The sequence below is a fragment of the Amblyomma mixtum genome, chromosome 4 (genome assembly GCF_055824585.1).
Source record: "Amblyomma mixtum isolate Tamu chromosome 4, ASM5582458v1, whole genome shotgun sequence".
NCBI lineage: Eukaryota > Metazoa > Arthropoda > Arachnida > Ixodida > Ixodidae > Amblyomma > Amblyomma mixtum.
In genome coordinates this window covers 16,088,934-16,210,829 of record NC_143015.1, presented here as the reverse complement: position 1 = coordinate 16,210,829, position 121,896 = coordinate 16,088,934, and the positions used below count along the sequence as shown (strand labels likewise).

At 49.0% G+C, this 121,896-nt stretch overlaps 1 protein-coding gene, 1 non-coding gene and 2 pseudogenes across 2 annotated transcripts; 3 read left to right on the top strand and 1 right to left on the bottom strand.

Moving 5' to 3' along the window:
• Positions 1-3,470: 3,470 nt before the first annotated feature.
• LOC149345758 (uncharacterized) lies at positions 3,471-63,332 on the bottom strand. Its single transcript, XM_089541195.1, has 9 exons — positions 63,221-63,332; positions 58,397-58,951; positions 55,228-55,435; positions 40,421-40,568; positions 26,968-27,089; positions 24,102-24,219; positions 21,696-21,869; positions 19,795-19,914; positions 3,471-3,614 (listed from the first exon to the last, which is right to left on the bottom strand). The coding sequence occupies exons 1-9, from the start codon at positions 63,330-63,332 to the stop codon at positions 3,471-3,473; spliced, it is 1,701 nt and encodes a 566-aa protein (XP_089397321.1).
• Positions 15,449-17,852, top strand: LOC149345760 (uncharacterized; annotated as a pseudogene).
• Positions 57,613-57,686, top strand: TRNAT-GGU (transfer RNA threonine (anticodon GGU)). Its single transcript has one exon. It is a non-coding gene; the product is annotated as a tRNA-Thr (tRNA).
• Positions 63,333-80,957: 17,625 nt separating the features above from the next.
• Positions 80,958-94,926, top strand: LOC149345757 (tetraspanin-33-like; annotated as a pseudogene).
• Positions 94,927-121,896: the final 26,970 nt, after the last annotated feature.

The following is a 121,896-nucleotide window of genomic DNA, read 5'->3' as shown; positions in this document are numbered from 1 at the left end:
TGCGTTTCGCTGCGTCGCCGTTGTCCCTTGTAACCAGCTCCGCAGCCGGGGCAGCTCTAGCTGCGCGCGCTCCTGGCGCCATTTCTCCCGCACGCCCAAGCCGAAACGCATAGCTGCCGCCGTTCGCCACTGCGTGCATCCCCACCCTCCCACTTTCTACTTCGATGGCACCGACCGCGCGGTAGCGCGCGGTGCTCTCCACTTGCCGAAGCGCCTGCTCGGCATCGGCGGATCACGGTGCATTCATCCTAAGCCGTAACCCAGAGCCCTGTTTACTTGACTCGCTAGCGGCTCCGTGAACGAGCGGCTCCGTGAACATCGGAAGAACATGGAACGGAAAGGCGATGGGAATTTGGTTGTTCATTGTAAAGAGTGTAAATGTGTACCTTCCTATAACGAGACGAAGATAGTAAGCAGGAACCGTGACAAAACGGCGCGTGAAATAATTGAAGCCATGAGCATAGCGGACAGTGGGGTTGCATGCGTGAGTAGCACGTCCCTTTCACTACTATCAAAGGAAAGGGCATTTTTGCAAAGGGAAGGTAGGTAGGACTGGACATGTGACGAGACAGTTTGTCGATTTTTTATCATCCGGGTGTTACCATCTTCCATTTTTATCACCTGCTGGTGTGTATAAAGAGCAGTGTTTCCCGAATAAAAATTCAGTTGTAAGTCCAGCGCTGTGTGTGTGTGTCTCTATCTTTCAGTCCGTGTCTTTTAAGCGCAGGTATATTTCAATATGGTAAACCAACTCGCCCAACAAACCACTCCGCTAGAAGCGTCAGCGGTATCTGTCAGTCGCTGCTATCTCTTTGCCGCGCAACGTTCCTATGCGCCCTCGGGCTGCCTCCCCCGACCTCCCGATAACTTAATTGCGTCCTTCATGACAACCAAGAACTCTTAGTGGAGTGTTTCTTGATTGAGTATGTGTGAAAAGTAACAGGTTGTCTGTAATTGTACACACGTCTTGCTCGAATTCTTTGCCTCAGTCTATCGAAAAGCTGAAATAGCTGGAGAGTTGCGCTAAAATTCCGCACTAGGAAGTAACGTACTCGTCGGTAATATTTTTCTCTCTCTCCGTGAAGTCTGCGCGCGCAGGAGGAGGAGGTATAACGTTATTTTTTAAGAAATGAACAAAAGCGCCTCATGGGTTGGGTCGTACTTCTCCAAACCTCCACGGTCCTGCACTTCACGGAGAGCTGTCCACTAAGCCATGTTTGGCCACCTGGTTGAGCAGCTCGCAGAGCGGCCTCCCATGAGGAGGGTCTTGGGTTGGGTATGGGGAACTGCCATGGGTTTGGGGCTTTCCCACACGTAGTGCATGATGAGAGTCGCTTGGCCACCACACATGTTGAACAACGTGGGACGGTCATTTAGTGGTTGAGGTAAGGATGTAGCAGTTTATCTGCAGTTGCTGTCAGACCGCAGTGTAATTTGGTTTGGTTTATTTGGGTTTAACGTCCCAAAGCGACTCAGGCTATGAGAGACGCCGTAGTGAAGGGCTCCGGAAATTTCGACCACCTGGGGTTCTTTTGCGTGCACTGTCATCGCACAGTACACGGGCCTCTAGAATTTCGCCTTCATCGAAATTAAGCCGCCGCGGCCGGGATCGAACCGCCGGATCTGGCAGCCGAGCGCCGTAACCACTGAGCCACCGCGGCGGGGCGCAGTGTAATTTCAATCTAGTGTGTGATAAGGTGGTGAAGGGTTGAAGCGATTTATTCATAATGAGTGGTGATTTGCTGGCATATAACTAGAGGCCGCAAGGTTTCCTGCGTGGGTTCAGTGTCCGATTTTCCGGGGCCCGGAGGGATAGTTCTCCAGCCAGCGCATGAACGCGCTGATTACTGGGGATCGATGCGTGCCCAGGAACCCACATGAGCGTTATTTCTTGGGTAAGCATGTGTCCTAATGCGAGAACGTGTCGGGCGTTTTATGTGATAATACTTTGCTGATAGTGACGGTACGTAGCTTGGGAGTCTGTGCAGATTTCAGTGACGTTGGGATCCTGTGTAGCGTCTATGGGCGCCAAAGTGATGGCCGCACCCTCAACCTCAGTAAGGGTTGTTGGCGTAGAGTGCGGCTGCGGCGACAGCACTACAATAACCTAGAAGGTGTCGGATCTGTCTGTGTACTGTTTGGTGCAATATTCAGCTCGTGCCTGGCGGCTGCCCCTGTGTAGCTCGGGGTTCATAATTCAGGTCAGAGTTTTGATGCGCAGTTGGCCCTGGATGTCATGCGGAATGATTTGATAGTTAGGTGCAGGTGAGCATTTGGTGGGGGTCAAGTGTTGATGCCGCAGATGAAGTTGGCCGCAGTCAGAGTATCCAGCTGCCTCGTTGGGCTTCGAGTAATTCCGAGCTTGAGGCTAAGCGGTTTGGGCTAACAGATTGTGGTAGCGGAGCGCTGAGGTGGTTGCGTTTCTTACAAGCACATCAGCCTTCTCTTTGTGAGCAGATGATACCGAAGGTGCTAAGTGAAGCCGCTGGTGATGAAAGCGTCTGCTATATTAATGGTTTCCTTCTGCGTCAAGCCGTGGTTGCGTCTGGCCACTCTGTGAATAAGGCCCATGATTTGTTTGGTTTGATTGTCTAGGAGTTCAGAGTGATGGTGGTTTACAAACTGTCCTGAAATACAGAGTCCAAGGACCTTGAGCCTATTGAGCAGTGGTACGTGGTCGTCGTACTTTCGGAGGTGTACGCATGGATCCCGGGGAAGCAGTTGTTTAAGTCCCATATTTGTGAAGTTGGACATGATGATGTGAACTGCCCATTGCAAAGAGTCAGGTATGTTGGTGAGTTGTTTGGCCAGCTGGGCTGGGCGCGTCTCGACTGCCGGCAAATAGGCCAGCATGACTAGCACGTGCATATACTAGGCAGCCTCAAGGAAATTTTGCTCAGACACTGAAAACTGCTTACGTTTGTAAATTCCCAAGCATTAAAGTGGTGATTCATGCTACATCGCAGAATGTCTATAAATTATGACTTCCATAAATCGTAGTTTCGTCATCGTGTCTATAAGTGTTGGTTTACAAGTGTGGTGGCACTGTACACCGGTATTCCGACATCAACAGAATTTCGTGCTATAGACTGCGGACGCAGGCTTTCGTGCTAGTGGGACATATGAATTCGCATTAAAAGTAGACAGCACCTCGCAGAACTGACGTAAGTGTCACGCCTGCTTCTATGTATGGTGAGGTGATGGCTAGGACACCTTATGCTCCTTGACTGCATACAGTACCTTCATGGGAGAAGGGCAGCGCCCGGAAACGAGTAATGCAACCAGCGGCAAAATCACAGCAAAGCGGCAGCAGCATTGCTTTCTCAAGCTGCTGGGGAGAAGAGAGAACGTGGGAACTTCGCTTAGCCTGTTCGAGGTGTGCGTCTATGTCGTGAAAAATACAGCATTCGCACGAAACTAAGCGCTTTCGGAGATAGTTTTACTCCCGTCATATCTCGACCACATCCCAATCACGCGATCCCGAAGTTGCTTTTGAGATCCTTGATAAGCTTGAACGGGTCCGCGTCGCATTTGGCTGACCTGTCCATCAAGTGCACGTCGTACACCAGCCACGCAAAGCGATGCCACGGGGGAAGGCTCTTGATGAAGTCCACCTGCGAATGGGCAAGCACGTCGAACATGAAACGTGCTCTTGCATTCCATGTTACGCACAGGATAGAAATTTCCTGCCAAAACACATGCACCTTTCGGGAAGCTTGCAGGCAAAGTAATCTCTCCAGTGCACGTAACTGGTCGAAATAGCCTAAATGTGTTGGACCATAGCGCAGAGGGTAACAACGTTTTCGAAATTCTCTAACCTGATATGGATAAGGTGGGCTAGGCGCCTCTAAATAACTAAGGAGCGTATAACAGTAATAGCTAAAAAGTTGACTATTCAATGTTAGTTCACCAGCCTGCTACTTAGCACATCTTAGCTTTATAGCGATGTACTGAACCTCTGACAATGCTATGCCGGAAAAAGCATTTCTGACTCAAGAAGCGTATATTTAAAATTCGTCCCCGGACCAGGACGAATTTCTCTTTAACTACGAAGTTTCTGTGAAAGCTGTAGAGCTTTCCTTTGTGGCCGTATGGCTGCGCTCTGGTGGACGTCAATGAGTAATTACTCCCTTATTACAAATCTACTCCACCTTGGGGGATTCCCCTAAAACATTTGGTTAAGAAGCGCATATTTAAAATTGTGCAAAACCTTAGGCGAAACACCCTGCATAATTCCCTACCTGCTTATGGATAATGACACCGAAATTGGCATTATCCTAAACTCGTCATGCGCAGACACGGCCACTACAAATGTCTAGTTACATTCTTAGCGCTTTCTTGCTGTATGCCTCATTTAGCGCTTGCTCATCAGTTCTCTCCACATTACATTTTTTTTTTCGCGTAAGTTCAGCCATTAACCAGTTTCCTCCTAGCTGTGGTTTCTATGTAGTCTTCCAGCCCACAAATGTTCAGCTGTAGTATTTACCATTTCTAGCTCCCCGATTACCGCTCTCCCAAGATTGAGGGACCAAGCTGTCAGTCATCACACGCATAGGCTACGATCGCCTTCCTCGCTTGAAGCGGAATATGTCCCGTCAGCGAGATTATTCTCCTTGATGTAGCTACCCAATCAGCACATTTAATGGACCCAAAATTGGAAATGGATGGTTCACTCCGGTCCTTTGCAGGACCCACATTTTCCAATACATTTCCAATACTGGGCCGATTAGCTGTGCTGCTGGGGTAGTTCATGTGCTTTTTCCTCGTTGCTTGTACAATGCTATACAACTGAGCGTGATTTCCGGACTCACCACTGAATGGTTCCAGAAGAGGGCAAATACGGGCTGGTTGGTACATGTTTTACGAATTGGAAAAACAGCGCAATCAAAGACGAGACACAAGAGAAGGACAAAACACCAGCGCTGAAAGGTCCCTACGCCACATCCTATGTTACGCACTCTACGGCCTGCAGGAAACGGCTATGGATCCTTAGAAAACATTTTAGACAGCCCAGACTTTCCATAGACTTTTCTCAGTAAATTCTATAGACTGTCTATAGAGAAATCCTATAGACTAGTCCTCAAGAAATACTGATCCTATACAGAGTCTATGGACAATCCTGACAATCCCGACGCCATCATTCCTCGATCCCACGCTTCGCGCGCCATCCTGGAGCAGGTAGCTGATGTTTTGCACTCTACCTCTCGGCTTCCGCCCGTGGCCTCTCGATTCACCTACGCCGCTGTTGTCGCCAGATCATGGCGCCCCACTCTTACGTATCTCACCTATCCATCGCGACGCCGCCGGCACGTCCCCGTCGTTACCCACCACCTCGCCTCACCGTGATGAACCCATGCAGCACCCCGGACATCCGACCGCCCCATCTTCCATGTCAGTGGCTTTCCCAGACATGTTGCACCGCTCTGCCACCAACAAGTGCCCAGTTTCCAACGAGCTGCACGCCCGCTCTGCTACGACCATACGCTTCCTTCGCCACCTCTTTCCTCCGACGAACTCTTCCCAACTTGACCATTCTAACTACTCTTCACGCAGGGCGCCTTCTGCTCATAGCCTATCTCTCTCGCCCATGCGGAGCCACTCCCGTTACCGCCCGGCGGAAAACTAACGGCTGCAGTTCCGGAGCCAAGAACTGCGCTTTCATCAAACCGCCTAAGTCCTCCTCCTCCCCCCCGCCAATGTTGTCGATTTTTTTTCCATGGTGTCGCCGTTCTCGCCCTTGTGGACACTGGTGCTGCTGTCTCTTATTAGTGCCGGCCTCTGCCACCGAGTACATAAAGTGACGGCGCCTGTATCGAAATTTGTCTCCGCACTGCCAACTCGGACCGCATCCGACCTCTGGCGGCATGCACAGATCGCCTCGTTATATGGGACACTTTGTAAGTCGCCGAGTTTCTCGTGCTGTCCCGCTATTCTCATGACATCGTTCTGGGCAGTGACTTTCTCACCCTTCATCATGCGATCATCGATTGTGCCCGTGCCGGCATTGAACTGTCTCAGCTTTCTCACGCACCCCCCCTTCCCCCCCCACCCACACTTATACCTCTGCCCGTGCCGGTCAAATGCTGGTTGCTGCTTATACTGACATGCCTGCCTTTTCCGCAGCCCTGGTGCCCCTCATTCACCTGCTTGTCTGATTGAACTGCACTCTTCCATCCGACCGTTGCTGCTGCCCGTCGCCACACCTTCCTCTTTCCTTTCGCCTTTCTGACTATCTGCGATGGCCAAACCGCAATTTATATCACGATCCTTTTTCTTTCCCGTCAACGGTACTTTTGTTTCCGTGGGTTCTGAGCGGGTAGGTCATGCGTCCGCTCGCTCCGCTACAATCCGGCCATGGACAGATTTTGGGGTTCCCATCCAAAAGCAAAAGGACAACCATCTCAGAGAGCACACCGAGGACTACCTGTGGACCAATTATATCAAAGGTAGGCCTATTCTTTTCAGTTTCATGACAATCAGAGTCGAGCACGTGTTGCGCCGCAGTGGACATCATTGCAGCGCCACCGGAACAGCATGCGTGGGAGCGCGCGCTCCTAGGAGCGTCAACGCATGCGGCAAGCAATGATTACCGAGGAGTTTACCGGTAGAGATGCTACCGAGGAAGAGCTTTACTACGGTATCTGGTACGAGATGAGGAAAAACCGAAAAGTGCGCGTAGAACCGACCGGGTAGTTAAGCCTGGAGGCGCTCGGCAAAGAGCGGCGCGGATACAAGCCTCCTGGGAGGAGGCTCGCGTAGCTCTCTATCGAGAAGCTACCGGGGACACTCCCAGAAGACTCTCTTAATACCGCAAAGCGGCGCGAGTGCCTTTTGCAAAAAATCAGAAAGCTAAATCTAGCGTTGGCCTTAGCCTGTGCAGCGGGGCTCGAGGTCGGAATCGCAGCTGACGACTCGTTCATGCCGAACATGAAGCAACAGTCGATGCTTATCGCAATCCTCAGTCAAGAACACGCGAAGAAATACTTGGGAATTAGCCACCTGGCTATTGATTCAAAAAACGGCCTTGGCAGTGAAAGGGTACTTGCCAACGCCAAAAGTGTGCGGGAAAGTAATCATACACGCCGTCAATCCCGGAAAATTCAACAAAGAACTTAAAGCCATTATAAGGAGGGACAGGAAGAATCCAGCAATCCCGTGTGTCCGTAGGGTTGGCAAAAGAAGCACGATAATGGTACTCTTCGAAGAGTGGAGGGGGCCTGTGTGGATACGAATGTGGGGAATGGACATCCGCTGTTTTCTATACTGCAAAAAATACGAGGTTTGTTACACCTGCGGACAAATGGGCTACAGATCGGACGTTTGTCCAAACACAACTGTAATCAAATGCCGCGGCTGCCGTGAGGACGACCCAGCAGAGGGTCACCAATGCCAAAGCCTCAGATGCCAAATGTGTGGAAAGCCGCGCGCTCTGGGAGATAGTAAGTGTATGAGCATCTATCGGGTTCCCTGCGTCACCGGGAGCAAAATGAGGGAAAGACGAAGCGCACCAGTAAGCTGGAGCGGCAAAAAACTCAAGCAAAAAAGTGGGAGGCGCAGAACCAGAAGCCACCAAGAGCAGAAAAGCAGCGCGGGCCCAGGCAGCCAAAGGGAACCGGCGGACCCAGTCAGGGTCCCGATCCTCAAACCGCTCCCAGTCCCGAGACCAGATACCACATCCTGGACTAGCATCCCGGAAACCGTAGGGCCAGATCGAGCTCGGGTGCCTGGTCCGGCGGAGTGGTGGATGCAGTAGGAGGGGCTCTGCCTAGCGGCAACCGACCCGGCGGAGGAGGAGTCCGCGCAGTCCCGCCTGGAGCGCAATGTAGGGGGACCGGATCCAGGGACCCCATGTTGGAACCAGAGCCAGGGAGAAGTCAAGAGGGTGAGCTTTGCGTCAAATCAAACCGAGGCTGAAATTCAGAGAGTCATACAGCTAGAGAAAGCCAATGAATCACTTAGAAAGCTAGTGACAACCATCACTAAGGAAGCTTAAAACCTAAAAAGCTGGTCAAAGTTGCAGGTCTCTCAGGGCGCTTTCGCGAGTAAGGCAATTGCTAAGAACCCCACAGCTGCCAATCCAGAAGGCACCGAGGGCGCGACAGAGGTGGCAGCCAATCTAGCCAGACCACACCCGCAAACGAGAAAGGGCAGAGAAATAGATCCACTAACGACTAAGGTGAACGCACTTGAAGGAAAGCTTCAGAACTTGGAAACAGCGATAGAACACGTGGTCAAAAATATAACAGAACAAATGCACGCAGTCTGCGTCAGGCTGGGGGATCAGGGGGTCCCGGATCAAGAGGGAAACAGGAATTAAAATCATGGCAGGGAAAAAGCAACCCAATCCGGAAAAGAAACCACATAACAGTGTGCGGTGGCACTGGAACTGCAGAAGCCTGAACAGGAAAACAGTGCCACTGCAACGCGTTATAAAATTACAGGACGAAGGACCAATAGGAATAGCCCTGCAGGAGGTAGCCACTAAGGCCGAACTCATGGGGTACAAAAATTACAACAAGGAAAAGGAGGGGTCCAGAGTAGTAACCATCATTAAAAATATAGCTGCGATCATACGGGAGGCGGGGATTGAACAACATGACCACGTCCTCACGGAGGTCATTACAATCAGAAGAGACAAAAAGCCTCGTCGTACTAAACATGTAGAATCCGCCTCAAGACAACGGAGACTTTAGGCCCCTTCTCACAAAAGCTAGCAATATCGCAGATAAGAAGCCATTAGTAACAGTATGAGACCTTAGCGAGGACAGTAGGAATGGGGCTATCCAGTCTAAACCCAAAGGGAATAAAGTATGGAACGCCATTCAGAGCCAAGTATTTACCCTCTATAACGACCCGGACTCCATCAGGGGGGTGGGCATTCAGGGCACTTAGACACCTCTCAGGATATAACAATCACTATGAGCATAGGCAGGACCAGGTGGACTAACACGCGGAAACACCCAGGATAATCAGCTTAACGCTGGGTAGAGGTTGCAGGCTGAGGAACACTCAGGCAATCCGAATGCATAGAAAGAATCAGCTGTATTGGGACCTGCAAGGAACAGTTAACGGCGCACATAGAAGCCACAACAGTGGAAGTGCAGGTCAAAAAAGCACCCCTTACTGTAGACCCCCGCTTCCTCACGCTCCTCAGAAAAAAAGGAGCTGGAACAAAAGAGAAAAACGGCGGGAAACACAGAAAAACGGGAAACACAGTAACCTAACGGGCAGAATAAGAAAATAATGCATAGAAATCGAAAGGTACGCCAGGAACTTAGAGGAAGAAAACAGGTTAACAGCATTCGACGAAATGAACTACACCATGGGGGTAGCAAAAACATGGAACATTCTGCGGCACATGCTGGACCCAGTGTCAACCAAGGAGAAGCCGACGTTAGACAAGCTAAAGCCAGGCATATTTTCAATCACCGATGAAGAGCTGTGCAACAAGCTGACAGAGAAATACATAAGTCAGCACCCAAAAGAAAATGTAGAAGAAAACTACGGGAGCGAAAACAGAGATTGAAGAGCCCTTCACAGAGGCTCAGGTACCGGCTATCCTAAGCAACCTGAAAACCCACTCAGCGGCAGGACCAGATCGAATCAATAACAAATCACTTAGAAACTTAAGAGAATATTTCAGTCACACACCTGACGGAATACTTCAACGGTGTATGGCAAATTGGCAAAGTGCCGAAGTCCTGGAAACGGGTGGAGGTTGTCTTCATACCGAAACCCGATAAACCCGTGAGCCTAGACAGCCTGAGACCGATATCACTTACGTCCTGTATCGGGAAGGCCATGGAGCTCGTCGTGCTCAACAGGCTTTCCAGACACACGGAAGAACAAAGAAAATGGCCAGACCGGATGGTGGGTTTCATCCAGGTCTCAGCACACAGGATGTAATGATGTCATGCTAAGACTGCAAAACGATATCACAGAAAACGATGCCGTTGTGGAGGGTATCCGGGAGGCAGGCCTGGGGAAGATGCCTACAGGTACCTCAAATACCAAGACATTAGATCAGAAGCAATAGATAGGAGGAGCAGGTACCCTGGAAGGGGCAATAGTCCCCCTTCTTGCTTAACATTGCAATTAAGGGTCTCCAAAAATTCCTAAACGAAATAGAGAACTTGAACTACAGCATCTATGCAGATGATATCAATCTGTGGGTTAATATTTTGCCACCTTGATGGCAGGGTCAAAATTACAAGAGGTGGCAGACATAATTGTCAAATACGCCAAAAAAGTGGACTAGAGTGCTCACCACTCAAGTTAGAACTCCTAATATACGACAAAGGGAGATGTGCCCCACGGCTACGCATTAGCATAAGAGTGGGTGGACATGAGGTCCCGAAACTCAGTGAAGTCTGCTGGGGTAAAAATCTGGAACGCGATACCCATTTCTCTTAAAAACTCACACAATTTTGCTGCTATGTTTAAAAAACACTTAGTTGAAATAATTGATTTAACCTGAAATTCTTTTTTCGTCACAGTTTTCTGTTATTATGTACTTTGCATGTAACACGATAGTTTTTACTAGCACTTGATGTCCGAAAGTTCTTTTTGAATGTCATGTTTTCAAAGCTATTTTCTTTCCTTTGCCGCGCCGAATGTTATCTACCAGTGTTATTTAGAATGCTTTGCTTTTAATCTTGTACTACGCTTACGCTTTTCTGTATATGTCCGCCGTTTTTGAATATGCTTTTACGTATTTTGTGTACTTGGACCCGAACTAGCCGCTTTCTATGGGTCCAAAAAGTGTTTGTATTTCCTGTAAAAGAAATTCGAAAATAAATTGAAATTGAAATTGAAATACTAGGATTCTTCATCCAGGAAAGAGGGAAGAAGACAAACACACTAAAGAAACTAGAAGCGAGAGCCTAGAGGGTCGCAGGTATGGTGAGAAGAATTTCGCTCTAGGCGCATGGCATGAAGGGGAGGAACATTCTCCGGATCATGCAAGCCTTCTTAATGAGCAGAATTAGCTATGCCACCCTATATATGTAACTAACGCAGGTTCAAATTCAAAAACTAGACGTAATAAACACAGACTGTACGAAGGAGGCACTCAACACTCCCGGTGCAAACATTAACTGAAAGACTAGAGGAATTAGGAGTCCGTAATAGATGGACAGAATTTAGAGAAGGAGTAAGAACAGCACAGATGGAGAGGCTGAGTTGCACTGAAGCAGGCAGGACCAGCCTAAGGATGGTAGGCCTAGCACCAGTCAGAGAAAACATGTCAGCCTGGACTCTATACGGTGGAAACCACTCATGATCCCCCCAAATACATAAAAACATGCACCCAGAATTTAATAAGGAAAGACAAAATCAAAAGGCCAGAACCCTGGAAAAAAGATAAGAGCGAATTCCCGCAGAGGACGTCGCCTACGTGGAAGCCACAGTAGGCAAGGAAGGAGCTGCCGTAGCGGCTGTTGTAGACGGGGAGGGCAATCCAGTCATCACCGCATCGATCAACACGCAAGACATCGAAATAGCAGAAGTTGTATGTGCGCTAGCCTGTAGAGGCACTCGCGCAGGAGAGATAATCAGCGACAGCAATACAGTACTACGCAACTAGAGCAAAGGCCACATCTCTAAGGAGGCAGAACGCATCCTGAGAGGTCTGGAGAGAGCCAGTACATTAATATAAGCACCGGCCCATCAAAACGTCAGAGTGAACGGAAGCAGCACACATCATTGCCTGAGGCAACGATGGAGCAACAAAGCATGCAAAAACTTAACAGAAGCACCGGTCACATACTGAGAAATCAAGGAAGTCTACAGACTCAATAGAAGGAAATTACCACCACCAGACAAATCGTTCTCACTAAAGGAAGCAATGACCTGGAAGAAGATACAAACACCTACTGTTCTCCAGAAATCTGAGGTACATACAATCAGCACAAGAGGAGAGGGTATGTAAAAACTGTAGAGCTAAAGATACTTTGGCACAACTAAGTATAGAGTGTGCCAGCTCCCCAGGGGCTGCGGACTTCAATAATAAAACAGCCTGAAACGATTTGCTGCGAAGCGAGGACCCCGCTACGGAGAAAAAAACTCATCAGCCTGGCGGCCGAGGCTGTGACCGACCAACGGCACCGTCGCCGGCCCGGTAGCCGAAGCCCTGGGTCCTCGGCCTAGGCTGAGGCCCACGGGGGAGCAAGCCACCGCCCTTTGGCTAAATAAAGTTGATCGAATAACTGAGTGACTAACCACCTTTCAACGGCTCTGTGGTGAATGTCGGGGACATGTCGAATCACCTGACCACGCTGTTACATTCCCCGTCCCTGACGGCGACGCCTATAGTCAGATAGCTGCCCTCGATTCGCCTTCTGCTGCCCCAACCCAAGATTCCTTTTCTGTTTTTTTTTCGCGCTCTATTGATGCCAGCCTTTCGCCAGCGCAACGCGATCAGCTCGTCGAATTACTTCCGTCAGTCCATCGACTTCCTGCACACATCGCTGGGTCGCACGTCTGTCGTCACTAACTGCATCGACACCGGCACGCATGCCCCTTTTCGCCACCGCTTGTATCGCGTGGCGCCCACTGAATGTGACGCCACTACCAAAGTAGTGGATGACATGCACTAGCCCGGTGTAATCCAGCCATCTCACAGCCCATGGGCCTCCCCCGTTGTTCTCGTGCCGAAGAAGGACGGATCCATCTGCTTTTGTGTTGATTACCGTCGCCTGAACAAGATTACCCGCAAAGAAGTGTATCCCCTTACCCTCATAGACGATGCCCTCAACTGCTTGCAAAAGCGGAATTCTTTTCCTCGCGGGACCTGCGTTCCGGATACTGGCAGGTGCCCACAGTGGCTGCTGACCGGCAGGAAACGGCGTTTGTCACGCCCGACGGCCTCTACGAATTCAACATCATTCCGTTCGTCTTGTGCAATTCGCCGACCACATTCAAGCGCATGACGGACACTGTTCTCAGCGGACTCAAGTGCCACACGTGTCTGTCTTACCTCGACGATGCCGTCGTCTTTTGTATAGACTTTTCGTCCCAACTGCTCCGCCTCGAGCGTGTCCTGCAATTTCTTGGCGACGCCTGCCTGCAATTGAACCTGAAGAATTGCTGCTTCGCTGCCCGGCGGCTTACCATCTTGGGCCACGTCGTTTCCAAAGAAGGCGTTCTTCCCAATCCTGCCGAACTTTGCGCAGTCGCCGAGTTCCCACGACCCACTTCCCTTAAAGAGTTGCTTAGCTTTATAGGCCTATGCTCTTGTTTCTGCCGCTACGTCCAAAATTTTGCTTCCATCCTGTCTCCTTTGACTGAGCTGCTTGCCGGGGACCCCAACCTCTCTTGCACATCTGCCTGTGATGCAGCCTTCTCAACGATTCAGCGCCTTCTGGTGTCCCCACCAATCCTTCGCCATTTTGACCCCTGTCAGCGAACGGAAATTCACACTGATGCCAGCAGCGCCAGCCTCGGCGCTGTTCTTGCCCAATGAAAACCCAGCTTCCCTGTACATGTCGCGTATGCCAGCCACACTTGCCAGCGTATGCCAGCCACACCAAAGCCGAAAAGAATTATTCCCAGACGAAAAAAAAGTGCTTGGCGATCATTTTGGATATCGAAAAGTTTCGACCATACATATATGGTCGCCCATTCTCATGTTATAACTGATCACCATACCCTTTGCTAGTTCGCTTCCCTCAGAGACCCCTCAGGTCGTCTTGCTCATTGGGCGCTGCGTTTACAGGAATAATACATAGAAGTCGTCTATCGCGCTGGCCGTAAGCATTCTGATGCCGACGCCCTATCGTGCTCACCTCATTCCTGTGGCTCGGCCTGCACATCTCTGGGCACCAGTGACTCCTCTTCCCTAGACACTGCCGACATGTCTTTTGAACAACGTTTCGACCCCTGGATCACTTCTCTCTTCGCTTTCCTATCTACACCATCTGTACGTCCGACGGCCCGGACTCACGACCGTCAAGCCCACCACTTTGCTAAATGGGATGGTCTGCTTTATCGCCGCGACTACCTCCCCGACGGGCGCAAATGGCTTCTTGTCATTCTTCGGCATCTTCGTTCCGACATATGCGCCTCCTTCTACACCGATCCCCACTGCGCTCACGCCGGTGCAGTCAAGACTTACTCACGCCTTCGACGCCGCTTCTATTGGCGGGTAATGTACCACTCCATTCGCCAATACGTTCGCTCCAGTCCCGAATATCAACGTCGCAACATGCCTCCTCGCCGTTCTACCTCTCCGCTGCAGCGATTGTCCTGCCCCACGCGCCCATTCTACTGCGTCAGCATTGATCTCTATGGTCCCCTTCCCATCACTACGGCTGGCCACCTCTGGGTCATCGCGGCGGTAGACCACCTCACCCGCTACGCAGAAACCTCATCCTTGCCATCCGCGTCTGCGTAAGTCGTTGTGTCCTTGGTATCCTCGGAGTCCCATGGTTTCCCTAACGAAATTCTCAGCGACCGGGGCCATGTCTTCCTCTCAGACACCGTCGAAGCACTCCTTCATCAAAGCCGCATCGTTTATCTATCTACAACGGCCTACCACCCCTCGCCATTTATGTTCCATCCGACAACTCAGATTGGGACTACATTCTCCCCTTTGTCACATACGCCTACAATACTGCCACACAGAGCACAACTGGCTTCTCTCCGTTTTTCCTTCTCTATGGCCGAGAGACCACCTGCACAATCGATACCATGCTTTCGTAACGCCCTTATGTGTCCGAGTCAGTGACCCTCTCTCAAGCAGCCACATATGCTGAAGAATTCCGCCAGCTTGCCCGATTTCTTGCCACGAGGACCAGAAACGAAGGAAGCACCTTCGATTCCCCACCCCTCCTTTTCAGTCCTATACTCCAAACTCACTCGTGATGCTTTGGGTTCCTTCAAGCGATGCCGGCCTATCAACGAAACTCCTTTCGAAGTACCAAGGCCTGTAAAGTGTTATCTGCCAGACCTCTCCGGAGAACTACGTTAATGAACCGCTTTTTCCGGCCCAGGATGCACGCTACCGTGGCTCTGAAACAGAGCAAGTCGACCGGCTCAAACCGTGTCACGATCCGACTATAGTGCGTGTTCCTTAAGTCGGCAGGATGCCTCCTTTTACACCCGAAGGTATATGTGGCGTGGCAGTCGCGCTCCGATTCGGTGCTGCACGAAGACGACGACCCGGAGGTCTGTAGCTGGCTTGTTCAACGAACGCTTGGCTAGGACTGTTGTCGGTGTCGGACTCGGATTCAACTGTGCTACAATCTCCTTTTTAATATATATATATATATATATATATATATATATATATATATATATATATATATATATAGATATTGTGATGCCGAGACAGCAAAGATGAAGTAGAGACGAAAGAAGCGGACGGAAAGAAGACGAGGAAGTGGGATTAAAGAAAGGCTAGGCACTTGAGCGGACGCTCACTAAGCGCGTCTCAGTGTCAGTCTTTGCAATGGCGCAGTCAACCAACGTCGGACCCGACCCGGACCTCGACGACCCGTCGCTCCTCCTTCGAAGCGGCCGGGCAGTCACACGGCCGGCTCCCTCGGCGCCTGGGACCCCTATTCCGCCCGAGAACGGCGTCCATGTCTCCTCGGCGGATTCGGCCTTGGCCCTTCTTCCCGAAGCCCTCTCAATCCTCCGGGAGTTATCTGCTTCTTTCACTGCAGCGCTTGGCCGTGCTTCACTGTCCTCTGGACACCCAGTAACGCCGGTACGAATTCCGGAGTTCCGTGGATTTTATGACGACGCCGAAGCGTGGATTCAAGTGGTCGACGCTACTGCCCGGCGTTTTTCCTGGTCTCCAGCCACCACGCTCGCCGTCGCGGAAGACCATCTCCGTGCTGCCGCCCGCGCCTGGCACCAGTACGAAGGCCGCCGCTACACCACTTGGCCGGCCTGGACCTCTGCCCTTCTTGCCGCGTTTACACCCTATGGCCAGTGCGCACGACGCCAAACTCACGACGATGAGAGCGCGGCGCCAGGCTCCAGATGGACATCGCCCTTTACAATCATGGTAAGGTACGTCTTCAGGCCTGGCCGCACGTGGCAGCAGCAGGCGTTGGGCTCTGAGGCGCCCATTGCCGCGGTGGAAGCATCCGAGCTCTTGCAGGTCCGCTCCAACACAATCGTCAGTCCGCCACCGCAGTCACCGCAGCCGACGAGCGGATACGCGTTCCTTGTGGTGCACCGCTCTCAGGTGACCGCCTCGCTCACCGAGGTGTCGGCAGTTCCCGGCCAAAGTGCAGCCAGCGCTCCTCCCAATTCCATTGGGAGCGCGGACTCCGTCTCAGCAGTGCCACCGTCCCCGCTGCTGTCTCGGCCGCCGTCTCATGGACCGATGAGGCATCCCAACATTCCGGCATCGACGGATGATGGGCACCGCTTCGGGCGGCCCGCGGCGCAGCCGCCTCCTGCAGGCAGTTCTGAATCCGTGACGCCACCTTCGCCACGGCACCCGTACTTCGCTAGCTCGGTGACGGAGGCTCCGGGCTCAGTGGTTATCAGCAGCGTCATCGGGTGCCCAAGTCCGAACAGTAATAGCCTGAGTAGCATGCCGCCTGGAGTGCGGTCGCCTGGGTTGCCACCTCAACGGATGACGGCCACTCCAGGACAACCGCGTCCCCTTCTGCCGGGACGTCAGTTTCATGAGCCAATTTTCCCAGACAACAAAATCCGGTGCCAGCCTGTTTCCAGCGTGGACTTAACGCGAAGAGGACCGCATCGACGAGGGTGACGAGGCCCTCAGCGGAAAGCGGACCTCTCCCGTGCCACCTGCTCGGCAGCCAGCAACTGCCAGGTCCCGCTCCGGACGCAGGCTACCAGTAGACCCTTCGCGGCTGCCGCCTTACCCGGGTTCCAGGGTCGGCAGCGGGCCATCAGTATCGCGCCTCCAAATGTTCCAAATCGAGCGAGGATTGGAAGCCCCCACGTCCCCTCCCGTTAGAGAGAGGCTGCAGCAGGACAGGCAGCTTGATGAGGATCGTGCAGATAGTCCGCCACCGGCGTCGCCCTTGATGCGTCGACGCAGCTTCGAAGACACCACCTTGCATGACGACCTCGCAGGGCCACGGTCGAGAGTCTGCAACTGTCCGGATACTGTCCTAATGTGCCGCGGCCCTCCACGCCGATCCACCAGCGGACGACTTCGGGGCGCCTATGTCAGGGATGCCGGCGATGATATGGACGACCTGTTCATGATCAGCAAGGGCAAGAGAAAAAGAAGGAAGAGAAGAAGGAGGAGAAGAAAGAAGAGAAAGAAGAAGAAAAGAAAGTGGGGGAGAAAAAACCAGAGGAGAAGGCTGAGGAAGTTCCGCCACCAGCCAAGCCTGCTCCTCCCCCTACTTCAACGCCAAATGACAGGCCTTTAAAACTCAACGCCTCCCCGTCGTGTTTGTCTTCGGCGGCCCCGGCTCCGGCAAGGGTACCCAATGCGAGAAGATAGCGGCCAACTACAGCTTCACGCACATCTCTTCCGGTGACCTGCTGCGGGCAGAGGTGCAGTCCGGCAGCGACCTGGGCAAGGAGACGAACGAGATCATGGCGACGTCCCACTGGTCACGGTCTTGCAGCTGCTGAAAGAAGCAACCAGGAAGAGCGTGGCGGCAGCCAAAGGGTTCCTGATTGACGGTTACCCCAGGAACACCGAGCAGGGTGACCACTTCGAGGCTGAGGTGTGCAAGTGCACCAACCTCCTCTACGTCGAGGTGAAGGATGAGACCATGAAGGAGTGGCTGCTGAAGCGGGGCGAGACGAGTGGCCGCGTGTACGACAACGAGGTCCGGGTGCGACGCAGCCTACGATCAACAGGGCGTCCGCAGTCGTGGCCGAGTGTGATGCCGAGACAGCAAAGATGAAGTAGAGACGAAAGAAGCGGGCGGAAGAATAGGAAGTGGGATTAAAGAAAGGCTAGGCACTTGAGCGGACTCTCACTAAGCGCGTCTCAGTGTCAGTCTCTACAATATATATATATATATATATATATATATATATATATATATATATATAAGCTGCCAAAAATAAATATTTTTGGCAGCTGATTGATCAATATACAATAAATGCCGTGGAGGCAATACGAGGCGCGTTCATCATAACTCACTACTATATATATATATATATATATATATATATATATATATATATATATATATATATATATATATTGGAGGACCAGTTTGTGAGGCTGAATTAAACCCTGTTATGTTTTTTTTTTCAATTTCTGGTGACTATATATAGATATATACAACATTACAGTCCAGAAGAGGATCTAAAAATCAGTTTCAGAAAAACTCGATGCTAGCATACAGCACCAAATAATTAGAACGCAAAAAATGTCCTTCTGGGCCAAACAAAGTTCTAAAACGACACGAAAACTTCGTCTATGAATTCAGCCTATCGAAACAGCGCAATAGCAATCGCTTCCCACCGTTAAAATATTCGTGTGTGGTGCAATGAGTGCGCACGTGAAAGAACCCCAGACCATCCACTTTACGGCGTTGTCGTAGCCAAAGTGCAGTTTCTAGGCATTAAACACTACAAACTGCGGTACCGTTTCTTAGTTTTGAGAGAAAAAAGGCAGTTATTTTTCCCAAGAGCAGTTTAAGTTCTTCCTAGTATATTTTTTCTTTTAAAGTTGCCCATGTTTATAATTACGCTATGACCAAGCCAAAGTAAAAGACTCCTTCACAAAGAGCCTAGGAAGACAGGCCATGGAACCTTAAATGCGCAGAATATGACGTAATGATTGCGAATAAATAGGTGGAATATCGTCCATTCTTCCAGGTTCATGGTATGATGAGTCGCTTGGATGAATGATATCTCCAGTAAAGGCGTGTCGCCAAGTTCTGTTCTTTGGATAAAACTGCGCCGAGCACGCGTACGAGGAATCCCATTACATCGACAGGTGAAATGTAGAAACTTAATTCAAAGAGCGGAGCTTGACGACACGCCTTTGCTTTCAGTCATCATTCAAACGACCCCGGTTGCCGTGAGCTAGAAGGAAGGAACGATGCCACCCATCTCTATATGCAATCATTACGTCGTATTCTGCGCACCGAAGTTTGGATGGACTGTCCTTTTAGCCTCATTGTGAACAACGAACCAGTACGGGTTCCCATACGTCATTTTTATGCGAAGCACATTACTCGCACAACCGAGCTCTTCCTTGCTGCGTCGCGCACGGCCGCGTAGCTACCACTTGACCTTCATCGGCGCACCACGTGATATGACGTCACAACAGCTGTGAAAGCTGGGGCCTCGTGCGCTCGCTAGCGGACGCGCAGCCTCCACCGGCGGCCTAACTCCCGCTCCTACCGCTAGGAGATACTGACGTCACGCAAAAGGCGACGCACTCGTTGAGTCAGTCGAGCAGCGAGATGTCGGCCAGGGAGAGGGCGGCTCTCCAGACCGCAAAACTATGCTTAACCATAAGCTAAGCCAGGCCATTTTTAGTTTGACTTGGTCAGTGGCTCTTACACTTTTACTTCAACAAATGCCTGACCAGTCTAACTTCCGTTGAAACCCTCACAATGATATTAACACAGCCCTGAGATGTTCTGATGGTCTTTCCTGAGCGAAAGTCATGTGTGGAACGAATCCACATTTCAGGCCGGACACTAGCACTCAGAAATACACGATGCTGCTACTTTGCTTTGAAGTCTGTGACGAATGTCTTTTTTGTTTATCTGTGACACCGATTATCATCGCGGCCGCAAAGCTCCTCCAGCAAGAACATGCTGCGTAGCCACACATGGCAACACACAGCCACTGCCACACACAGAACAGCTTGCGTGCTCTCACCTTCGCCTTCGCGGTTTTCGGGGTCTCCCACAGCACGTAATCATTCTCAGTGCCCTTAACGACGGCGACGTTTGTGTCCTTGTTCAACTCTTTCCTTTTGTTGTTGTCCGCGTGGCACGGCTGCAAGGATCAAGCTCTGGATGTGACATGCGTCGCCCAGCATAACACGGCACTAAAAGCGAGCACCGGAGAGTAACACGCGGCTAAAAAGAGATTCAGTGCAGCGCTACTGTGCACCTCCATCGCCAAGTGCCAACAGCGCATGCGCTGTTGATGGCAGGCAGTAAGCGCATATGGTTCCGGTATACGATACAGCTATGCCCAAACACTCCAATATTACACAGCCGGTGTTATTGGCCGCAACCTCGAGCGAGAACACTATAAATAAAAAGGAGTAATAAGGGAGTAATTTGACCTTTAGTGCACTCTGTTTCGAGCAAGAGGACCACTTACTGCCTATATAGCGGTGCTTACAGTGAACGAGTGTCCTTTAACCTACACTGAGCTAAACACGTACATACCTGCTTACCGTTGTGAACGTTAAGAAGCTGACACATTAGGCTCCTTCAGAAAGAACTCTTATGCTCCCAGGGAAGAACGCAGAGCTGCTTAAGAGCTGACTACTCAGGCCGTACCCAAGCAGAAGAAGCAACCGGCCGAACGTTGTAAATGGTTGTGCTTTCTCTGTGGTCCTTTGTTGGACCGCCTTTCGCCAATGTATTTCCAGTGTGGGGCCAATTAAGTGTGCTGCTTGGGTGTGAGCTTTGAGGTCGCGAATGGCAGTTTGTCAACTTGCGTCCTGTCAGTTTCTTCCTGTCAATTTCGATTTCGATGAGAACTCTCGTAGCGTCAAAGGCTGCTTTACAAGAAAGCTACCATCGTCTTCTTGACACCATTACCGACGCTCCTCTAGAGCTCCGATATTTGAGCGTCAGAATATGTCTCACTTGTGAAATGGTTCCTTTTCATGTCATCAAATTAGTTTTACCATCAGAAACAATCACGGGAGCAAAACTTCGACCCATGGTGAGCCAACATTTTCATCCGGTTGCTCTTCAAGTTTCCTAAGTTTTCGGTTCTAAATCCATGAGATTTCATCATTATATCTGGTCGCATCCTCAGTTCAGTGAGGATATTCGTTGAAAAATACCCCAAAAGTCTGGACAAAAGCACTTTTGAACGGGAAAGAATTTAAGGACGCACTTGTTTCATATACTGTAAGATTTGTAAGATTGCAGTCCTGTCCTGTTGTGTGTGTTGTCTTCGTTTTTTAGCGCCAGTACGCCTTTTGCGTAAACATGTATAGTGTAAGATTGTCAGTATAACAATCAATATGTCCCCAGATGCCAGGTGAGCAGGCTTGCATTCTTTTTTTCTATTAACGTTGTTGTTATCGGCAAAATCGTTCCCAACTGGTTTTCAATGCTAGTCTTAACTGCTCGATGCGAGCAATGGAAAGACCACAAACGAAAGATTTTAGAAAACCTTACAGTTTTCCACTATTGAAATTTTTTTCCCAAGAATGCTGGACGTGGAAGTGATCACAATGTCTTAATGCTAGCAAAGTAAGCGAACTAGCTGAAAGGAATGTAATAGGGGGTCTGATGTGCCGATTGTTTTCGGTATGGTGTAAGAACGTCCTGGACGCAAGGTTAATGGTTGAGACAGGTCAGTGTTGGTGTCGTCAGATATAATACATAGCCACTGCTCCGAGTAACATTTTTGTTTAGTGCACAGACTGTTCTTGAATAGCGCGTTTAACGTAATGGTGATCGTTAACGTCATAGCCATCATTGTTCACTAGTATTGTCTTGCTGCGCATAGCAGGCAAATTATAGGAAAACGGACCACTAAAAAGCAGAGATTCATGAAGCACTCAAGAGGAAACAAGCGACATTTACCACGTCAACGGACACCAGCACAGGCTGAGTGCATTGCTGGTAGGGTTCAAACTTGTTCAAGTCGACCTTTGACTTGTGGCTGTACGCCAAGGCTCCAAACTCCAGCGACACGCCGACGACGATGTAGTGGTCAGGGTACGGGTATGTTTTTTTGACCAGATCTTTAAACTGTCCCTGCGTATGGACAACAAAGAAAAAGAGTGCGGCAGAAAATCTTTCTTGATATTAACTCGGCGGCAGTCAAGGGAATGCTGATGAAAAATCTTAAAATATTCGGAGAGCACCACATCAGAATTCTTGAGATGTGGTTACCCTAGTATACAGAACGCACGAGATCCCCACAATTATACTACATCTCATAACTAACTTCCAGCACTACCAAAAGCAGACACCTCCTCAGCCAATCAGGAGGGCGCTTTAAACTTGTTCCGCCGCTCATAGTTGTCTATGTGTCGTCTGCTCGCGGCGTACACAAATATGGTACAAATCGACGCTATCAACGTACCATAAGCGTATACACGCTTACGTACATTAAACGCAAGCGTTTTGCGGGACGTTACGCCATTTGTCATACTCGTACGTTGAGTTCAGCGTATGCAGAGACACACAGGCTCAGCCTAGTGGCACCATTTAGTTGTTAGAACGGGAAGCATTTTTTTGTCACAAATCGACGGTACCCTTGAACATTAGAAGCATCAGAATCGTCACTAAAAAAAATGAGGAAATTTATTGTTCATGCGTTTCGTTACAAACGAGATGAGATGATGTGAAAGACCTGTGCTCCATTGTGAACGTAGTGAAAATGGCAGTAACAAGGACAAATTCAGTCCGAGGCGAGGGGTCCTGCTTAGAAGGTTACCACTATTTTGGAAAAGAATTTTTAGAGCCCACAAGAGATGCGCACTGTTAATTCGGGAAAGAGCGTACGTAACGAGAGCCTACGTTAAAGGCTTGATGTGAAATAGCGCTTGCCGCATGCGCCCTTTAAAGCACTGTATCCCATTACCCGTATGCCGACTTCATACCGACACTGTACTGTGCAGCGTCAGAACGACGCCTGTGCCCTCATCGCAGCTTTGGCAGCGCTGCGAGCAAATACAGAGATAGAATATACGGTACGCAGAATGAATTTCGTTATGAACAAAGGAAACAACGCAGTAATTTCTCACATCTCCGGAATAATTTACCCCGTGGCGATCTTTAACGCGCACTGATCCCATCGCTCCGCACACGGGATCGAACCCGGGAACTCCGGCTCAGTAACCGAGCCCTCCAACCACTGAGCCACCGCGGCGAGTGTACGCACAGAGCGTCGATTTATACTCCTTTCTAACCATACCTGTGCACGCCGCGAGCAGACGACACGTATACGACTCGGTGCGGAGATGCACATTTAACGCGCTCCTGATTGGCTGAGGAGGTAGTGGTGCAGGTTAGTTACGGAATAGAGTAATAGTTGTGTTCGCAGCCGAGCGAGTAGCCAGTCGGCCGCGTAGCTAGGCCGAGGAACAGAAGGCGCCAGCGAGAACGCGTACATGGCGAGCCTTCAACTTCCAGAAGTGCCGTATCGAACGGGTTTCGTTCACGCAGGTGCAATTCACGAAGGTCCGAAGAAGCGCGTTTCCGTGATAGCGCACAAACAAATCTTGTGGGGGTTGTTGCCAGGCAGTTACTGTCAGTGTGTAAGTCAGCAGAGGTTTTTGACGTCACATCAACACTTCCTACGTATACATATTCGACTTCCGCGTAGCACTTTGTCCTTAAGCATTTACTCCTCGCCCTGAAGCACACAACCTGGTGTGCACCTGGAAGGCTTTCCTTTGAAATAATTGTTCAGTCAGCTTTTCAGCTTTTATACACCCAAGGGCTGACCTGATTCCGTTTCCCACCGTCACACTTGTGTCGTTGCGCCTTCCTGCGCTCTGCTCTGCCGCTTGCTATCAATTATGCCGGAAAAACGTAGCCTCTCGTCGCTGCCTCTGCATTTTGCATCCACCATTCCGAGCGCAGAAGCTTGCTTATTGCCTGCTGCGGTTTTAAATACGAGTAGCTTTCGCACTTTTGCTACCAGATAAATCTGTGCAGCTACAGTACCCCGTTTATCTTGACAAACACGTTAGATCTGATACCCGAAGGCGACAAAGCAGCACACATAATCGGCCCAATGCTGCAGATGGGTGGTTTCACTCCGGGCCTTTGTTGGACGGGTCTCTTCCAATACATTTCCCATAATGGGCCAATTACTTGTGCTGCTTAGGTGCTTTGAAATGTTTCACTCACTGACACTGCGCCATTACAGAGTTAAGTGCATTCGCGATTTCCGAAGGTTACGTCTACAAAACGTATGCGTTTGAAGAGTCGTCCTTTGCGCTCGCTATTAGCGGAAATGTTTACGATTGCACTCACGAATGAGGTGTAGTATGAGTTCTTTGCCGTTATGACGGCCGGCGGGATCCCCACGCATTTGTTGTGCTCTGGTTGGCTATTGGTCGATGTTACAATTATCACTGTGTCCGCCTTGAAGCTGGAGAGGATGAAAAACACAGAATCATTGCCAGGAAAACGCATTCGGGTGCCACCTTATGCAAAGAAGCAGGTCAAAACTAAACTCAGAAAGAGCAGAAACTGCGAGGTACGAAGTTCTTGCAGTAATAAGTTCATACATTCATTCAGCGAAGGCACTAGATGGCGCCGTTGGAGAGAGGATATTTTGGTTGCGGCATTGGCGGTGATCCAGCTCATGTTTTGGAGGGATCTCCGTGAAGTCTAAGCCATGAGCTGAACTAAGCGAAACTTCACAGTCTAGTGCCGCACAAAGAAGCCTGCTCAAAACTGAGTTCAAATGAAGCTTGGGTAACCCCAATATTCAGTACATTGTGCTGCACGGCAATGCAGTCTTTTATTTCTTTTTATTTAAATCACACTGTAAGAATGTATTTAGGTGTTGACAGTGCGCCTGGTGGCGCGACCAGATCTTGTTCCCTGCTCCTTGCGCTTTTTTCGAACGCGGACAGATGAAAGAAAAGAAGTGTAGCGCAACCAAGACGTACACAAGAGAGGACCACACAAGACTAGAGCTAGTCGTGTGTACAAGTAAGCTAAAGCGCTCGTGTCCTGTCTTCACCTTACCTGTGTCTTGTTTTTCGCGCTACGTTTTTCGAAGATGCTAGTCGTGTGTGCTCCTCTCTTGTGTACGTATTGGTTGCGCTACAGTTCTTTTCTTTCAACATGCACCATCTAGCCCCCCAAAAAAGTTCTTCTAAAGCGGACAGATGGCGCCACACGATGGGGACTTGACTAGTCGCCGAGCTGCGGCGGCCGTAATGCAGGTGCTGCGCGATTGTTCGGTGCCGCGGCATGTACGTGCGATGATGCCCGCCTTGTAGAGAACATTGTTAACTTCGGTCAACTGGGGTTGTTTAATGCGCAAACGAAGCTAAAGGGCGTTTCCGCATTTCGACTGCATCAGAAATATTGCCTCTGCAGCCAGCAATAGAATTCGCGTTGTTGTGCCGCGTTGCAGAACGCCTCCACCGCTATATGAACGAGGACAGGGACAGAAAAGAAACCAAGGGACCATTTGCGACGTTTTAATGGCTAGTTCAGTGCACGTATCGCTACGTGAAGCGAAAATGGTTAGTGAAAATTCCCCTGGCATTCCTCCTACCATTCCTCCTGCCCAGCTCATCTTTTACGCCGACACCGACGATGCTGAGCTGTTCACTCCCTCAAGGAAAGAATGGCGTGCGCGCGCAGCGGTAAAATACACGACTCTCAGTTGAGAATAATTGCAGTGGGCATCGTAAAGGGACTTCCTTACCTCAATAATGTTGGGCCAAGAAATTCCCAACAAGCGTTCTAGGGCCCGGCAAATTACGCAGCTGCATATTTGTTATAATTGTTACCGGCATGTGCAACCGTATTCTGTGGCACCAAAATGTACAGCGGGTAGGAAGTGGCCACGAGATCGCCGACCGAAATTAATTGCTCCGTTAACATATGGCATGTACAGGGAATGCTCAGAACGTAAAATATTAAGTACCCGGACCAGTGCACAAGTGCACAAACCTTAGCATCACGAATGCCGATGAAGACGGAATTTGCGCTTAAGTGAGAAGGCGCCTCCAAGTTTCATGGTGGCAGAAGGGCATGTTCCTTGATCAGCTGACACGCATGATGTACTCCAGCCAGCTGTACGAAGTTTCTTTTGAGGGATCCATTATGGATTGGCGTCTTTTTGTTTCTCACAGCCAGTACCCGAGGGCAGTGCGACAGCGGCGGTTGCTGGCCTACTGCTTGCCTGCTTGGCACACGGGGCTGCGGACTGTCGTTTTCTAGGAGGCTTCCTTGAACTTGCCCGTTGTCTCAGATATTTTGAACATAAGGGAAAAGTACTGGGCGCAGCATTCGCCAACACCACCGGTTTCTTGGGTGCACTATAAGTGCTCTGCTATTGAACGCTGCGTAGTACGATTTTATATCGTATGCTAGGGAAAGTGTTTCACACAGTCGTGGTCGCTCGGTCGCAACATGCTATCTGCACTGAGGATTGCCTAGTGCGAAAGTTCTAGGCGAGCAGGCTCCGACGCAGCTTTGAAAAGTGACACTTGGTCCGGACAACTCTGGTGGCCCGATCTGAAGTTGGGTACCAAGCATGATCCCGTCTAGTCGGTGCCTAGACCCGCCTGGACCCCTCAGGTGTGCCACAGCAGCAACCAAAACATCACAGCAACTATGTACAAAGGCCGCGACGACCATCAACGGCGTCGGCCCGCACCATCACGTGCGTTTGCACAATGATCACTGCGGCTGCTTCCAAAGCGAGAGACAAAAAAGCGAATTCTAGCAAACGTTTTCAGTGCACGGTGTCTACCATAACGTGGGAGCAGAGAGCCTAACGTCCACACCTTGTGATGCACTTTGGCAGCACAAAACACGGACAAACACAGCCTTGAAATTTAAATGACAAGATGGGGGGGCGTGTCTCTCTATTTCTCAAGTTCCTCTCAGATTGCAGCTGCGAGTAAAATTATACTCTGCTCCTTGAGTGAATTTGCTTAGGCCCCTTCCTGATGACTTTATAGCCAATGTGCCATTGGAAGTTTTGAAGCATCTCGTCATTATACTATAAACGCAATGGAAACACAGCCGTCCTCTGGAAATAACCCTTCTGTGAGTGCACCGGAAATTAAAAAAAAAGGTAGTTGATTGCATAAAAAAAGCTCTCCCGTTAGTGTTGTCCGTAAGAGACGACAAAACCAACAACACTCACTTTTTGTCGATGACGGATTTAAATACGTTGGTGTACTGCTGCTTCACATTATTGCAATTGTATGTGCCAATGGCTAACACGGTCTTCTTTTTTTTGTCGCTTCCTTGTATATTTTTAAATTCCTGGAACACAAAAGGCAGACAGTTGGCGCGGTCAGTCCGCCTTTCTGGCAAGAGTACGACGCTGCGGTTCTGGACACCAAACTAAATTTAAATTATTGCTGTGTGCTAAATTGAAGCGCTTGGAACGATAGTGACAGTCTAGCTCAAAGCTGCGGAAGCGTAACTCTACGGGCACGAATTTACACAGTAGACGACGCTAAAGCACTGCCCTTCCAAGGACCTTTCTCTGCAGTGCACTGTTGCCCATTGCTACGCATCCCCTTCAAGCTGGAGGAATACCTTAAGCTTCTTAGCTATTCCATTGATGCCAGAGGTGGGCTTTCAAGCCGTTCTCGAACACCTGCATGCTGTTGTCTTCCCAAGGATAACTTAGCTCGTGTACTAAGCAGAAGCTTTCCAAAAGGAAAACTCGAAAAGTACATTTTATTTCGCCAATCTAAAAAATAAAAACATTTCGAGCAACCGCCGTCCACGGTATGCATGCAAGCACCTCAGCGCAGATAGTAAATAGCGCGCAGCAGACGACGCAGGGCGGGTATGCATGCCCTTGTGACCACAGCGATCAGAAGCTGAAAGGCTAGCAAGCAGTTCGCAAATCAAAAATTTCGTTTTAAATATATCTACCGCGCAGAATCAACTGCAACTTCAGCGAAGTGTAATTTAACGTGTTGGAAATCAAATACAATAAACCCGGGTATGCGCGAAAATAGGCTGTCATAGCCACTTCCAGCATCACCTCGCGCAATATGCACAGCTGATGCCTCGAATCATTGGGTCGACGAGGAAGGGGGGGGGGGGGTATAGGCATCTTGATTGGAGCTAGGCTAAATGGACCCTTCTTAATGCGAAAGAATTATTCCGCTATGTGCGCGGTTTCGTGTAAGCAGAAAGTGAACGCAAAACGTGTCGGCAGCCCTTACGTCGTTTTAGGAAGAGTTTGGAGTAAGAATGTGATAGATGATAAAAGGTTGATGCGCGTCAATTTTGACTCTATTGGAGCAATTAGTTAGAGGCGAAAAAGTCAATAAACCGTCGAAATAGCCACGGACGTTGACATATTAGTTGGACGTCAAAACAGCCTCACACGTCTAAATTGTGGGAAAATACGCAATCAAACCGGATAAAGTTTTGAAATAAAATAAGAGGTGATTAATTAACGTTAAACAATCAAACAACTCATTGGAAAGTGTCAGTTAACATAAAAATTAATTACAAACCATTAATTGAATACAGAAATGTGCGGGAAAAAGCTATACAACGGCTGCAAATCCGCTGGCGGCGAACCAACGTGGTTGTCTTGGTAACGCGTGACGTCATGCCGTCGCGTTGAAATAGGGTCACCGTCACATCAGAGGAGAGGTCGGCGGCGCGTGGAGGAACCTTCCAGAAAGTGCGTGCGCGTCGCCTCCGGTTCGGGCGCTTCCAGCACCGTTGCCAGGTTTGCTTACTTTAGGCCAAATTGGCTACTTTTGGGACATCCTGACGACTAAAATTGGAACTTGGCTACCTGGCTGCTCTTTAGCTACTTTTGAAGTCAAAGTTAGGACTGAATAATGGGCCTTTTTTTTTCGCCACTGGTCCGAGTGCATCTTTGCTTGAGTGCGTCAGAATTCCACGCGTGAACACCATTCATTATTCAGCGGTGCCTGCCCTCTTTGCTGAAAATTTACCTGTAATCATGGCCTAGACATAAAACACTTCTCACTGCTCTGTTCACTCGCTCCCGCTGCTGCTGCGTTCTCTCGCGCGAGACTCATCCTCCGCTATGCACTGCTCATATATGCAGGTTTCCTTAGAACCAGCCATAAGAAATGTCCCATCTCCGCTCACTCAATGCGCCTCAGCTAAATAGCGAAGTCACTTGCTACTTAGCTGACATGCCTTTTTTCCTCAGTTGACTATTGGTTCACAGCGCGTTGATCGACCGCACGTGCCAGGCTGACAGCCAGTTGCGTGATGCTGAGAATTAGTCGCGGTTAAAATTTTTCAGGGCACATGGCTTCTTTTTAGCCGATTGGAGGGAAACGGGGCAGACCAAAAAGTTTTGTATCGAAAGCTACATTGGCCACGAACTTGCGATTTCGCTGTGGCGCTGCTCCGAGGAGGCACAGAGAGCAACCTTCAGCCGTTGCCTAGCAACCGCCGCAGTTGGCGACGCCGCGCGCTCGCCGCACCATCTGGCATGACGTCACACCGCGCGCCTCACCGCGGAGCCGCCGCCGCCGTTTGGTATGACGTCACACCGCTTGCCTCGTCGTTGCGCTCGCCACCGCTTGCTTCGCCAGCTGTGTCGCATGCCTGGTAACATGTCGGAGGAATGAAAAGGAGAACTCGCGTGCGCCGCAACCACAGTTGAGGCAGCAGTATGGACGGCGACAAGTCTGCTAAGCAGGAGGAGGTTTGGAATCAACATCGGAACGAGATGACGAGGAAACGAATCGCCCAGGAAACAGAGGAACAGCGAGCCGAACGACTGGCTGAATATGCTGCCGTGAGCTTTCGCTACGTATATCCTGGCGTAGCTGAGCTAAGCCACTGCCAATTTTTGAAACGTTATAACGAACGCTCTTGGTATCCTACAGCGATATCAGGAGAGCCATACATACCCCATACATATACGGCTCAAAAGCAACCCCTAAAGGTACGAACACACTAGCGGCAAAACGCGCCGCATGCCGCTGGCGGCGCCACCCCCGCCGCGAAAGGGACGGCCACACTCGGCGGTAAAGAGTCGCCGCCGCCCAACGCTCCCTTCGTGACAAAGCGGTCGAGGTCCGCGATTCTGCAGGAGCGCTCGCGTGCCGCCGGCGGCGTGCCGCGCGCGTTTTGCCGCCAGAGTGTCCGTACCTTAAGCCATGAAAAAATTTGACCAGGGCTGTGCTTTCTATACCTTCAACCCAGAGCAAGTGCACATGGCGATCAGTCTGTTTTTGCGGTCTGTTTTTGTGAAAAAAAAGATGAGAGGAGAAATCTGGAGGAGGAAATAGGCGTATCAAATCACGCACTTGTTTGCCAAGCAGTGAAGACATTTCGTGCAAAAAGAACGCCACGCATGTCATATACGTATGATAATTAAAGCTGTTATGATCCACAAATTATTCCTCTTCCGGAGAGAAGAAAAACTGTTCTGGTTACGTGATTACTTTTGCCACACATTCTCTCCCTTCAGAAATTGGTCGCGCGTTTCTGTGCTTCTGTCAATGATTTTCATTATTTTCTTTCATTTAATAGCGATACTTCACTTCAAAGCACGGTGCTCCAAAGTTATTCGCATCCATTGTTACCCTGCGTCCTAAAAGAATTATAAATTTCTTGCGACTTTTATGCTCGTGGTGACGATTTTCTGCAGCCTTGGCGCCCTGTTTGGCTTCTTTTGGCACTTAGGGGGCACGTTGGCTACTTGTTGGTTACTTTTGTGATTTTTGTGGCACTTTTTCGAGTTTAGGACCTGGCAACCCTGCGACAGGCGTTGCCTTGCCGCCGTAGAGTGCGCACGTTTCTCTCGTTGGCGACGAATGGTGCGGTAACTCATTGTTGTTGGGCGTACGCAGCGACTCTGCGGGCAACGAATGCGCATGCGCAGAACGCTGCGTATCTCGCAGAGTCTTGCGGGCACACGCACAACAAACCATAGCTTGGGCGCGCTGCGGGCACGTTACGGGATGAGTTGAATAGATGGCGGCGCCCTGCTCAGCCGCTTCGGAATAAATACATGTCGCCGCTGGATTCGGCGACGTGATAAGTCGCCCAAATGGTAGCGGTGCGCTTTTATTTCGCACACACTCGCCTATACGTAGAGGTATAATCGATAACTAGCACCTTGTTTTTCAGAAAATTTGGCGATTTTCAAGCTCTGAGGCCTACCTAGCAACGACACCTGGCAAAGCAGTTCTCTTGATTTTAGTCAGTTTTTACATTTTCTTTATCTGCATGGTTTTTAGTTTAGGAATAAAAAAGGCAAGCATTGCATACACCGTCTTTACCAGGAATAACGTATGAAAGTTCCTTCAAACAAGCGTTGATGTGCTGTGATGTCTTGTCACTAGATGGCGCTATGTTTACACGTGCCACTGAGGCACTCTACTGCATGGCCAACTAAAGGTGTAGTGTTTACGCTATTTACAGCGTACGCAACGCAGTAAGCGGTACGTAAGGAAGATTGCTGCGTGCGCCCCACTAAGCGTCAAAGCCAACTCCACCAATTCCACCATAACGTCCGCAAAAAGGAAACGTGTGAGGGAGAACGTAATACCGTAGCGAAGCGTTTGAAGCGTGCGTCGTAACATAGGACCTCTTTCCTCCTTGTTTCACGCCCTCCATTATCCCTTCGCTTACGACGTGGTTCAGGTGTCCACCGAGATATGTGAGACAGTTATTGCGTCATTTCATTTCCTCAAAAAACAATAGTTCATTTTCGCAACATAAGTGAAAGGAACCCCAGTCACTGAACACTCGCCTCCGAAAACATGCCGAACCAAGGCGTTTGAAACGTGCTCCACAACGGACGCCAAGAGAACCCCAGTCGCCTGACTCGCGCGAGTCCCAAGTGAAGCAAAGAGAGGTGACAAGTGTGGAACAGGCGTCAGTGCTTTCGCATTCCCCCAATGCGTGTCCCCGCAGTGATCTGTCACGTTTTTCCACGCAGCAGCACTGTGCCACGTTCAGGAGCGACACCGGCTTACAATCCAGGTGCAAGGTTAGGCGGCGAAGCTGAAGTCACGAGCTCGGTGTTGAGCGCTGGCCAGTCGCACTTGTAAGGCGAATGCCTTTAATGCCTCATCGCTATCCACAGAAGGTTGTCACCAGAGATGTCACGCTTCTGGAATCGTGCCCACTGTGGCCTCTCCTCCGCGCAATCTCCTCCCTTCCTTAACAACCGGCGCGCCGATGGGGGGCGCGGCTGTGCATAGCAACCGTGATGTCACAGAGTAGCGGTAGAACGAGCGCGCGCGTCGGCGGTGGCAGCTACAGGGCTGCTCCTTCGCCAGACATCTCGTTGCAGTCGAGTGAGTGAGACGCTTGGCTCCGAAGCGGCCCAGTGATTCAGCGCCAAGCGGTTCGGGGAAGCGGCAGTGGGTTGACCACAAGGCTTTCGCCAAGCACACTTTAGAATTTCCAAAGTGCCTTCGGTAATTTTTTTACGGGTCCCTTTAGAAGAGAGTTATATCGTAGCACGACCCGCCATCGGCAACCATGAGCAGAACGCCCTTTACGGCGCCACATGGCGCCACGTGCCCGTAAGCTGCGTGGGCGCCTGCCGCATCGCCACCAATCAGCGCGTACGCAGCGTGGCCCCGCCGAAGCAGACCACGGCAGCGGATCGCGGATCACGCTATCTATACTGCGCATCTCTCCACTTTCTCCGCTCTTATGACTCTCTTATGCAAGGCAGCACGGTTGTAAAACATGCTGAAGCTGGGAGGATGGAATGAAAGGAATGTGACCGGTGACTCAATCACTACAGCGATTCATAATTTTTTATGCGAAGCATATTACTAGAGCTACACTACAGCCCGTCGAGCGCGACGGTGGAGCTACCACCGTGACCACGTGACACCACGTGACAACATGACGTCCAGCAGAGAAGAGATGGGCTGCCGGCTCGCGCGGTCGGCCGCGGCGGTGGAGGCTCCACATCAGAGGCGCTGCCTGCTGCTTCTGGGGGTAAATCAATACAGTCTATAGGGAATGGTGGCGGTGGTGGAATAACTAAGGGTGTTTCCAATGTACTTTCCATGGGTGCCAAGAATGCTGTTGTGCCATTCTAGAGCATGCCAACCTGGGTAACATAATAGTAGAAGGGGTAAAAATGGCTTACGCAAATTGTACGACGAGAATTATAGTTAACGGCGAACTTACCAACAACCTCATAGTACGCTCGTCGGTGAGACAAGGATGCCCGCTCTCTCCCCTGCTTTTTGCAGTATATCTCGAGCCGTTGTGCTTGGCCGTTCTTAACAGTGACTGCATTTCTGGATTCAAGCTTCAGGCAGCCGAAGTGAAAATCCTTGCATACGCGGACGACATAGCCGTATTTTGCACAAACAGAGACAGCATTCGTGAAGCTACGAATGTGGTCGAAAAGGTCTGCGACCAAACTGGATGTCAGATAGACTGGGGAAAAAGCTCAGGATATTGGCATGGGAAATGGGATATTTCACCAGATTTTTTTCTCGACTGCAATGGACTGACTTACCGACGCGGTACCTTGGGGTGCCCCTAAAAAGTTATCGCGATCCCAGCACACACTGGAACGAGGAGACGTTAAAGGCAAGGGAGAAAGCGGACGCGTGGCAAGGAAGGCAGCTGTCAATCTTTTCACGTGCCTTTGTGTGCAATTCTAAGATATGGTACGTGATGAATGTGCTCTGTGCGTCGCGCAGCAATATTCAAAAAATCCATCGAGTGTTTGCAGTTTTTCTTTGGGCGTCGACCTAGGAGAAAACCAGGCGAACAAACTTGTTTATTTCAGTCAAAAGCGGTGGCGTTGGACTGGTTCATTTGTTTTTGCGTCAAGTGGTGTCGCGCTTTATTTTCCTTCGTGATCAAAATGACAAATTTTTGAGAACTGTTATGCAAATGCGGTTGCAAAGGCTGCTCCCCGGAATCATAGTGTCATCGTGTGAAAACATGTGTGGTGCTGTAAACGGATATTTGCGTGAGGTTGTCCTTTCCTTCAGGTCATTGGAAGTGCGTTTTTGACTAGAATACCTGTATAACGTTCCCAAAAAGAAGCTGTATAAGGATCTGGTTGATATTACGCTGCCGCCACCTTTGTATCGTGCGCCTTACCGTGGAGGCCCAAGGCAGGATATTTTAAAACGGGTGAAAATGATGCCGGTCCGGCCGACAGTGAAAACATTCTTTTTCAAATTGCACTCTAATACACTACCCGTTAAAACCTGGCTCCATGAAAAAGGAATCTTTGTCCCATGGACAACAAATTGCCTGTTATGTAAGCAGCCGGAGACAATTGAACATGTTTTCCTAGACTGCTGGGACGCCATATTTTTCTGGGATGTCCTGCAGAGAACCATCAAGAAAGAACTACCACTGCACCCTTATGGTATCAGATTTCTACCAGTTGATCGCAAAGAGGTACCCTATGACTTATTAATGCTTCTTGGCCTCCACAGCTTGTGGAAAACGCGAATGGAAGTAAGGCATGCGGATATAAACACTCATAGTACACGTGTGTCAAGATATGGTGGGCGGCTAGATGTTTGATTGGCGCCGAAATTATAATTAATCGGGCCAACCTGCCCACCACTGCACTCTCCGTAAATTCGGAGGGGGAGGAGCGACAAACCTCTCCACCCCGCGTGCGGAAGATGAGGTTAGACTGCTGACCGGCGATAGGGGCCACGCCTGATTAGCCGTTGACCGGAGGCATGAGGCGTATAGGCAAGTTTCTTTAGCAACCCTTTTACGTGGGTAAGAACAAGAACAAACGGCTACAAAACAAACCAAGCAATATTGCGAAAATACACAGGCGCGACGCGAGTAAACACAGGATCAGAACACAAGCAACTATTGACAATAAGAAGGAAAACAACAGGGCGAGAACTATACAACAAAGTTACACGATTAAAGCAATGTACAAAGGAATAGGACGAGAACAGCGACAGAACAAAGAAAAAGAGCAGAGCGAGTGGTGAGAATCGGTGACTTAGCTGCGTAGTGGCAAGGTCCGGTCGCAGGGAGCGTCGGGCTGCGGAAGCGCGCGGTGCTGATGGGGGGGGGGGGGGGGTGCGGATACGGGCGAACTTGGGTCACGGGTTACGCGTCTTCCACGCGTCTTTCGTGGCCGCCGTCGCCGCGCTCTACGCGTCAGACACCGCCTAGGCCCGCTTGCCGACCACTGCCCTGGCTGACCCTACACACGTCGGCACGCACCGAAATCTCTAAACCAACTAACTCGGTCGTGATTTTCCCGCCAGCGTGTTCACGTGACAAACCACAAAAAAAACAAATAAAAGCAAACGAATCCTCTCGGCCCCGTGCACCAACGATTTACAGATGTTGAGAAGGGGGGAGAAGAAACATGAAGAAACTGAAGGGGATGCGAAGGAAAGGTATGGTCCTAACGAGGAGCGATGTTAACTTCCCAAGGTTGGGACGGGTGCTAGGGCATTCACCGGCCGCTTCCCGTCCCCCCCTCGTGAAAGCACTCGCTTCCCGGCGATAATCCTGAGGAGGGGGGCGGCATAGTCTTGACCCCCCCAGCGTCGCGAGGGGTCAACGCCCACGCGGGGGGAGGCAAAGTCATCGCCGCTGCGTCGCGACATGCCCGCATACTACCGGCGCCGTGGCCAGCCGTGGCCACTTTGGTCGGAGAAGAAAGAAGAAAAATAAAGCATGCGCGCACTTTGTGACAACGTGAGAACTTTGTTGAAAGTGCTGTTTATCTGCGGGAACGTTACCAGGCGCAGCGTGACCCACCCCAGTGGGTAACACTACTAGATGATCTAGTGAAACTTAAGAAATTTTAACTTCACCCGTATCAGCTCAAGTGTAGCTGAAGTGGTCTTATTGTTTTCATGTCAATCTCGAAAAAAAAGAAAAAAAAAATGCTGTTGTAGCCGGTGCTGGGGCAGCGGTTGTACATTCTGCATTGAATTCACCGATGATCCCGTATATAGCTGCCACGGCAATCCTTGCTACACTTCTAGTGGTTGTATTAAAATGACCAAGTATTCAACCAAGGAAAGCCATGTATTACCAAGCCTAGCCATCAATATGCTTCGCATCTGACTAGGCTTAACCTTAGCTAAGCCTCAGCCATTTTTTTTGAATTTGCTGAAATTTTTTTCTCCAGCTGTTCAAGTTAGGTCCTAAAGGATTACTGAAAGCCAAAGGGCTTTTTAACGATCTTTACTACCAAAGATAAATAGCCCTAGTCTAGAGCAGTGGGAGGCCCTCCTGGCTGACTCCGACCCGAGCACACAGCTTATGCTGGTGACGAGGGCCAAGGCAGCGGCGGAGGCCGACGGGATCCTGGACTAGGGAAGACCAACCACTGAAGCTCCACATCTATCTATCCCCAACCCCCTACTCCCTAACTCTTCCTTTCGTTACAATAAATGTGTTTACTACTACTACTACTTACGGTCCTATCCAATCTTTCATTTTTGAAACAGCGCAACAAAGACGGGACGTGGAAACTGAGGGGTAAAGACAAACACGCGCTGACTAACAACTGGGTTTATTGAAAAAAACACACAAATATATAGACAGAGCTAGGAAAGATTAATCGCCACCATAGTCAACTCATGCCACATGTGAAGCCAGATACCCAATCTCCCCTTCGGAAAGGGCGACCGATGGGCAACTAATGCACGTTGCGCCTTTCTCAAGTATAAGAAAAGCTTCAATCACTTCTCGCGTCATCTTATCACAATGGCGGAACACGATATTGGTGTTCTTATAGTCGGGGGTACATTTGCATTTCTTGCAACGGAATGCACCTTTAGCGAGAGGGTCTCCTTCAGATTTTCTTTTTTCGTAATCTTTTTCGTGTTGACATTTGCACTTCCTGCAGTGGAGCGCCACGTGTGACAGGGGGTCTTTTTTTCTGGTGTTCTCATGTTCCATGAGTCGCTTGTTGATGCATCTTCCTCTTTAGCCAATATATGTGGCGCCACACGAGAAGGGAATTTTGTATACTACCCCTACCTCGCAAGGTACATAAGGGGAAACATGGCGCACCTGACAAGCCCTTTTGTTTCCCTCCTGCCTCTGCCTTACCTGTTTGCACATCCTGCCTAATTTCTTCGGGGCAGAAAACACGACGTCAACGCTATATCTGCCTGCCACTTTTTTGAGCCCATGGGACATACTGTGCGCATATGGAACCACTGCCGGCCTTTTATTTTTATTTTCATTTCTTGCACTCGGCCGAGCCCCATACTTCACCTGCGCCGCCGCGGTGGCTCAGCGGTTATGGTGCTCGGCTGCTGACCCGAAAGACGCGGGTTCGATCCCGGCCGCGGCGGCTGGAATTTCTTTGGAGGAGAAATTCTAGAGGCCCGTGTACTGTGCGATGTCAGTGCACGTTAAAGAACCCCAGGTGGTCGAAATTTCCGGAGCCCTCCACTACGGCGTCTCCCATAGCCTTAGTCGCTTTGGGACGTTAAACCCCGTAAACCAAACCATACTTCACTTGCCTAAGCAATTTTGTCTGCTGCCCATGAAATGAGGTGAGCCGGATAGCCATTCGCGCATAATCTGTTTGATTGGGCTGCAATGCTCTCCCCAATCATTTCATGGCAGGACTTCTTGAGTGAAGAGTGCAGGCAAGACAAGATAATGCCTTCTTTTATAAGCTTGGAATGACCTGACCTGAAGTTTAACAAGGGCTTAGCCGATCTTGGCCGATAACACCAGCACACGTGCTTGTCTCGGGAAAACAAAACCAAATCTAGAAACTGCAGTTCCTTGTTCGTGGGTACCTCTGTTGTAAACTTTAGCCCACGCCCGTACTCATTAAACACCTTAAGAACATCGACTAACATTCTAGGCAGGCTGCCTGGCGGGGTAAACACCAAATAGTCGTCAACATAACGAAAAATACGCACCCCTAACTCTTTCGAAGCTTGCTCAATCGCCATGTCCACAAAACTAAAAAAAATGTTAGCCAATACAGGTGCAACCCTGGAACCAATGCATACCTCAGATGCTTGCACAAATGACTTGCCCTCCCACTCAACAACTGTTGCCGACAGGTAGAAGGAAAGATTTCTAAAAAACTATCAACAGACACCACATTTTTCGATGAATGCACTTTCGTCATTGTCCTGTGTGATGCACATTTTAACGGCCCTCATGAGCTCTCCGTGTGGCAATGAATAATAAAGGTCCACTACGTCAACGCTGAAAAACGTGCAGATCCCAGGGTTATCCAGCTTAAGGTGCTCCACCAGCACATCCGAATTGGGAATCACGAATGGGTCCGGCAGGGCCAGCGCTTCCAGTTGCCTTTGAAGATATCCTGAAACCACATGCTGCCAGGTCCCTCGTTCGGAGACAATGGAACGGAAAGGGTGGTCCGGCTTGTGCGTCTTAATGGTGAAAAAAACTTCGAGCTTCAGCCCTGCCCACTTATTCGCTGCGTCCGCCAGCTTGCTCAAATTGTGGTGTCTCAAAAGTTCGACCGCCCGCCATTTCACCTTAGAACCACTGAAGTCGACTTCCTTGAAGTTTCTCCCCAGGGCTTCTGAAGCTTTATCCGCATAGGTGCCTGCCGGAAGGACCACAAAGCAACCTAACTCCAAAGCAACCTAACTTTCCTAACTCTGTCTATATATTTGTGTTTTTTTCAATAAATCCAGTTGTTAGTCAGCGCCTGTTTGTCTTTACCCCTCAGTTTCCACGTCCCGTCTTTGTTGCGCTGTTTCAAAAATGAATACGTACCAATGCCCAAATTTCTGCTTTACCTATCCAATCTGTCTTCCAACCCAGCATAATGTGGCAACCTTGTGTGCAACCGAATAATGATATCAGTGCCGTATGGTGGGAGGCCAGTTGTCTACTGACGCGCTAACTAGACAAGACTGTTCTTCCTTTTTGATCACTGTTCTGTCAAGGCTGGGAAAACAGTCCATGTTTTTGATCACATACACCCTTTGCCAGCAGGTATTAAAACAGTAAAAACATCAATGCCCATAATTTATTAAAATATATCATATGATGCACAATTTTTAGGCATCTTTTATATAGAATATTCATATTTCTTAATAAATACACTTAAGAGAAGCTCAACATTTCTTTAAGAAATAACAGATGCGGGGTGTTCGTTCAGTCGGCGCCATATGGGTTGCTTGAGGCATAGTATTTTTCATTCGGAGTGTTCGTCGACAACTGGCTTTACCTTCGCTGTAATTATGCCTTGTTTATGATATTTCCATACTCAAGATTCTGTTGAAAGGAAGGTATCGTGCCATGGCCGCCATATTGTAGGCAGGCAGTGCAGCAGAGAAGCACATAACAGTGCTTTAGCGTATTGGGATGTTTCATGTTGTGCAAAAAAGGAACAAAAATTTATTGTCGTTATTAGTATGGTTTGATATTAGCATTATATTATTATTGATAAATTAATTGCGGCTCAAGTGCTAACCATAAAAACACAAACACCTCCACAGCATGACGTAGGCAGCACGATGTCACAATTATTTCAGGATTGCACCTAAGTCTGCTTAGAGCCTTTCCCGAAGCTCTTTTTCCTCCTCCTTTTGAAGCGAAAAGCGTGACTGGGCTAGTCAACACCGAGGCTAGCGTGGGCCCCGTCGTCAGAAGAAGCCACAGGTGCGCATGCGCGAACTGCGTGACATCATGGTGGACACCCGAACCGCGCCGTAAGGGAAGGAATATGAAAACAAAATTGTTTTTAAGGAAAGGGAACGACTCCTGCCTCTCTCATATCTCGGTGGATACCCGAACCGCGCCGTAAGGGCCTTAAGGAAAATGAAATGAAAATTGCTTTTAAGGAAAGCAAATGCCTGTCTCTCATATCTTGGTGTACACCCGGAAGGAATGCACGCCACAGTACATGTCTCTAAAGCAACCTTTCTAAGACAGCACCGTATTCACTACACGCGCGGCTCATCTTCCGCCTGGCCGCAGCTTTTCGCTTCGAGATATCCAGGCTTAACCTTAGCTAAGCCACAGCCAATTTCTTGGGGGGTCATAGTTTTTTTCGTTTTTAAATTTTTGTTCTTGTTCTTATTTTCTTATTTTGAATTTCAGATGACTGCGGCAACCCGTATTGCAGCAATGGGTAAGCAAGATGTGCACACACTATATCGACGTCTATGGCTGTTGTGACGTCAATCGACGCCCATGGCTATTCTGACTTAAGTGCATTTTTCGCGTTCCCTCGCGTTAAATTAATTGCCTAATGATACATTATCAACCAAATTTTTTTCCACAGCAAAATTTTATACACTATCGCACACAACCATATTTTCACACATTTCAGAAAATGACGTAATCGTGCAGGCAAAATTGCGAAAACTTTTGCTGGTTTGGTTTGGTTTATGGGGTTTAACGTCCCAAAGCGACTAAGGCTCTGAGAGACGCCGTAGTGGAGGGCTCCGGAAATTTCGACCACCTGGGGTTGTTTAACGTGCACTGACATCGCACTGTACACGGGCCTCTAGAATTTCTCCTCCAAAGAAATTCAACCGCCGCGGCCGGGATCGAACCGCGTCGTTCGGGTCAGCAGCCGAGCACCATTTTACTGACGCAAGGGAACCATATGATGCTCTCGGGTTAAAAACTACCAGACCACAGCGCAGCCCGCGTCACAAGGATCGACAGAGAAAGAGACGTACGTTGAATATGTTCCTGGTCTCTCCCAACAACGCATTCAGACGGGGGACATTTTCCACCATGCCAAGAAGGCCGTAGTGCTTCAAGTTGCCCGACTCCAGGCTAGCGAGAGCTTGTCGGTTGCCTCGTATTACGGGAGCGGTAATGTACCTGTGAAGGAAAGCAAAACACAGGTTGGCGTCCATAGCTTTCCTGCACAAGCAAACATGCAGTTACAGCGTACGCTAAGAGGCACGCCTCGAAACCCTTACAAAGGACTGAGCGCGGCCTGTTCTGAGGCGGAAGTGTTATGTGGCCAATTAGCAGCGGTACCCGGCGTCGTTGTCGGCGTCCAGCAAACCCCCAATGACGTCATCAGCGGTGAAAAATTTCTTCGGAAGGTGCCGGCAATTTCACCACGGACCTTCAGTCTGGGCGGCGAGCCAGCGACCCGTAGGCCTCAAACAAGCGCTGCCTCTTGGCGAATAAACGTGAACTCAGTGCATGCGTTCCACTGCGACTGTATGCTGATGAGCAGCTGAGTCATTAGGAAGGAAGGAAAAAATTAAATTAAAAAGCAATGCATTCACCTTCAAAGTACGTATGTAGTCCTGAGTATCCTCCGTAATTTTCTTGCGCCACAATAGACACCTTTAGCATAAAGTGTATCGTGTTACTGTTGCAGGAGCAGCGGAAGTCAGCCCACCGCCGCTGAGCACGCTCTCATTGGTCCCGATGCTGCAGACGCGCGCGCAGCTGCCGGGTACGTGGCGCCATCTTGCGCCGTTAAGGCGACTAACGCGTGCACATAAGCGCGCGCGGGCTTCCGGTACTTCGGTAACGGTAACACGGTACACGGCATGCTGAGGGTGTCTAATATGAACAGCGTACCGGTCGTATCTACTACGCAGCTGGAGCACGGATTCGAATTTATCAAGCGATACGGGCCTTAGCACCGAAACGCTGTACATCCTTTGGGCCTTTCTGACAGGGATGAAAAAGATGCTGTTACATACACAAAACACTGGCGGTTGCAGCGTTGGACTGGAGGTATGTAACACCCCTTCAAACCGGAAATTAGGCTCTAAAGACCCACATTCCAGTCGAAAGAAGAAATAACGACAGGACAGTGTCAAAAAATGCTACAAAATATTTTGTAGTTTTGTCAGAACGACAGACTTTTCCTGTTGTTTTGCACTATTTTCTGTTGTACTGAAGCTTTTTTTGTAGTACTTTTCGGTATGAACTACACAAAGTTTTATTGCTATTACAAAACTTTCTCGTAATAACAAGTTTTAGGTCGAAAAGATGGCAGAAAATTTCATGAAGACAAATTTTTATGGAAGGTCGCAACCTGACTGAAACGCCATTAGGACGTATCAGAGTATTGGAAAATGACTAAAACATTAGAAAACGGCTGATGAGAAGGTCGCAACTTCACTCAAAAATCATTAGCATGTCAGTATATAGAATAACTCAACTGCGGTGGAAAGAAAAAGGAGATAACTATGGAATCGAGCCCCCAACCTTTGGGTTGCGAGTGAGGCACGCTACTGCTAGGCCGCGCAGGCGCTTTCGTACATACATTTGAAGCGCAGCTTTATTTGCATGTCGTGTAATATTGTCACGACCAGAGGGGCCGTGGAGATAGGCGTCGGGAAGAACCCAAGACTGGGAGCCTTCTTTTAATTACAGCAGCAGGTTCCAGGACACCGAACAGAACAAGCACGCCTCGAGAGCCCACCGCCGCTTCGTCGTCGTCTTCGACTCAGCGCGGAGGCCGCGCGGCGCGTTAGGCGCGTGGCATTATTCCCCCCCCTCCCCCCCGCGAAAGCAAACATCGTCTCGATGTGGAATGGGATATGTACAGGGAGAGGAGGAGGAGCAAAAAAAAAAGAAGAAAAATAGGGGTGAGGTGAACTATACAATGCGCGCTAGATGACATGCGGGGAGAGTCAAGTACATACGTGGGGTAAGGGAGGAAAGGTACGAAACGAAGCGTGAATACAGCGCTCAGTCACGCGCAAAGTACGGCTTTAAGCGCACTACATGCACGATTTCGGACCGGTGACGCTGAGTTCACAGTTCACAGTTCCATGGGGGACAACTTCATAGTTGACGCTGTTCAGGCGGCGCAGGACTCTGTACGGGCCAAAATACCTATTTAAAAGCTTTTCGCACAATCCCTTGCGGCGCACGGGTGTCCACACCCACACGTGGTCGCCCGGCTCGTAGTGCACGTCCCTGTGCCGAAGGTTATAGTGTCGGGCATCGGCGGATTGCTGGTCCTTGATGTGCAAGCGGGCCAGCTGACGGGCCTGCTCTGCTTGTTCCACGAAGTGGCCTGCCTCAGGGGGGAGCTCTGCGTCGCCGTACGGCAGCATGGCGTCTAGCATCATACGGACCTCTCTGCCATACACGAGACGGAACGGGGTGAACTGGGTGGTTTCCTGCGTCGCAGTATTATATGCGAAGGTGACGTAAGGCAAGACCTCATCCCAGGTTTTGTGTTCAACGTCGACGTACATCGAGATCATGTCCGCCAATGTTTTGTTGAGCCGTTCCGTTAGACCATTGGTTTGGGGATGATACGCTGTTGTTGGTCGATGAGCTGTATGGCTAAGCGCTAAGATGTCACGTAGGAGTCGGGCTGTAAACGCCTTGCCTCGGTCAGTAATGATGGCCGATGGGGCGCCGTGTATAAGCACGATGTCGTGCATAAAGAAGTGGGCAACTTCGGCGGCAGTACCTCGCGCCAGGGCCTTCGTTTCAGCGTATCGGGGCAAGTAGTCTGTGGCGACTACGATCCACTTGTGGCCGGTCGACGAGAGGGGAAATGGCCCCAGAAGGTCCATGCCGACTTTGTCGAATGGTACTTGGGGCGGCTCGATGCACTGAAGCAGTCGAGGAGGCTTGAGCGCAGGTTTTTTCCGCCGCTGGCATTGCCGGCATGTCCGGACATAATGCCTCACACTTGAAGTAAGGTTGGGCCAGTAATAGTTCTGCCGGATTCGGGACAAGGTGCGTGTAACTCCAAGGTGGCCGGAAGTTGGTTCATCATGGCAGGCAAGGAGGACTTCATCCCGTAGATCAGACGGTATGACGAGCAGGTAAGTTGTCGAACTTGAAGTAGAGTTCTTTTTATAAAGCACTCCTCTCCGCAGGCAGAACGACGAAAGTCCACGAGCGAGGTATCGTGGTATTTCAGGGCACCCACCTTCGAGATGATCGATGAGCAGACGCAGCTCGGCGTCGGCACGCTGTCTGGAAACGAGCTCAGAAGTGCTGACCGCTCCAAGGAAGCTATCATCGTCGGTGGTGTCTTGTGGGGGAGGTTCGACGGGAGCGCGGGACTAGCTGTCAGCGTCGGTGTGTTTCCAGCCCGACTTGTAGGTGACGGTGAAATCGAATTCCTGCAGGCGTAATGCCCAACGTGCTAGGCGGCCGCAAGGGTCCTTTAAATTTTTCAGCCAGCACAGCGAGTGGTGGTCGGTGACGATACAAAACGGTCTGCCATACAGGTATGGGCGGAACTTAGCGGCGGCCCAGACTACCGCTAAACATTCTTTTTCCGTGGTAGAGTAGTTCAACTCAGCGCGTGACAGTGCGCGGCTGGCGTAGGCAATTACTTTGTCGACACCGCTTTGCCGCTGAAGTAGAACGGCGCCAAGGCCGACGTTGCTCGCATCCGTGTGCACCTCTGTGTCGGCATCTTCGTCGAAATGTGCCAAGATGGGCGGTGATTGAGTCGGCGTCGTAACTCGTCGAAGGCAGCCTGCTGTTCGTTGCCCCAGGAAAATGACTTGTCATCACGGGTTAGGAGCGTCAGAGGGCTGGCGAGCTGGGCGAAGTTTCTAATGAAGCGGCGATAATAGGAGCACAGGCCCAGAAAGCGTCGGACTGCTTTTTTGTGGACGGGGACCGGAAAGGCAGCAACGGCAGCAAGCTTCTCTGGGTCAGCTCGGATTCCGTCAGCACTAATGACGTGCCCGAGGAACTTCAATTCGGTGAAACCAAAGTGGCATTTTTCTGGTTTGAGGGAGAGGTTGGCGGATCGAACGGCTTCGAGGACAGTCCTGAGGCGGTGTAGATGTTCCGTGAACGTTGCGGAAAAAATGATCACATCATCAAGATAAACAAGGCAGGTCTGCCACTTCAAACCTGTTAAAACGGTGTCCATCATTCTTTGGAACGTGGCAGGAGCACAGCAGAGCCCGAATGGGAGGACGCGAAATTCATACAGCCCGTCCGGTGTGATGAAGGCGGTTTTCTCACGGTCCCTCTCATCAACTTCTATCTGCCAATAACCACTTCTGAGGTCGACCGAAGAGAAGTACTTGGCTTGACGAAGTCGGTCGAGGGAGTCGTCGATACGCGGGAGCGGATACACGTCTTTCTTGGTCACACTGTTCAGCTTCCTGTAGTCGACGCAGAATCGTAGTGTCCCGTCTTTCTTCTTCACGAGGACGACAGGAGACGACCACGGACTGCTTGACGGTTGGATGACGCCGTCTGTGAGCATCTCTTCGACCTGTGTTTGGATAGCATCTCGCTCACGAGGGGACACACGATAGGGCTGCTGATGGATGGGTCGTGCTCCTTCATGAGTGATAATGCGGTGTTTAACTATCGACGTTTGTCACACTTTAGACGACGACGTGAAACACGCACCAAACTTCCGCAAGAGGTCCTGGAGTTGCCTCGTTTCAGCGGGTGCAAGGCCTGGATTGATGTCTACGTTGGTGACCGCTTCGGTGTCAGCTCCAGGTGTGCCCTCCTCGCAAGCAAAGCATTCGGCCACTTCCTGAACATAGTCGACTTAAGCGATGGCTGTGCCACGAAACAGATGTCGATGCTCATTGCCGAAATTGGTGACAAGGACCTCTGTACAACCGTCATGAAGGGATCCAAGGCCCCGTGCCACCGCAACTCCCTTAGTGAGTACGAGGGAGACATTAGGCTCGACAACCCGCAGTCCCCTATGTGGCTAGTCACAGGTAACTCTTGCGAGAATGCTGGCACGTGGTGGCACCGTAACGGTATCGTCGGCAATTCGCAGGGCGGACCGAGAACCCTGGTGCGCAGGTTCTTTTGTGGCCATTGCGGTAGAAAATGTCACCAAGCGATTCGGAGGGTCTATGTTAGCACCGTGCTCGCGAAGAAAGTCGATGCAATTCATTCATTCATTCATTCATTCATTCATTCATTCATTCATTTATTCCACATTTATCCTGGTACAGAAAAAAATGTGAGGGCAAGGACTAAAAGCTGCTAGTTAAGCAGCTTGACTAAGGCCCTTGCCCCCTTTGATGGCAGCGTACAGGGGTTTAAAATCACACAAAAAATTACACACAATGATTAGATTAGTTTCTGCAGAAATTCTTGCACTACAGCACAAAATACGATCAAATAATATTTTACGCGCGTGCACCAGAAAGCATTATACCGAGTCAACACACACACACACACACACACACATATATATATATATATATATATATATATATATATATATATATATAACTCTATACACAAAAATTTATACATGTACATACTTCAAAAATGAAATCTGAAACACAGACAAATGTATTTATGCAGAAATGTTTCTCTAATTACAACATGGAAATGCCAGTCCTTAATCTATTGCTTCATACAGTTAAATTCCTAAAATATTTAACGAGTGCGGGTCTTGACGATGTTCTTATGTCCATGTCTGTGTCTTGAAGTGTGTTTAATAATACTGGCAAGCGATGTTCCAATCTATTAAAACCGTTATTTGTGCGCGAAAAGGGGACTAGCCAAATGTTTCTGTGTCTTATGTTGTAAGGAACATCCAAAGATTGTCTAAGATTGCACAGCGAGAGAAAGCATGTATTGGATTTTGCCAACGAGATTTTATACTTCATACTTAAGTTTAAATTGTACAGATGTACAGCAGGGACTATATTATATGTTGAGAAAAGCTCTGTTGTATGGCCATCATACGGTAAGCCTGCAATGTGACGGATTGCTTTCTTCTGCATTAAAAATAGCCGGTGTATGTTCGCCTTTGATGTCGTTGCCCAAACAAGGCTACAGTAATTGATGTGTGGGGTAAATAAGGCATTATATAACATTAGCTTTATCTTAGGTGGAACAATGTAACGAAGTCTGCACAGAACACCACAGGCCTTGGCCAAGTTGTGAAGCACATTTGTTACATGTGCATCCCAATTTAGATGTTCATTAAATACTACACCTAAGGTTTTCACCTCATGTACAGTATCTATTTTTTCTTGGCCTATCTTTAAACAAATACTGTAATCAAGAATTTTTTGCACAGGTCGAAATAGGACAGCCTTGGTTTTTTTCGTATTTATTTCTAATGAATTTACTTTACCCCATTCTAACAGTTTACTAAATGTAATATTACCTAAAGACGATAATTCACTAATGTCCTCTGACTGAATAAAGAAACTTGTGTCATCGGCATAGACTACAAATAATGCCTGGTTGCTTATTGTTACTATGTCATTTATATAGATAGTAAAAAGAATGGGTCCTAATATACTACCTTGGGGCACTCCACAAGATATATTGCGTAGAGCTGACGACTCCTCTTTTAGTGAAACGCTTTGTTGTCTCGCGGACAGATATGATTGTAAAAGGGCAAGAGGTATTCCACGGAATCCGTAATGTTCAAGCTTAGAATATAGGGTTGTGTGGTTAATTCTGTCAAATGCCTTGGAGAAATCTACAAAGCCGCCTAGTGTTAATTTTCGCTGTTCGAAACCTTTAATAATAAATTCCTTTTGTGTGAGAAGGGCCAGTTCTGTTGACATACCCTGCCGGAAACCAAACTGCTGGATGGATATTATAGAATGCTTATCACAGAACGATACAACTCTTTTGTAGATGACTTTTTCCAATCCTTTTGATATGACAGGCAGCACAGAAATAGGCCTATAATTCGAAAACTCATTTTTGTCTCCCGACTTCAGAACAGTGACTCTGGCTAGCTGCATTTTTTGTGGGAAAACACCAGTAGTCAAACAGGTATTGAAAATATGTGTGAGAGCAGGTACTAGGAGCTCGAGCACAAACTTTATGGGGTGGATAAGAAGGCCATCAATATCACGCGCTTTGCTATTCTTCAAAGACATAAAAATGGAATACACTTCATCTGGAGTAACTGGATCAAAAAAAGCAGTGTGGGCATTCGGTAGACCCAAGTAGGACGATGCTTTATCATCATGGTTACGGTTCGCTAAAGTCGTAAAGTATTCATTAAACTTATTTGCTAGTTCTCTTCCTTTAAAACTTTGATTATTGACACTAATTTCGAGGTCTCCACTTTCGTGCGTATTGCGATTTAAAAGTTTATGTAATTCACGCCAAAGAGCGTCTCCCCGAGTTGCAACGCGACCAAAAAGATTTTCAAAATAAGCGTGTTTAGAGTTGCGTAACACTTTTGTTACACTGTTTCTGTATTTCTTAAATGATATGAAGTCATTGGGGTCTTTTGTTTTCAAGAACTGAAAATACATCGCATTTTTTTCACTAATCATTCTAATACATTCGTCAGTGAGCCATGGTTTCCGACATTTTTTGCGCTTTTTGACAGATTTGTACTTAAAACAATCTGTGTAAGCACGTTTAAGCAAACCCAAGAAAATGTCGTAGGCATCATCAGCAGTAGTACACTCAAGCACAGATGTAAAGTCAATTTCCTCAACTGCAGTTCGGAAACGTTCAAGCGTTTTTTCATTAATTTCTTGAACTAAAAATGATTCACAAGGCTTTTCGAAGTTTTTACATAGCTCACCGGGCTTACAAAACATAAAAATAGGCAAATGATCACCCAGAGCTGCCGTTATAACGCCGGCTTTGATACAGCCTTCCGGGTTATTTGTGATGAATATGTCAAGAAGACTTTCAGAGTGACAAGTGATGCGTGTAGGCTCTGTTATTACGGTCGAACAATGAAAAGTGTCCAGAAGCAGACACATACGTTGCGAGTTTAGAGTAGGCTGAAGCATGTTAATGTTGCAGTCACCACCGATGGTAATGTGCAGTTTATTCAAACACGCGAAATTCAGGAGCCTTTCTAAGTAGGCAAGAAATTGATCAGTATTCCCATCTGGTGGCCTATAAGTAACGACAAATATAGATTGCTTGCATTGGAGCGTCAGAGTCTCGTAATCGGGAGTAATAGCTGTGAAGTCGGGGAGCACTACGCATGGCAACTGTTCTGATATCAACTGCATTACTCCCCCACCACGCCTGCAGGGTCTGTTTAGGTAGAAACTCCTGTAGCCTGGTAGACAAAGCACTTCTTCTTGCGTTTTATACCATGTTTCGGTTATCATTATGATATGAAACTTGAATCTAAATTCATCAAAAAATGTTGTTACTTCATCGTATTTGTTCCTTGCAGACTGCGCATTAAAATATAGAAAGGCAAGGTGCGCACTGTTTTTCGGGCAAGCGATATTTTTCGGTGTGTTCATCAGCACGGGAAAAGAAGATGCACTGAGTAGCGCAAGATGTGCTTACACAATCTTTTCCAAATCAGCTTCGCATGAAATCCGGATGACACGAGATGTCTCCGTTTTCCGCGCGAAAACTTTGCCGCCTTTCGCCCATGCAAAACGCCAGCTCATTGCCTTCTTTTTTGCGATAGTCTTTCCTAGCAGAAACTTAAGCTGAGGGCAAAGGTGTTCGTTCACAAACACCGATGCCTTGGTTGAAAATCCTAGGTCTTCGGTATTTAGTTTCTTGCTGCGTGCCTTGTCAATCACTTGGTTTCGTTTCGCACGGCTGTTGAAAACGGCAACAATGTTCTTGCTTTCGGCGTCGTTCCAAACAGGAACACGATGACACACCTCGATATCCTGCCTATCTATAGGCTCACCCACTGCGTCGCCCACTTTAGCAAGCAGCTCTTCTAGGTTTTCATTATCCTCACACGGTACACCCTTTATTTCAATGTTCTTGATCCTAGAATACTGATCTTGTTCAGTTACTCTAACAGAGTTGTCGTGCACCTGTTTTCTCAGATTTTCAAGCTCCTTTAGCAATTCTTCATGAGATTCTTTTAGTGCAGCATTTTCCTTCTTTATTTCGGCACACTCTTGCTTCATTTCTTCGTAGTCTTTGTTGATGTACTCTAGGCTACTTTTCAGCTCCCTCAGTTCCTTTCGGAATTCACGCTTTAGGTCAGCAATTTCTGTCATGTCGCAAACAGCACGCAAAGCACTACACGTATCAAAAACGTCACCGGCAGCAGAGGCAGGGCAGAGGGCAGTGCAAAATAAAAGATACAAAAATGACAGCTCAAACCTGCGATTCAAGATGAAAGAATAAGCGTTGTTGCCGGTCCACTGCCTCCGCTGCCAAATGACCAGGATGGCGATGTTGCAGTCCTTTTATAGCCAGGCGACGTAGCAGTGCTGTGATGCAGTACCACGTGATGTCCACCACGTGATGTCGCAGGTATGCAGGGGTCCTTTTGTTGGCCGGAAATCAGCCCAGGCAGTCCGGTGGTCCACACTATCGGGTTATAGCGCTCGGGGTAGTAGGCGTCTGCGATTCAAGATGAAAGAATAAGCGTTGTTGCCGGTCCACTGCCTCCGCTGCCAAATGACCAGGATGGCGATGTTGCAGTCCTTTTATAGCCAGGCGACGTAGCAGTGCTGTGATGCAGTACCACGTGATGTCCACCACGTGATGTCGCAGGTATGCAGGGGTCCTTTTGTTGGCCGGAAATCAGCCCAGGCAGTCCGGTGGTCCACACTATCGGGTTATAACGCTCGGGGTAGTAGGCGTCTGCGATTCAAGATGAAAGAATAAGCGTTGTTGCCGGTCCACTGCCTCCGCTGCCAAAATCCACACGCTGCCAAGGATGGCATCGCGAGAACATTCGCGCAGACGAGAAAAGTGGCAACGAATGTGCAGCCTCGGACCGTAACCCGGGCCGCACACATACCGAGTGGTGCGACAAGATGTCCGCCGGCCGTACGTATGTCGGGGCCGTCCCAGGGTGTCGTCACTTTTTTCAGGGCCGTCGCCAGCCGTCCGCTAAGGATAGAGTAATCTGCGCCCGTATCGACCAACGCGCTGACCTCCTTTCTGTCGACGAGAACAGGGATATCAAAAGAGACCCTTCCTTCAGCGCGGCCCGTCGATGGCTGTTGTGGATGACTCAGTCGGTGCGGCGGCGGGAACTGGTCGGCGACTGGAGTTGCGTCGTCGGGGCGATTCAAGCGGCGGGTTGGGGAAAATTCTTCGGCGATGCGGCGTTCGGCGTCGGGGCGATCGGGTCGGTGCGGCGGCGGAAGCGGGTCGGCGATTGGGGTTACGGCATCGCGGCGAGTCGGAAGGCGCGTCGGGGAAAACTGTGCAGCGTTGCGGCATCCGACGTCAGGGCTATTCGGTTGCTGCGGCGGTGGAAGCTTTGCGGCGGATCGGCGTTCGGCGGCCTCGCCTCCAAAGGCCGCCGGAGCTAGTTTTCTTGACGAGGGCTCGAGGAACCGCGTTGTCCTGAGGCGAAACGGAGCCCAGAGGGGGAAGACCGGCGTGGAAAAGGCGATCGCGACTCGCGGCGCGGAGGAGGCGGTGAACTACGCTGGCGGGTGACGTACTCGGCGATGTCTTGAGGGCGCTCTCCAGGCCGTGGACGGGGGCTGTCGATAGGAAATCCGCGTAGTCCCATTTCGCGATAGGGGCACCGCCGGTAGAGATGGCCGGCCTCACCACAGTGGTAGCAGAGCGGTCGTTGATCTGGGGTGCGCCAGAGGTCAGTCTTCCGCGGTGCCTGGCGCCGATCCGCCCAGAAAGGAGTAGGCTGAGCAGAGTGCACCGCGACCAATGGTGCGGTGTAAGGCAAAGGCCCAGGAGATGGGGCCGCGCGGCGGACGACGTCCGCGTACGTGACTGGCTGGACCGGAGTCGGGTACGGCGCGGGATCGTATGGAGTCGGTGGCGGCGCCGGCACAACTGCAGCGTCTTGTGCTCTGAGGGCCTGCCGGACTTCCTCGCGGATGACGCTGGTGACGGAATCGACGCGAGGGGCATAGGTTCCTTGAAGGTGCTGCAGCTCCTCGCGGACCACTGAACGGATGAGTTCGCGAAGGGAGTCCGGATTCGGCCTGGGATCATGGTCGAACCGGTCCAACGTTGACAGTGTCGACGACGGACGCAGTTGCCGGGCGTACTCTTGGGATCTCTGCTGCAGCAATTTCTCCATGTGCACGGCCTCGGCCAGGAACTCTGCGACGGTGTTGGGCGGGTTCCGCACAAGGCCGGAAAAGAGTTGGTCTTTTACGCCGCGCATGAGGTGCCGCAGCTTTTTTTCTTCAGGCATTGCCGGATCGGCGCGATGACAAAGACGCGTCACATCCTCGACGTACATGGCAACACCCTAATTGGGGAGCTGAATTCTAGATGACAGGGTACGCTCCGCGCTCTCCCGGCGGTCGCTGTTGGCGTACGTACTAAGGAGCTGACGTCGAAAGTCCGGCCACGTCGAGAAAGTAGCCTCATGGTTTTCGAACCACGTGCGTGCAGAGTCCTCAAGGCTAAAGTACACGTTACGCAGCTTTGTAGCGGCGTCCCAGCAGTTGAAGGTCGCAACCCGTTCGTAGTGCGCCAACCAATCTTCGGCATCTTCAAACAGGTCACCGTGAAAGGGCTTAGGCGTTCGTGGGGTCTGAAGAGTGAGGTAGGTGGGGTTGGCTGCAGGGACAATCGGAGGCAGGGCGGGTATTGGCGTCGCCATGAGTGTAGGGGTAGTCGAGGGCTCACCGACAAAAGGGAGGGCCTCGGGGGACAGGCCTCGGATCCTCCGGCTGGCACGATGGACAGGGGTGGTCACAAGAGGCGGGCGCGTCGAGTCGTCCTCAGGAGTAGGGAGCATCGGCCGCACCTCCACCAGTGTCACGACCAGAGGGGCCGTGGAGATAGGCGTCGGGAAGAACCCAAGACTGGGAGCCTTCTTTTAATTACAGCAGCAGGTTCCAGGACACCGAACAGAACAAGGACGCCTCGAGAGCCCACCGCCGCTTCGTCGTCGTCTTCGACTCAGCGCGGAGTCCGCGCGGCGCGTTAGGCGCGTGGCAATATTTCATTCTGACTGTGGCGTGAGGAAGAGGCACTGCTGACAGCAGCCATTAAAGCCTGCGCGTCATACTCTGAAAGACAGAGCTCCGGTGTGCCTCAAATTTTCTTTTCCAGCGGCGGCTGCAAAAGCACATTTCCCTCGATTTGGCGTCATCATGGTCTCGTCCACATACAAAGCGGCTTTGAAGAAAGGAAATGCGCCGTAACTCTCACACCCACTGATCCTCTCACCCATGCTCCCAAGACGGGGAAGTGGAAATAATAGAGTGAGAGCGGAGGAGGAAGGGGAGAGGAGCTGAGGGGGAAATTGAGAAAAGAGGAAAAATATCGACGAGAGAGAGCAAAAGGTGACAGACGGGGGGTTTGAATGTGTGCGCAACACAGCTGTTGAAAAGAAGCCCAGGCGGTCGGCAACGGCAAGTTTTAGAACAAGGGTGCCCTGGGGAAAAGAGGAATAGCGGTGCTGCAGTGCGCATGCGCAGAAAGAAACTCACTCCTCGGGGTACTGTTCTGTGCATGCACACTGACCCCCCGCTGTTCCCTTATCCCCCCAACCGATAGTATCCCCGTGTTCTAAAGCTCTAGCAATTCAGAGCCCTCCTAATTTACGGCGTCTCTTCCTCTGTCACTTCTAGCACTCCCTCTTCAATCCTTTCTCTCAGGTGTGTTTGAAGTTTTCACTGAGAAGGGTGAGTTACTGAGCCTTTTTTTTTCGTGAAAAATGTTTTCGAGAAACAGCTCTGCTCATCTTCCGTAGCGCAATCCGGTCAGTGCGACAAACGCTCGGCTCTGAAGAGAGCAGCATTCACGCAACACTTCACGCAAACACGCTACGCGAAGAGATCAATTCTGCGCCCGCGCATTTCTCAGCCCACAAAGTATTCATTGCATGCCGCCTATAAAAAGCACAATAGGCATACCATTACCTTTGGCTTCATGATGACGTAAATCATTTCCTCTATAGCTAGCGCTGACCAATAGTCGCATCTTACGGGTAAGCGGCTGGGCCTTCCGTACGCTGGCTCTGATCATTAACTACAGCTCGAAACTCAACCATGCAAAGCGTGGCGCGCACAGAAAGCGAAGTCAGTTGGCCACAAAGGCCAGGGCCATGATGGCGACGTTCCGAGACATTTGAAAATTCTATATGGTCATGTTCACATTCGCACTTTAGTGTGAAAATGTTATCCAACAAACAAAAAGCCCACTCTGACCCGCAGGCCATGATCTACAGTGATCTGTGTTCAATAAGTTTTGAGGCAAATTACTAGTCTCTGTCGATAAGACGCTCGACCCCGAACTCGCACATCGGCCGTGACGGGAACGTGAGAAATTGGAGGGGACGCTTAGGCTCCACCTTGAGGGTGTGACGGGATAGCATACGTAACGGGTTAATTTGATATATGCACAAGAGCATTCTCAAGTTTACATTCACAGATCCCTGGGAGTGCTCATACCCCAGTGTTGCAGCGGTCAAGCGATTTGCCGATGCCTTGCGATGCCAGGACCTTGTGCAACCCGGGTCGCCCTTCCCGAGAGACCAATCATTAATTCACGGTGCTCACTATCCGGTGGGCACGTTGTGATGACGCCGCAAGGTCACGTGACCCACCTGCAGGTTGCTCTCTAGACACCACCTGCCAGAGTCGTGCTCGTTATTTTTTAAGCATGAAATGCTTTTAGCTCCCGTTGTCGGCAGTGTGGTGACGTCACGCCGAGACCGAGAGCCAACATCCGGGCACTGAATTCCACTCACCCGGGCACTGAAACGAGAGCATCCGGGCACCGTACGAGATTTAACGAGAGGGCTTTGGGCGGAAAAACTGCTTCCGCGCCGTCCCCAAGGATGGCGCTGCGGTCCCACACTCACGCATGTATAAGACCGGCCGCTGGGCAGTATCTGTCCTCGCTTCGGCGAGCGCGGCTTCGGCCGCTTATCCGATTTTTTCAGCAGCGTCCGCTCCGGCGGACGCAGTTGTTGCTGCGACGCGCGTCTTTTCTTGCCTTTTTCTCTTTCCTCTGATCTCTTACCTCTCCTCTATCTGCACGTGGTAGCGGTGGTGGCTTGGCTAGAGCCAGTAGCAGGCCCGTGCAATTTCCTTTTCATCCTTATCTCAGTCACAACAACAACAACAACTCATGGCGTTTCCCCCTTTGGCAGGCAGATGTATACACGCTCGCGCAGTACTCGAGCGCGCTGCATAGGAATTCTTGTCAGACCTGAGTCTCTTCGTGTCTGCGTACGCTTCTGCATCGTCCTGCATTTCAATGCCGCCACCGTCACACCTGCTTAAGCCGAGCAATGGAGCCTAATGAAAGGAGAGGTAGGAAGCGTCTTGCGGAAAGCGAGCGCTTTGCGAGTGATACGCCACAGCAGAAGACTCGTCGCCTCTACCGACAACGCCGTGATTATGCGGCCGCTCCCGAAAGTGACAAGGCCGCCACGGTTCGCGTCTGCCTACCTAAGAAAACTATTGTAGGCGATCGCTTCGACGCAACAAGAAGAGTGTGGTGTAGTGTGGCGAATATTAGACCCATTTCCAGATTTTGACTAGTACCATCCACAAAAAATGTGTTATGCCCGTAAACATTTCATGCTTACTCTACTCTCGGTTACGGCAGAGGCAGAAATTTTTGTGCCCAACGCCGACGCCGGATTTTCTGCGCAACGCGGCGTATAACAACGCTACCGGGTTAAAAAGGAGGCAGCGCTTTCTCACACGCCACTCACCTGTGGTCAAAGGACAGGCCTCCCTGTGTCCGCCTGTAGCCCTTGACCACTGTTTTGAACTTCTCATAGCTTGTGGTTAACTCTGTCGCCATCACCGATGCGTTAGCGATGAAGACGTGCGTGTAGAAAAGGTAGTGGCAGAGGCCGTCGCTGGGGTACAGGGTTGAAAGTGCGGCCGTGGAACCCACGGTGCAGATCAGCTCCTTGACTGCGCAAGAGAGGAAATGGCACGCAGTGATGCTGTTTGGCGCATGAAATTGCTCTGATGCGCCAGCGTGCACTGACACACCAGTGGGTGACGCTGCACGTAGTAGCGCGCGTGTGAAAAAGCGCTTCGCACTGCAATACGCACTGGCGCACTACTGGCCCTGATGCACCATGCTACGGACTCGTCGTACCGGAATGCATTGGCTTGCAAAAAAATCATAAGATGAGAACCGTCTATAGACTACAAAACTAGAAAACTTTTTGGATTGAGCGCCAAGAGTCCACACAGAAAACAACAACGAGAAACGCGAATGCATCCGCACAACACAGAAGCGGACTTGTTCAAGGCAAACAAGACGTTGAAAGTTTTTCAACACTGCTATGTTATCTAGCCAAAAGAGAATGAAGAAGGACCAACAAGAACTCTGAAAAAAAATACGCCTAATAAACCTAAAACATTTGAGAAATCGTCTCATCCTGAAAATAATAAAAGTATGAGTTAAAAGCCAATTAAACACTGCCAAGGAAAAGGAAATACGCACACGAAACTTGAAATGTTTAAAACCGGCAGCCCCTTCCATAAAAAGCCGCCTCACTGATCGATGATGATGGCCTACTAACGCACATGTTTCCCGCTTGATAAAATAGGCTTAATTTTTTTCTGGCTCTATTTTGCAATTACCGCTCTTCAAAAAAACATTATCTGATTCCGGACGACACTCTTGGTAGGTTTTGCTGCGATGTGCAAAGAAGCGTGCATGTTTGTAGCGCACATTCCGCAAGTGTTCGCGGGTACGCTCATTGTAACAACGACAGAATGAGAGCGCAGCCTGAAGGAGTCTGGTACAGAACTCGTGACCCACCTTTCGTGAACTACTATTAAAGTTTCATAGTGCAAACCTTTCGTTTTTCTCGCTTATTGATGGTGCCAATTTTTGAAAGCGTGCTAGTGTACTTGATATTTACTTTCAACTTTTTTGATGCTATGGGACACTTTATGGATGGAAGGAATGACCGGCACAGATTTTTTTTGCAGTTTAAAATTTCATCTGCCGAACTTCACTAAAGACATCTCATGACTCTTCTAGAGCAATTTGTAGGGAATTTGGAATTCTCTTTCTTTTCACGAGCTTGGAATGGGCACTGTCAAAGGGCAGCAGACCTGGGATTGTACGCTCAGCATAGATGATCTTTCATGAAACCCAGACTTAGGCCTAACAACTGCAGTTATCTAATAACTGGTGCCTCTCATGTAAACTTCAGGCCGTGGCTACTACTGGCAAAAATGGACAGCGTCCTTGTTACAGCCGCAGCAGTATAAGCCTCTTGAACCTCGTTCAGAATGATAAAAATTCATACATCTAAAAACGGAAACAGCTGCGGATGATTAGGTTGCCGCGATGTATCAATACCATCAGTAATATGTATGTTGATTGTTGGTTTTTTCATAAGATTATTATATACACGTCGGCAGGTTCGTAAAAAATTGAAGGGTTTGGGCGAATAAACCTCGGTTGAAAGCTGGCACCTATCTCGTTCTCTTGTGCTTTCTTTCTTCCTCTCTTCTGCAGTCTTCAAAATAGCAAGTACACCACTATAGAGCCATGTACACTATGCACTGGCAGCCTTGATGTCATATGCAGCATAAGAGGGTTCTCGGAAAGCTTCTGCCCTCTTTGTTCCACCACGTTGTTACGTGGCAGTGTTCGTAATACAGGACCGACGACGTTTGCCGCTATGGACGAGGGTGGCGCTGGTGAACACTCTTAAGTTGCGCTTACACTACACGTAAACCCCCAAGGTGGAACAAATTTGTAATAAGTGAGTAATTACTCATTGGCATCCACCCACTTTGAGTTATTGATCAATTCGCTCTCGCGCTACTATAAGCTTGCCGTCCCGGTTTGCTCAGTTGGTAGGGCGACTGCTGCGGTGAAGCGGTGGTCCCGGGTTCGAGCCCCGGACCAGGACGAATTTTTGTTTAACTACGAAGTTTCTGAGAAAGCTGTATAGCATTCCTTTGTAGCCGTATGGCTGCACTTGTGTGGGTGCCAATGAGTAATTACTCCCTTATTACAAATTAAATCCACCTTGGGGTATTCCCCCGAACGTTGGACCAACACTGTTCCCATTTCGAGTTATTGATCAATTCGCTCTCGCCCTACCATAAGCTTGCCGTCCCGGTTAGCTCAGTTGGTAGAGCGACTGCTCCGGTGAAGCAGTGGTCCCGGGTTCAAACCCCGGACCAGGACGAATTTTTCTTTAACTACGAAGTTTCTGAGAAAGCTCTATTGCTTTCCTTTGTAGCCGTATGGCTGCGATTGGGTGGGTGCCAGTGACTAATTACTCCCTTATTACTGCACATAAATGTACCCGAAAGCAGCAGATTAGACAGCCGTCGGCGCAACTCCGTTGGTAAAGCAGCGGACGCGAAATTTGGAGGTCGTGGGTTCGGATACCACCGGCGGCGTGTGGTTTTGTTGCGGAAGCAAGGCGTGAGCGATTTCGCGGAGCTCCGGAGAGCCCCAACTGCGCATGCGTGAGGAGCGAATAACGTCAGAGCAGCGCGGTTGACTCAGAGGTGCCGTCGCCGCTTCGCCAGAAGCGCATTCTCCGGGAAGAGTGACGTCACACGGCGCAGAGCTGCGCCGCTGGGGCCACCGCCGGATCCTCCGCTACGCGGGTGACCCAGAGGTGCCCCGCCGTTGCTTCCGCAATTCTACTCGGGAGGGCCATTGGTCAATCCACAGCCCATTTTTATCATAATTCCTTCCATCTCCCATTGATGAGAAACAACAATTAAAAAGACATCCCCTATGCTCGTTGGTTTCGGTGGCTTTGGCTTCCGTTATGTGGGCCATAACGAGCACCTCTTTTCCCTTCACTTGTATCCCTAAGTTCCCTAAGTACGACCGATCATTTCTACAGGTTTCGCGCAGGGCCTACAGAGTCTGGGGCTTACCCGGTGCCGTTGTAGTGGTTGTCGTAGTTTTCTTGGTTGTCGTAGTTTTCTTGGTCGTCGTAGTTTTCTTTGTGGTGGTCGTTTTCTTGGTCGTCGTGGTTTTCTTCGTAGTGGTCGTCTTCTTCGTAGTGGTCGTCTTCTTCGTAGTGGTCGTCTTCTTCGTAGTAGTGGTCGTCGTCGTCTTAGTAGTTGTAGTAGGCTTCGTCGTAGTGGTGGTTGACGTAGTAGTGGTCGTCGTCGTCGTCGTCTTGGTCGTCGTAGTAGGTTCCGTCGTAGTGGTGGTTGACGTAGTAGAGGTCGTCGTCGTCGCCTTGGTGGTCGTAGTAGGCTCCGTCGTAGTTACGGTTGGCGTAGTAGAGGTAGTCGTCGAGATCATAGTTGGGGGCTCTTTCTCAGTTTCAGGCTCGGTCGGAGTAGTCGGGGCGCTGGTTGTCGTCTGTTCCTTCTTACCAGAGCCGCCGCCGGACGGGGGATTCTTGTAGGAGCCACCGCTTCCGCCGCTGCCGCTGCCGCTGCCGCTGCCATCTCCATCGCCATCGACCTCGACGTCCAGATCTGCATGCATAAAGCATTGCTTTACAGCGCAACCGAACGCTACGCGCCTGGCCGCAAAATTACGCAACAGCAGCGATCGAACTTTTTCGCCTAAATTTCCGCTAAGGTTTCAGCGGGCGCGTGCGACTATTGTGCCGAGTTGAATTCAATTTTGCCCATTAGAAGTCTAGCGTCAGAAAAAATGGGCGCATTATTAATGGGCAGGAGGATGCGCCACTCTTACAAAATTTGGACACTTCCAAAGACAGCGCATGCGCAGTATGGCCGCGAGTGGCGCACTGCGCTAATATTTTTGGCGCGTTTTAATTTATTGCTCTTATTCCGCATTGAATGAAGATATCACACGTGCCCTAGCTGTACATATGTTAGTGTAAATAGATGACTTGCACATTGCACTTCTCTCCCCCTATCCTTGCTCCATGTCCCCTCACCTCTTTCATGTCATTTCTCCAGTCTGCCTGCTCTCCCTTTATCTCCGCTGCCCCGGCTCTGGTGCTTCCCATAGCGATGGCAGATGGCGGGGCTAGGAAAAATCTTGTCCTTCCGTTTATTATTATTATTTTCAAATAAAACTACCACCACTACTACTACCACTACTATTACTACTTTAAATTATAAACACTCACCCATGGCCCTGGTACAAGTACTTAAGGCCACTTAGACCGAATGCCCGTCAGCGCCTTAAAGGGAAGTGGAATGCTTTCTCGAGAATCCCAGGTTATTCGAGAAGTCGAATGCATGAACCTTGCAGGGAAAGCTCGCCATGTAGCTTTGGGCTAGCGTTTAAAATGGTGACGTAATTGCCGATTAAAACCGACTATATTCAGGCTTCTCCTCACTGCGTTCAAGTGCCGTGAACTCGTGTTGACGTCATTGCTGCCGAATTTTCAGACGGCCGCTGCCTTCGGCCACGTGCTGCCGTGCGTCGTCCGACGGCGACAAATAATGCTTCGTGGGCTTCATTTTCGGTGGAGATGGTTTTCTTCCTTCGAACAACCGTTTTGTTTGTTCGCTGGAAACGCAGTGGCACCGTTTGTGATGTCATCATTGTGGCCTCTGCCCGTCGCAGTGCATCGTAGAGAAGCCTTACTGCCTACTCGGCTAATTTATTCGGCAATTACGACACCATTTCAAATGGTAGCACAGCAAGACTTCGCATGCTTCGCCGGCAACTTTCACGCATTTGACCCCTTAAAACTCGTCGAATTATAAAACCACTTAAGTTGCCCTTTAACGGAATGTTGTTTAGAAAAAATTTTATTTACTATCTTCCAAAGCTGATTCAGAAGAAGGGCCGAAAAATTCATGCGGCACTTTGACAGTCTAAAGTGTGTAGAGGCGAAAGCGCACCACTTTGACTGCCTCTGTGGCACTGATGATGCCACCACTGGATGACGTCACACGTAATTAAGAACTGAATACTAAGTAATTAGCAATTACTAAATAATTCCCAAATACTGATTAATGACTAAATACTAATTAAGTGCTAATTAATGACGCTTAAGCTTCGCCTTTAGGAGTGGAACGCGACAGCGTGCTGTAGCGGTGCCAGGGAGTCCACGGAACGCCACCACCTGTTCGGTGCGATGCCTTGCCCTCTGAATGCAACGCTTTTTGAGGAAAGGAAATGGCGCAGTAATTCTGTCATCTCGGTGGACACCCGAACCGCACCTTAGAGGAAGAGAGGAAGTGGGAGTGAAAGAAGAAAGAGGGGCCGTAAAGAAGAAAATGAAAATTGGTTTGGTTTGGTTGGTTTATGGGGTTTAACGTCCCAAAGCGACTTAGGCTATGGGAGACGCCGTAGTAAAGGGCTCCGGAAATTTCGACCACCTGGGTTCTTTAACGCGCACTGACATCGCACAGTACATGGGCCCTAGAATTTCTCCTCCAAAGAAATTCTAGCCGCCGCGGCCGGGATCGAACCCGCGTCTTTTTGGACTAGCATGCGAGGGGGGATACACAGAGACATTACAACTATACAGGGGGACTAGATTCAAGTACCCACCACCACACGAAGCCCTCACGAGGGAGGAAGCAGTCGGCTGGCGTAGGCTACAAACAAACTCCTTCCCCAACTTGTACATCTATAACAAGATGTCACCAACACAATACAGAGCAAACTGCCCCTGGTGCGGCGACACACCATCGGCTCGAGGGGAACACCTCAAGGCGCGGTCCTGTCTCCCCTGCTCTTCAATTTGGCAATGCTTCATCTTCCCTCCAAATTGTCCTCTTTGCCCGGGATACATCACGCTCTTTATGCGGATGACATTACAATCTGGGCCACGCAAGGTAACCTGGGCCACATGGAATCCTGCCTGCAAGCAGCGGCGACCCTAGTCGACGACTACGCGGCCTACTGCGGACTCCAGTGCGCCCCGTCTAAATCAGAATTTGTGCACATACGTCCCTCCCCTCGGGACACAACACCGCTTTGCATCAGTCTCCCCTCGGGACCGATCCGGGAGTCCTGCGCTACAGTGCCTTTGAAGTCCAAGGAGATCCGCGTCCTTGGTCTCTTCATACACCACCAACGCAGAGTCGACACCACCCTAGCCAAACTTCGCACGGTGGGAGACCAGGTGGGCCGCATGGCCCACCTGGTCTCCAACAAGCAGGGCGGATTACGAAGCAAGGATGCACTGCGGCTTGCCCATGCTTTCGTAACGAGTAGAATCCTCTACTCAACCCCCTACTTGCACCTGCGCAAACATGATGATGACCAACTGGAGGCCATCCACCGGAAAGTCATCAAGCGGGCTCTCGACCTCCCGGTCACCACGTCCAACCAGCGACTTCTGGCCTTGGGCGTGGTGAACACATTTCGGGAGCTTCGAGAGGCCCACTTAGTCAACCAATACACGCGTCTTGCACAGACCACGTCCGGTCGCCGCCTCTTGGACCGGCTACACATCAAACATGACTACCATATTGAGGAAAGGGAGAGAGTGCCAGAACCCTGGAGACGCGCCCTCCGGGTCCGACCCCTTCCCCGCAACATGTCCAGAGAAGACCATAGCGGTCGTCGCCAGGCGCGCGCGGAAGCGTTGGCGCGATACTGTGGTAACCAACAACATGTGTATTACGTGGACGTTGCCGGCCCACACCACGGGGTGTGGTACACGGCCGCAGTCGTACACAACACAAACACAGTCAACGGGCTCACTTTCAAAGCCTACAGCGCAACGCACGCGGAGGAGATTGCCATTGCTCTTGCTCTCACTACTCCCAAGTCGAAACACATCATCACCGACTCGCGAGGGGCCTGTCGGAACTAGGAGTTGGGCTGGGCTCCCCAGGAGTCCACGGAACCGCCACCACCCGTTCGGCGCAATGCCTTGCCCTTGAACGCAACGCTTTTTTAGGAAAGGAAATGGCGCAGTGATTCTCTGTCATCTCGGTGGACACCTGAACCGCATCGGTAGAGGAAGTGGGAGTGAAAGAAGACAAAGAGGGCCGTAATGAAGAAAATGAAAACTGTATTTTAGGAAAGGAAATTACGCAGTAACTGTCTCACATATCTCGATGGACACCCGTCAAAATTCAGGGGGGCACTTTTTTGACCTAAAGTGTGGTCACTGATGTGCGGTTAAGATGTTAAGCTCCGCCTCTAAGAGTGGAACGCGACAGCGTCTTGCAACGCTGCCAGGGAGTCCATAGAACGCTATTGCCCAAGCGGTTCTACGCCTCGCTCGTCGGTAAAATGGTTCTTGAGGAAAGGAAATGTTTCTGCCTCTCATATCATGGTGGACACCTAAACCTCACCCGAAGGGAGCGCAGGAGGATGGGAGTGAGCGAAGACACCGTATTCACTAGACGCGCCTATGTTCATTCTAAACCACCGTGCTGGCATGGCGGAGTGGCTAACATGCTCGTCTCGCACGCCGAAGACCGGGGTTCGATTCCCGAGCTCGACCACTTTCCTACTCGGATTTATTTATTTATATGGCCTGCCATGAAAAGTTAATTAGGCTAATTGGGTAATTAAGCAATTAACTAAGCTCAGCCCCACTTACTTGGAGCATCACTATACGATCCCTTCAATTGATTGCATGGTTACTAGCCAAAGTACAATTGGCCCCGTTTGAAATGCGCGCACTGTGACGCCACAACCGTTTCGACCAAATGAAAAGCGTTACATTTCTGTCGACAACTGCTGCTTACAACGATGAGACATTAAAGCTTCCGCCTTAATACTTTTGTTTGACTGGCAGGCTTTGATAAATATTCTGCGCCATGAAATCTTTTTGAGTTCGGCTGAACACTTACCGGTGCTGCTTGGTGATAAAACGTACGCGATGCCACCAATGAAGAGGAGGAGCAGGCAGCATCCGATGATCGGGAACAGATACTTCTTGTTGTCCTCGTCGCTGCAGCGCATGCAAGGCCGCCGATGACACGTCAATGAAACCAAAAGCATTGCTTGTACCAGCCAGGGAAGAATATGTAATTCGCAAAAGGTTTCTTGAAGTAAAAATACGTTTTTTTTGGAATTGTATTTGTTGGCGGACGGCGCAAAACCGGCGAATCGTTTTAAGTATGATTGCCTGGTTGCCGCCGCGGTGGCTCAGTGGTTATGGTGCTCGGCTGCTGACCCGAAAGACGCGGGTGTGATCCCGGCCGCGGCGGCTGGAATTTCTTTGGAGGAGAAATTCTAGAGGCCCGTGTACTGTGCGATGTCAGTGCACGTTAAGGAACCCCAGGTGGTCGAAATTTCCGGAGCCCTGCACTACGGCGTCTCTCATAGCCTTAGTCGCTTTGGGACGTTAAACCCCATAAACCAAACCAAAACCGTTGCCTGGTTACTAGTTTTTATTCTTAACGATTTGAATTGGGCGCCTAGTAGCATTTAGAGATTTCCACCCGGTCGTTAGCAATAGACATATTAGTTATTAGAACTTAGAAAATGCGATTCCCCTGGGCCCAGTGCCTCGACAAAATTTCTTTTTTCATTAGTTACGTGCATTGGAAAGGTTGCTTTGCCTACATGCTTTTGAAAAAGCATTTTTTGTGGCAAAATGTAGCAAAAGTTTGTGGGGCCACAGCGCCGAGGATTATAGTTTTCGAAATTCTAAAAACTGATACGGCCATTACTATCGACAGGCTACAAATCTAATTGTAACCAGTTGCCTAGCTGTGATACTTAAAAAGTTCATTATCGGCAATTTACCGGCCTTCCGGCGTCCGCCAACACTGTTAATACTACGCTGCCTAAGAACTTTTTACCCCAAAAAGCCTATTTTTGAAAACTACTTAGTCTTCGTTGAAACACTTGGTACTCTTCGTGAATAGAGCACACGCCCGTCTCATAAACCAATGAAATCTGAAACTCATGAAATTGCGTTGTGGGGATTATGTAATCTAGTGCTACTCTATCTGCCAGTAGGGTTGCCTTCTAGTTTTAGGCTGAACACGCAGTTTTCATGTAGACCACTCACCCTGTAGAGAAGGATAGGCGTGGACACAGAAGATAAAGATATATCCTGGTGTGTCCCTCATATGCATGGTCAAAGTACTGTCACAGGACATCTTCATGCTATCCTGATCATATCACACCCAGCGCTAGGTTGATGCTGGAGCTCCGCGATCTGGGACACTACCTTCAGTCTCCGCTATCAAGAGGCAACACCGTCATATCGGCTGTTGGCTATCGCCCTTCCCATCTGAAATCACTGCAGCCTCTGCCAGGGCGCAATTAGACAAATCTTTCTCATTATTGCAGAACTAGCCATAGACAGGAATGATATATATATATATCATATATATCATAGGAAACATAAGACGCCATAGGAAACATAAGAGGGTTCTCACACAGCTTCCACCCTCGCCGTTCGATGACGTTCTACGTCACATCAGCGGTAATTCAGGACGTGCTACGTCCACCGCTTAAGAACGTGGGTGGCGCTGATGAACACTCTCAAGGTTAGGTTATTTGTAAACATAAATACCCCCGAAATCAGAAGATTTGACAGCCGTCGCCGTAGCTCAGTGGTAGAGCACCGGACGCGTAATTCGGAGGTCGTGGGTTCGGATCCCACCGGCGGCATGTGGTTGTTTTTCTTCTGCTTTTCTAATGAATTAGCTTTAATTGCGATAACATATTCAGTAATATTCTAAAATCGAACAACAGCACAAAATAAATAAATATATTAAAAACCCCCTGTGCCCCTTGGCTTCAGCGGCTGTTGGCTTCTCTCATATTTATAACTAGCCGCTCATTCCCCTTCCGGTATATATATATATATATATATATATATATTGCCGCGTCTACAACAATAGCCGCTCGGCGGCTGTTCGGCACGCAGCTCGTGCGCCACGCGGTTCGCTGCTGAAGAAGACGAAGCTCGACGTTCGATCGTGGCCGTCTCGGTGTGCGCTGGCATCATCTCGGTGTTGGCGTTCCTCTGCCGTCTGGACGCGGCGCTACCTGTACTAACTGCTACGTGACACTGGTGGAGGTGCGGGCTCGACGTCCCATGTCCAACACCTCTTCAGGCAGCCGCTCATCGAGTCCCGACCAGCTACCCCTTGTCTGCACGCCCGTTCACCGCAGCAGCCGCCGCCTCCTGGGACTGGTCCCAGAGTTTGGTCTCCTCCCAAAAGAGGCACGCACTCATCGACCTGGTGAGCATACCACCATGGCTCAGGCTAGCGCTTCACATCTGACGCTCCAGCAACCCCGCGTGCCAGCCAGCTTCCATGGCGTCACTTTCGAGGACGTTGAAGACTGGCTTGACCAGTTTGAGCGGGTTGCCGATTTCAACCAATGGAGCCCTGCGCAGAAGCTGCGGAACGTGTATTTCGCCCTCGAAGACGGAGCCAAGATTTGGTTCGAGAACAGGGAGGCCGATCTCCAAAGCTGGGATACCTTCCGCCAGCAGGTCCGGGACACCTTTGCTAGCACGGACCGCCGGGATCGTGCGCGGCGCCTCCTGGACGCTCGCGTCCAAAAGCCTAATGAGACCGTTGCCATGTTCGCCGAGGACGTGACCCGTCTTTGTCGGCGCGCTGACCCAGATATGGCGGAATCCGCGAAGCTCCGCCACCTGATGCAAGGTGTGAAGGACCAACTCTTCGCTGGTTTGGTCCGGAATCCCCCGCAGACGGTAGCCGACTTCATCAAAGAGGCGACCGCCATTGAGCGGGCCTTGCATCAACGCTGCCGCCGAAATGACTCCTTGTGCGGAGAGCCAAGCGCCAGTGCGGCTTCTTTCAGCGTGTCCAGCGACAATGCGTCGCTGCGTGAGCTCATACGCGCTGTGGTCCGTGAAGAGCTGCAGAAACTGACCCTTGCCTCGTCTGACCCGACGGCTGCGGCTCTTACCGAGGTTGTGCGCGACGAGATTCGTCAAGCATTTTCACCGCCTCCTCCAGTCATTCCGGAGCCACGCCCCATGAGCTACGCCGCGGCTCTCCGTTCCGAGTTGCCACCTGTGCAACGCTTGCCGTACCACCCGCCGCCGCCAACCGCTCCGCCACCGTCATTCTACCAGCGGCCTCAGCGAGGACCTGCCATGCGTCCACCGGCCCGGAAGGCGGCTGTTTGGCGCACTTCTGATCAGCAGCCGCTCTGTTACCATTGCGGGGAAGCCGGCCACCTGTATCGCCGTTGCCCATACCGTGAAATCGGCCTCCGGGGTTTCCCACGTGACGCTCCTTGTCCCCGTTTCGGTGAGCGACCCCACGAAATAGAGGAGTACCTTGCTGCCCATGACACCACCTCTAACCGCCGACCCCGATCTCCGTCTCCCGCACGCGTCACGTCGCCCAGCCGCCAGGCTTTCTCAGATGGACTGCGGGGCCGGTCTCCAAGCCCGCGCCGGGGAAACTGAAAGCGGCGACCTCAGGGGGGAAGGTTGCTGACAGCGGATATAACGAAGACCCCCGAACGCCGCCGGAGCGCGATGCCGAGATCCCGATGCCGCCGCAGCACGATTCTGTGAACCCGAGTTTCCCTGACACCGATGCAGTTAGCGCCGACCTCCGCATTCACGTTGACGGGCACCCAGTGACTGCTTTAGTCGATACAGGCGCGGACTTTTCGATCATAAGCAAGCACCTCGCGGATCGCCTCAGCAAGGTAAAGACAGCCTGGGATGGACCTCAAATTCGTACTGCTGGGGGTCACCTCATGACGCCTGTCGGAAGATGCACTGCTCGAGTCACCATTGCCAATTCTGCTTTTGTTGGCACTTTTGTTGTTCTGCCGCACTGCTGCAAAGACCTGATCCTCGGAATGGACTTCTTGCGTGAGCATGGTGCCATCATAAACCTTCCTGATCGTCTGGTAACATTTTCGACCCCTGGAACGATTCCAATCGACACCGAACCACGCAGAGTGGCCCTGCGCATAATCGACGCCGATGTGACCGTCCCTCCGCGATCCTGTGCCCTCGTTACCGTCATTTGTGACGACCTGTGCAGTGCTGACGGCGTAGCAGAACAGAACACTGCGCTTGTACTCTCTCATGGGGTCTGCATCGCCAGAGGTATCGTCACGCTACGGAACGGCCTGGCAGATGTCCTTCTAACGAATTTCGGGACCGAACGGCAACACATCGCCAAAGGCACTGCGGTCGCATACTTCGAGGGCATCGCCGAAATTAACGACTGCCTTGCCCTCCAGAGCGAAACGTCCAATTCTTGCACACCTCAGCTGATCCTCGACGTGAACCCAGGCTTACCCCCAGCCGATAGGGAGAGCCTAGTCGGCCTACTGCATCAGTTCCAAGACTGTTTCTCGTCTACGTCGGCAGTCAAACAGACGCCTCTCGCTAAGCACCGCATCATTACGGACTGCAGTACCCGACCAATTCGGCAAAACCCATACCGTGTCTCACTGCGGGAGCGTGAAGCCATAGCTGAACAAGTCAAAGAGATGCTGCAGGATGGTGTTATTCAGCCGTCGAGGAGCCCGTGGGCTTCGCCTGTGGTTTTGGTTAAGAAGAAGGATGGTAGTCTGCGATTTTGCGTTGACTACCGGAAGCTTAACCAGGTTACCAAGAAAGACGTCTACCCGTTACCACGCATTGACGACTCTCTTGACCGGTTGCGGCACGCGCGCTACTTTTCTTCGCTGGACTTAAAAAGTGGTTACTGGCAGATCGAAGTTGACGAGCGGGATCGCGAGAAGACAGCGTTCGTGACGCCGGATGGCCTTTATGAGTTCAAGGTCCTTCCTTTCGGTTTGTGTTCAGCTCCAGCAACATTTCAGAGAATGATGGACGCTGTTTTGTCGGGCCTGAAATGGCAGACGTGCTTGGTATACCTGGACGACGTTGTTGTATTTTCGCCAACGTTCGAAGAACACCTCCAGCGCCTCTTGACCGTGCTACAGGCTATACGATCTGCCGGCCTGACGTTGAAGCCCGAGAAATGCCACTTTGGTTATGAGGAGCTCCTTTTCCTGGGCCATGTCGTCAGCCATCGTGGAGTCCGGCCGGATCCTGCTAAAACAGCTGCCGTCGCCAACTTTCCCACTCCTTCGGACAAGAAAACGGTCCGGCGTTTTTTGGGCCTTTGCGCGTATTACCGGCGGTTCATTGCCAACTTTTCCCGACTTGCTGCACCGTTGACGCATCTTACAAGAGAGGACGTCCCATTCACGTGGACAGAACAGCAGCAGCAGGCATTTGATGAATTACGGCGACGGTTGCAAACCACGCCTGTCCTTGGTCATTTCGATTCTCGTGCGGAGACTCTCGTCCACACAGATGCCAGCAACGTGGGTCTCGGTGCTGTACTCGTCCAGTGGCAGGACGGCGCTGAGCGCGTAATAGCATACGCCAGCCGCACTCTGTCTCGTGCCGAATCTAATTATTCCACGACCGAAAAAGAATGCCTTGCCGTGGTATGGGCTGTGACAAAATTTCGACCTTACCTGTACGGCCGACATTTTCAAGTTGTAACCGACCACCACTCTCTCTGCTGGTTGACGAACTTACGGGATCCCTCTGGCCGCCTTGCGCGTTGGAGCTTACGCCTTCAGGAGTTTGACATGTCCATCGTCTATAAATCAGGGCGCCAGCACAACGATGCGGACTGCTTGTCCAGATATCCAGTCGAGGCTGCGCGCGACGACGACGAACCGGACTTTCCTCTCATCGCAGCCGTAGACGCAGCGACTATTTCCAGTCAGCAACGTGAGGACCCGGCGCTGAAACCTCTCATCGACTTCCTGGAAGCACGTACCGAGGAGGTTCCCCAGCCCTTCGCAAGAACCCAGTCCTCCTTTTGTCTGCGCAACAACGTGCTGTACAAAGCCAACTTTTCTCCAACCGGAAGCGACTACCTCCTCGTCGTTCCAGCGAATCTCCGTGAAGAAATCTTGCAGGCGTGTCACGACGAGCCCACCGCAGGTCACCTCGGCTACGCCCGCACTCTGGCTCGGATCAAAAAGAGCTATTACTGGCCTAAGCTTGCGGCGACTGTACGACACTATGTGCGCACGTGCCGTAATTGTCAACGACGAAAAACACCCCCTGTCAAGCCAGCTGGACTTTTACATCCCGTTCAAGTGCCCAGACTCCCGTTTGAGCAAGTTGGCATGGACCTTCTCGGCCCTTTTCCAACTTCATCTTCGGGAAACCGGTGGATTATCGTCGCTACTGATTACCTTACGCGCTACGCTGAAACCAAGGCCCTCCAGCGCGGCACAGCAGCCGAGGCTGCGAAATTTTTCGTGGAACGCATCGTCCTCCGGCATGGCGCTCCAGCACTAATTATCACGGATAGAGGCACCGCTTTCACTGCCAAACTCTTGGAATCCCTCATGCGGCTGAGTGGCACTACTCACAGGAAAACAACCGCCTACCATCCCCAGACGAATGGCCTGACCGAGCGCCTCAACAAAACTCTCGTCGACATGCTGTCCATGTATGTTGACGTTGAGCATCGATCTTGGGACAATATCCTGCCATATATTACTTTCGCGTACAACACGGCTCAACAGGAAACCACGCGGAGGACGCCCTTCTGTCTGTTGTACGGCCGCGAAGTGTCGACAATGTTGGAAGCAATGCTGCCCCATGATGGCCGCGACCCCGACGTTGGCGCCGAGGAGTTCACGCTTCGCGCAGAAGAAGCTCGACAACTTGCAAGAGTGCGCATCCTGAACCAACAAGATCGTGACGCCCGACGTTACAACCGCCGCCACAGACTGATGACGTTCGCCCCGGACGACAAAGTGTGGGTATGGACCCCCATTCGACACCGTGGCCTTTCCGAAAAACTGCTCAAGCAGTATTTCGGCCCCTACCGAGTTCTCCGTCAGCTAAGCGACGTAACCTATGAAGTCCTCCCTGATGGGGCTTCCCGGACTACTCGCCGTCAGCAGAGACCAGAGATTGTTCATGTAGTGCGGATGAAGCCCTATTTTTCGCGAGACATTCAGTGACTCAGTGCTGTGCGTTACTCTGTTTTTTTTTGTTTCTTTCTCCCTATTTTCTTCTTAAAGCATCGGGCCGATGCTCTTTCCGAGAGGGAGGGTAATGCCGCGTCTACAACAATAGCCGCTCGGCGGCTGTTCGGCACGCAGCTCGTGCGCCACGCGGTTCGCTGCTGAAGAAGACGAAGCTCGACGTTCGATCGTGGCCGTCTCGGTGTGCGCTGGCATCATCTCGGTGTTGGCGTTCCTCTGCCGTCTGGACGCGGCGCTACCTGTACTAACAATATATATATATATTGACATATATATGTACTGACAATATATATATATTTAATCAGTCACCAGAAAATCAAAAATAATAGGATTTAATTGAAATTCACGACGTTTCGGTGGGAGAACAACCCATTTTAGTACATCCTCCAGCCGAAACGTCGTGAATTAAATCCTCGTATGTGCTTCAATTTCTGGCGAGTTTATCTGATATGGATCAACCAGCTGCTGTTTATCATCAGCTACCGTCTACTGTCAGAAGTCAGCTGACGTCTTAGTAGACGTCAAACAGGGAGTACGTCTACTAAGGGCACGTAGTAGTCGTTGATCCAGGCAATGAGAGGGAAATGACTAGAAAAATAAGAATGGGGTGAAGCGCACATGGCAGGCTCTCTCAGCTCATGAATGAGAGTTTACCACTATCCTTCAAGAGAAAGGTACCCAACAGCTGTATACTACCGGTACAACTCAACACGGTACTCGACAAAAATAAGCCTATGTGGGAGCACACAGAGAGCAAGCTGTCATCTACCGCACCCCCTTTTATGAAAGGGTGTGCGCTGGAGCATAGCTTTACTCCCTTTTCACTCCTTTCTGTGTAGAGTGTAGTGCTGCTGCATCCATTGCCTGATGAGAGTGCAAACTCGCCGAGCTGAGCCCATCGCACCGGTCTGGCACAGTTTCCAGTCTGCACCTCCTGCCGTCTTCTTGGTCTAGAGCTCACTGCTCATAGACATGAGCGTTAATCAATCATAAAAACGCACTGAGAACGATTCCAACGCACTTTTCTTGTTTCTAAAAATAGATTCTATGCTTCTTCTAGCTATGCTGATGTTCGTCCGGAAGCAAAGTAAGTGTTTATTTTTCAGAAACCAAGATTTAAAGCTGAAACCCTTTTTCCCCGAAGCTGGATTCAAGTGCATGACGTCAAGGCCGAATGGGCTTCCGTGATCACCGCAGGCAGGTTGATGACTCTGTAGCCTGGATTCAGTGATCCGCGCTCTCTCGGCATCACGATAGTTTGCTTGCAATAGCGGCACACGGTGGCGACACATACTTAGGCCGGTTGGTCTTTTCTAGTTTATAAATCGCAGTTTACATACACAGTGGTGTCTTCTTGATTAGAACATGGTCTTGATTAGAACATCGACACAGGTCATCTTCAAGTGGTTCTTAGTGTTTAAGAGCTTGAATCACACGCACTCCCCCAATGGAGTGCCTCATAAGGGCACTCTCCTAAAATGGCCCGCGCAGTGAATAACAAGGTGCATCGTACCGCCATCCATACACTAAGGACTTAACCGCGTTAAGTTCCTTACCACCTCAATTTGGCGTAGTTTGAATAGCTTACAAAGATAACTCATTACACAGTGAAACTCTGAGCGCTGATTACTTGAGGTGGATCGGGTACAACCTCTATTGCAAGATACGACGAACTGAGTAGAGATTTCCGAAGCGCTTAAAGGCAGAGTAAGCACCATCGTAAGCACGGTTTAATGCTTACCCGGCACCAGTTTCTGTGCCTGGAATACAAGAAAGCGCGTCTGCGATCAACGGCAGTGCCAGCGCTGTGGTGAAATGTGTATCAATGAATTGTATTTTAAGGGTCTGTAGTCGTCGGCGATTAAGTAGGCGAAGCACACTGTCACAAATGAGAAGAGCAAGGAAGGTTTGGTTTGGTTTATTGGGGTTTAACGTCCCAAAGCAACTTTATATGCTTGTTATTTCGATCATTTCTCTGCTGGAAGATGTACACTACTGCCCTATACTATTTTTTTTTACAGGAAGTGCGCAATATTGCGCTTCTATTCCTTTCTCTTTTTCATTGGCTTTACGTTCTGGTTATGTCCTACGAGCGTACGAGATAACTACGCTCTACTTTCCTATCTGTCATATAACTACTTCTCGTATTTAAGTGGATCTGCTTCCAGAGGCATGTTGTAAGCGGGCTTCTGCAGACACTTGTCGCTGGTCAATTACTTCTGGCATCTTCTGGGCTAGAGGGACGCACATAAATTGAAGGCGAATGGTTAAGCATTATGACGTAAACGGGACGTTTACGTGTGACGTAGACCTGACACAGTTGGGGCGTTAGTCGTAGACGGGAAGATAATTGTTCCAGAAATACTTACCCGAGACTACGCTCATCTCCGACATTCCTGAAGAGAGAGCGTGATACGATTAGGATCCAGACACTGTTCTGCGGCTCAGTACCAGCGCGGCTTTCTGAAGTGGTGTCATACGCTTAGCATGCCCTAATAAGGCCCTGCCATTCGATTATGGGCTACTGTGCAAGTGTAGGGGTCAACCACCCGTAAGGCACGTTCAGCCTTCGCCAACAAGCTGGAGTGGAAAAAAAACTGCCGCCTCATTTGCGGACGGAGTGCCCTCGTGACCCAAGCTATCGTGACAGCGCATTGAGCTTTTTCGTGTCGGCTAGCGGGAGAGGTTGGGTCACAAATTTTACGGTATGAAACACAGGAAGCGCGGGGAGATTATCTTTTGCTATGTTCTGTAAGAAAAACAGGCCTAGTTCACCCCTTACATGAACGCCACATGAACAGCACAACCACACATTAAATATTTTCGAGGAACGGTGAATCTAAGTACTGTCGTGGAGGGCTGCTACTGGGAGAAAGGTGGGTAGGCAGAGCAGCTACCTTCTTTCTTCTGCAACCAGGGGAGGCGTCCTGCGTTTGCTTACAAAAGTAGACAGTAGAAAATCTGCAGCCAAACTACAAACTTTCAGTGTAGTGCCCAAAGAATTGGCGGAAGTGTCTGGCTGCTAATGGGGCCAAAGTAACACAATCGATGTGCCCCATCAAAAAGTGTCAAGCTTTCGAACTAATAAAGCAATGGGAAAGTTGCGCCCCGTTGGGCAAAACTATTAAACAAGCTTTCGAACTAATAGAGCAATGCGAAAGTTGCGCCCCATTGAGCAAACGTATTGAACTGTATTAGCCCTCCGATTGCATTCCTCTCATCAGAAAAGGATTGCGGTGTCTACAGCGATCTATCCAACTCGCTTCCTTCTGTATGGCTGCAGTAAAACGACCAGATTTAATCCATTCCAGCTGTGTCGGCCTGCTTCAAGGCACACCGAGCACGAATTCAACTAGGTCACTATTAATAAATTACTACACTCTAATGACAAAAATCTTACTTTCACTTAAAACGCATCTTTCATAAGCGAAAAGGGTGAAAAAGAATATAACACAGACGTCAGCACCATCACCCTATTTCGAAAGAAAACTGCTGCTTCTCTCTTGCGGATCACTCAGGCTAGGTCACACAGTCATTGACTTAAAAACGGAGATCACCGAGTCCTATCCGGTTTCGCTGCCTCAGTGTCTTGAGTGATTCCTCTGGCGCTCATTTAGTAGCGAATGCGCTAAGTTTGCGTGGTTAAAAGGCATTACATACATGTCAGTGATGGCAGATATTAAGTGATTCCTCTAGTCTCCATCTAGTTGCGAATGCGCTAAGTTTGTATAGTTAAAAGGCATTAGATATATGTCAGCTGGGATTTATCTTTGGGTATATTTTGAATTAAACACTTCACCTCATACCAAAACTGGCCTACAGAGACAAAGTAAATACTGCCATAGATGCTCGGAAACTACAGCGCCTGGAATGAGGACGATGGTTTATAGGGATTCAACGTCCCAGAGTGACAGAGGCTATGAGGGACGCCGCAGTGAAGGACGTCGCTCATAGCCTCAGTCGGTTTGAATGAAAAAGCTGTGCAACTTACCGGACATCTCGGACATCTGCGACATCTCAGCTGCGAGGATGAGAAAAAAAAGCACCGCATGAAGTACTGTTACTCAATTTTTTTTTAGGAAACGTCACCAGTGCGGAACACTTTTTCAAAGCCGATAAACCGAACTAGATAAGCCGACGTTGTTTATGAACGCAATTCGTTCGCATGTTATGAGACTGAAATCCCAAAAATCAATACTCACTCAGTTGAACCGAGGTATAACGAAGTCGAAGGGGACCGGCGGTTTCTTCGTTATAGCAGTAGCTTCGTTATAGCCCGTGCTGACAGAGCTTAATTTTCCAAGGGGAATTGTTATTCTTACGTTATATCCATTACCGTAGCGTTAGAAGGAGGTTCAGCGTATCTGAAAATCCCTCCTCGGGACAATGTTTTCTCCTGTACATTGTCAAAACCATACCCCACTGGTTTTACATGGCAGTCCTAACTACTAGGTGCGATTCTTCTTTTCCTACGCATCGGAATATTGCACCATTTCTATCAGGGGATTAGACAGGGCGGCGTGTTTCGGTGTAAGAACACCTACCGAAGTTTTCTGAGCGCTGCATCGCCTCCATCCCCGCTCCCCTCCTTTCGGCTTTTTTTTTCGCCCATGCTACTTACACACCGCGTCGATATATTAACATCTAAAGACAAAAAAAATAGTGTCGTTTGTTGACAAAATGGTTCCAACTTGAAAAACCAGATGGAGCCACTAAGCTGAAGTTATCGTCATTCTTGCGCGTCTTCGTTTGCATGCTCTGAACTAAAAGTCCGGATGTAATACTGTAAATCCCCGCATAACGCTTGCATTTAGGGTAGGTCAGAGCTGGGACGTAGATAACGAGCAACAACAGCCGGATCAGCACCTAAGCTATATGAAAATGATTTGTCCCTTCGATCAGCATTCAGATCCCCATAAGAGTCACAGCCGCCTCACTAAAAGCTTCACTCTTGATTTTGACACCTACGGGGCCGCTTCGTTGCACTTTCTAAATATACTTTCAATTTCGTGCTTACCGTGTGTATGTGTGTGTGTTGGCCCGTACGTTGGCGCTTTAGAAATGAGCTCAAAGAAGCGACCCAAGTTTACACTGAAACATTTGTTGGAGAAAAAAAATTGTTGAAGGTTCAACTCTTCTAAACCTAGATATACAAAGCGAAAGCAGGCGATATACGCGGGGTCATCAGATGTCGCTTGCTGACGATGCAAGGTCCTCAGCGCAACGTTCCGAGATGCATCAGCTTCGCTAGGATTCATGGCGAAACGTACAATGCCCCAGCGAGTGGGGCGGCCAAGCGCACGACGAGTAACGCGGTCTGACAGTGCGAGAGCGCATGCGCGGCGTTTCCAGCTGCGGCGCGACCGCAGCGGCGAGAGACGTGGCTAGTCACGTGGTCGAGCCAGCGCAGCTCCGGAGCGGCTGAAGGTCAAAGCGACGGAGTCGGTGAAGCTCGCGGAACATGGCATAGTAACGCTTTCGCTTTAAACGGCAAATTTTACACTCACCACAAGTGCTGCACCGGCGACTTCAACAGAGGTGGCACAAGCGTCTCCAACAATGTTAGTGGAACCTTCAGATCCTTTAGCCTTTTCCGTCAACGTTAACGGATTTCGCATCGGCATGTGACCCAAGAAATCGACAAATTAGGAGGTGTATTGTAGTATTGTAAATAGCCGCCATTTTTCACACGAGTGATTTTTTTAGAGAAAATAAATGTTCTTTCTAGATTAACTGCTTGGAGTCCTGTGTGCGCACGCATTTTTATGTAGATATTGCAAAGAACGAAACTGACCCTTGAGCTTCATTAAAGCCGAAAATAACTAAGATATGGCTTTGGTGCAGGCTCTCTGTTTTCATTTCTTTTCCAGCGGCGAATAACACCCCCAAAAAGATTTCTGGCTACGCCACTGATTTCTATCAATATGTCTCTAAGCATAGCTTACGATATTCCACAGTTGCCTGACGATTGACGTAAAAAAACGCACCCCAATGCCTTTCTAAGGGCGCTTTGCTGCCCGATGAGAGCGCAGGAGAAAATCTAAAAGCACGATGTTGCTTCGAAACGGAATCTTAGACTATTCCCACCAATATGTTCGTTAAGAGCACGTTAGAATAATCCACTGCTCCCTCACAATTGAAAGTGTTGTCCAGGAAATCTGGACTTCTTGCGATTGGTCAAGGAAAACTTTTGAGTGCTGTCACATCACAGACAGCTGTGGTTTTGGGGGGTTTAACGTCCCAAAGTGACTCAGGCTATGTGGGATACCGCAGTGGAGGGCTCCGGAAATTTCCACCGCCTTTTGTTTTTTCACCGTTTAAATGACATCGGACAGTACGCGGGCCTCTAGAATTTCGCCTCGGCGGCCGGGTTCTAACCCGCATCTTTCGGGTCAGCAGCAGAGTACCATAACCACTGAGCCACCGGTGTTGCTTCTTGAGAGACAGTTATTGTTTATTGTGTATATACGTAACGTGTTTCGCTACTGAAATACAAGTGACAGTTGCGAAGCGGGAGTGTCTTATTTCTTGCTTGTTGCACTAGTGTCTAGGCGTAGCACCCAAAAGTGACAAACATAAAACTGAAATCGTACCAATGTGCCACCTTATCCCGTTTGTCTTTTGTCCTAGCGCGCTTCTAACCAGCTCACGGTTTTGGCGCCAAATTAGAAAGCCCCACAGATTTATGCCTCTGGCTCTGACGATTCCTAGGATACTCACTCATGGTTTTGCCGGTTTGCTGAGTAAAAGTCCTCAGGTAGTGTACAGCACGATAAGGCGTTTATGGAAGGCTCAGTGGAAGCCTAGATGACACCACTGCATGAAAAAAAAGGATAGCTATTAGAATGAAAGTCAGTGAATGTTTCCTTTAAGCAATGCCCTTCAGTGCAAGTGCAAGGACTGCACCTTGATAAGAAAAAATGCCAAAGAGAGTTTCCAAAAACAATACTCCTCAATGACGATTGATGCGTTTGAATCAGCGAAAAAAAAAATCGCAGAAGACCTACGAGCTCCGCCTTAAGGGTATGACGCGATAAGCGTAAATGGTTAATTGGCATATATGAAGGAGGTCATTCTCTACATTCATAGATCCCTGGGAGTTCTCATACCCCTCTTGGCATAGTGGTGCAGCGGTTAAGCGATGCGTCACTGCCTTGCAATGGCAGGTGCTGGCACCGGTGGGCCTTGTGTGGCCCAGGTTGCTGCTCCTGAGCGTCCATCATTAATTTAACTGCCACCTGCTAAGGTGGGCAGTTTGCTCACTATAAGTTGGGCAGGTTGCGAGGACGCCGCTGGTTCATGTCACCTAACTGGCCCACCTACCGCCTAGGTTGCTCTCTGGGCGCTACTTGCCACAGTTATGCTCGCGATGTTTCGCTTACAACGACGACAACGCAGACGCCGGAATTTCTGGATAACGGGGCCTTAAAGCTGTTACTTTCAAAGCAGACTACTGAAATATGCAACCGTCGCCAAAGCGGTGGAATGCACTTGTGAAATAATTAGAAGAATTAAATCGCATTTCTGCTAATTACAAGAAGCCCTTGAATTCCCCATAACATCCCTTGGAACTTCATGGATCCATCAGCCGTGTCCTTTGTAGCAAACAATGTGACAAATGGGTGTGTGGCCTTCTAATAACACCTCGCAAGGAGCCCATATGCTGCACCCCGCGCTCAGCAGCCTTCCATTCGGATGCTGCCTATCAGGCCAAAGCGCCCGTGCTAATTCGAGGCACCGGCGCGTGTTGCTAAAGCATACGTCCCCTAAGCACTCGAGCAACGCCCTCTGGACACACGTTATGCTGACACCGTTGTATATCAATATATAGTATACATTACGCTCGCAAGTGTGCGGGGTGAATTCAGAGCGAGAAGTTATGCCGCCACCGGTTCTCAAAATTGTTTCTTGTAACTGCCTTAACTTGTAAGTCCAGCTTGCGCAAGAGTTATACACCCCTAACAACGACCATCGAGCAAAAGTTCGAATTGCGTGCAGCCCAAATCGAACGGCAAGCTGCGAGCGCAGGCGCAACCTACCAGGCGCTTTAAGCGTCCAGAGGCGCCTATCGGACATCCAAAGCTGCGGCTTGCATAAATCCGCAATCGCGAAATCTCACGTGACTACATCCTGGGAGTCTTTTCAAGTCACACGCCTTGTGCAGAGTGGTTTTCTCGCGTGCATTTCAGCGATATGGCATGACAATGCGCGGCCAGGGCTGCTTTATTAAGAAATAGTACAGGTAATCACCCCAATATCGGAAACGCATCGGCATAGACCAGTCCTACTAACGGCAAGAGTGAAATCGCCAGTTTTCAATATTGGGTCGATTACCTTTACTGCTTGGGTTGCTGCATGAGGGAAGCGATATTTCAGTACAATTTCGTTTGTTCGTTATGTACTAAACTATCTTCTACCGGGACAAATCTTCCGTCCAGTCACGTTCCTACACGTATTCTACTCTGGAGTTTAAAATCTCATATAACAGGACTAATGAAACACCACGGGGTAGCGGAGGGCTCGATAAAATTCGAGCTAATGCTTGGTTCAACGCTTCCCAAAATTGAGCTAGTGGTTCACTTCCATCGACGTGCGCGAGCGGCGTCCGGGACCAGGACTACAGACGCATAAAAGCTGTACCCGCTAATCCGTCTCTCAGACCGTTACCTAGGAGAAGTCGACGCCGGGGTGGTGTTGTAACAGATCCCTGTCCAGTGTGTCATCTACAGGGACTCATCATCTTCCGTCAAGTCACATTCCTAGGCGTATTCTAATTTGGAGATTAAAATCTCATATTACAGGACAGATGAAACGCCATGGTTTAGCGGAGGGCTCGATAAAATTCGAGCTAATGCATGGTTTAGCGCTCCCGAAAACAGAGCTGGCTGTTCAACTTCCATCGATGGGCGGGACCTCATACGCGCTAAAGCTGTCGCTGCTAAGCCTTCTCTGAGACCGTTACCTGGTAGACGTCGAGACGGGGTGGTGTTGGCACAGGCGGCTGTCCAGTCGATGGTCCAAGGCTCGTCAGAACTGGAGGGGCAGGGATGGACGGGTGGACCACGGCCAAGTAAGGGTGCACCTGGGTAGAGAGAAGACCGACGGGTAGTCCTAGCAGGATAAGGCGAGACAGCAACCGGAGGTTTCGAGTGCTGGGGTTCGAATGAGTAACGGCAGGGGCTGGCTCACGAGCCAAAAAACGAACTTCGTCTTCTTGTCCTTCCGGACACGAGATCTCGCTCGTAGGTTTAGATATCCGTTCTCTTGGAAGCAGCTATGCTGAAGTGGCATTGCATATGATGATTACACTTGGGCAATAATTAATCAACCGATAGAACAGAGCCTTAAGAGGAGCCTTAACACCAACCACTGGAAGACGTTCCTATGTGTTTGTTGTCCTCAAAATAATGGCGCATACCCACTGCGCGGGATTGGCCAAAACACAGGCGGCGACTAAGAGGTGCTCTCATCATCATCATCAGCCTGACTGCGCCCGCTGCAGGGCAAAGGCCTCTCCCATGTCTCTCCAATTAACCCTGTCCTTCGCCAGTCGCGGCCAACGAATCTCCGCAAATTTCTTAATCTCATCCGCCCACCTAATTTTCTGCCGCCCCCTCTACGTTTGCCTTCTCTTGGAATCCACTCCGTTACCCTTAAGGACCAGCCGTTATCTTGCCTTCGCAATAAATGCCCTGCCCAAGCCCTCCAACAGCACTGCTATACTAGCCTCACTGGATATAGTTTTTTTAAACGTTAAAAAATAAATAAATGAAATTAAAAAATATAAAGGCGATAATAAAAACAACAATAATAACGATAAGTAAATAAATAAAAGGAATTCCGATTTGTTGATTGAAATAAACTAATCAAACACTGTCAGATCGGTGACTAAAAGTGGGAACGGGGCCAAAGTTGCCGAAGTTGCAAGGCTGTAGCGTGAAGAAACAGGTTTTCTGACGGATCACCACCATCATCATCAGCCTGACTACGCCCACTGCAGGGTAAAAGCTTCTTTCATGTCTGTCGAATTATCCCTGTCTTTTGCTAGTTGTGGCCACCGTATCCCCGCAAACTTCTTAATATCATCCGCCCGCCTATCTTTCTGCCGCCTTCTGCTACGCTTGCCTCCTCTTGGAATCCACTCCGTTACCCTTAACGACCAGCAGTTATCTTGCCTTTGCGTAACATGACCCTGCCCAAGCCCATTTCTTTCTCTTCATTTCGACCGTTGGATGCCATTACCCAGCGTTTCGTCTCTCACCCACTCCGCCCGTTTCCGATCTCTTAACTTTATGGCTAGCATTACCAGTGTCGCCAGCACAGACATAAGGTGTGAACTGTAGCATTATCATCACCATTTACTGGCTGGCGCTGAGATTCCGAGCAGCGGCAGCCTCAAGAAGACGCGCGGCGCGAGCTTCTGGGACGTAGCCCTGATCTTTTCCGCAGGATTAGCGGGAGTGGGACGGCGCCATGCAGGAGATCCCGACGCCGAAGCCCGACGAGTCGACGCTCATCATCGACGTGAACCCGCTGCACAGAGTCCCGCTCGTGTTCCTCAACCTGCTCATGTTTGCCGTGAACTGCATGGTCGTCTTCGTATGCGTGAGTGAACACACACATACGCCTTTGCGTCGCGAAGCCACCGCTGTGGTGTCCTAGTGGCTGGAGCACCGACTTCGCATACGAGAGTTGCGGAGTTCGAAACCAGTGGCGAAAGGGTTGGTTGGTTTGGTTTGTTGGTATTTAACGTCCCAAAGCGACTCAGGATATGAGGGACGCCGCAGTGAAGGGTTCCGGAAATTTCGACCACCTGGGGTTCTTTAACGTGCACTAACATCATCGCACAGTACACGGGCCTCTAGAATTCTGCCTCCGTCGAAATTCGGCCGCCGCGGCCGGGATCGAACCCGCGTCTTTCGGGTCGGCAGCCGAGCGCCGTAACCACTGAGCCACAGCGGCGGGGCATCCCAGTGCCGGAAGGTGCCCACAGATTTTTCCACTGGGTGCGTGCTTTTGCTTCGCATAGAGCTCGGCTCCGGGGGGGGGGGGGGTGATGACATTGTTTCTCCAAACTGCCATCGCCGATGAAAATAAATCATTGGTACCCTGGATGCTCAGCCAAGCTTGAGCGAAGTCGTAGAGGGATTCGGGCTCATGTGTCGCAAGTAGTGCACTGCACGGGCTCGGGCCGGCCCGAAAGCCCGGGTCCGGCCCGCGGGCCGGGCCGGGCCGGGACATGATCTGTTTTGCCGGGCCTGGGCCGGGCCCGGGCCTGAAGTTGCGGGCCCGGGCCGGGCTCGGGCTTAAACCTGCGGACCCGAGCCGGGCTTCGGTCCGTATAGAAACGGCTGGTGTCCGACTATTCATTCACTATTGCAGAGTGAAGTACACAATTGCGGCATTGGAGCAGCGGCACAGGTGAGCTATGGGTTATAGTACGCGCTGAGAAAAGAACTAAGCTTTATTGATTGACTTATTTATTTCCTTGTTTCCGCACCGCGGTGGCTTAGTGGATAAGGTGTTGATTACTGAGCCGGGGAACCAGGATTTGCTCCTAGCCTCGGCGGCCGCATTTCTATTTAGGAGGCAAGCATGACAGCCATGTACTTTGTATTATCATTGCTATTTGAAGAAACCTATGTGGTCGAAATGATCCGGAGCTCTCTGCTTCGCTGTCTCTCAAAGCCTGACTCCCCTTGGGCCCTTAAGCCCCAAAAACATCGCTTTCATTTTATAGCTATATTTTTCTCGTGTGAGAAAATTCACAAACTAAAGCGCGTTTGGTTTTCTTTTTGATCAGCTGACCGGAACGTCTCGTAAATGAAATAGTCACAAAAGCTCGCGAGAGTTTGTAAATCTCATCTGATAACCACATCTATCCCTCCTTGCTTCTTCAGCCTGGTTGACATGACAAGTGTTTTGCCCTGTAAGTTATCACGTGGTTCGCGCGTTATCTTCTGCTCCACCAACGAGAGTAAAATTTAACCGGTCTTAATCGCCCATTGATCGTTCGTCATCCCAAAACATACCTATACTCTATTAGAATTGCATTCGGGAAGGACATATTAGTTTAGGACGCTTATAGTCTTCAAAACACACACCGTGAAATACTCAAGCCTTTTAGCTTTTCGTTTCTGCTGAAAAGCGACTAGTTCGGCTAAGAGTTAAACCTGTGAGATCGCGTTCACTAAAAAAATGTCACCCCACTGCTGGCTAGGCAGCTTTAATGTTTATACTTCGCGGGCGGCAAAATATAACTGATTAAAATCATAGGGGAATGCAAAGTAGTCTACTGCGCGCGTATGCAGCCCTTTTTATTTGGTTCTCGGAACTTCCGAGTTTACCTTTGCGCACGTACACGAGATCAGTGTCCAGGAGAGGGCCTGGCGAGCGCTACTCTTAATCACTTCCTTCTGGGTCAAAAAGAACCAAGTTTCTGCAAGCCAAACTCAGAACCTTTGTCGGCCAGTTTCTTATCGGTCTAGTAGCAGTCTACTTGCTCAGAGTGAGCAGTATACCTCAAGCGGTACTGTGAAGCGGGCCGGGCCGGGCCCGGGCTGGGCTTCACTCCGGGATTCACGGGCCGGGCCGGGCTCACTAGAGCGATAATTTAGCGGGCCTGGGCCGGGCCCGGGCTCGGGCTTCAGGTCGCGGGCCCGGGCCGGGCTCGGGCCTCAAATTCAGGCCCGTGCAGTTCTCTAGTCGCAAGTATAGGGTTTTTGCCTTTCACTGGCATTGCGGTGCAGGAGCGTCTATTTCTCCATGCTATAACCGGATACAACTCAATAATGAAGCGGCGAGTGTCCCTCACGCAGAAAACATGTATATAGAGAACGGAATCTCATAAAGCCGTTCCTTCTGTGCTTGTAAGCTAAAGAACGACCGACAAACCAAAGACCGCGGACTTGCGCACCGGCGCACGGAGTCGATCACACGTTTCCTCTGTCACAGGTTGTCTCCATCGTGGATCGTCGAGACGAGATCTCCTTCAGCAATCGCTCCCTGCTCGTCAGCTTCATGGTGAACATCGAGGTGACGGTCCTGTTCGTCTCGGGCGTGCTCCGCTTCATCACCTTCATGGGCTTCATGGGGGCCCTGCGCACGTGTACTTCCTCACCTGGTACATCCGGGGCATCCACGTGCTGGTGATCTTCAATGGGCTCTTCATCCTCGGCGCCTTCCTCATCAACGTCTCCGGCAGTAGTGTAAGCGTAGCTTCGTGGATCTCCGGGATGTCGTAGCGGCTGCATTTCTGTTCAGAAAAAGAAATTACAATTGGTTTCTGAGGGTACACATATCTCGGTGGACACTGGAACCACACCGTAAACGAAAGAATAAAGCTGGGAATGAGAGAAGAAAGGAAGAAAGAGGTGCAATAGTGGAGGCCTCCGGAATAATTTCGACCACCTGGGGATCTTTAATGTGCACTTACATTGCGCAGCACACGTTTTTTTTTTTTGTTTTTGAGGAAACGGAACGGCGCAGTATTTGTCTCATACATCTCGGTGGACACCTGAGCCGCACCGTAAGGTAAGGGAAGGTGGGAGTGGAAGAAAGAGGTGCCGTTGTGGTCGTCTCCGGAATAATTTCGACTCCCTGGGAATCTTTAACGTGCACTGACATTGCACAGCACACGGGCGCCTTTTGCGTTTGGCCTCTATTGAAACGCGGCCACCGCGGTCAGGTTCGCACCCGGGTACTCCGGCTCGATAGACGACCGCCTTAACCACTGAGCCACCGCGGCGAGTCAGCACACGGACGCCTTTTGCGTTTCGCGCGCAGTAAGTCATAATCTGGCTCTTAGTGAAGCGAAAGGAATAGGAATCAATCCGAATGACTTTTGCTCTCAGTCTTCGTACGGTCTTTCTACCTTCTTGAAAGAATGTCGTACGCCAAAAAAAAAGGACTAAACAGGAAGGAAACATAGAACAGGAAAGATAGAACAGGAAGGTGGCGTACGACTTTCCTTCCTGTTTCGTCCTTTTTTTGGCGTACGACATTCTTTTTGAAGACGATGTACCAATTAACCCGTCAAAAAGTTCAACTTTCTACCTTCTCTCGTCATTAACCATAAGCCTACTATTCAGCGGTGGACAACCGCGCCGCTTCGAGGAGATAGCTGGTAATGCTTTCCGGCTCGAGAGTGTTGTCGAAGTACTTTGAAACCCCGGGATATGAGGTGCACTACACGTCTGAGCAGTTTGGGAGAGCTGGATAGGAGAATGTTTACTAGCCTGAAATGGTTTGCGAATGGTGTCGGTGGAGTCCTTATTTCAGGATCTCACTCGTATGGTTGCCTTCCCTTACAGAAAATTTTTAGTGTATAGACTGTCTATTTACTTCTGCCTATAAAGTGCATAGACTCTATAAACCAATCCTAGAGAACAGACTTTGGGCAATACAAGTGCAATAGACAGTGTATAGACAGTCTATAGATTCATGGCCATACACTTTTAGTAAACTGTTGTTTAAAGACAGCCTATAGACTATGAATAGACAAGAAAGAATATCTATAGGAAGGCAGTAGAGTCCATAAGAAGTCTATAGACTTCTATAGACCATATTTATAAGGGTCCTTTGCCCGAGCCACAAACTTGCTCTTCACCGCTTCAGGGGTCCCATCGAGAGCGCCTGCGATAACCGCGGTCTCACTCGAAATGTCGCGAGCACTTATCGGAGATACGCCAGTGTGGGCTCGACTGAGGTTGTCGACGCGAGACTGAAGTGACATATGCATGACATCAATGGCACATATAAATTTAAGACTGCTCTTTTCGATATCTAATGAACAGTTTAAGGTACTGCTGTCCAAAACACCGCCAGGCGCATTTTCCTCGCCCTGCGCATAGAATTGAGAACGGTACCTGTACTGTTCTTCGTTTGTTCGAAACGTGTCGCAGACTACGGATGAGACGGTGCCTCTCGCCAGGAGAACAGGGCTGCGCTTCAGCCGGACTGGCGCGAAAGTCCTCACGTCATCCAGGAGGAATGAAATCATTGAATGCTCTGCTTGCCAAGTACAACATTCACTTTTGAAAGCCTGAATAATGCAGGTGTCACTGCAAAGGGACCTTACATTGAGAGTTGACTATATTAACAGGGGTGTGCCTCATTGCTACTGCTGAAGGTGGGGTCATGCCATCTCGAAGATGTGACGTCCTTGAATGTTCAACTCGCACAATACGGCCGTAACTACGCAGAACGCACCTTGCTGTCAATGTGAACTGAGTTTATTGTGCCTGTGTTCTTGGCGTTGGTTGTGACTGAGGCAGTGCGCAGTAGTATCACACTAGACTTTGTTGCGGCAGCCCTGACTTTGAACAAGAGTTCGACCTAATGTCCGTACCCTTTCCTGCTTCCTTTCCACCCCTGTTTCTCGGTTTGCCCTGGGGTCTTCGCAGAGTGCGAGCAACGTGTTCACCATCAACCTGATCGTGAGCTACCGCGACAACCCTACGCACGTCTCGTCGATTATGCCCAGGTGAACTGCGGCGCAATCGCCAAACTTTCCTCATGCGGCTCTCATCGATGTTCTTCATCTGCTTTTACTTGTTGGCGTCCAGTCCGAGACCGGTTACTCATGAGTTTTAACGGTCGCTGGAGTTTGTTTTCATCCCTTCAGTTTTTGTTTCGCTTGCTGCACTTTTCTTTTTCCTTCGTGTTTAATGTCCTTCAATCCCCACTGACGATGTGCCGTAGTCCAGTTTCATGTCATTGCCATCATGTCAATGTTTATGCGCAACGACTCGGGTAATGCACTGACCGTCAATGTGTCCTTACTTCTTTGTCAGTTTTTACCGTGGGGCGTGCTGTCCTGTATACAGGGTGTTTCACCTAAGACTATACACAATATTTAAAGATAGGCTTTTTGAGTTTGAAGAACGCTTTTTTCGGCATAGCATTGTCAGTGGTGTAGCCCATCAAAATGCAGCTAAGACTTCCCAACTGGTAGGCTCATTAATAGTTATCTTTTTAACTCTTACTGTTAGGGTGCTTAATTACTGAGAGGCGTGTAGCCAACCGCGAGTCATCTCAATAACTTCTTATAGAATTTCCAAAACGCGCTTACCTTCGGCGCTGTGGCCCAACAAATTTTCGCTACATCGCGCCCAAATACATGCGCTTTCAAGAAGCCTGCAGGCAAGGCAACTCCTCCACTGCACGTAACTCGCAGAAATAGCTGAAATTTCTTGGGCCACAGCGCCCAGGGCATCAGGATTTTTCGAAACCCAAAAAACTGACATGTTTATTTCTTAAGGTGGGCTAGACGCCGCTCAGTAATTAAGGAGCCTAAAAGTAACACTTGAAAAGTTTAGTATCCCTCAATATTTAAGAAGCCTAACATAATACTTAAAACTTAACTATTCAATATTACTTAACCAACCTGCTAGTTAGAGAAAGAAAAAAGAAAGAAAGAAAGAAAGTACTTATTTAGCATAAAACATGAAATACAAACAGACAATTTCAGGGGCCCAACAAAATTTGTTTAAGGGTCCCGACCACTATAAGCTATTACATATGACGTAGACGACAGCAACAAAAAACGCAACTATATGACAATAAGCATGTTACAGCAGCAGGCACTGGATACTAGTGACAATATCAAATAAACATGTTATAATTAGAAAAGAAAAACACAAACCACAGCACTAAAGAATGTAGACTAGGTTGAATTTAGTAGAAAATGTTTTAATTGTTTCTGAAAGGCATGAAGTGTAGGTGAAATTTGAACATTATATTCAAGACTATTCCACAGATAAGGACCCGTAAATTGCAACGTTTGTCGACCATAATTTAAATGTATTGTAGGAAGCAAGAGCCGATGTCTTGTAGTAGACGTGTTCGTGCGTAGTGAGTGACGAAGACATACTGTAGTTAAATTGAGTGTGTTGTGAATTATCTGATAAATTAAGGAAGCGGTATTATAAGTTACTAGGTCATATATATTTAGGATACCAAGAACGGCAAATAATTCATCCGGATGAGTATGCTGAATATTTTGCGCGACAATTCGAAGAGCTCTTTTTTGAAAAGCATATAAGGGGGCGATGTGAGATGAATATGTGCATCCCTAAACAGACACACAGTGAATAATATGTGAATGGACAAAGGCGTAATAAAGGTTAACAAGCACATCAACGGGGAAAAAATTTCGACATTTGGAAAGTGCATGCAGGCCGTATGAGGCTTTTTTAATTACTGAACGGATGTGTAAATCAAACTTGAGGTAACTATCTATCACAATACCCAAAAATTTTGTGTTGGTAGCATGCTGAATAGCATTAGCGGTATTCTGTTGTACTACAACACTGACAATGCTTTGCCGAAAAAAAGCGCTGGCTCAAAAAGCCTATCTTTAAAAATGGTGTAAAGTCTTAGGTGAAGCACCATGCAGTAAATTTGCCAGTTGCCGGTTGTGAGCGCGTTACCTCTCGTACTCGTCCTTTTTTTACTCGCCCTTCATTGTTCGCCTAACGTGTGTCACCTACTTGCCCAAACCTGTGGCTGGTGGTGGTCAAAACATTAGGACGGGACAGGACGTCTGCTTGGATCAGCCCGTAAGGGACCGATCACTACAAGTTTGGGACCCCAGTGGCGGTGGCCGCCGCCCGAGCGAGCCCCAGTAAGGCTTGTTTGGCCTCTAAGTAGTGGCAGCCGAACAGGGTCGCCCCTAGACCTCCCGCGTTGGGTTGCGGATGGGGGCTATGGCCGGGTTGGAGGGGCAGGCCCACACCATGTCATAAGGGTCCAAATACACCGCTCTAGAATCCGGGGTGCTGCCGTTAAAGGAGGGGTCAAATATTTTAGTGCTGCCGGGCACAGCAATGCATTGGTGAGAAGGCGGAGAAGGAGCCGCTCGTCCGCCTTCTTGAGGCCTTTACCTGGGCGAGGGTAAATGCGATGACTATCTTGATAGTAGGTTGCAACATCTTTGAAGGCATAGGCCGGATTCAAATCGGGTTGCTGATCAGGTGAGGAGGAGAAAGCAGACAGCTGAGAGAGCGTGCGAGCGGCTGCGTCTGCTGCCTCGTTTCCTGCCAGCCCCTGCTGAGCAGTGGCCCATATAAGGTAACGGTGTGCGGGGTCCGTATCCCGTATGCAATTTTGGTAGATTCGATAGGCTAGGAAGGGGGCGTAGCCTTGTTCGACGTTCCAACAGAGGACCCTCGCGAATCGGTGATTATGTATTTTGGATCGGAATGCGGGGCCATGGCAGCAATCGCGACTGCTTCTGTGTGTGCTGCAGTGCGGGCTCCGAAGGTGAGGCCGTTAACTGTGTTGCTGTTATGAACTACCGCGACCATGTACCATCCACCGTGGTGAGGGCCGGAGTCGTCGACGTAGTATACACCTGTTTTCTTGCCATAATGTCGGGCTAGGGCTTCAGCTCGTGCAAGGCGCCTTCGTGCAAGTGTGGTCTTCGTGTGACATATTGGCTGGAAGAGGTCGCACATGGAGGGCGCGTCTTCAACGTTCTGGGATTTGAAACCCGTCTTCCACGGGAGTGGTGCATTGGATATGAAGTCGAGCAAGCAGGCGGCGACCCGACTCCCTTTGCAACAAGCGCGTGTACCTGTTTGTAAGGTTCGCCTCCTGGAGCTCCCGGAAACTACTCACCACCCCAAAGGCCATAAGCTGGCTTTTTGAAGTGGTGATGAGGAGGTCAAGGGCACGCGTAATAATTTTGTGAAGGACGACCTCAAGGGCTTCCTCCTCTATTTCCGTAGATAAAGATAAGGAGTCGGATAGAAAATTCGACTGGTTAAGAAGGCGTGTGCCAGCCGCAACACATCCTTACTTCGTAACGCACTGCGTTTGTTACAAACCTTTGCGTTTCTTATCATATCATTACAGACGAATTTAAAGTGTTCTCCATTGGCCCTTTAATGCCTGAGAGAATTTTTTTCTTCACCAAAGTGCTTAAATAGGCTTTTTTTTTTTGTCGCCATCGCCAATACTAAGGGCCAGTTGGTGGACACCTGTCATTGCTGATCTCACCGATCGCAGCGACTCATCTGTTGGAGTGAGTGAGTGAGTAGAAACTTTATTGATTTCTAAGATTTAGCTTGCGGTGGAGGTCGTCTTCAAGTCTTCAAGTCTTGAGGTTGCCTCCTTAGCCTTGGGTGGTCCCCTAGTCCAGGGCTCCACTGAGTCTGGCCATCTCGCTTGCGTATGCTATGAGTTCCCTTTGGGCCTCTAGCTCGCAGCTGGTGAGCCGGCTCTCCCATTGCTTCGCACTCGGTGTGTCGTGTTTGTGGAATGATATATTTCTATCGCATTCCCATGTTATGTGGTATAGTGTTGGCCTCGCTTCGCACCAAGGGCATGTGGCGCGGTATTGTGTCGGGAACATCTTGCTTAGTATATATAAGTTGGGGAAGGAGCCTGTCTGTAGCTTCTGCCATTTTGCGGCTTCTTCCTTGCTTAGCTCTTTGTGTGGTGGGGGGTATTTGTATCTTAGCCCCCTGTATAAACTTAGTGTTTCAGAGTACCCAGCCCCTAGGCTAGTACAGAGCTCCTCTGGGGCTTGTGACCCCCCAGCTCGGATAGTAAGCCCTCGAGCTAGTTCGTCCGCCCTTTCGTTGCCCCAGACCCCCATCTGTTTGAAATCGCCGTTTGAACAAAACATTGGAAATTAGTTTTTAAGGAAAGGAAATGGTGCAGTATCTGTCTACATCTCGATGGACACCTGAACCACGCCGTAAGAAGGTATAAAGGAGAGAGTGAGAAGAAAGGAAGAGGTGCCGTAGTGGAGGATGAAACAGTTTTTGAGGGAAGGAAATGACGCAATAACTGTCTCACTTTTCTCGGTGGACACCTGAAAAGCGCCGTAAAAGAAGGGAAAAAGAGGGAGCGAAAGAATAAAAGAAGAAAGAGGTGCCGTAATGGAGAGCTCCGGATGAGTATCGACCACCTGGGGATCTGTAACGTGCACTGACACCACACACCACACAGGCGCCTTTTGGCAACTCCGGGACGATGAGGCGGAAGAAAGGAAACACTGCAGTCCAGTTCGGCAGTCTTAAAATTGCGGTCTTTGCGGCAGCGGTCTCCAAACTGCTGTTGACTGCGAACGGAATGACTGTGGTGGCATCTGTGGGGATGATGGCGACGAGACCTGTGGTAGCAGCGACGATGATGATTCTGGTCGTTAGATTGTTGAAGTTGGCGATAGTCAGCATTATAATTTGGATGGTGGTACAGGATGATACCGATGGTGATGCTGATGTACGTACGGCGCAGGCTTACTTCAAGTGTTGCGGCGTGACGAAAGAGCGCTATCGCGACTGGGACTACAACATCTACTTCAACTGCTCCAAGCACAACTCGAGCACGGAGCGGTGCTCGGTTCCGGCCTCGTGCTGCAAGGCGCAGGGGCGCAGGAAGGGGAAAACCTCGATTTTGAGACGAGGCTCAAGCACCGCTTCTGCGGTCGTGGTGTCCTGAGTGTCAGCGAGCAGGAGGCCTGGAAGAAGGTACGCCCTCTCACCGCCAAATAATACCGCAACATCTCTCGGAGACACAATAAGACTGCGGTACCACACTCTGTAAAGAAAGTCCGGAATTCTAAGATTATAATAGAGAAAGCAGGCCTGACGGAACCACTTATTTCTCGAAATGAATGGTTAGTCAGAGAGGAGACGTACTGTGCCTGTTGGACCTATGGAGTAGGCTTACCGCGACACCGTAAAATTCACTCACTGATACCAATTGGCAGAGTTGTCTTCATCCTGAACGTCGAATCTTAACATGAAGGCTCCCTCATTTTAAGGGATATAGGTACGAAGGCATCTTGAGAGAGAATACGAATCTCCCACCCCGCGTTGCGTTCCCTTCCAGAAATTTTTATTTTTTCATAGAATTCGAGGGATGAAATTTGGCGATAGAATTTCTACTGTTTCATATAATTTTAGGAATTGAAATTATGTAGCTTTTTCAAATTGACTGAGTTTTCAAGATGGTGGGGGGAAATATGGCCTGAAATAGGCAATTTACCTAGGCGTGTATGTTCACAAGGCGAGGCCATGTAGAGAGGCAAACAAATTTCCTTTTGTTGTTCGTCTTCTATGCACTTCAATAATAATGCTATATAAAATCCGGAGGGTAAATTGAGCAGTGTATATTCTGATAAGCAACTATTGCTCCCAAGAAAGTCTCCATTGCTCCTAACACAAGGCAGCAATGGAAAGGCGGAAAGCAGCTGGTGAAGATCATGTAACGCCAGATTTCTTGAAGGACGGAGGGGAGACTGTTAGAAAACCTAGCCAGCCTGCATACGCAATGCCTTGTGACCTCGAGAGTACCAGAAGCTTGGAAGAACAGTAAAGTTATCTTAATTCATAAGAAAGCGAATTCATAAGGTAATCGCTAATAGAGTCAGGACAACCTTGGACTTTAGTCAACCAAATGATCAGGTAGGCTTTCGTAAAGGATACTCTACAATAGATCACATTCGCACTATCAGTCAGATGATTGAGAAATGCGCAGAATAAAAATAACCCCTATATATAGCCTTCATTGATTACGAGAAAGCATTTGACTCAGTGGAAACCTCAGCTGTGATGCAGGCATTGCGGAATCAGGGTGTAGAAGAGTGCTATGTGAAAATATTGGAAAATATTTATAACGATTGCACAGCTACTATAGTTTTCCATAAAGTCAGCAATAAAATTCCAATACGGAAAGGTGTCAGGCAGGGAGACACGATCTCGCCAATGCTCTTCACTGCCTGCTTACAGGAGGTATTCCGGGGACTGGAATGGGAACAGTTGGGGATAAGAGTTAATGAAGAATACCTGAGTAATTTGCGATTCGCTGATGACATTGCCTTGCTAAGCCACTCAGGACAAAAACTGCAAAGCATGATCAATCAGTTAGACAGACAGAGCAGAACGGTGGGGCGAATAATTAACATGCAGAAAACCAAAGTAATGTTCAACAGCCTAGCAAGGGAACAGCAGTTCGCCATTGGTAGCGAGGTGCTGGAAGTAGTAAGAGAATGTGTTACTTAGGGCAGGTAGTGACCGCAGATCCGGATCATGAGAGGGAAATAACTAGAAGAGTAAGAATGGGGTGGAGCGCATATGGCAGGTTCTCTCAGATCATGAATGGTAGCTTACCAATATCCCTGAAGAGAAAAGTATACAACAGCTGTATCCTACCGGTACTCACCTATGGGGCAGAAACGTGGAGGCTAACGAAGAGGGTTCAGCTTAAGTTAAGAACAACGCAGCGAGACATGGAAAGGAAAATGATAGGTGTAACGTTAAGAGATCGAAAGCGGGCGGAGTGGGTGAGAGAACAAAAGCGGGTTAATGACATCTTAGTTGAAATCAAGAGGAAGAAATGGGCTTGGGCAGGGAATGTAATGCGAAGACAAGATAACCGCTGGTCCTTAAGGGTAACGGAGTGGATTCCAAGAGGAAGCAAACGTAGCAGGGGACGGCAGAAAGTTAGGTGGGCGGATCAGATTAAGAAGTTTTCGGGGATACAGTGGCGGCAACTGACAAAGGACCAGGTTAATTGGAGAGACATGGGAGAGGCCTTTGCCCTGCAGTGGGTGTAGTCAGGCTGATGATGATGCTGATAAGAAAGCGGACTTCAAGGACTTGAAACCTTAGACCGACTAGCTTATTGTTCTTTCCTTACGAGTTATTTACTAAGGTAATCGCTAATAGAGCCAGGGCAACCTTAGACTTCTATCAAGCAAACCATAAGCAGGCTTTCGTAAAGGTTCTCAAGAATAGACCACATTCCCTCTATTAATCTCGTGGTAGAGAAATGCGCAGTATATAAGCAAACCATGTAGATATAGCCTTCATTGAATACGAGAAAGCATTTCACTCAGCGGAAATCTCAGCTGACATGCAGGCATTGCGGAATCAGGGTGTAGAAGAGTCTTATGGGAAAATATTGGAAGATATCTATAACGATTGCACAGCTAGCATAGTCTTCCATAAATTGAGGAATAAAATTCCAATAAGAAAGGATGTCAAGTAGGGAGACATGATCTCGATAAATGTTATTCGCCGCCTGTTTACAGCAGGCATTTCGAGGCCTACATTGGGAGCAGTTGGGGATAAGACTTAATAGAGAATACGTAAGTAATCTGCGATTCGGTGAAGACACTGCCATGCTAAGTCACTCAGGACATGAACTGCAAAGATTGATCGGTGAGTTGACAGGCAGAGCAAAACGGGGGGGGGGGGGGGGGGGGGGGGGGCTAGAAATTAACATGCAGAAAACCAAAGTAATGTTCAACAGTCTAGCAAGGGAACAGAAGTTCGCAACTGATAGCGAGGTGCTCGAATTAGAGAATATGTCTACTTAGTGCAGGTAGTGACCGCTGATCCGGATCATGACAGCGAAATAAGTAGAATAATAATAATGGGGTGGATGGTATATGGAAGGTTGTCTCAGACCATCAATGGCAGTTTACCAATATCCCTCATTATAAAAATATACAAGAGCTGTATATTACTTGTACTTAGCTGTGGGGCAGAAATGTGAAGGCTAACAAAGAGCGTTCAGCTCAAGTAAAGGAACACGCAGTCAGCTGTGGACAGAAAAACGATAGGTGGAACGTTGGGAGATCGGAAGCGGGCAAAGTGGGTGAGGAAAAAACTCGGATTAATGACATCCTAGTCGAAATCAAGAGGAAGAAATGGGCTTGGGCAGGGCATGTAATGCGAAGGCAAGATAACCGCTGGTCCTTGAGAGTAACGGAGTGGATTCCAAGAGAAGGGAAACGTAGCAGGGGGACACAAAGTTAAATGGGCGGAAGAAATGGTGGCCGCAAATGGCAAAGGACGGGGTTAATTGGAGAGACATGGGAGAGGCCTTTGCCCTGCAGTGGGCATAGTCAGGCTGATGATGATGATGATGACGACTACCTCTACGAACAGAGCAGAAGCACTACCGCACTACCACTACAAATAGAGCAAAAACAGTACTGCACTACCACTACAAATGAAGCAAAAGCGATACCGTACTACCGCTACAAATAGAGCAAAAGCTCTACCTCACTGCCACTCAAAAAGAAATACCGCACTACCCCTACAAATACAGCAAAATAACTACCGCACTACCACTGCAAATAGACCAAAGCAAAAACACTACCACCCTACCACTACCAATAGGGATTCCGCACTACCACTAAAAACACAGCAAAAGCGATACCGCACTACCAATACCAGTATAGAGTGAGTGTATTAACTTTCTGGTTAGGAGATGGCAGCTTGCCCCCCCCCCTTTCATTTCGTCGACTGGCGCAGATCCATACACGCAACTGCGTGGACTCCATGGTCTCCTACCTGCGTTCCAACACTATCGCGATGGCCGTCGTGGGCATAGTGCTTAGCGTGGCGCTGAATGTGCTGCGCAAGATGGCCACCACGGTGCACGACGAGGTGATATCGTTGACACGCCTCTACGACCGCTACTACCAGCGCATGGCGAGCGGCTGCCGGCCGTCGCTAGCGCGCCGAGAGGCTTGTACGAGGTGGCCGCAGCCAGAAGCCGCCTCGTCACCAGGGAGGCCAAGCCGGGGTGATTACGGGAGGCAAAGCTTTCGGGACGCCTCAGTCGTTCTCATATGTGAATCTAGCAGAACTTTTTGCTGGGCTAGTTGGTCCATTCTGACATCGGTGAAAACAGCGCGAAAGAAGAAGCCCGAAGGCGAAACGAGGAACGGTGAGGCAGCGCTCTTTCCTGTCACTTCCTCGTTTCGCCTTCGGGCTTCTTCTTTCGCGCTGTTTTCACCGATGTCATATGTGAAGATAAGGATAGGAGTGGAGGAGCGAAGTAGGGCGGACTTTACCCTTTCTTCATAATCAGCAGAAGCGAGATTGGCTACTGCTTATCCCTTTTATTACCAGCCGCAGTGATAGCTCAGTTGTTATGGCGCTGGGCTCATGACCAGAAAGACGCGGGTTCGATCCCGCCCGCGGCGGTCGCATTTCGATGGAGGTGAAATGTTAGAGGCCCATATGCTGCGCGATGTCAGTGCACGCTAAAGAACCCCAGGTGGTCTAAATTATCCTGATCCCTCCGCTACGGCGTCCCTGACAGCCTGAGTCGCTTTGGGACGTTGATCTCCATAAACCATAAACCCTTTGATCACCAATACTTTAAACCCATGCTGCACCAGCCGCAGTCAACGCCTGCCCCGGAAAATTTCCTTATCTCCCTTTCTCAATCTCTTTTTTCGTACTACGTTTTCTCTGTTTGGATCCAGCTCTGCTATGATCACGGATCGGGGGTAATTGTTTCTCTACGTTACATCTCTCACTTTGCTCTCGTGGTCGGAACATTTCAGTGCTCGTCTCTTCTCAAAGGAAAGTGTACGCAAGTGAATATCACAAAATTACTCAATTAGTAAAACCGCACGGATAATACCCATTCACAGTCATCATCAGCAGGTGCATTACCCAGGCTACGGTTACGTCCCCTGTGGGTTCAAGGCCTTTCAAATTTACCTTGCACTGTCTCAGTCGGTCGTCAGCCGCGGCTGTCCTATCCCATCGGGTTTCCTAATATCATCTCCTTACCTGACTCTCCGCCGTTCCCTTATGCACTTTCCTTCCTTTCGAATATATTCTGCTACCCTAAGAGATCAGCATTTATCTCTTCACCGAATAGCATTTTCACTTTAGCTCTCCCCACTCTGGACCGCTCCCGAGTGGACCACTCCCCACTCTATGGGGAGCACCTTGAGCGGGAATGAAAAATGTCCAGTAATCGAAGCAGGTCTTGGAACGAGGTGCATGCAGTGGACCCTATTTCCCCCGACGTCAGGACGTTTACTGGGTGGGATGTGGGCATCCATGCTGCCTGACTTCCTTTTGCGATTCCTTAATTATGGCGCGACAGCGTGTGCAGCTCGTTCGGTCCACAAGCCGTCAGCGTAGTCGGAAATAGTGGGAAGCTGCGTAAAACAAACCGTATCGTGGTAACTTGTGGTTCTAGTTGTTGATGATTTATTGCTGTGGGTTAGGCGATGGCGAGTTCACTTAGTGAAATCGTTGTAAAAAATTGATTGAAAAAACATACACAAACTTTGTCGACAGGTAATGTAGATATAAGCAGTGCGAATAAAATAATGGAAATTATGTTTACTCATAACCTTAAGCAAATAGTAAATGATTTTACAAGGGTTACATCAAGGTCCCAGTCATTGTTGGACTTGGTTTTCTTATCCCATAAAGTAGCAGACCGCACTATATCTGTCGAGCCGGGTTTATCTGACCACAAGATGACCTGTTTGAATGCGCGGTTGAACACAAAAGTCCGCAAAAAATCGCATGTTTTAATACGGGTCAAAGATTACAGCCGGGAGATGGTACGTCTATCTTAGACGTCTTAGAAGAAAAGTTGAATCAGTTTGCAACTGCATCACACGATGGAAGTGTCGAGGAATTGTGGCAACGTTTTAAAGGCACACTAAAATATTGCATTGATAGATTTGTTCCCACTCGCTCAAACAAATCGAAGCAGTTCAATCCTTGGATCACTAGAGAGATCATTCCGTTAAAGCGCAAGGTAAAAAGGCTACAAAAGCAAAAAAATAGGGCGGCAGAAATTTCAAACATCAAAAGGAAGCTCAAAACAGTGTTACTAGATTCGAAAAAACTTCCTTTTCACTAGAAATAAGAAGAACAAAGCAGAAATTGAAACTTTTTTTTCTGATAATGAATGATAAAGTAAAAGTTAATAAACAACACTATGTTACACCTCCCCTGAAGCGTTCACCACGAAAAAATCACAGTAAGGTATTACAACTTATTTGGATTGGATTGGATTGAATTTGGGGCTTATCCCTTTCTAACGGGCGGACATTACACGAACGTCCTAGCCAACTTTATTACACGTACTGGTGTCTATCGCTACTCTTTTTTTCCCAATGCTGTAGAAATTTGGAATCAACTACCAAGTGACGTTGTGGACCAAATAGATGTAGACAAATTTGTCATAGGTGCGAACATGTTCCTGGAAGATTGCTGTGCAAATCTGTAATTCTGTGTATTTGAGTGTTTTTTAGCGAAGAGAATTGCACTTGTAAGTGTATATGTTTCCCTCCCTGTAGTAACCCTCATACATAGGGTTAACAGTATGAATAAATAAAAATAAATGTAAAAAATTGGACAATGGGGGTTCAAAGGTATCAAAAACCTCAGAATGATAAGCCAATGCTTGATAACGGTATTTAAGAAAACTTAGAGTATGTGATTGATAATTTAAATGACGCAATAAAAAATGAAAAATGCCTGCATTTAGACGACCGCCACCTGCAACTCACCGTCGCATTTCACTCTTAAAGACGAAGCTTATGTGTGCTCCAATTTTTTTTTGTTCGCTTTATTATTGGAATTTTGTTATTTTTCCTTGACATTTTGGTTCCCAGTTTTTTACATCGCAATGATGAGTAAGGTGGATCTCAAAAGTATTTTCTCGTGCGAACACTGCGTAATTGATAGTTCAATTTATGCTCACTCCGCTTTCGGTGCTAAACAAAGCGCTGGGGCTATTTTCATCGGTGTCAGGCGATGCACCATCAACAAGTGCCCGCGACGAAGCATCGTTGTGCTTACGACTGGGCTTCTAAACAACTGTGATGGCGTATTCTTTGAGCCTCCACTTCGCATACCGAGGGGTCTTCGAAGTTGGCAAGCCAACAGAACGAATGGCGATCTCTCACACCTCGAAATGGGCGACCATACAGATAAGGTCGGAACTTGCTGATCGCCCAGACTACCTCAAGGCATTCTTTTTGTGCGGTGGAGTAAATTTCCTCTGCTTTCGAGAGAGAGCGCCCAGCGTACGCTATATCTTTTTCATTGCCATCTTACCATTGTAGAAGAACTGCTCCGAGACCAAGATTGCTGGTATCGGTATGAATTTCGGGGGCAGCTTGTTCGTCAAAATGGGCGACTATCGATGCAGTCTGGAGCCGCCTGCGTAACTCGTTCTAGGCGGCCTCTTTGTCCTCGTGCCATGGAAAAGGGACATTATCTGGGGTAAGCAGTGTAAGGGGCTCGGCAACTGTGGAAATTATTTCGATTAAACGCCTGTAGTAGGCACAGAGTCCCAAAAACCTTTGAAGGAACTTTTTGTTTGTCTGCAGCGGGAACTGCGCCATAGCAGCAATTTTCACGGGATCTAAACGAATGCGCTGAGCACTGATCACGTGACCAAGAAAACGAAGCTCCTGGAAACCTAATTAGTATTTGTATGATTTTATAGCCAACTGAGCAGAATGTAGTGCCTCTAGCACCATTCTCAGCCGTTGAGGTGTCCAAAGCTAGGAGGAAAAATGACAACATCATCAAGGTACACCTGGCACGTCTGCCATTTCAATTAAAAAAAACGGTGTCCACCATGTGTTGGAAGGTTGCTGGCGCGGAACAAAGGCCGAAGGGTAGCACTTTTGAACTCATAAAGGCCGTTAGTGGTTGGTCACAAACGCTGTCTTCTCACTTTTCCTTTCGTCCACTTCCATCTGCCAGTAGCCAATCTTAAGTTTGAGTAAGGAGGAATATTTAGCATTACGCAGTCGATCCAATGCGTCTTCGATACGTGGAAGCCGGTATACGTGCTCTTCTTCACTCGATTTAACTTCCGATAACCGATCCAGAATCGAAGGAAGGGAAGTTTTGTTTTATTTGTTGCATCGCACTTCGCCCCGTAGTGGGAAGAAATATTTTTGGCAGTCGGCAGCTCTTTTCCCTTTTTGTTCTACCTTTAACTATCGAAGGCAGATTACAGCAAGATTGTTTGAGCCCACGAGAGGTTTGATGCGGCCATGATACTAAGAGTAGTAGTGTTGATTTGTGCTTCAGTCGCTGGGCGCATTATCAAAGGCAGATCCTCAAATACTTCATAAAACAATGGCACTGCCGGTCAGACGAGTTTATTTTAAAGAGTTTAAAAGCAGGCGGTGCCCATTTATTCTCCTATTCGGGCTACTTTATGTTTACAGTGTGTATGTGCAGCCTTGCGACGTTAACCTGACAAACCACTACAAACCACTACTAGGCAACACCTATGCCGTGCTTCGATCGGGTATGGCTATTGCGCGGACGCGCCGGGGTCAGCAAAGTATAGCTCCTGTAATCTGGAGATCAGCCCTTGTACCGCTTTTGTACAACACAGTGCTACTTTGTATGGCGAATGGCATCTGCCATGTTGCCTTTGCAGTTGGACGTGTTGTGAGCTAAACGGCGTAAGCCAAATCCCCATATTTTATAGGGAGTGCCAGCCCACTTTCTGCTGTAACCAGAGGCGATGGATTGTTCATATTGTTTTCTAATCACTTCTCTAAACGCCCTTGCTTTCTGCGCCAAATCGTAATCTGCCTTACATCATTCCTCCCACTCGCCTAGAGTTTCCATTGACAACACACGTCTGTGAAAGCGAAGCCAACGAAACGAAGGCATATATTAGAAGCCTCGGTCGTACGCCGCACATATTGGGCGGAGATGTCCGATATGTGCTGGGCCCTGCAATAGGCGCTGTGCCCGACAGTGAAGGGAGCAAGTCTTCGGGAGCAGCACGCGAACATAGTGCGCCGCGGCGCCGTCTTTGCCCAATCAGCGCCGCACAGTTCCACACAAGGCAACAGTGTGGCGCTTTAATCGCCCAAAAATAACATCATCCTAGGTTCCCTCCAAGCTTGAAAGGACACAATATGGAACGCATGGGACCTCATCACCAGCATATATTTCACGTAATCTGCGGTTTGTTCGAATGGTTTTCTACGGTCGGATCCCACAGATTAGGATGCAACTATGTTGACTTCAGTAGGGTAATCACGCTGCCCATATGTCCCTAATTAGTATTGTGCCGCAATAACGTGTAAGTGTCATGTTCTCAACATAAATTATAGTTCTGGCGCAGGAAAAATGACAGCGTAGCAAGAAGAGGCAGAGGACCGATTTTAGCTACGCACATAATTAGGACGGACCTCTGCTCAGTGTCCCTTTAAATGTTTTCGCACAAAAAAGAGCGAGACAAAAAGAGGCTCCGCGATGATTACCAATACACCCGCCACTAATTAACCGGTTTTCATTAGCTTCTGCCCGCCATTGGTGGCCTGGGCATCACCCATGAGGAGGGTTGACATATAACACTTACACAGCACAGAGACAACCACGAGACAACACAGTAACATATATCGCACCACCTTTTCAGGCGGCTGTTCGAAACAGGGTACGTCCCCGAAGGGCATAGCGTTGTATACGGAGCCTCTCCCAGGACTGCACCTTCAGAACAAACCGGTCGTCAGGTCGGGGGGAGCCTGTACGGTGGGTATACGGTGGGTATCCGACGGTGGGTTTCGAACCTGCCACCTCCCGCAGCCGAGGCGGACGACCAAACCACTAGGCCACGGCTGCAGTGACTGCACAATCGCGTTACAAAGTCTTTTAAATGCAGTTGTGGGATATCTTATTGCTTCCTTATCATGCGTAGAATACAATGCTCACTTACTTAGAATACACAGCTCACTTGCTCAGTACAATGTTCTTTGCCGGCCGTAGTGATAAAGCATTCAATCCAGATTGTTTCCCTTGTGAGAGTGAGGCGATTAAAGCAGCATGATCTGGAAATATATATTTCCGAATCAAGTGTTTGGACAGGAGTAGTCGCTGTACTTTTTGTCGTCTGTTCCAGAGCCTAAAAGCCTGGCGTCCTCAATCAGGACAGAGAAACATTTTTATTTGATACCTTATTACCGGGATAGTTAACAAGAGCAAAACAGAAAATCCTATAACCCGTCGTACTTTCCGATATCAGGCTGCTTTTCACAGTTTAATTATTTCCCTTGAAACCGGAAGGAAAATGCACCCGCTGCCGATACCGGCGCCCGCAAGCATTTTTCGCAGCGACGAAGCAGCAGTTGTGGCACAGCTTATGACACAAGACTCAGGGGCCATAGATACAACATTTCGGGGCAGTTTTGTTATTTCCTCACCGTTTGTACGTGCATCGTGAGAATCTTGCTTTGAGTGCTTGATTCTCACGCGAGTCGACAAAGAAAGAGGGAGAGAATACTTTTAATTAGCATAGATTAACTTACAGGAGCCGGGAGGTCGGGGCAACTAGTCCAGTGCTCCGTTGGCGGCAGCTGATTTGCGGACTAGCTGGATGCTCCAAGCTTGCTATATCAGGCTGTCAGTGGTCAGGGCCTTTCCTACTGCTCTTGCGTGGCTCTATCAACGTTTTCTCCGGTTTGTCCTTGCATTCCCCACATGTATGGTACAGCGTGGGACTCGCTCCGCATGAGGGACGATAACTTTGATAATGTAACTTAGATATAGAAAGAGGTATTGAACACGAGTATAAATTAAGTATTTTTAAAAGCCTGAGTAAAACGTTAGCACATGAATCATCTGCGGTAGGCAGAATTTTATTTGAGCACGTGAAGTCGCTTCTTTTTTAGGCGGCAGATATTATAGCATTTTATGCTAGCAATAATCGACTGCTTCTAAAATGACCAAGCAAATGAAAGGTTAAATGGAAGCAGTGTGAGGCCTCGGTAATTTAACGCGGTTCGAGTCGGTAGAGGAGGCCGAAGGCGCGGCGGAATTAGTGTCCAAATGTTGCGTAATAAGTGGACGCCTGTTGACCAGGAGAGCACCAAACTAGCGTTAGGAATGGGTGGTCTAGAGAGAGAGGTACAGTGGAGAGGGCAGAAAAGCTAGAACTTCCAGAACAGCTTGGTAAATTGGGAGCAAAAATGGAAGCAAATTGGCAGACATTCCAGCGCCAGCAACGTGGATGGGGCCTCCACACGCATGAACAGGTATAAGAAAATAGGTCAGGGAGGTACAGAAAGGAATAGCTATGTGCAGGTGGCAGCTAGGAAGCCTGGAGGCTAGGAGAGAAGGGGAACAAGTTAAACCCAAGAAGTGTCACTCTTAAAAGGAAGAAGAAACCGGCAATTAGGGTAGAGGGAAAGACTACCCTAGTACTGAACGCTCATGATTCAAACATGAGGAGGTACAACAGAGCTATCGTGGAGCGTGTAAAGAATTATAGACGGGTGGCAGTCGGGGTATTCTCAGGGAAGACAATGGACGCGGTACTGAAAGAGACAAAACGCGAACTTTCTGAGAATGTTGCATGGCGCAATTCGATAATGTTAGTGGGGGGGCTAATTGATCTTTCAAATGGCGGCGCCGCAAAAGTAGTGGAAAGATTATCACAGGGAGTGGACGATATTAGGGCAATAGCACAGCAAGTGCAGATCGTGGTGTGCCCAGCGCTGGAGGTGCAAGGACGGAACGGAGAGGTTTCCAAGTACATGGCGACTGTTAATCGAGAGATAAGGAAGTTAAGCCTGGAGAAAGGCTTTGAATTGCAGACATAAGCAGGGAAGTGCATAAAGCATGCTTTAGCAGAGGGTTTACACTCGATGGCATGCCGATGGCTGCCTCACGGGCATGTGGATAGTATGTGGACCGTGATATTTGCTGGCTTTGCGTGTACATAGTCTTTGTTTTCTTTGCTTTTCGTTTTTCATGTTTATTTTTATTTTTTGCCATTCCTTTTCGTTTCTCTAGCTGTTATATTTTCATGTTTTAATTGTTTGTTTGATTTTTTTTTACTTTTCGCTCGTTCTATTTCCTTGCGTTATTACATGCCTTTTTGTCATTTACTTGATCCTCTTTTCTATTTCCCCTTTTTTATGTACCCCTTCTGCTTTCTTAAGCCCAGTATCTCCTGTTTGTTCGTTTTTTGTTTTTTTCTCCTCGCTTTCTTTTCCTGTCTCTTCTTCCTTCTTACAGATCCCCCCACCTTCCCTCCTCCTGGCCGCCTGCGAGCCTGTCTGAAGAATCTGGGCACGCTGGACTCATCCCTGTTTCATGCTCATTTCGTACTTCTTAATCCTTCAGGGGCGTCTTGTTTTAAAAATCACTTTTCCCCGCCCATCATTTGTGCCTCTTTTTTTTGTAATTGGTTCTTCTTAAATGTTCTCTTGGGCGTTGGCCCCTTTTCTTTTATGTTTCATTGGATCGCCTGCGATAACCTCTGGTTGGGTGCGGGCTTCCTCTCCAATTTTTTTTGTTTATTTTATTTTATTTCATGAGAGTTTACAATAAAAGGCTGGGTAGTAGCTTCTTTAGGGGTCCATGGCGGCTCAGGGCGTAGGGCTTGGTAGAAGCGAAGTAGAAGGTGTAACAGTGGATGCTGAGCCCAACAAAATGACCTCCAGGAGGTCGAGGAAGAAAACTACTAGAAAGGAATATAATACCAAGATCAGTTACACAAGTATCCCAGGAGGTAGGAACAGAGCCAAATGGTAAGAAATGGAACAGCAGTTAAAGTACGAAGAAGTAGGTGTGTAAGCGCTATGCGAGACACATCTCAAGGGTCTAGAAGATCTACCGTTTGTTGATGGCTACGTCTGGGAAGAGGGAAACAACAACAATAGAGAAGGGAGGAGAGCTAGGTATGCTGCTACATCAAGGAATAAATTAGCAAAGAATAAAATCAACTTACAAAGAACATGTCGGTATCAGGTACAATTGATGGTAAAGCACATGGCTAGGGGTACTCTCTCACAAAGTTTGGAGACTGTGCTGATATTATTCTGCTTGGGGACAGGAATGGCGACATCGAGGATCTGGATGGATACACATATGGTAACAGGACGTTAATGCTAGACTTCAGCGACCGGCAGAACCTAGTCATCGTAAGTAGAGAAAGTAAATATGAGAGACAAATCCCGTTGGAATTCCGTAACAGGCAGATGTCCAATGACTACCGCCTAAAGTAGTAGGATATCTATAGCAAACTCGCAATAACGGAAAAAGAAAATAGGGGAAGTGCAGCCTAGGAAGTGGTCATAAGCGTTGGGAGCTCGTTTGGAGCAGTTGGGAGCCCTGATCAAAAAATAAATGCAGATATGTGACAAGAGAACGCAAGAGTTAACGACGAACAAGTGACGCTAATAGCCGCCGGCACAGAGGAAGCAATAGAAAAATGCCCTATAGAAAAGTGGGATTACAATCAGTTGGAACTACTTATCATTACAGAAATGACAGAAGACAAAGCCAACATCTCGAGATTAAAGAAGCGACGGCGCTGGTGGAATTAGGAAATTCAGGAGGCAATTGAACAACGACGGGTGGCTTCAAGGGAAAAAAGAGAAGCAAAGGCGGCGCAGTTATCTGCAGAGAGGCTAAAAATGTGAATGGTATCGACAAAATAAGCAGCAAGTGCAGGTCCTCGTCTGGGCTGAAATAAAGCAGTCCTCTGATCACTGACTGACTGAAGTTCGCGATGCCAGTCAAGGGGGGCCAAGAAAACCGTGGAACCCTATAAGGTGACTGGAGGAACAAATGAAAAAAAGCAGGAACTGATTCAAGCTTCCGAGGAAAATGTTTAGAGAAAGACGACGCTGTGAACTACATTACATAAGCTATAAATGAGTCATTTAGGAACGACGATAGGGTAATCTTCCCGAATGAGGGAGCAACACAGGGCAGCACAAAAGAAAACAGCTTAGAACTGACTAGTCTTTAATAAAAAAGGCGGAAACAAATATTCCTAAATGCACATCCACAGCAATAGAAGTTCTGATCAAGCTGATTAATAAACTTGGTCTATAAAGCACGAAAGTGTGTTTAAAAGTATTGAAAACAGTCATAACAAATAAGCAAATTTCGCACAGCTGGAGACAGAGTAATGTGAATTTCATTTTTAAAGAGAAAGGAGATAAGATCAGCATAAAATCCTTCCGACCAATTACGATAAGATCTGTTATATGCAGGCTGGCAAAGCAGGCAGTGAAATTAAAAAATGAAGTCATGGGTTGAAAGCAATAGGATGATCGGGTTCAGAATGATTGGGTTCATAAAGGTATAGGCGCTTAGATGATAGCCTGATCGTGCTTACCCAATGCATACAAATAGTCAAGGTGGAAAGCAGAGCTCTGCGTTAGCCTTCCTCGACATAAGCGGTGTATACGGCAGCGTGAACATGGAAATCCTGTGAAACGTATTAAAAATGAAGGCATCGGTCATGAAGCAATTGATTTTCTATATTAAATGTACCGAGATAATAACGTTGAAATTACATTGGAAGGAAGCAAATTGGGTGCCGGTTTAGTATTGCTAACCATGAATATTTCGCGAAGCAGGCTTTCGTTATTTCCTGATGGAGAGGTGGGTGATTTTCGGCATGAAGCTAGCCAAGGTTAGGTTTATTAGGGTTTTACGTCCCAAAGCGACTCAGGCTATGACGGGCGCCGCAGTGAAGAGCCCCGGAAATTTCGACCACCTGGGGTTCTTTAACGTGCACTGACATCGCACAGTACACAGGTCTCTAGAATTTCGCCTCGATCGAAATTCAGCCGCCGGGGCCCGGATCGAACCCGCATCTTTCGGGCCAGCAGCCGAGCGCCATAATCACTGAGACACAGCGGCGGGGCAGTTAACCAAGGAGTCAAGTTACTTATTCTCCTCTTTAAGTAGAAGCCAGCGAATGCCATCGTTCCAGAAAAGCAAAACCATTGTCTGAGGTGAATTTCTATGATCGCCCGATGCAACTGGAGCACATTATCCTTAAAACAGGTGCAAGAGACATCGCCAGTGATTTCGCCAAATGGCGTTTGTGTAAACCTAATCCTACACTATGTACTATTATAGACATCGAAGAGACAAAAATAAATTGAAAGTGTTATATAGATTCTGTCCAAAGGCAGTATATAGATTGTACTGCCAAATAGCGGTGACGGCAGTCCGGCGGTCAGAAAGACAACGCGAAAAAGGCTTCTGAAAATCATTGTTTACTGGGCAGACCGGCGCCCACTAATAAGTCAGCGATTCAGTGGCGGTGTAAAAAAAGAGCGCGCTCGGCGGTCATCCAAGAGAATGCCTGCTGCTCTCGGATGTGCTCAATTTAAAGCTGAAAGAGAACTTGCGAGATACGGCGAGCAAAGTAACAGATTGCAAATAAAGGGAACCAGCGAAAAAAGACGCAACACAAGAACAAAGAAGGCACACACCACAACGCTGGTTCCCTTTATTTGCAATATGAACCAACTAGCCCAGCAGTTTGCACTCCTGAAAGTAACAGATAATCGAGATAAATCTGGTAGCATCTTGCATCGCGAACAGAGCGGTGAAGCAGTGTTCCGGCAGCTTTGAAGAATAAACGAACGGACACGTTATAAAGGTCTCCAACTAATCACCTGAAACCATCCACAGACAAGCCTTAATAATGTGTTCCAACGAGCAACCATTTTGAAACGAGATGTTGTTCTTAAAAAACGAACAAAAGCTAACAGTCAACGACCTCCTGCACTTATAACGAAATACACAAACGCGCTTCCAAACATAAACAATATTCTGCGGAAATACCACCCCATTTTAACTGGTAACGACCGTCTCCAGAAAATATTTCCCAATGCACCAAGGGTAACATACAGACGCAACACAAACCTGAAGGACATTCTGGTGCATGCTAGGCTCGGTAAGAAACCACCACCGACAGTAACTTCATGCTCTCGACCTAGATGCAAGACATGCAAACATTTACAAAGGGACACTACGTTTAAAACTACGGCAAGCAATTTCAGTTTCGATATAAAGACCAGCTTTGACTGCACATCGTCCAATATTATCTACATCCTCCAGTGCTCCTTCTGCCAGAAACAATATATCGGATCAACCGGGCAAAAAATCAGTGCCAGATTAAACGGGCACCGGGCTGACACAGCACGGAATGAACAGAAGGCAGTGTCAACCCATTTTAATCAACGCCATCACATATTCGATGAACTCAAATTGTTCATTCTTCAGTCAGGCTTCAAATCGACTAGGGACAGAAAATACAGAGAAGTATTCCTAATGCACAAATTTAAAACACTGCAACCAACAGGGATTAACATGTCCAGAGGAAACCTCGAATCTCTCCGGTACATTCCAGGGTTAGCATAATTTTAAACTAACAAATGTCTTGCACGTGGTCAGACCATTTCCTAGAACCTCGCATAAGTATATTATCGCTTTTTGCACCCTTCCCACATCATATCTTCCACCACATTTCCGGCCTTCTCACCCTCTCCCTTTGTTCACTTTTTTTTTCTTTTCCACTAACCCCCTACTATTAGTTCTCGGAAACCATGACTTTCATGTTACCCCCTCCGCCCCCACCTTTTGGCTTTCTCTGAACTCGAGCCATCCCCCCCCCCTGCCTTGTCCTTCCTTAGAAATGCCCCCCCCCCCTTTCTTTCTCCTTCCAGTACCAGCCTATTTTGTTTGCCTCTTTCTCATTTCCCTGTGCCACGCTGACTAATCCTCTTATCTGAGTTTTACAGGTCCACCCAGCGCCTCCACCCGTCGCAGCCCCTTCAAAGCCTTTGTTCATTACACACCCCCCGGATATAAGTTTTTCCACTATAGCAGCTTTCGTTAAGCTTCACCTCCCTCCCCTTCCTGACACGCATCCCCTCTCACACCACTTTCCTTCCCCCACCCGGGGCCTTCCTCCTCGGAGCGAAGGCCCTATTCAATCCCTGCAAATGATGAACGTTTTGCCAGACGAAGACAAGTCCTCTTGTCGAAACGTTGGCTCAAGCAACCCGAGGTTTTCCCCTCCCTTGTTCATTTTGTGATCGCCAAGGACCATCTACCACACCCTCTCTCTACCGTATGCACTGAAAATGTTTATTTTATTACCCCCCTCTCAAGCACCGGCGGGACGCTCTACAACGAAAAGAAATATGGACAAAAAATAAACACGGAGAGCGCAAAAACAGTAATTGAATATGCAAGCAGACTAGCGTACATAATAACGCTTTAGGCGCAGAACATATTAACATATACTCGTGCACGGCGCCGCTGAGACGCTGTCATCATGTCGGGGGCTATTTCTGAATAAAGCTCTCCAAGTGGACCAACGATTTTGTACGGGCCGAAGCAGCGGGGCAAAAGTTTTTCACACAGTCCGCGGAGGCGAATGAGCGGAAGGCAGGATAATGGATAAGGTTAACGGATAACAGGATAACGTACGATAACGTCCCAAGTCTTCTATTAGGCATCAAGATACATAGCGATCACGTGTGGATGGTGGTAGTTGTTGTCCGGTGGGTTTTCTGACTGTAGAGGAGGATAGCTTGGGTCAGTACGGCTGTGAACGCTGTGTCTCTGTCTGTGATAAGCACTTCAGGGTGCGCTGCGTTGGAGGAGTATGCTTTCCATGAAATATTTGGTGGCTTCAGCTGCTGTTCCGTTCAGCTGGGCTTAGAGGGCTAGCGGGTAAGGTAGTCGGTTGCTACGATGATCCCCTTGTTTTCAGATGTTGACCTCGGGAAAGGACCAAGCAAGCACATGCCGATCTTCTGGAAGGGCGTGTTTGGGGGTTCAGTGGTGTTTAGGAATCCTGCTGGTCGGGTGGGGGGCCCCTTTCATTGCTAAGAATCTTGTCATGTTTTTGCGTAACGCGTGGCATCATCAGGTAGTCGTGGCCAGTAGTACTTGTCGTGAATACGGCGGAGGGTACGAGAAAACCCGAGATGGCCGGCTGTCGGTTCATCGAGCGAAGCGTGCACAATTTCTTCTCGTAAGCTGTTAGGAGCTACGAGGAGATGCGCGGTCTTGTCAGGGGCGAAGTTCTTTTTCACGAGGACGCCATTTAGCAGAGAGAAAGAAGACAAACCACGCTTGAATGCTGCGGGAGGGAAGGGGGGGGGGGGGGGTGACGAAGCCTTGCCTGCCAGGTGCTGGACAAGACGCTGTAGGTGGGGGTCATAGCGTTGGTGTTGCGCGAAGTCGCTTGTACTTTTGGGCCTCAAAAAGGCGCCCTGATGGTCGTCTTCCGGCTGCTCATCTACAGGGCCTCAAAATAGGCAGTCTGCATCTGTGTGCATGCGCGCAGTTTTGTGGACGACGGTGATGTCGAATTCTAGGAGGCGCAGCCTCCATCGAACGGGGCAGCCGGTGGGGTCCTTCAAATTGGCAGGCCAGCACAGTGCACGATGATCGGTGACCACCGTACAGGTAGGGAATTTTGAAGTAGCCCGGGTGATGGCGAGGCACTCCAAAGTCGTCGAAAAGTCGGCCTCGGCTTTCGACACGGAACGGCTAGCGTAGGCGCCACCTTCTCCAGACCGTGCGCACAACTTTCTTATAGCTGTGGAAACTGTGCAATAACAGCTCCTTTCTGCGGGTCTGAGCGTTCTTCCTCCATGCTATGGTGCCTAGAAACAGAACCTCTTCATAGGAGAAGTGGCAGTTCTCTGCTTTCAAAGTTAGACCGGACAACCTGATGGCCTCCAGTACTCCTCGAAGCCTTTTTAGGTGGGCATCAAAGTTTGAGGCGAAGAAAAACCACGTCATCTAATTATACTACAAAGATCTGCCACTTTAGGCCTGCCAGCACCGTATCCATAACTCGCTAAAGCGTCGCTGGTGCAGAACAGATACCAAATGACATTACCTTGAGGTCATTAGGAGTAACGAATGTGGTCTGCGCGACCTCTTTCATCGACCTCATTTTGCCCGTAACCTCTATTGAGGTCGATCGATGAGAAACACTCGGCGCTGCAAAGCCGTTCCAGTTTGTCGACGATGTGGGGCAGGAAGTAGACGTCCTTGTTCGTAATGTTGTTCAAGCGGCGGCAATCGACTCGGAATCAAAGTGCGCCATCATTCTCCTTCACTAGAAGAGCTGGTGCCGCCCAGGGTCTCTTCGATGGCTGGATGACTTCGTCGTGAAGCGTTTCTTCCAATTGGTGCCGGATGGTTTGTTGTTCTCATGGCGACAATCGGTAGGGGTTTTGGCAGAGAGGTCGGGCATATTGGTCGGTTACTATGCGATGCACGGCAATCGGCGTTTGTCGGACCTTCGGCATGACGAGCACTCGTTGCTTCGAAGTACAATGTGGATCTGGTTTTGTTTGTTTCTGGGCAAGGCTGGGTTTATAGGTAGAAGACCTGCTTGTGGTCTGCATAAGGTGGATCTTCGGGGGTAGATCAGAGAGGTGTAAGGCATTGCCAACCTTGGATAATTATTCGAAGAAAGCATTCGTCGTTCCTTTGGTAACGTGCCGGTATTCTTCACTGAAGTACATCAGCAGCACTTCAAGTTGGCTATTGTGTAAATGTGCGATGCCCCTTGCGACTCCGATTCCTCGCTCTAAAAGCAACTCTGTGTTCCTCTCTATAATAGCTTCCACGTTCCTCGCATCTATGGAGCGTACCATGACCATGGCGGTAGATCGGGGTCGGACAATTGTTCATCCTGCACAATCAGGGCAACATGATGCTTCATGGTTTTCGCCGACGGGATGGCTCCGTCCATCGAAAGCATGATGAGCTTGGATCGATGGTCGATTATTGCGTGTTGCTTATTTAGAAAACTCCTGCCCAACATGAGTTCGGGGGAACATTCCTGCAACAATAAGAAGGCCGCAGGATAGGTATGTTCCTTGACAACCACTCTCGCTGTGCTTCTTTTAGATGGCGTATCGAAGAGGCCTCCTAGCCGCCACGGTGGCTCAGTGGTTATGGTGCTCGGCTGCTGACCCGAAAGACGTGGGTTCGATCCCGGCCGCGGTGGTTGAATTTCTTTGGAGGAGAAATTCTAGAGGCCTGTGTACTGTGCGATGTCAGTGCACGTTAAAGAACCCCAGGTGGTCGAAATTTCCGGAGCCCTCCACTGCGACGTCTCTCATAGCCTGAGTCGCTTTGGGACGTTAAACCCCATAAACCAACCAATCAACCGAAGTGGCCTCCAGTGCTGCGAATTGCTGGGCCACCCCAAGCGGTCATGACTTTTTTTCAGTTGCGCAGCGGATGTTCCATTTATCACCGAATAATCAGCTCCGGTGTCGACTAGAGCGGTATCTTTCCAGCCGTCAATAGCCACTTCAAACTCGGATTTCCTGGCTGTTAAGTTGCACGTTGTCCTTGGCGTCTGGTAACAGCTTCGTCGAGTATGTTAATCGTAGGTAGTGCGTGTCCTCGAAGCTTTTATGTTTGGTGGCATCATTTTGAAGTCCGGTTGAGTCGTGGTCATGTTTGAGTTTGGCGTCGGCGTAGTGGGTGGAGTGTCTTCATGCGGCGTGGTCTGTGGAGAATCTTTGGCGTTTTGCTGGTGAGCAAATCATCTCCAATGGCTGCTTTCTTTAGTTTCTCTTGTGGGCCCCGCCGCGGTGGCTCAGTGGTTACGGCGCTCGGCTGCTGACCCGAAAGACGCGGGTTCGATCCCGGCCGCGGCGGCTGAATTTCGATGATGGCGAAATTCTCGAGGCCCGTGTGCTGTGCGATGTCAGTGCACGTTAAAGAACCCCAGGTGGTCGAAATTTCCTGAGCCCTCCTCTACGGCGTGCCTCATAGCCTGAGTGGCTTTGGGACGTTAAACCCCAATAAACCAAACCAATTCTCTTGTGGGGCTAGGGGGCCTTCCGCGAAGAGACGCTGCGCAGTATCGGCACGGCGAAGGAAAACGTGGTGTGGACGATGATGGTAAGAGGGACAGACGGCTCGATGACACGTAATCCTCTCGGCGCAGATACTCGCCGATCTACCGTGGTCGTTAGCCGGGCTAGGATCGTGGGGCATCAATTGAGAAGCCACGCAGGCCCATTCATCTGTAGGGTTTTGTGTTGTTGAGAGGACATACTAGTAGCGCTTAAAAAACAAGGACGACAGGGTAGAGAAAGACAGCACAGGCGCTAGACATCAACTGACTTTATTCTCGAGAACAACAACGAATTTGTGGGCGACAATCAGGAGCATAAAAAATCAACTTTTGGATCGCATGCGTGATGGCACTTCCCGCATAAGCAGCTAAGGCTATCATGCGCCAAGAACAAGGTATGGAAAAAATATGCTTAAGTAGAGTCTGAAAACAAAGTCGATAAAAACGTTGGTGTAAAGGGCCTAAAAGTTATTTTTACTGACTAGCTGATAAAAGACAAGAATTTTAAAAATGTCTGATAGAGAAACTTTTAAAGGTTGGGTTACCTCCGCAGATATCCTTGGCTCGGCAAGGATTTCGAGGCTCCCAACAACTCAGATAAAGACCTCAGCCTCCTTCTCATGATTGAGAAAGTGGCTGAGGTGTATAACTGTATGCAGTGAAGCACAGGGTGAGTAAATTAGAGTTGATGAAGAATGCTGGCTTCCCTTAAAAAGCTAAAAACACAGGGTATACTGACAAGTGCATCTTCGCCTAAAATCAATGCTGGATGAAAAGGAATGTGTTCTTTGTAAAAGGTAGTAAAATGTTTTTTCCTTAGTGATTCAAGTTCTGTACATGAGAATAATATGTGGTTTACTGTTAGTTCATCTCCGCACTTTTCACAAACAGGTTTTTCTTCTTCTGTAAGTAGGAAGTTGTGTGTGAGATGTGTGTGTCCAATACGGAGACGGCATAAAATAACTTCGATGAATCGTTTTTGGTGTGAGCATGATTTCCATTCGCCTAGGATGGGTTTTACTAAATGTAGCTTATTTGTTCTTTCAATATTCCATTGCGACTGCCATTTATTTCTTAGCTTGCACTGTACTAACTTCATACAATCATTGTAGGGGATGTTCACTTTCTTTATTTGTTTGTTCCGAGCTTTTCCAGCACATTCATCCGCCTTCTCATTGCCAGTGATTCCAATGTGGCTGGGAACCCAGCAAAATTTTATGTCTTGTCCCTGTATTGTGGCGCTTGTTATGTTGTGTATGATGTCACCAATTAGTCGTGTCACTGCATTGCTATGGTGAAGTGAGGTTAGTATGCTCAGAGAATCAGTGTAAATGATGCTGTTCTGAATGTTCTCATTTATTATATTTTCTACAGCCACCTAGACTGCGTAACACTCGGCAGTGAAAATGGATGCACACTCAGGTAGGCGTACTATTTTTTCCCAATTATTCTGAACTACAGCACTTCCGACGTAGTGTGCTGATTTTGATCCATCAAAATAAAATGCTTCATATTTTCCGTATTTTTCATATAGTGCTAAATATTCTTGTAATATCTGCTCATGCGGTGCGTGTTTTTTCCGAAATTGTGTTAATGTGAAGTCGCACACAGATGGTAGGCAGTACCAAGGCGGGAGTGGATCAGGTTTGCGGGCAATATTAGGTAATATGTTTATTATGTCTAGTTCTTGGCATCTCTCCTCAAAGCGGAGAAGAAGTGGTCTGATTGCTAGAGGTTTATTGGTAAATAGTGTTTGAGATGGACACTTTGTAACGAGGAGGAGGGATAACCGCAAACTTGACAGGACTGAAGATCGAGAAGAGGACAGGACGAGCGGTCCTGTCCTCGATCTTCAGTCCTGTCAAGTTTGCGGTTATCCCTCCTCCCCAACATGTCTGACCAACTGGCCCAACGCTTCCCCTTGTTGAACTTTGTAATGAGTGGGTAACAGATGTGTTTAGGCTGGGAACGGATCTTTAAAATGTATGAGCATGTGAGCATTGTTCGTCTGTCTGCAAGTGGTGGTTCATTGGTTTCTACGTAAAGGCTTTTTATGGGTGATGTCCTGTAAGCACCAGTTGAAAGACGCAAACCCATATTGTGCACAGGGTCCAGTCGCTTCAAGTACGACGGCCTTGCTGATCCATACACTATGCAGCCATAATCTAAAACGGAACGTACTACAGAGCGATAAATCTGTAGAAGGCATACCCGATCAGAACCCCAGTGTTTGCGTGAAAGGACTTTAAGTATGTTCAGTGATAGCGACGCTTTCTTCTTTAGTGCGTTTATGTGAGGCAGGAAAGTAAGCTTTTTATCGAAGGTGATGCCTAGAAATTTGTGTTCCTTTTTTAAAGACAGATTGGTTTGGTTTAGGTGTAATGTGGGATCTGTGAAGCCTCGTTTGAGTGAAAAAAGTAAGGCTACTGTTTTCTGTGGTGAGAACTGGAAACCATTCTTTTCTGCCCATGTTGCCAGTTTGTTGATTATACGTTGTACTTGTCTTTCACATGTAGATATATTGGAAGATGTGCACGCTATCTGAAGATCGTCAACATAGACTGAATATGTTATGGACCTTGGTATTATTTTGTTAAGAGAATTTATTTTTACAATAAAAAGGGTTGTGCTTAAAATACACCCTTGAGGCACTCCATTTTCCTGAATAAAATCCCTCGAAAGGGTTGAGCCTAGACGGACATTAAATGAACGGTTAGTCAAAAAGTCTTTAATTGAGTTCAGTATTCTGCCACGGATGCCAAGCTCAGCTAAGTCCTGGAGAATCCCGAACCTCCAGGTAGTATCATATGCTTTTTCTAAATCAAAAAAGACGCTAAGACAGTGTTGCTTGTGTATAAAAGCTTCTGTGACAGTATTTTCAAGGCGGACTAGGTGGTCTGTAGTGCAGCATACCTTTTTAAATCCACACTGATGGATATCAAGAAGTTCACAAGATTGAAGAACAAAGGTTAGTCTTATATTTAGGACACTTTCGAAGGATTTGGCAAGGCAACTGGTCAGGGCTATGGGTCTATAACTGCTAGGAGGAGTTGGGGGTTTACTAGGCTTAAGAAGCGGTACAATAATAGCTTTCTTCCAGGCTTCCGGTATTTTCCCAGATATGAAAATTGTGTTAAAGAATCTTAAAAGCGCGTCCACGGTTGGCTCGGAAAGATGTGCAAGCATTTCGTGATGTATTTCGTCGGGTCCTGGAGCAGTTTTTTTGCCGGAATATAGTACTTTATTGATTTCTTGGAGGGTAATTAGACTATTGTATTCTTCATTTGCGCCTCCACTTGTTGGGAGCCTCTATTTTTCAGCTGTGTTTTTGTATTTTTAAAAAGACTGTGTATAGTGAGATGAGCTTGAGACTGCAGCGAAATGTTCCCCTAATATGTCTGCCTGTTCCTTTCATGCTTGTTTGTGTGCCGGGTGTTGTTAAAAAAGGAATTGTGAATGGTGAAAAGGTGTCATTTAATTTTCGAACCTGCTCCCACATTTGTTTAGATGGGATCTGACTGTTGATAGATGAAACATAATTTTGCCATGAAGCTTTCTCGGCACTGCGACGGACGTACCGAGCTTTAGCTTTTGCCGTTTTAAAATTTAACAGATTTTCATGTGTTGGATACCTGCGGAATTTACCCCACGCTTTATTTTGCTGTTTTTTTGCTTCTTTACAGTCCTTTGTCCACCATACTTTATGGTTCTGGCGCGCTACTCCTGACGACTGAGGAATAGCTGTGAGTGCGGCAGTTATGATAAAATTAGTGAACTTTTCGTTTATCTGGTCGACGGTGAGATTATATAAAAGTATATTTTCTAAATTTGCATTTTCTCTAAAAAGTGACCAGTCGGCGAGGTGAAGCTTCCAGCGCCGTGGCCTTGTGGGGATTATTTCCGGTGTGGATGTTAAAGTGATTAGTACAGGGAGGTGATCGCTGCCATATGGGTTGTCAATGACGTCCCAGTTAAAATCGTTAAAAACAGAAGGTGAACTAAAATACAAATCTAAACAGGTCATTTTCCCTGAGGCAGGGGAGCAGTATGTGGCTTTTTCTCTGTATTTAAAAGGCATACACTATTTGTGAGGATAAAATCTTCGATTATTTGACCCCTCGAGATTCACGGCGGTCACTTCCCCAAAAAGTGAGTGAGCGTTAAAATCCCCGACTACTAGATATGGTTCTGGTAGTTCATTGATGAGTTCCTGTAGGTCACGGACTGTTAATGTTATATGTGGAGGAAGATATATAGAACAGATAGTTATAGTTTTGTAGCTGACAATGCTGACCGCAACTGCCTCCAGTTTTGTTGTGAGTCTGATCCCTTGAGCAGGGACGCCGCTTTGTACGACAATCGCGACGCCTCCCGAGAGTCTATTTGCCTGCTCACGATCTCGTCTAAAAGTTTTATAATGCTTCAGGATGTTCATATGTTGTGGACCTAGTTTGGTTTTCTGGAGACATAAGGCTACAATGACATTGACCTTAAAATGTTTTTTATGTCATCGTAATTTCTCAACAATCCTCTACAGTTCCACTGAACTAGAAAAGCCATGTTTATGTTTGGGGTAGGGACAATAAAGTGTTTACTTATTTTCTGGGCCCGTTATGAGGGCCCTATCCTTCTTTCGCTCAAGAGAGCTGTTCCGCCGCTGTAAAGCAGGCGGGCTGGGGGTTAGATCCATCACCTCATCAGAGGTGCTGGAAGACCGCGGTGAAACCGCTGGCGTGTGGGTTTCAGGCCTCCACCGACGGGGGGAAGTCCTGCGGGATGCCGGCCCATGGGCCGGCATTCCCTGCTTTGGGGTTGGCAGAGCAGCCTTCGCTGTCTCTGCCTGGGGCGTGGATGGCCCTGCCACAGGCGCGGTGGAAGTGGCCGCGGCAGGTGCCGGAGTGCTGCGTGGTGCTACGCCCCTGCGCACCACATCAGCGAAGTTTGGTTTCGCTGTGAAAGAGAAAGTGTTCGTGACTGCGAATCGCTTTCTTGCTTCTCGAAATGATATATTTTCCTTTGTTATTATGGTGATTATTTCTTTCTCCTTCTTCCAGGACGGACATGCCCTGGAGTACGCAGCATGGTCTCCTTCACAGTTAGCGCAGCGTAGAGCTGCGGCACATTCCTCAGAATGGTGGTCTTTTGATGCACATTTCGCGCAAGTTTTGCGGCCGCGGCAACTCTGTGAGCCGTGGCCAAACCTCTGACAGTTAAAGCATCTTCGGGGGTTAGGGATATAGTGTCTAACATTTACTTTCAGGTATCCAACGTCGATGGTTTCTGGCAATGTGCATGTGTTGAAAGTCAGGACCAGGTGTTTGGTATCTATATCTTTGTTGTCCTTGCGGATTTTGATTCGGTACACATCAATGACGTTTTGATCGGAAAGGCCTTCCAGCATTTCTTTCTCTGTGAGATGTAGAAAATCATTTTCTGAGATGACGCCACGGACAGTGTTGAGGGATCGGTGTGCTGTAATGGAGACAGGTGTCTCCCCCATACACACTATGTTTGCGAGTTTGGAAGTTTGAACACTATCTCAGAGTTCCAGCAATAGATCGCCGCTGGCCATTTTTGATACTTTGTAGCCGGGGCCCAAAGCCTCTGTTAAGCATTTCGATACGATGAAGGGGGATAGAATTCTGGCCTGTTTATCTTGCGCTTCACTGTGGACGACATGGAATTTGGCAAATGTTGGTTTCTTTTTGGAAAAAAAGTTCTCTGCTTCGTTCCGCCCTCTCTTGAGAGAGCGATCAGGTTTCGAAAGGGGGGGAGCCATAAAAATTTAAGGTTTTTCGGTCATGGTGCCAGCCACCCACCATGGAGCCCAACAAGGGGACGCGACAGGAACTTGAAAGAAAGTCCTGCCCACGCCAGCTGTACACCTTAACTATAACCTAATATGACTCAACTCAGGGTAGTTGGTCCCACACGGCTAACCCTCGCCGCCAGGAAAAAGAGGAAAAAACGAAGAAGAGAGGAGGATTCAGGAAAGTTGTAAGAAAGGAAATAGGAAAGTGAAAGATAGAGGGGCGGACAGGAAAAGGCGACTGCCGATTTCCCCCGGTCGGGTCAGGCTGGAGGTGCCGTCTACAGGAAGCTGGGGCCAAAGTGGTGTGTTGCCTCCGCCGAGGGGCCTTAAGGGTCCAAACGCTCGGCATCGGCTCAACCACCAGGATCCCCTTTTCCCCGGACACGGCGATGCCACGCACGGCTAAGCGCGGATGCTCGGGTCCGTGGTGACGCATTGTTCACCATCATCCCCCCGCGGGGATGTCCCTGCGGTTGCTCGGGTTAACCCCGTGGTGTCGCCACTCACCAACGTCTGCATACTGCAGACGCCCCCCTGCGGGGATCATCTGTAGGGGCAGTGCCGAAAAACGTGCAGTGTGAATTCAGTACAGTCAGTGGCAACACGAAAACATGATAGGAAATTTGTGTCGCCACCTTTGTCCCAGTACATGCAGAGGTTAAAAAGGAGAGGAAGCACTGAACACAGCGGAAAGCAAACGCGAGAAAAATTGCGGAGTGAGTGAGTGAAAAACATTTATTGTCCAACAGAATGAGACTACCTCACCCAAACCTCCCCTGTCCCATACCCTCAGTTGAGGGAGGAGGATCAGGAGAGATCCGGCCGCATGGGGTAGTCGCGTCAGATGCTGGCCGGGATCTCTTGTATCCCGGCGGCCTCTTCAGCCAGTCGGACGGCGGTGAGCTGGAGCTCAGGGTCCGAGCTCCGGAGCAAGGTCTCCCAGGCGTCTCTACTATTAATGTTCTTCGCCCTGCCTGGGGATTGGCTACACTCCCATATTATGTGGTCGAGGGACCCTCTCGCTCCGCACTTCTTGCACTTATCGTCTTCTATTTCAGGAATTATATGTTTGCATAGAATTGGGTGTGGGTAGACATCTGTTTGTAGACGCCTCCACGCCACCGCCTGTTGATTGTTGAGTGTTATGCTAGGCGGGGGAAAGTACCTGCGATGTTGTCTATAATATTCTGTAACTTCCTGACAGGAAATTAGTCGCCCTTCTCTCCCGTGATCTACGAGCGGTGGACCGTCGTGTGCAGCTCGGTGGTAGAGATCTCGAGCCACCTCGTGGGCCGCCTCGTTGCCACGGACAGATTCGTGCGCGGGGGTCCAGATTATATTGATTGTTCTATTCAATGTCGCTTGTCTTAAAATTTTGGCAGCGAGGGGAGAGACTCTCCCTCTACTAAAATTTTGGACTGCAGCTTTGCTGTCGCTTATGACGTATTTAGCTTTGGAACCGACGCAAGCTAGTGCTATTGCGACCTCCTCCGCCGTCTCAGTGTTTGTCCCTAAGACGGTTGCGGCCGTAATGAGGCTACCCGCTCCGTTCACTACCGCGACGGTCGTGTACTGACTATGTATATCACCCGCTGCGTCTACGTAGGCGACCTCCTCCTCAGGCTTGTCACCGTAGATGCGGTCTATCACCTGTGCCCGTTTTTGTCTTCTTTCCTTGTTTATTTCTGGGTGCATGTTCTTGGGTAAGGGGGGAATCCTGAGATTGCTCCTAATCTCCATGTCGATATCCTCCCTCTGTCTAGCTCCCCTATCTGTTTTGAGTCCGACTTTGGCTAGTGTGGCTCTTCCGGCATGTGTTATGCTGAGTCTCTCTAGCTGTGATGTATGGACTGCTTCTGCAAGCTCTGTAAGCGTGTTATGTATGCCCAGTTAAAATTGCGGAAGATTATTTTATTATCGGCTTGCATTTTTCAAAAAAAGAGTACTGAAAGTAATGGTAAGTATTGATGGTGAAGGCAGTTTTACATAAATGCCATTTGTTTCCGTCCTCATGAGAACTTTCAATGTGCGTAGGATAATCGACGAAGAATAACGGGCTGCGAAACGTGAGTCGAGGCCCGTCTGCAGCGCCATCCTGAAAAACGCCAGCGGCTCTGTGGTGCCACAGGGCCTTGCGCACTGTCTTGTTGGACTGCCTTCTGGTGCGCGGTCAGATCTGCCCTGAATCCGAACTTGTTCTCCAGTAGCCAGGAGCATGCCACCAGTCGGCACTGCTTATCTTCGCCTACCTGCGGTAAAGCAAGGTGCCATGAATAGTGCGATAAACAGACCTTTAACATCCACTGACAGCTGCTAAGACATCGTTAAGAAGAGGTACTTTTTGTGCCGTGCGGAAAATTTTCCTACCGGTGCAAATGAAACTGCGCGTTTGCTTCATATCGTTACGTGACGGCAAGCCGAAGAATTACACGTTTTGACAGATGGCGATGATATGATTTGTTGGCTGCGGGCATAGTTGTTGTTGTTGTTGTAGCCTACGACAGAATGGCACATACCCACTCTGGGGGATCGGCCAAGAATCGGGTGGAAAAGGTTGGTATTCACCTGTACGTAGAAAAGGCAAAAGGAAAGCACACGGGAGAGGAACACCGGGGGAGTCTACCACAAGAAGGGCACGGAGAGGATGAAAAAAAAATCAACAAAACTGAAAACAAATAATAAGAATAATAATAATCATAATATATATGGATATATATATATATATATATGGATATATATATATATATATATATATATATATATATATATATAGCACAATAAGGTAAACGTACTTGGTTGCTAGTTTAAAATAAGATGCGAAATTGAGAAACGCTTCGTTTATTGGGAGTCGACGTTTCGGACAGAGCCTGTCCTTTTTCAAGACTTTTCAAGTCTTGAAAAAGGACAGGCTCTGTCCGAAACGTCGACTCCCAATAAACGAAGCGTTTCTCAATTTCGCATCTTATATATATATATATATATATAAGGCGTCTTGAAAAAGACCAGTCCCTGGTCGAAACGTTGAATAAATCTGTTAAGTTTTTCAATGTGACTTCCCCAACTTATTATATTTTTAATCAGTTGCCTTGAAGATTTTGTTATCCCTTATATATATATATATATATATATATATATATAGATTGAGCGCTCCTGCATGCGGCACTGCCTGCTTCGTCGTCTTCTAGTCCGTCGCAATATTGTCACGTAGTGGTGACTGCAGTACGGCGATCAGGAAAACAGCGAGAACGTCTTCTAAACGAATCGCTTTATTCGGGCTGACTTGCGTCCGCAAAGAACTGAATCACTCGGCGGCGGCGGCGTCGTCACAAGCGTGCTCGGTGGTGGTCGAACAGAATACCCGCCGCTCGCGGCATCGCTCAATTTAAGGCCAGCTTGGAAACTTCGAGATAACGGGACCAGATCATCTACAGTAATCTGGAAAAACCTAGATGCAGCTCTTCATGGCTGCATCTAGGCGAGCGAACACTACAATGATACGCGGCAATATGTATGCGCATGTTTCTATCTGGTAGCATCGCTAATAATGATCTCTGTTTAGCCCAGGGCAATCTAGGAGACAACAATTTTTTCACCGAAGGTCTAGCTTCAGATAAAGGTGTTGGACAGAATAATGAGCGTCTTGAGTGTTGATTCTGCAGAAAAAATATACAACACGAATGCTTATTCCGCCACTTTTGAAAGGATTGTGACCAGAGGTTCGCGAATATTAGGACGTTTATTACTAGTCTTTTATTATACTCGTCTCGCTCTTTACGACGAATGCATTTTCAATACAGGAATGTTAATGAGGAAGGGAGACAATCTGAATATTCTATTGAGATATAATGTATTAGTTATGTGCGTGCGCGCCTGTGTTTACTCATGAGCAAGGCTTACTAATGGTCTACTGACATCGACAGAGCAATAGGGTGGGTTGCTTCATGCATAGTTCGCATAGGTCATTTAGCGGTTTGGTCGTCAATATATGGTGACCGCTTATTTGACCGCTCTACACCCGCCGGCACCAGCGGGCGTGGAAGAAGTTCAGAGCTCGCGACAGTGCTCAGGAGAGAAAGGAAGGCGCCCGAGGTAACGAAAAAAGACGGCTTCCCTGGTGCTTCTGCAGTGCTTTTGCAGCTGTTCTTAATGCCCTTATTTTATAAAACTATTAACTTGCAACGGTCGTCGAATGATTGCTAGGCATTGTGCTGTTAGGCAGCTAGCTGACATGTGCATATTTTGGAGATGATTGCACGAAATAAACGTCTCTTGCTTTGCCGC

What these genes read in the sequence shown, in the direction of transcription:
- LOC149345758 (XM_089541195.1), bottom strand. Translation starts at nt 63,332, where the DNA reads ATGCGCTGCAGCGACGAGGACAACAAGAAGTATCTGTTCCCGATCATC. An exon ending in ACTCATACTACACCTCATTC is followed by an intron (nt 21,870 to 24,101) that starts GTGAGTGCAATC and finishes GTCCATACGCAG; the next exon opens with GGACAGTTTAAAGATCTGGT. An exon ending in CGAAAACCGCGAAGGCGAAG is followed by an intron (nt 3,615 to 19,794) that starts GTGAGAGCACGC and finishes GCCCATTCGCAG; the next exon opens with GTGGACTTCATCAAGAGCCT.